Genomic DNA, 144,179 nt, shown 5'->3' with positions numbered 1-144,179 from the left:
TGTGGAACACACACTATTTGTCCTGTTTGCCAATCCCAATGCCCATCTGGTAAACCAGAGGCTATGTACCATGTGCCTCACAGGTGAATATTGCATCATGTTTATTTGAACTACATCTGCAGAAACCATTCTTGCGGATTCATTCATTTCAACATGTTACTGCAAGAAATTGAAACATGTTTTATTGTCACAGTGATAGTCATGTATGCAGGGAGTGGTGCTAAAAGAACACCCGCAAGCTTGAATCCACAGTACAAAGTCCTCTTCTGCCTTTTTCCCATAAAAACATTTCTGTACTTAGGTTTAACGGAAGGAATTGTGGATTTCCAGCATCTATCTTGAGCCAGTTTGACAGCATCATGCCAGCAACTGCTGGCAGAGATGAACAGCAAATTCACTATGAAGAACTGCATAGACAGTGGTTTGACACCTTCTCTACAATGGCAGTCTGCTTTAAAAATCTAAATCACCCTGAAGAACATGGCTGATGTTTAATGTAGCCCAATTGTAAGTTAAGACTCCTAACTGCATGAAACAATACCTTTTTCATGACTTTAAATAAATATAACATGTAAATAGAAGTCTGCAGTCTGGGAATGTATTTTTTGTTTTATTTCCAATAGAAACAACGCTTAAACCAAAGAATATGGTATAGTCATCAGTGTTTTCAACAAAATCAATGAGATTTCCAAACAGTTTGAGTTATCTTTTTAACAGTTTGACTCAAGCAACTGACAGTTAAGGGCTGATTAGGTGCATCCAAAACCTGGTGAATTCTTAATCCCAAAGTTCATATTGGCCCCTAAAGGTGTCATAGCAATCTAAGAGAGGCAGCTTCAAAGTGTTGGCACATGTATTTGCTATAGGGAGTTTTGAACTGTTAAGGAATTGAAGGTGTGGCTGAGGTTCCATTCCAGCAGTAGGTGTGCATGGCACACCTGTGGCATACATCATGACCTCCTCCAGGGTTACTGCACCTCCTCCAGGGTTACTGCACCTCCTCCAGGGTTACTGCACCTCCTCCAGGGTTACTGCACCTCCTCCAGGGTTACTGCACCTCCTCCAGGGTTACTGCACCTCCTCCAGGGTTACTGCACTGTCATTTTCTGAAAGTAGAATTAATTGACTTCAAACAGTATCCACAACAACACTGGGGCTTTTCATAATAATTTGAGTGGATGAAATGGGACAAGGAGGATTGACCAACCTTCGCAATCAAGAAGATACTCCGCCCAGAAACTAGTTTTTTCCTCCTGGACCCTCTTGTTCCTTCCATCTGGACTAAGCTCTGGTCAGAACAGGTTCTCAATTTCCATAGCTGATAACTTGTTATCCAAATGGCAGAGGACAGGGGTCAGGACTGTAGGATGCTGCTGCAGTGCGGTTAAAAACTGCAAGCTGGCAAGTCCATCTTTGAATCTGAAATACATTAACAGCTTGTCTGCTAAGTTAAATGTGTACTATGTAACAGCTACTGTGCAAAGGAATGAGACTGCCATGCTTTACCCTGAACTTTTTTAGTTGTTGAAATTTTTTAAATAGTAAAAGTAAAAACTACTTTTTGATTGCACTGTGGTTTCTGTCAATTATGAACAACCTGAGGTACTCCTTCACAATAGTGTGCTTTTCTTCCATTGATTTAACATGTTTAAAGCACCCTCCGTTCTGCAACATGGTGCTGTTCCGTACAATTAGGTCTTGCAGGATCTCGAATGAGGATGCATTCTGAATCAAAAAATTGAAATGCCCATCACATATTTAAAATACAAAAAGTAATTAGAAATAAGTAATATCAGAAAGCAACCTTGAAAGAGTAAAGTTGACAAAACTGTTCCCTTTACTAACCAACAACCTTTGCTACAATTTCACACCTTTCCATCAATAAATCCTCATACCTCTCGTAGCACTTCCCTATTTCTTCATCTGTAATGTCTCCTACAGATGGGTTGAAACTGGACTGCCCTGATACATAGCCAGATCCTTTGAGAGGAATTTTGGACACCTCTTTCCTATGCAAATCTCACAATTTGAAACTGCCGCTGTAAAACGGTCGGTTTCCAAAAAGCCAAATTTGTGACGTGACAATCACCATCAATCACCTTTTTTGGCTCTGGTCTGTACCTTTGTCACGCCCCAATCTCAGGGGTTGCGTAGATCTCAGACACTAGTATAGCTGCGCGCTGCTCTGTGTACTTCCACGGGAATTACAAAGAAGAAAGTTTGGAAGTTTTTCAATGATATTGAAAATGGACCACGGCCGTAAATGCAGTGTTCCAGGCTTTACAGGGAATGCTGACACTTTTCATAGTCTTCCCAAGGAACCAAACACTCGACGGAATGGCTGATGTTTGTCTATGAGAAGATCCCTGTAAAGTTCGAAACTCAATTATTCATTTGCTCGAACCATTTCACCAAAGACAGTTTTGAAAACCTTGGACAAATTAAAGCAGGATTTGCCAAGAAGCTGTTCCGACCGTATGCTCATTGTTACGGATCCCTGGAGGGCAGGGAAACGTAACGGGCCGCCGCAAACGTACCGCGGAACCAGAGTGAGGAAAATGGAGAATGAGGACACAGAACAACCGGGGTAACAAAAAGAAAGGGAGTTTATTTCCTCCTCGCAAATACACAAAATAGCAATGGTAGCGACTAACGATAATGCTGGGGGAAAGGGGCTGAGCGGGACCAAAACAAAGAAATCAAAGATGTAACATCCCCACCCCTAACCTGTCCTAACTCCCTACCCCCCAACACTCGAACTGATCTGGCACACAAACAAGGCGCCCTAAGCAAAACAATACAGGGGGTGGTCCGCCCAGTGTCTTACCTAGGGTGTATAGACAGAGTAGTTCCTACGGGTGGAATGTAAGCCCATGGGCATCTTACCTACAGGCATCCCCCTTCCCCCCAGGGTTTAAACAAACGGACGAAACACTGACAACATACATTGGGTACAAAACAAACCATACAGTTAGGTCCATAAATATTTGTCATAAATCTAATTGTCACTTTTAATACTTGGTTGCAAATCCTTTGCAGTCAATGACAGCCTGAAGTCTGGAACCCATAGACATCACCAGACGCTGGGTTTCGTCCCTGGTGATGCTCTGCCAGGCCTCCACTGCAACTGTCTTCAGTTCCTGCTTGTTCTTGGGGCATTTTCCCTTCAGTTTTGTCTTTAGCAAGTGAAATGCATGCTCAATTGGATTTAGGTCAGGTGATTGACTTGGCCATTGCAGAACATTCCACTTCTTTGCCTTAAAAAACTCTTTGGCTGCTTTCGCAGTATGCTTCGGGTCATTGTCCATCTGCACTGTGAAGCGCCGTCCTATGAGTTCTGAAGCATTTGGCTGAATCTGAGCAGATAATATTGCCAGAAACACTTCAGAATTCATCCTACTGCTTTTGTCAGCAGTCACATCATCGATAAATACAAGGGAACCAGTTCCATTGGCAGCCATACATGCCCACGCCATAACACTACCTCCACCATGCTTCACTGATGAGGTGGTATGCTTTGGATCATGAGCAGTTCCTTCCCTTCTCCATACTCTTCTCTTCCCATCATTCTGGTACAAGTTGATCTTGGTCTCATCTGTCCATAGGATGTTGTTCCAGAACTGTACAGGCTCTTTTAGATGTTTTTTGGCAAACTCTAATCTGGTCTTCCTGTTTTTGAGACTCACCAATGGTTTACATCTTGTGGTGAACCCTCTGTATTTACTCTGGTGAAGTCTTCTCTTAATTTTTGACTTTGACACAGATACGCCTACCTCCTGGAGAGTGTTCTTGATCTGGCCAACTGTTGTGAAGGGGTTTTTCTTCACCAGGGAAAGAATTCTTCTGTCATCCACCACAGTTGTTTTCCGTGGTCTTCCGGGTCTTTTGGTGTTGCTGAGCTCACCAGTGCGTTCTTTCTTTTTAAGAATGTACCAAACAGTTGATTTGGCCACACCTAATGTTTTTGCTATCTCTCTGATAGGTTTGTTTTGATTTTTCAGCCTAACGATGGCTTGCTTCACTGATGGTGACAGCTCTTTGGACTTCATATTGAGAGTTGACAGCAACAGATTCCAAACACAAATACCATACTTGAAATGAACTCTAGACCTTTTATCTGCTCCTTGTCAATGAAATAACGAACTCCCATGAGGGAATAACATACACCTGGCCATGGAACAGCTGAGCAGCCAATTGTCCAATTACTTTTGGTCCCTTAAAAAGGGGGGGGCCACATATAAAATGTATTGTAATTCCTACACCGTTCACCTGATTTGGATGTAAATACCCTGAAATTAAAGCTGAAAGTCTGCACTTAAAGCACATCTTGATTGTTTCATTTTAAATCCTTTGTGGTGGTATACAGAGCCAAAATGATGAAAATTGTGTCAATGTCCAAATATTTATGGACCTAACTGTATATCGCCCAGTCAAGGTATCACGTAGCAATAAAGAACAAAGAACCCTCCCCAAAAGGGAGAACAAAGGAACTTAAAATAGCATTAAGAAGGCTCTGATTGGTGCAGGGGTAGATGGGTAATTGATGATGGGTGTCACTGATTGGATGTCACTGATTGGATGTCACTGATTGGATGTCACTGATTGGATGTCACCGATTCCATTGGAGGGCAGGACCTGGAACCCCTGGGGAAACATAGACATGGACAGGACAGAGGGAGACCACCAAACAGTACAACCAGGGACGGGTCTCGGGACGTAACACTCATCACAACCGCAAGCTGTAAGTATGATTTTGTCGCTAACAGTTATTAGCAATGCTAACGTCTCCTGTATCTAGCATAGGTAGAATGTGTGATGATTTAGTTTATTGGCAATGGGGCTAACGTTATTTCATTTTCCTGACTGTGTTTCATTCGAATAAATAACCTGTGTACGGTGTTCATTTTAGGACATCCTCAGATCTCAGACTCAAGTCTCAGACTCAAGTGTCAGACTCAAACGAAAAGGCATCAGGTCTCAGTTTTGTCTGAGAATGACAGAGGTTTTTCTGACGCCATTTGGTTTGACAGTGTTTTGTCTGAGAATGACAGAGGTTTTTCTGAGACCTGACGCCTTTTCGTTTGAGTCTGAAACTTGAGTCTGAGACTTGAGTCTGAGATCTGAGGATGTCCAAAAATGAACTCCGTACCTGTGTTGTCATGTAAATCTACAATTCACGATGCATGTTTGGCTATGTTGCGTCTTTGCTCCACAGCTTTGCTCGTTGTAAACCAACCAATCAGCGTGCAGCTCTTCTAAATATTTATCAGCATACCATAAAAGGGAGAAAACCTCTCGTTTCATTCTAAGGCTATTTCACAGGGTTACATTAGGGCGCATAGAACAGCACCTGGGCCATTTTCAGCCCAACCAATGTTACATACCCTATTCGGAGACCTTAGGAGTCATTGACTCCAAAACCGAGTTTACCTTGTCATAGTATGTTGAATAATGACAGTTCGGTGGGTAAAATGGACATACAGTGAACCTCAAGTCCCATTGACACCTCTTTCCTATAAAAATCTCACAATTAAAAATGTAGCAGTAAAACTGTTGGTTTTTGGCTCTGGTCTGTACCTTTGTCACATCCCAAAATTTAGATCTCAGACACTAATTTAGCTGCACAAATTCTTGTTAAAATCCTTCATTTTTGTTTTGGCAGTTTTGTGTAATTTCTCTACATCCAACGCTGGTTGCACTACAAGGGGTAGTGACATTCCTCTGACAGGTTTCAGCACTCTGTCAACCATCCGCATAATGCCTACTGAAATCTACAGATAAACATACAGAGGGAGGCAACTGTAAACACATTTATTTACACTTATTGTTAGTTGATTGACACTACCTGTTAGGGGGACTGATGAGATCTACAGTAGACTTGTCTCTCTTAACCGCTGGTTGGCTCGCTTCTGCACAGAACAGGGTTTAGGATTTGTAGATAATTGTTCTTGTTTCTGGGCCAAACCTGGCTTGTTGAAAAGTGACGGGCTCCACCCGAGCTGGAGAGGTGCTTTTCTTTTGTCTAGGAATATTGAAGCTATTTTAGAGCAGACCTGACACTCACTAAAACAAGCCAGGTCACAGTCTCTGTCCCCCCCCCCAAGACACAATAAGGACGCGCGATATGCACCTATCTGTACCAGAAATGACCATTGGACAGTCTCTCGCTGGCTCTAAATACAAAATCCCCGGTTTCCGGGAGATTGTATAGCATTTGCGGGCTTCAGGGAGCCGCTATTGAAATGCGGGAGATTCCCGGACCTTCCGGGAGACTTGGGATGTCTGCCAGTGTGGTTGCTGATGTAGTTTTTCCCATTGAGACGGTGTCGGCCCCCCGCCCCTTTTCCCAAAAATCTTGGCCTTCAATTATTAGGAATTATACCAATTTAAAGGGGTCATTGACTGTTTTTTTGGGGGTATTTCACACTGTCCCTTAAGATCTCCAAATAAGGTATGTAACATTGGTTGGGCTGAAAATGGCCCGGGTGCTGTTCTATACCCCCTGGTGCTTCCTGTGAAATTGTCCCGGGAAAAAACTGTAGTTGCTTTGTATCCACCGCTGACGCTACTAAATATGATGTGTCGTTTGTCGCTAACTTCTTGCAGCTGTACCTCCACTTCAGAATTACTGAAGTTTTTCTGTCTTTTGTCGAGGCCTCCACCGTTTTTACCACGTCTTCTTGAAATTTCTCTGAGTGTGCACACGGCCCTGCCATCGCATTCCCTTTTATGGGAATTAACGGGGCGTTTACCTATTCTAAATAGGAGCAACGGGGTACGAGCTTTCAACCTACGACATATTGGGATTCATCATTCTAAGAACACACCTGCGAACAATTCTGCTGTTTAAGAACACGTCATGAATCACACGTAGATTTCTCTTAGGAACTTTCTTAAGAACAAATTTAAGAAATAACTTAGGAAGATATTGGTGAATGAGGCCCAATGTACTTAAACTGAAAAATATGCAGTATAACAGTTTAGGATAAAATAAATAAATATAATAATAAAATATAATAATTTGTCAACTGTTCATTAGAGTGACGGTAGGGGGGGAAACTATTCCTGTGTCTGGTGGTTTTGGTGTACAGAGATCTGTAGCGCCTGCCAGAGGGGAGGAGTTGGAACAGATTATGTCCAGGGTCTGAGGGGTCTGCAATGATTTTCCCTGCCTGTTTTCTGGCTCTGGAGGTGTACAGGTCCTGGATGGTGGGCAGGTGGGCACCAATAATCATTTCTGCAGACCTGACTGTCCGTTGTAGTCTGTTCCTGTCCAGTTTAGTGGCCGATCCAAACCAGACAGTGATGGATGTGCAGAGAACAGACTCAATGACTGCAGCGTAAAACTGGATCAGCAGCTCCTGAGGCAGGTTGTACTTCCTGAGCTGGCACAGGAAGTACATCCTCTGCTGGGCCTTTTTGATGACGGTTTTGATGTTTGGCTCCCACTTCAGGTTGTCGGAGATTGTGAAACCCAGAAACCTGAAGGATTCCACAGCAGACACAGTGCTGTTCAGTATGGTGAGGGGGGGGGGCAGTGATTGGGGGCTCCTCCTGAAGTCCACTATCATCTCCACAGTTTTGAGCGAGTTCAACTCCAGGTTGTAGCGACTGCACCACAGGGCCAGCTGATCAACCACCCTCCTGTATGCAGACTCATCTCCATCTCGGATGAGGCCGATGATTGATGTGTCGTCTGCAAATTTCAGGAGCTGAACAGACGGGTCTCCTGAGGTGCAGTCGTTTGTGTACAGAGAGAAGAGCAGTGGGGAGAGCACACATCCCTGGGGGGCACCAGTGCTGACTGTCCGGTTGCTGGATGTAATTTCTCCAAGCCTCACCTGCTGCTTCCTGTCTGTCAGGAAGTTTGTAATCCACTGACAGATGGAGGCAGGCACATTGAGCTGGGTGAGTTTGGTGAGGAGGACTTCTGGGATGATGGTGTTGAACGCCGAGCTGAAGTCCACAAACTGTATCCTTGCATACGTCCCTGGGGAGTGGAGGTGTTGCAGGATGTAGTGCAGTTCCATGTTTACTGCATCATCCACTGACCTAGCTGACACACATCTTCTTCACAGACCGTCAGTGCCAAGGGGGAGTTAGGAGGGAGGTGATAGCAGGGGGTGCAGTTTGTTGGGTGAAGTCTGAGTTGGAGCGGGGTGTGGATGTGGGCTGATCAAACCTGCAGTAAAACTCATTCAGATCGTCAGCTAGTTGAGGGTTCTCTGCAGTGTGGGGGGACGGTTTCCTGTAGTTGGTGATATCCTGCAGGCCTCTCCACACTGACGCAGGATCGTTGGGATGAAAACCTGTTTTTAAGCTTTTCAGAGTAGCTCCTCTTTGCTACTCTGATCTTCTTTGTCAGTGTGTTCCTGGCCTGGTTGTATAGGATCCTGTCCCCACTCCTGTAGGCCTCCTCTTTGGCCTTTCGAAGCTGTCTGAGCATTGCCATAAACCAAGGTTTATTATTACTGAAGGTGCGGAAAGTTTTGGTGGGTACACACATGTCCTCATAAAAACTGATGTAAGTTCGTCCAGGTCTGTAGATGTAGCCTTAAAAACACTCCAGTCAGTGCAGTCAAAGCAGGCCTGTAGCTCCAGTTTTGACTCGTTGGTCCATTTTCTCACTGTAGAGGGAACCCAGATGCTGTCATGTGGAGTATGTGGTTAGGGATTAAACATCTCTATCTGGTGACTGTGAGTCTCTCTACAGACAGCAGAGGTGTCTAACTGTGAGTCTCTCTACAGACAGCAGAGGTGTCTAACTGTGAGTCTCTCTACAGACAGCAGAGGTGTCTAACAGTGCGTTCACACTGCAGCGACGCGATGCGAGCAACATGTTTTCCATTCATTTTCTATGGAGCCAGGCGAATCGCTTGCGTGGTGCATTGTGGGTAGCGACGCGACGCGACCGAGTTGAGATTTTTAACTTTATGCAAATGAGGAGCTATTTTCGCTAGCGATGGCCAATCGGAGTGTTTTCTTGTTTCTCGTAACGTAGCAACCATGGTGAACATTTCTAGCTTTCTAGGTTTCAAGGTGGAGGAGAAACTAATCGTTTGTGTGGCTGCTTACCCAGTCCTGTACGATACATAGTTTATTCGTACAGAGATGTTAATTTAAAAAAACGATGCATGGCGCAAGGTTGCCGAAGTTGTTGGTGCTTGTACTTTCAAATTCAGTCTAGTCACATTACGTAACTTCGTTCTGTGGTAACTAGCTAGCTAGCCCGACTGGAACTCCCTATGTATCGTATCGACAGATTAGCAGAGACTTTGAGTAATATAATAAAACGTTTTTTACACATGTCAACGTGTATGTCTATTAAACAGTTTTGTATTTTGTATACAAGTTCTATTTTGATCGATGTTGCGAGTACGTAAACCCAAGTCTGCACACTTGGCCATGACAACTACAACAGTGACTTTAGAGAACTACATTCTACATTAATCTGTTTGAAACGCCCCCGAGCGTGGTGAACTGTGGGAAGGCAAGCGATGGCAAGCGATTTGCGTCGCTGCAGTGTGAACGCACTGTAACTGTGAGTCTCTCTACATACAGCAGAGGTGTCTAACTGTGAGTTTCTCTACATACAGCAGAGGTGTCTAGCTGTGAGTCTCTCCAGACCTGCTGATGCCCTCGTGGCCATGATTGTTCTGAGATGTCTCGGTTTCTTCATCTTATTTCCATGTAAGCTTTTCCTCAGGCTACCAAAGCTCTGACTTATTGCTTCAAGAGATGTAAAACCTTTATTAAAAGGTATGCTGGTAAAATACATTTCTTTCTCTCTCCATGTCCTGTTTGTCTCCTTCTCTGTGTTCACCGTTATCTCCGTAGGTGCTGTGAAGATCATGAACTTCCAGCAGTCTACGTCTGTCATGGTTACGGAGAACGCCACGGTTGAAATCTCGTGTAGCCATGACGACAACAGCTTGTTGCTCATGCTGTGGTACCAGCAGCGACCTGTCGCTCGGGATATGACCCTCATTGGGTACAGCTATGCGTCCTCTGAGCCCAGCTACGAGGGTCAGTTCCAGGAAAGGTTCGAGCTCACCAGAGAGGACACCCTGAGAGGAGCACTCCTCCTTCCCCACGCAGCTCTCGCAGACTCGGCCGTGTATTTCTGTGCTGCCAGTACACAGTGATGTGGCTTGACGCCAACGCCTCACCAAAACCCTGGTGCGCTCAGTCACACAGGAAAACCACCTCACTGCTGTTAGGGAGTTTGGTTGTTTTGTTTTAGACGTTTTTGTGGAGGAGTTGGGATTGGTAAAGTTGTATTCTCAGTGTGAATTATGTTATATGTACATGATATAGCATATATCAAAATACTGGGAGTTAATTCACATTAGTTTTGTTCCCAACTTTCCCCGACAACAAACTGAAATTAATCTTGTGTTCTCATGAGGAGTGAGGGAGCCTTCTGAGTAGTCGTAACTTTACGCTGTAGCCAGTCCTAACTCATTTAGTCTTTCTAACCTCTGTACCTCTCCATCTCCCTTTATAACTGAGCATGTAATGTAACATATTAATACAGCAGGCGCTTTTATCCAAAGCGACAACAGACGGAATTTGAACCTGCAACCTCTTGATCTGCAGTCACATACTCTAACCTCTGAACTGTCCTTTAAGCCTATCCTCAGATTCATGTCCTACAGTACCCCTACCAAGCACCAACCCTCAGACCCTAACACAGCGAGACCCTGCATTACTACACTCATGTCACTGATCCATCACCTCACTGCACCAGACACAAGAGCCACAGGGCACCACAGAGCAAGAGCTAGTCTCCAAGCAACACCAACTATTGGTCACGTGACCTGCCGGCTGGTTTACCGTGAACTGGTGAGACCGTTGTGTGGATGTAACATCATTCAGCAGGGGAAGTGGTTACCAGCAACATGCTAGTCACAGTCCTGGGACTTCTTCTGACTCATGTGAGTGCAGGAAAGGAATGTTCTGGTACTTTTCCACACAAAACAATAACACAACTGTGGTACTGGAGCATGCACAGTACTGCATACTAAACTGGAAATGCTTAAATCATATTTCATCCACAGATTCAAGAATGTTTTTCCATCCTCCACATCTGTTATACCTGATCTCCTGAATGCTGTTTCTTCTTCTCTGGGGTTGTGTAGGCGAGGGTTCAGGCCCCACGGTCCTCCAGGCACCCAGAGACCTTGTCCTCCGAGCTGGGCTGACCAGGTGACCCTGCAGTGCAGCGTGGGTCCCGGCCTCAGCATGAGCAGCTACACCATGCTGTGGTACCGCCAGGCTGGCCCCGGGACTCCGATAGAGTACCTCACCAATGAGTACGAGACTCCTGAGGGCCACCTCCAGCCCTCTATCGACATGTCCAGGAACAACTTCACCCTGCAGATATCAGAGCTGTCTCTGGATGACATTTACATTTATTCATTTAGCAGATGCTTTTATCCAAAGCGACTTCCAAGAGAGAGCTTTACAAAAGTGCATAGGTCACTGATCATAACAACGAGATAGCCCCAAACATTACGGGTAGCCAAAACAAGAAGGATACATTGTGAAAAACCAAATAAGTGCCAAAGGCCAGAACCACAAGAGCATGTAGTTAAACAAGTTACAGTTAAACAACATGAACCTCAAAAGTGCAAGAGTGTACCTGTAGAAAAAGCAAGCAACAATAACATATTTCGCAGCGAGTACAAGAATTTTAAATCAGTTACAACTAACCAACAAGAGCACCAAGTCTCTCAATAAGAGTCATTTGTGATCCTGGAGGAAAGTAACATCAGGTCCAGCAAATCATTCCTAAGTACCGTTGTACTCCCGGAACAAGTGTGTCTTGAGCCTTTCTTGAAGGTGGGGAGACAGTCAGTGTCTCTGATGGAGGTGGGGAGTTGATTCCACCATTGGGGGCCCAGAGAGGAGAAGAGATTGTGTTGGGACCGGGCGCTCTTGAGCGGTGGGACCACCAGACGGTTGTCAGAAGAAGACCGTAGGTGGCGGGTGGGGGTGTAAGGCTGGAGGAGAGACTTGATGTAGTCGGGTGCAGTCCCGTTCACCGCTCGGAAGGTCAGTACCAGGGTCTTGAATCTGATCCGGGCCGTGATGGGAAGCCAGTGGAGGGAGATGAGGAGTGGGGTAACATGGGAGCGTCTGGGTAGATTGAAGACCAGGCGGGCAGCACCTACCTCTGTGCTGCCAGTCACAGTGCTGCAAAGCAGACTGGGAGCCATGCAAATACATCATCTGAGGCTAATTACATTAGAATGCATGAAAGGCTGATCGGAGATGTGCAGGAAGGTGTTGTGGCTCTTCTGGTTTTGTTAGTGAGCGGGCTGGTGTAACGGTGTGTTGGCAGCTGGGAACCTTCTGAGGGGCGTTTCATTGTGATAGAGGAGGAGAAGGTTTTGAGGTTTTTGGGCCAGCATAGGAGGCAGATGGGTTACAGCCACCCAGGGTCGGCTGCCCCCCCAAATGGAATGCTGTGCCCCCTCAAAAAATTATTTTGTGAAAGTATAAATAAGAAATACTGGCATTGGCTATAAATTAAATATCAAGATGGCTATACTTTCCTGCAGAATATGCAGGTCTGCTCTTATTTTGACTCTCATACATGCTTTGTAAATGCATGCCCCCCTTGTGAAAAAAAATGCCCCCCCATTTAATTCGTTCTGGAGCCGAGTCTGCAGCCACCTCAGTCTTGTCAACAATGTCAACAAAAACTGATGTAACAGCATGAACTAGCCACTGTAGAGGATCCACAAGTCATACTTTACAAAACCACACCTACTCATTCAATAAGATCCTTGTGCATAATTTTCATTACCGGGGGAGGAGTAAAGACATTGTTGGTAGAGAACAGAAGGGAGTCTTAGTGCATGTTGCTCAGAAGGCTGATCTCCAGGGTTTACACAGTCTGCATTAGAAGGCCCTGCTACACATGGATCTTTACTGTGTTGCCCTCTCTTTACAGTATCTGCATTATATACCTCTGGTACACATGACGCATCACTTTGACCTCTGGGGTTTACCTGCTTCACATTAAAAGGCCCTGCTACACATGGATCATCACTGTGTTGTCCTCTCTTTACAATATCTGCATAAGATACCTGTGGTACACATAAAGCATCAGGCTGTCCTCCCTGTTTCACATGTTTACACAATGCTTCTGAAGAACATTGGATCTGCAGGTGTTACGGCCCTTGTTGTTGTGTGCTGTTCTGTGTTCTGTGGTTCTGTTCGCACTCCCTTTTTTGTCCCCTCCCCGCTGCCTCCTCCTCTCACAGGCGCGTCCTGATTGGCCGGTCCCGTATCCCGCTCCCGACCAATCAACTGGAGATGGCATAAGACACCGCGCAGTTCGACCAAGGAGGGGGAGAGAGCTGACAGACCTTGTTTCAGTGTGCTGCTTGTTCTTGTGACGTTCTATTTTTTGACTTTGGTTCGTTCGTGTTTGTTCTCCCTTGTTTTGTTTGTATTGTTATTTGTTTCGTTTTGGTCTACACTCGGTGTAGCTTTTCTTTTGCCCCCCCCCGGCAAGGAACAAGGGGACAGGCAAGCTACCCATGGGTTTAGACCTCCCATCACGTAGGTAGTTACCTGTTGGAGAAACACTAGGTAAGGAGCGGGTGCCACCCCTTGTACCTTTGTTTAGTTAGTTTGTGGATAGGCAGACAGGGTGGTTTTACTTCGTTCTTTTCTTTGGCAACGCTCTCCGTTCCCTTGTACCCTTTGTTCCCTGTCACCTGGTCTCGTTTCCTGGTTAGCTATTGGGGTTGCAGCGTTGCATCCTCTCCCCGCCCGGGGAGGGTTTGTAACAGCAGGAAACAGCCACTCCTGATGAATCCACTTCCTCCTTGTTGACGTCTGTGTTTTATTTCAGTATTAACAGGTTAAAGGGGTGATTGACTGGGTTTTTTGGGTATTTCACACTGTTCCTTACGGTCTCCGAATAGGGTATGTAACATTGGTTGGGCTGAAAATGGCCCGGGTGCTGTTCTATGCCCCCTGATAGATAATTTTTTCCGGGAAAAAACACTAGCTTTTCTCCTTTTATGGTATGCTAATATTTAGATAAGCTGCGCGCTGATTGGTTGGTTTTCAACGAGTGAAGCTGCGGAGCAAAAACGCAACAAGGCCACCAAAGGTGGAGACTTGAGATAAAAACTAGCAAATAAATCTATTGTGTCTACACAACACTGGTTTCAACAGATTGACATCATTTGAAATGATAACGTTAGTTGTTTCCACTTCTGTTGTCGAAGCAAACTGGATTGACTTAGGCCCCGTTTACACAGAGGAAAAACGCATATTTTCATGCGGTTTGGCCTTTCATTTACACGAAAACTGAGGTTTTATCACGGAAAACGATCATTTCTAAAAACTCCGGCCAAAGTCGAGATTTCTGAAAACTCTGTTTTTGTGTTGGCATGTGCACTAGGTTAAACAGAGTTTTAGGTTCTCAAACGTCACAGTATGCGACTAAAAATGCATCACATCACGTCGTGAGCATCCTGTTTGTAGTAATGTAATGGGGTCATTTATTTGTGAATCGCGTTGTGAATCACAAAATAGCCTACATTTGTGAAAAGCGTTACATTTATTTGTGAATCATCCAAACAAATGAACCTCGAGCCATATTTACTATTGAAAGGAAAAGGAAGTTGATCGTGTTATTCGTAGTTGTTGTTGATTTTGAGAATTCTGATTGGTTTGCATGGCTTTATCCTTCTCGTTACACTGCCGCCTACAGGTTTGGCATAGTTATGATAGCGCTCGGGGGCGTATTTACGCGGGTTAATGTAAACAGAAACCTTTTTGGAAACGATCTTGTGTGTACGACGTTCTTTTTTTAAACGGAGGGGCAGAAATATTCATTTCTGTAAATACCCGGCTATGTGTAAACGTGGCCTTAGGTGGGTAGAACGTTACAGCTTAGCAACCGAACTATATCGTGATTCAACTCAGCTTCAGTTAGCTATCTCTAGATATCTTGCTGAAAAATAACCTGACAAAGATCTGGACAAACATGCATCGTGAATTGTAGATTTACATGTAACACCGGTTATTTATTCGAATGAAACACAGCCAGGAACATGAAATAACGCGTTAGCCTCATTGCCAATGAACTAAATCATCACACATTCTACCTATACTATGCTCTTGCGTTAGCAAGCTAAACTAGTTTACATGCCTACAGTCTAGCTAGGTGTTTTCGCTATCTAGCTGTTCTTGCATTCCTTGCAAATCAGCGTTAATAAAAAGCAGATGAGCTAAAGTCTAGCTAACATTTACTCGACGGGCATGGCTGATGTTTGTCTATACTGTAGCTCTAGCGTAGAAGATCCCTGTGCAGTTCGACCCTCAATTACACATTTGCTCGAACCATTTCACCAAGGACGGTTTTGAAAACCTGGGACAATGTAAAGCAGGATTTGCTTTGAAGCTGTTGCTGAGAAGAGGTGCGTTCCAACTTAGTTATGTTTCTCACAACCGCAAGCTGTAGGATGATTTTGTCGGTACGGTTATTAGCAATGCTAACGTATCCTGTATCTAGCACCTGCCTAGATACAGGAGACATTAGCATTGCTAATAGGCTAACTGTTGGCGACAAAATCATATCTACATACTTACTTACAGCTTACGTTTGTGATGAGCATACGGTTGGAACAGCACCTCTTTTCAGCAACAGCGGCTTGGCAAATCCTTCTTTAAATTGTCCAAGGTTTTCATTTAAAACTGTCCTCGGTGAAATGGTTCGACCAAATGTGTAAATGAGGGTCGAACTGCACAGGGATCTTCTCATATAGACAAACATCACAGCTGAGTGTTTGGTTCCTTAGGAAGACTCTGAAAAGTGTCAGCATTCCCTGTACAACCTGGAACACTGCATTTACCACCGTAGTCCATTTTCAATATGCTAGAAAAACGTTCTTCTTTGTAATTCTGTGGAAGTACACAGCGCAGCACGCAGCAAATTTTGGGGCATGACAAAGGTACAGACCAGAGCCAAAAAAGGTGGATCCTTTTCAAAAAAACGACTGTTTTACAGCTACATTTTTTAATTGTGAGATTTACATAGGAAAGATGTGTCAATGGACTTTGAGGTTCACTGTATGTCCATTTTACCCACTGAACTGTCGTTATTCAACTGTGACAGGGTAAATTCGGATCTGCAATCAATGACCCCTTTAACTTTTAGATGCTTGTCATGTTTGTGGTATTGCCACAATTGCGTATAGTTTTTTGACAAATGTCACATGAAACTTCATAGTTGTTAACTGGGGTGAAATAACTCCAGATTATGCTTCTTTTTCTTTCAGTCATGACTGCAGCAATGTACTCGAATCTGCGCTGAGTGTGCTTTCACTGAGTGAGAGTGACGCTGCGTTCACACTGCAGCGTTTTTTAACGCTCTGCATCGCTTGCCTTCCCACAGTACACCACGCTCGGGGGCGTGTTAGACAAGTTAATACAGAGTTGTAGTTCTCTAAGGTCACTGTTGTAGTCATGGCCAAGCGTGCAGATTTGGGTTCATGTACTCACAATATCGATCCAAATACCACTTTTACACAACATTTATGTAAGTGCAAGATTTTACTACTGCAAGATTACAGTAGAATACATGTTACGCCACCGGTCACTCAACCAGTCGTTTGTAGGCTGGGCTAGCGAGCTAGCAGTGGCACAGAACAGTCACGTAATGTGACGAGACTGAATTTAAAAGTAGGCTATAAAAACACACTAGGAACACTGACGACATCGGCAACCATGCACCATGCATTATTAGTTTAATGTAATCTTTAAATTCAGGCTCGTCACATTAGTAACTTTGTTCTGAACAGAACTGGGTGTGCAGACACATACGAAAAGTTTCTCCTCCATCTTGAAATTGTGAAACCTAGAAATGTTTATCATGATCAAAGGTTGCTACGTTACAAGAAACAAGAAACCAATCCGATTGGCCAACGCTAGCGTTTTCACGCTCCTCGTTTACAGAAAATCCAACTTGCAACGCTCCGCTCGCCTTCCCACAATGCCCTACGCGAGCGTCAACGCCTGGTTTAATTGAAAATGAATTGGAAGCCGACGCCCCGCGCCGCCCGCTCCGCTGCAGTGTGAACGCACTGTGAGAGAGTGCGGCGCGCTGCCGCTGATGAACTCATGATAAGCACAGACACAGCGGAAGAAAAAATAGTTCCCGTTGACTTTCTTAGTTAAGTAAATTTCTATACTAGACGGCCTACTACTGTTATAAAAATATTTTAAAATCACATGTTTAAAAGAAATCCCAGGTAGAATCGATATTTCAAATTGAGAATCGATCCTTTTGATACAATGCCAGTATCGAAAATATCGATATTTTAGGATTGATCCACCCATCCCTATTGTTCAGACAACCGTTTATTGCTGCGCTTTTGAGCACCGCTTGCATATATTCTATAACTTATGTCTATACCGTCATCTAGCAAAACGTTGTGATAAGCATTTTTTAAATGTGGGCGTTCAAGAGGCGCTATGGCGCAAAAGGCACATAAGATACGCAAAAGCCATTGTTGCCAGATTCAGGAATTTTCAGACTATTTAGCCCATGGAAGTGGATGAAGATCTGTTACGTTGCCTACATTACGGAATTCCTTTACCTGGCAGTTGAAACTTGGGGATCTCAATGAGCGCCCTAAAAGTGTTTTCCTTGTTTTTTCTCTATATTTTTTTGTATAGGCCTATTCAGTTTTTTTGCTATGCAGGGCTGGGCCTTTAGGGCGTGGGGGCCCTCGCGGGGGCTGTGGGGGTTTCCCAGCCGCCACTGCTTATGACAAAGAATGCCTGAAAATGTGTGTGTGGGGCTAGGTAACATCAAGGCCACTAATTTAGCAGGGCTGCGTTTCCCCAAAGCGTCGTAATCCTAAATTGATCGTAGAATCCATCGTACGACAAATCTTAGTTTTACGGGCCGTTCCCAAAGCCATCGTAGCTAAAGTGTCTCTTGAAAATGTGTAGCTCTTGAAAGCTCGTAGATTAGCCTACTCCTTACGAGCATGTTCGGGAAACGCACATAAGAAATATTGATGGTTTCGTTATTTTGCTCGAAAGCTACAATCCATCGTTATCGGTAAATGCCGCCCAGGCCGTTAAAAAGCAGACATATATTATGTTCTCAATGTTATTACATTACTATGCCTAAGTTAAATGGAAAATATTTGATTTAAGATATGTGAACTCACCTCCTTGCACTGTAGTTCAGTTTATAAGCCTCCACTCACAAATCATCAAGTAGAACTGAGGACGGTTGCTCCCTCAATTCAGAAGACGCGGGCACACGTTTTTTTTCTTGCTCCCAGTCTCACCCCAGGTAGCCAGCCGAATCGGGTCGATTGCGGTTAAGTGTCGGCACACTATAGCCTGACTCTGCCCGCCTACGTACTTCGCTCAATTTTGATTTTGCTTCTGTACTAGGCCTGGGCATGAGGTACGCAAGTCAGATGTCTCCAGTTAATTTTCTACCTGTCCAATCAGCGAACAGAGGGAGTGGCTGAGAACGATGATGATGATGTTGTGCGCTAGTTTGTGTTGTAGTTCCGTTGTAGTTCCAGAATCAGAATTCGGTTTATTCGCCATGTATGTTATACAAACACGGAATGGCGGCGCACACACATGCACACACTGCATATGTGACGCGGAAAGAAAATAACAAAATGAGGAGAAACCCTGTGGCAATTAATATTAAACATCATGAAAATAAACAAAATACTACACAATAGAATATTAAAATTGCGTCATTGTAGTTTCACATTCAGCATATGTGTAGCAACGTGGTCGCTCTTTCATCTAGCTTTAGCTAACGTTAGCTAAGAAATCGTATGTGGTTGCTCTTTCATTTAGCGTGAGCTAGCTAAAATAAAGTAACTAACAACTTTGTGAGTTTACTCACCGATTCAATGAAATTCGGAACAAGATATCACTGGTATCAAATCACGCCAACCGTTATTAGAACATTAAAACTTTTGTTTCTTCAGTCTAACAACGGGTCTCTCGTAACAGGTCTCTTGTAATTGGCTGCCTTCCATACACTGAGCGTGAGCGGAACTCTACAATTGAAAGGGTTTATCTAAATTAGTGCAGCGCTGTTGATTGGTTGGGCTTCTGATTGACAACCAATTATGCCACTAAAATAAGGGATTTGTGTTTGCATCATCCTTCAGTTTAATAATTTGTTTCCCTTTTTTGTGCATTCGTTTCTTGCAGTTCACATTATTATTATTACATATATGCTTTTTCTAGTGACCCAAATTCACATGGGTTACATTCAGCTAGATTTGTTTGCTCTGTACTTAGCGCTACAGGAGCGCTCCGAAAGAACAGCGTATCTTTGGATATGTTGAGCTGGTAAGGGGAGACTGCCCTCTCAGGGAAAGGCCCTTAACTATGTAGCTCCCACCCTCCTTGATTTTTTTGTCGAACTCCTCATATATGGTAACTTTGGCCACTGAATGTCCATCGGAAATTGCGGCCAAAAGAGTATTTTTTGTGGTCGCTGGTCTTGGGCCATCCTGGTCGAACTCCCAGGCCACCACCCTAGGCTGCTCCACCATCAACACCACACATAGGTGGATTGGCGGGGGTCGGAAATAGGGCGTTGGAGCCTTTGTCCCCAAAAGTGTCTGTAAGGCCATTCTGAAATATTAAAATACACACAAGTATTAAGAATATGCTATGTAGAGGTTAGTACACATTCTTTTTCTATAACGTTTCTTTTATTTCACATTGATTGACCAAAATACAACGACTGCTCCCTCTGATTCCTGAGGCTCATCATTTGAGCATACGTTTTAAGCATTTCATTCATCATTTGAGAATTTCATTTATCATTAGAATTTTGACAGGAATAATCTTCCATATAGGCTACTCCCTCTGATGTGAACAGAAATTATCGTTTAAAGTGGGAGCCTCTGACTTGAGCGCGAGTCTCGATCCTGCTCGAGAAGTTTTTTGTAACCAGCACTCAAGTCAGAAGCGATTATGGCTACCAACACATTACACAACTAATACAGATGTGATCGTTTTCATCCGCTGCTTTATTCAATACACTCTCCTTACTTGAGTGAGTATTGAACGTTTCTTGGTTCCGTGTTAAAGTGTACAAGTGGCTATCAACAAATTATTGTACACAATAAAGTTTTCACCCTGCTTCTGTAACATGATAGACATAGATTGACCAAAAAATAGCTGCATCTAAAAAATGAAGCAAAGTAAGAACGTTTCAAGCTGTATAATGAATACAACTATTGATATCTCTCTATTAGAGGATGGTGGTAGGCTACTGTAACAAGAGTCCATCCAAACCTGACACATTGTACTACAATTTTTAGCTAGCTGCAACACATCATTAGACTAGGCTTGCTAGGTTACTATTACTAGTAAGCTAAATATCATAAACATTATCTAACATAAGCTAGACTTCGCAACACATTATTATTTTAATATTAAATATCCCGAAAAGTATCATATAGTATTTTTCTATTTAAATGGACTCACTTGATAACGACAACTGCTCCCTCTAATGACCGTTAACAGTAATGACAGTTGAAAAATGTGAGCACACAGGCGCTGGATGGGTGCGCGAGTAGACTATATTCCCGCCGCCAAATTCAAATAGTGTTGTTTTTCATATTTTGAGCAAGTATGATACAAATGTTAAGCATAAATATACTTGCTTAGCCTACTTATTGGCAAGAATAAATGTTTTCCTTTCCTCCATTGATTGTGTGTTATTTCGGCGATGCTATCCTTGGTGCTGAACTATCAGAAGGCTAGTGCTGTCTTTGGTTTTGAACAATGACAAATGTGTGGCCTGCGGAAACCTTTCACATCGTGAACATTTGGGTCTTTCTGGGTATTATACATATTTGGAAACTACAAACTATCCTGAATACAAATCTGTTTAAATCACTCAGATATCTTTATCACAACTGAAGTTACAACATTTGAAAGTTGACCTGTGTCAAAAAGTGATAAGCAAGAAAATTGCATTCCACTCCATTCTAATTCTGTGGTGAATATGGAAAGGAAATCCTTTTGTTCGTAATCACGTTGTGAATGTAAATGTCAGTTTAAATATAGGCTGCATTAATAACTTCTCAGCAAGTTATTTTTAAGTTTAACAGCCTGACTTCATTGATCAGTTGTTTGGGGCTGCTGCAGCACTCAAAAGAGCAGGCAAACTGAGCATTTGATTTGAAATGGCTTGGAAATCTCGCTAGCTGACAGGTCCAAAAACCGTTGAAAAAAAAAAAAAATCAGAAGCAATTATATACTTTTTGTACAGTACAATGAAGTTTAGGGTGTTAACTATAGAAAACATCAAAAATCTAAATTTTGACAGAAAACAATTTTCGATCTTTTATGGCTTATAGCCAACAATGAGTAGCCGCGACATCCGACGTGTTTCCGCAGGACGCCACACAAATAGGCTGCTGTTGTGCTTTTGTTATTTTTTTACTTTTTTATTTCTCTCTGACATTGGTGAATATAGGCTATATTTAAAGGTAGACAGTAATGTATAAGATAGGATGGAGATACATTTTGAGTGGATTTAGGGGAGGGGCCTCGAGCTCCGACTTTGCGGGGGGCCTCTGCCAAGTCCCGGCCGCCACTGATCAACATACCTTACTTAGCAAATGACTCTTGCTAGACTAGCTGTTAGTCAGCATTAGAATGAAAGTTACGACAAAATAGGATAATTTGGGATAATTTGTGTTCCTTTCCAGCGTTAATAAAAATCATGTAGCATAAGTTTGAACGGTGTTAAGCAATCGAAGAAATACGGTAGTTGAATTTCAAAAGAGGTAGTGTGGAAGCTGAACTGCATTATCTAACAATGCTAGCTGAAATACAATGCGGGAGAAGCTGAAAGCTGAACTGTTAAATTGTAGAAGTAGTTGAAGAAGTAGGCTAGTCGTAACAAGAATATTATAGTTTTAATAGCTGAAATTATAGTTGGGATAGTAATAGCAGTAGCAGATGCAGTACTATCAGTGGCGTAGTAGAATAAAACAGTTCCATTAGCAAATGACGGATGACGTCAATTACTCTCGGCAAGTAATTGTATTACTCCCGCATTGTATTTCAGCTCTTAGCATTGTTAGATGATGCAGTTCAGCTTCCACACTGCCTCTTTTGTGTGACTCACACATTTTTTAAATGGGTCACAATGACCCGAAGATAATACATGGGTTAAGTAGAAAATGTCATCTGGAGTTTGTGGCCACTTGAATAAGTTCTTATTTCCTGACTGCCGCATGCCATTGACCCTGACCTCTCCCACAACCTCAAGGACCTGGCCAATGTATGGAAGCTCATCATATGTTATTATCACAAATTTGCCACATAAGTCCTGAAGACTATCTTGTTCCATTGGTGGCTCCGAATTTCTTGACGCATCCTCAGTGTGGCATGTGGTGTCCGTCAGGTCAGCTTTTACTGGCTGGTAGCATAAGCAGGTCTTCATTTCTGCTTGCTTGCAGAAGCACGACACCTCCCTATGGCTTATCTGTGCAGCTTGTGAAGACAAAACCTGGTGGATCTTTAACCCGTGTGTTATCTTCAGGTCATTCTGACCCATCAGTCATTGTGAACCACCGTCGTATTGCGACAACTTTACCGCATACAAAAACAAAGTGAAGCATTTTCTTTTAACCGTTGGGCTGTCTCAGACCCCCCACATTGCAAAGGTTAAAATCAAATTATTTTTATTTGTTTTTGTATTGGGTAAAATTGGGTAAACACAGCGATGGTTCGTTATGAACCTTTGGGTCATGTGACCCGAAGGCAGCACAAGGGTTAAGGTGCCCTTCACAGCCATCATCTTGCCTGGAATCAGCTTATCATACTTTTGTATTGCCTCTTCGCTTATCCAGTGATGGTGAATGCTTGATCCTGACTTTTTGGCCAGCATTTCGTACAAATCCTGTGGAGTCTGCAGCTCGCCTCCTCATAGAACGTATTGATCGGTCTCCCTCTTTACGGCACCACCAATACCGTCCGGGGCACCCTTTCCATGGGATCGTTCAGAATAGTTCCATGAAATATACTCAAATCCAGACAGGAAAGGTACAGTACTAAGCATGTAAAAGTTTGCTTTGTTCCTGTACTGTCTAACCGGTCCATCACTAATAACATGCAAAGCTGTAATCTTTGGGTAGGTTGCCCGTAGCTCTTTCAGTATGGGCTCCAAGTGTGCCCACACTGCCCGCTCATCATGACGGAGGCTGTCTGACAGTGTTGCATAGGATTTTGTGCCATGAACAGCGTAGAGGATAGCAGTGTGGATCGTGGCTTGCTTGACTGCCTCCAAAATGATAAGCCTGTATCTCTGTGCCCATCTTGCATGCATAGTTCTCTGAGAAATCAATGTGAAGAACCGCTTCAGAGTCAGTGATATTTTGTTTTATGTATCGAAACTGCTCTGTTTGGTGGATCCAATTGAACTGATGTATGGCTAAAGCTTCTAGCTTTTTTGGGAACAGCTCTTTCAATTCCTCTATTGGCCCTGTATGTGTGCGCTTTACAACATTTGCAACGGTTTTCTCTCCATTTGTTGAAGTTACCCGCTCCCATTGTTCCCAAGAGACCGTAATACCGTCTGTTTCAGGAAATTCAACTTCGTCAAAGCAGCACTTAGGACAAACACGATCCATACATGCCTTATTTTTGGGGTCACATACAATGATTTCCACTAAAGGCCGAATTATACTTCTCCGACTCCGTTACGGACAGACGGACGGAGTCGGACGGATTGGTTGAATTTATAGTACTCCGAAGGCTGTGGGTGCTGAAAACACTTCACTGCCAGAAGAGTAGGTGGCGCTGCACTGCGATGCTTGCTAGGTTATCGAAAAGTCGGAGCAAATTTACAAATTAGCCGTTTCATCAATAAATTAAGCACATTTTCAGCAACTACACTGCCCATTTCTCGTCACATTTTAATTCAGATGCTGATTTACATGTACTGTTTAGCTGAAATATGAATTGTAAACTTACAGCAATGGCGGTCAAACGATTCTGTTCCGTCTTGTTGGTCACGGCAACCCCGCCCCTGACGCAAGCGGTTCTTAATACGGACCAATCACAGCCAAGGGGTATCCATAAAATGACGGACGGACGGATAGTCAGGAAAATCAGGAGGTGCACGTAGAGCTCTCCGAGGGGCTCGGAGAGGGCACGGAGAGGGAGTACCTCGTCAGAGAGGGCGTTCCCTGTGTCCGTCTCCGTAAAAACGGAGAAGTATAAATCGGCCTTAACTCTGAGATGCTGGTTGTCTTGAGCAGCCCTCTCTTGGCAAGTTTGTTCACCAACAGACGGATGTTTTCGTGTTCTGAACATGCACAGGTATCTCGGTCCTTGGACTTGGGCTCTGTGATGTAAAATGGCAGCCTTCGAACAAATTGTCTGTAAGACATGGAAAGATGCTGTTTGACCTCAGTCTGATACACTGTGTGGAGCTCAGTGAGGGGCTTTGTTCGAACTCTTCTTTGTACCTTCTGTTTATTTTTGGTGATGGTGTCTTTTTTCCCAGCTAAAAGTAAACTGTTTTCATCTCTGGACAAAAAATTGATAACAGCCTGCTTTCTCTCTGCTGACAGTTTCTTGCCTCCCCTTTGCTTGAATTTTTCACTTAGGCCTTGACTTTGTCTTGCCATCAATCTCCTCTCTCTCCTTCTACATTTATCCTTTAGTTTTCTCATTTCTGCCAGCTGTTTCCTCAGATACAAGACCTGCTTTTCTAGTGTTCCCTTCTCCTTCTGCAGTCTTTTGCTACATTTCTCAGCTGAAGTATTCTTTCTCTCAACTCTCTCTGGCGTGCACGCGACTGGTGGATTAAAATCCTCATTAAAAGGTTCTGGGTCTAAGATAGGTTGACCTGCATTTCCTGATGGCTCTGGAGCGACAGCTACATCAAGCAGAACTGCCGGGGTGTTGTCCATAGATGGCGGTGTGAGGTCTGGCGGTGTAAGGTCTAATACAGCATTCGCCATCTTTTTCCTATTCCTATAGGAACCGGATGCAACCCCCAGAGAGAACTTCTCTCTCTGCTTCTTTTTCTCTCTACCAGGCAGCTCACTTGACTTAACATAGTGAATCTTTCCCTGCTCTTTTCTTCTCTGGTAGCTGAAACAGATATAATGTCATGTCATAAATCTACGGCGTAGTGTTTTCTTTTATACAAATGACAGATGAATATTTTAATGCAAAAATGCATGTCCTCTACACAAGAACAATATGTAGTTCATGTTGCTTTTCAATTTATTGTCTTCATTTTCTGCATTTTACAGGAAACCTTTCTTTTCTCCTGGCAAGGTACTCTGCTCTTGCTGCAGGGTCGGAATTGACGCATTACATTTACATTTATGCATTTAGCAGACGCTTTTATCCAAAGCGACTTCCAAGAGAGAGCTTTACAAAAGAGCATAGGTCACTGATCATAACAACGAGATAGCCCCAAACATTGCGAGCAGCCAAAACATGAAGCATACATTGTGGAAAACCAAATAAGTGCCAAAGGGAAGAACCATAAGAGCATGCAGTTAAACAAGTTACAATTGAACAACATGAAACTCCCCACAAGAGTGCAAGAGTGTACCTGTAGAAAAAACAATCAACAGTAAAATATTTCACAGCGAGTACAAGAATTTGAAACCATTACAACTAACCAACAAGAGCAACAAGTCTCTCAATACGAGTCATTGTCATCCTGGAGGAAACTAACATCAGGTCCAGCCAAGCATTCCTAAGTGCCGTTGTACTCCCGGAACAAGTGCATCTTGAGCCTTTTCTTGAAGGTGGGGAGACAGTCAGTGTCCCTGATGGAGGTGGGGAGTTGATTCCACCATTGGGGGGCCAGACAGGAGAAGAGCTTGTGTTGGGACCGGGCGCTCTTGAGCGGTGGGACCGCCAGACGGTTGTCAGAAGAAGACCGTAGGTGGCGGGGGGGGGGGGGGGGGGGTGTAAGGCTGGAGGAGAGACTTGATGTAGTCGGGTGCAGTCCCGTTCACCGCTCGGAAGGTCAGTACCAGAGTCTTGAATCTGATACGGGCCGTGATGGGAAGCCAGTGGAGGGAGATGAGGAGCGGGGTAACATGGGAGCGTCTGGGTAGATTGAAGACCAGACGGGCCGCCGCGTTCTGAATCCTCTGGAGAGGACGGGTTGCGCATGCTGGGAGACCGGCGAGCAGCGAGTTGCAGTAGTCCAACTTTGAGAGGACAAGTGCTTGGACTAGCAGCTGGGTGGAATGCTCAGATAGGTATCTCCTGATCTTCCGGATGTTGTAGAGGGTGAATCTACACGACCGGGAGACCACAGCAATGTGGGCTGTGAGGGGCTGTCACCCCGAGGTTCCTGGCAGAGGATGAAGGGGTCACCGTCGCCGATCCCAGGGTGATTGAGAGATCGTGGGAGATGGAGGGTTTGGCCGGGATGATGAGGAGTTCTGTTTTGGCGAGGTTCAGCTGGAGGTGGTGCTCGGTCATCCAGGCGGAGATGAGGCAGTCTGTGAGGCAGGCCTCGATCCTAGCTGAGATCCCCGGATCAGTCGGGGGGAACGACAGGTACAGCTGCGTGTCGTCAGCATAGCAGTGGTAGGAGAAGCCATGGGAGGTGATGATTGGTCCAAGCGAGGTGGTGTAGAGGGAGAAGAGGAGGGGTCCAAGGACGGATCCCTGTGGGACACCAGTGGAGAGCTGGCGGGGGCCTGACACTTTGCCTCCCCAGGAGACCTGGTAGGATCTTCCCAACAGGTAGGATGAGATCCACTGATCCCTGTGGCGAGCAGTCTTTACCTTACTTGGCAGTGGCATCTGATAAAATGGATTAAGATATATTATTATTAATAAAATGTTATGTTTATGTATTTTTCTCATTATACTGTACAAATACTAATATTTAACCGTTGTCTCTGAAATATATGAAAAAATCGTGAAAAGACTTAAAATCTTGTTTTAGAATATTAAAATTAATTACTATTTGTATATAAACCATCAAAAAGAATAGAAGAGCACAAAACCTGTCTTGGAAGGCATAATTCAATGATCGCACCAAATGATTTTGTTTTTATTCAGTCAAATTTTACAGGCACAGCATTGGCCACCTAAATAAAACTAGCTAGTTTCTCGCAGAAGGCCACTATGACAGTTTCTATCAAAACATCAATTTGTAAATATAAATGAACATTTATTGTCTTTTTGAGGTCATACCACGTGACATCCAAAAGTGGAAACTACATACCAGCCTTCAAAAAGTTACTTTCTTCAAAATATGGGAGAGGGTTACAAACCTGCTTACTAGACTAGGCCAATTATATATAACAGACGAAGTATTGCAAGCTCCGTCAGAGGTATCGGGCCTATGTTCGTCCCGCACTGTGTTCGAACCTGCCACCTCTGACATCCTCAGCGCCACCACTACCAACTACGCCAACGAAAAGCTGGCATTCCGTTGATGCGGGTGGCCTGTTACATACCTGAGGAGTGAGTTTCACCGATACACACTGGCTACATCTATGAACTACTTGTTCTGAGCAGGTTTTGTCAGTGAACAGGCTGTACAGTGAACAGGTTGGTTAAGACACTCATGAAAAACTGATGCTAATTATCTGGTAAACATTTTCTAACAGCAGTGAAGTTGTCATTGTTTGTGTCAAACAAGTTGTGAATATGTTGTAACAGTAAAACAGGAGATCATGACTGTGCTCAAAGTGATGCTCGAGCTCCAGTGGTTTTCTTTGTAGGTGAACAAAACTTTCAGAAGACGTTGTAGCAGAATCACGAAAAATTACAGGATATGCTTTTTTTCCATTGGTTGTTGCATTAAATCTTACCCAGATACAATGGTGCTATTTTCCGATTGGCTATTGTATAGACCCTTTCTTTTTTTGATTATCTGATAAGTGGCAGGCTCGACTAAGAACTCCAGGGGAGACGCGCTTGATTCCTGCCGGTTCCATAGTGAGAGCGGCGCGGCCAGAGGAATTTTGGTTGGGTGCTGCGGCATATAAAATATATTATAAAAAAAAAAATTCTGCGTGAGAAATACAATGTGTGGCGGGAGGGCGTGACAAAAGACAGAAATGAGTGACTGTCACGCTCAATGCGTGACACTTGAGAGCCCTGGATGCATCATAGACCGCTGTAGTATGTGTTGCCCGGGCAACAGGCTAATGTCATGATGCTTGAGTGAAATATGACTACTGTTTCCGAAAGTAGATGTACTTCCTTAATAATATCATCTTATATTGTACATTATACTTCACAATTGTGTTTCATATCACAAAGTAAAATAAGTAAATACTAGTAGTTATCACCCTGGCCTCTTTGCTTGTGGCGTTTCTGCAGTTGCCTTGCAGTAAAGCAGTTAGCCTAGCTATCTCCCAGAAGTTAACGAGCTGCTAAACCAGAGCCATAGTAGGGTGGACAGACCAAACATTTCCTATCAGTTTTGCTCCGTTCTTTCAATTCCGCATGTAACCTAACTTAACTTAAACTAATCCGAAGTCAGATTTCAGTTACCTCTATTAGTTTTCTCACAAATCCAGTTTTTAGGCGTGATTTTAGGTAATCCACCGCTTTAAGCCTTCAGTTTTGTGGCACCGAGAGGCTGTCAAGCACCCTTTAAGAACACCATTGTTCTACGTCACAGAGCTCTGCTTCTATCCAGGGCGGGAAATATGACTTACATTCTTTGTACATTGCGAGCTAACGGTGTCCGGTACTTCGATATAAATAATGATGTTAAATCGAGACCACAAGTATGCAAATGTTTGTCACGTTTGGCGCTACTGCTGTAATGTAAATTTTTGGCCACTTGGGGGTGTATTTAACCTTGAACAGGGCTTGGGTGTTGGGTGCTTGTTGTGACATTGGCATTGCCCATTCTTTTCAAATAACTTGATTTGAACACTTCTGTTTGTTTATGATGGACAAAAAGTATACACTAATTGTTTTATAAATAAGTACCGCCCCCCCCCCTGATTTAAGTGTTGAATCTAACTTTACGCAACCTACCTTGGCCGCGTTTCCCAGCTTCTTAGGAGCGCTTCAACAGAGCGCTCCTAAGAACAGGGTATATACAGCAATCCTTAAGTTACATTTAATACCTTTTAATACCTTTTTTTACTACCTTCTGAATTTTTTTTAAAACCATCACGACACTAAGTTGCAAGTGTTAAGCGGCGACCTTTCTAACGTTTACGCAGATTTTGACATATATCACACTATACACAACAGAATAGAGACTCATTGATGTTGACCACATATTGCACACATTTATTTCATTTTGTGAATAAAAATAAAACAAACTACATAAAATGTGCAATGGAGAGATAGTTCCAGCATTCACTGCATGAACTGTTACATGAACATTACAAACTGGCATCTGTTATGAATTATTGCTGATATAATTTCACAAACTGGCATCTACTACGTGAACTGGTGAACTGCTATAATTTGATTTGAACATAAACCTGTGCCTAGGCCTCATATGAACATATTACTGTCTTAATTGAATGGCCTTTTCCTCAATAATTTTGTGCATTTTAACCAGTTCCTCTTGTTTCTCTTTGTATCTCCTTCTGAGTGTATTGGATTTAGTGATTAGCTGGGCCATTTTTGACCCAGCCTTCCCCTCCGCTTCCTCGGCCAACTTGTTGGCATCATTTTCAAGGATGGTACAGACATCGTCCAGGACTCTGCGTTGCTGTCTGAGCTCCACTACTTCTTCCTCTGCGGCCTTCCTCTTCAGTGTCTGAGCAGCACTCTCCCTCTTTTTGCGTTCTTGCTCAAGGTATAGCCTGTACTGGGACCTTGCTGAGGCCACAGGGGCCAGCAGGTCCTTGGTTAAAGGCACCTTGAAGACACCACCACAGCTACTGACATTGTCACAGATTAACCTCAGTGCCTCAGGATCCGGAGAGTGTGCTCCAACTTTAGGGGGATCACACTCCTCAGCCTCCCTGGGAAAGTCTATTCAGGGGTGTTGGAGAGGATGGTCCGTCGGATTGTCGAACCTTGGATTCAGGAGGAGCAATGTGGTTTTCGTCCTGGCCGTGGAACTGTGGACCAGCTCTATACCCTCGGCAGGGTTCTGGAGGGTGCATGGGAGTTCGCCCAACCAGTCTACACATGTTTTGTGGATTCGGAAAAGGTGTTCGACCGTGTCCCTCGGGGGCTCATGTGGGGGGTGCTCCGGGAGTACGGGGTACCGGACTACCTGATCGGGGCTGTTCGGTTCCTGTACGACCGGTGCCAGAGTTTGGTCCGCATTGCCGGTAGTAAGTCGAACTTGTTCCCGGTGAGGGTTGGACTCCGCCAGGGCTGCCCTTTGTCACCGATTCTGTTCATAACTTATATGGACAGAATTTCTAGGCGCAGCCAGGGCGTTGAGGGGGTCCGGTTTGGGGACCTCAGGATCGGGTCGCTGCTTTTTGCGGATGATGTGGTCCTGTTGGCTTCATCGGGCCGTGACCTCCAGCTCTCACTGGAGCGGTTCGCAACCGAATGCGAAGCGGCTGGGATGGGAATCAGCACCTCCAAATCTGAGGCCATGGTTATCGACCGGAAAAAGGTGGAGTGCAATCTCCGGGTCGGGGAGGAGATCTTGTCCCAAGCGGAGGAGTTCAAGTATCTCGGGGTCTTGTTCACGAGTGAGGGAAGGATGTAGCGCGAGATCGACAGGCGGATCGGTGCGGCGTCCGCAGTGATGCGGGCTCTGCATCGGTCCGTTGTGGTGAAGGAGCTGAGTCGAAAGGCGAAGCTCTCTATTTACCAGTCGATCTACGTTCCTACCCTCACCTATGGTCACGAACTGTGGGTAGTGACCGAAAGAACGAGATCGCGAATACAAGCGGCCAAAATGAGTTTTCTCCGCAGGGTGTCCGGGCTCTCCCTTAGAGATAGGGTGAGAAGCTCGGTCATCCGGGAGGAGCTCAGAGTAGAACCGCTGCTCCTCCGCGTCGAGAGGGGCCAGTTGAGGTGGCTCGGGCATCTGATAAGGATGCCTCCTGGACGCCTCCCTGGTGAGGTGTTCTGGGCACGTCCCACTGGGAAGAGGCCCCGGGGAAGACCCAGGAAGAGCTGGTGGAAGTGGCCGGGGAGAGGAAAGTCTGGGCCTCCCTGCTTAGGTTGCTGCCCCCGCAACCCGACCCCCGGACAAGCGGAAGATGATGGATGGATGGCCTCAGGATCCTTTTGTGCTGCTACTATGGTGTCATATGAGGCTGTGCAGGGGACTGGAACCCTCTTTGTCTCTGCAGCATCCACATACGTCTTAAGCACTGGCCAAACTTCAACTGCTCTCTCTGCCACAGGAACGTTTTCGACCCATCTATGGCCACAAATGGTAAGGGAAAGCAGGAGGACCCTGTCAGGCTAGTGAAGTCTTCTCTCCTGGCAGGAACATTATGAAAGAGGAAGTGCATGGCTCGCAGAAGTTTTTCCAACTGCCACATAGTGAAGCCTGCCTTTAAAGCATTGTGGACGGTGTGAAGTCCACAGCTTCCAACAGTGACAACCTGAGCACCTCCGTAGAGCTCTGCGTGCTCTTTCTGGAGAAGATCCACCAACTTGAAATTCACATTGGGGCCATCCATGTCAACTGATAGTAGTTCCCTCATATTCAGTTGTGTAACACATTCCTGTGAATCGACACAGGAGACAATTTGTTAAAAGTTATCAGTCAGATACAGTAAAATAGATCTCAACATTCACAAGGCTTGGCACTTGGGGCTAAGGAGAAGCATACTGCACACACATTTTATTTCAATTATTAGTTGGTATTTTAGCAATTTTTGTGGGGGGGGTTTTCCAACAGCAAAACTTGAGCCAAATATTAAATGTCTTTAACTGATAGGTTACTGAACTTAACAAAATACTAAAAACATGTTTTACTTTCTTGTACCTTGGAGCTATACCCCACAGGTTTATAAATGCAGGTAGGCCTACTCAGCTTTCATTCAAGTAACTGCAGGCATTTGGCCAATTTAATCCTTTTGCCAACATTTTCCTATAATACATAAAATCTTTGTGAATAAATAACTCTTCAAATGAATGACCACAGGATGCCGCCTAAGTAGGCCTATATAGCAAAACAATGAATATTAACTTACCTTGATGTGATGCAACAAATCATGTCCCAAGAACTGAGATCCAAAGTATCTGGATTGGACACGGCCATCTTCCCAGTATCGAACATGGATGTCAAGCTGTTTTCAGAGTCGGGAAACATTTCTTTAAACAGCTCCGAAATGCCTTCGTTGGAGTTAAATGAGTGGTGTTTAACTGCAGTGTTTAAACACCACAGAGCCTCCGCACGCAGTGTTGGTGTGGCGCCCATAGCCACCCGGAGGTCAGATGTAGTTGCTGGAGCCGTAGCGTTGGCTTGTACCGTGGCACTAGTTTTCGGTGGTGCAGCAGCACAGACAGTTGAGAGTGGTAGAGGTAACTGCAGTTGCCGACCACGCATTCCATTTGTATGTTTAGTGGATTGCATATGCGACCGAAGTGCATTATCTCCCATCCAGTTGACATTGACAAACCGAACAATAAGCCTGCCGGTTATTCCCAACTACAGGCCTGAGCCAATCCTTAAACGCTGGGTCTTGCACCCAGCTGTCAGAAAACTTGCATTTTCCCATGATGACGACGATGGTTGTGTGGACGTTGAAAATATGCCTAAAGCATAATAAGCTTTTGTAAGTCAAAAACGTAATACAGCCAGTTGGCTAGCTACCCAGTTGAAGCGCGAAAGTGAAGCGCGAAAGTGTTAGAGATGTCGAACGACCACTGAATATGACGTCAGCATCAAACATACAAAGTTGAGACTTCAGGATTGAGACGAAAGATCTTTGATTTGTGCCCAGCTTTGCTAAAGCCCGCATTTAAACGAACTAACGCGAATTTTAGCAGATAGAATTTCAATCATAATAGTACACTTGATAGAAAATAATACCTATTTAAAATTTAAAAAACTCTAAAACCACGTTTAACACTTTTAATGGCCTTAAATTTGGCTATTTTGAATGATCACCTTTTAATACTTTTTAAAACCCCGCGGACACCCTGAAGAAGCTCTTAGCGCTAAGAAGCTCTTAACGAATCTGGGAAACGCGGCCCTTATCTCCCTTAAAAACTAGCGTCTCCCACATATCTAAAGTAACACCTGTTTTTGATGTGCCAGTCCATCAATGACATGCATCCCACAAAACAATTCATTAGGTGCGTTCGACATGGGCTGCGGCTGCATGAAACTATGGAAGCAAATCGTTACCAAAATTCAAATGCAATTCCAGAAATGCATTTGCATTTTAAGAATGTGGCTGCATTATTTGACTCATAAATGAAATTAGTAATCAATCATCCTATTTGCATTTTAATTTTCTTCTTCAAGAGTGCTCAATCTTTCACTTAATTAAAATGAAAAAGAAATAGACATTTGAGATTTTATTTTCAAAACATGCCCCAGCAAATAGATACCAAAATTCAATTTGAAATGTAAAATTTGAAAATTAAAATGCATTTCCAGAAATGCATTTTCATTTTCAAGAACGTGGCTGAAAAATCGTGACAACAATTCAAATTCAAATGCATTTCCAGACATGCATTTTCATTTTAAGAACGTGGCTGAAAAATTGTGACCACAATTCAAATTCAAATGCATTTCCAGAAATGCATTTTCATTTTCAAGAATGTGGCTGAAAAATTGTGACCACAATTCAAATTCAAATGCATTTCCAGACATGCATTTTCATTTTAAGAACGTGGCTGCAAAATTGTGACCACAATTCAAATTCAAATGCATTTCCAGAAATGCATTTTCATTTTAAGAACGTGGCTGCAAAATCGTGACCACAATTCAAATTCAAATGCATTTCCAGAAATGCATTTTCATTTTAAGAACGTGGCTGCAAAATCGTGACCACAATTCAAATTCAAATGCATTTGCAGAAATGCAAAATGAACGAAAAAGCATTCTGAGCGGCGTAGCAGAGTGACGTCAGTAGCCGCTCTTCTTCAGCTCCCTGCTGACCGAGCTACCCATCTTGTTCGGTAGGGGGCGGTGTGCACATCTGCATTGCATTACATTGCAAATGTGCCGGGAAATTGATTGAATTGCCGGGTCTTTAGAGGACGTATCACAGACTGAGCAACTTGATGTCAAACAATGACTAAAACAGTGATGGGTAGCTCGGATGGGTAGCTCGGTCAGCAGGGAGCTGAAGAAGAGCGGCTACTGACGTCACTCTGCTGCGTCGCTCAGAATGCTTTTTCGTTCATTTTGCATTTCTGCAAATGCATTTGAATTTGAATTGTGGTCACGATTTTGCAGCCACATTCTTAAAATGAAAATGCATTTCTGGAAATGCATTTGAATTTGAATTGTGGTCACGATTTTGCAGCCACGTTCTTAAAATGAAAATGCATGTCTGGAAATGCATTTGAATTGTTGTCACGATTTTTCAGCCACGTTCTTGAAAATGAAAATGCATTTCTGGAAATGCATTTTAATTTTCGCATTTTACATTTCAAATTGAATTTTGGTATCTATTTGCTGGGGCATGTTTTGAAAATTAAATCTCAAATGTCAATTTCTTTTTAATTTTAATTAAGTGAAAGATTGAGCACTCTTGAAGAAGAAAATTAAAATGCAAATAGGATGATTGATTACTAATTAAATTTTTTAGTCAAATAGTGCAGCCACATTCTTAAAATGCTTAAACAGCTTGGCACCTCCTCATGCTGGTCACCAGCCTGGTCACACACTGCTGTGGGATGGAATCCCATTCCTCAACCAGGATTTGTCGCAAGTCAGTTAACATGTTTGCGTTGGTCACTCTGCCACATACAGCACGCCCAAGCTGATCCCACTTGAAGCTCAAAACAAAAAAAGTGAATACCAACAGAAGAATATTGCAGGGGATTATGTCACATTTCTTTGGGCCGCTACCCACACGGTTAGCTGTGTTGCTCATTCCACGATCCTTACAAGTTGTACCTCGTTGTAAAGGTGACTAATCAGGCTTTCCAAAGATATACAATACAATACCAATTGGTATTATTGAAGGGGAGGAATAATCGACCAAAATAACGTTTCTGAACTTTTTTTGAGGAGTTTATATCTACTTCTACTTTTTGGTACTCTATTTTAGTAGATGTTAACAATGCTAACTTGTTCCTGTAAACCAATCACTAAATCAATAGCTTCTCTAACATCAAAAATGTCATTTTTACTTGTCTCACCGGCAATAATTTTAAAACAATATTTTGTATTATAATAATAATATGTATTATATAATAATATTCGTAATGTTCTCCATACGTAACGCTAGCCGCAATGCTAATTCCCGCTATGTTAAACATGTTATTGACTTATGCTAAAACCGAAGTTCAATGTAAGTTAGACTATTAATATAAATAGCCTACATTATCCTCCGACCAGAGGTGGCGCTAATACCTTGGATACACATGAAAAGAGGGGCCTGAGGAGAGAGTTCCGGCAGAGAATGTCTAATATGGGCTCTGGTTCCTGCTTCAGGGGCCTGAGGAGAGAGTTCCGGGACCTTTCTCCAAAATTGCCGGAATGAAGGAATATTCACGCTTTTTCTTGAATAGCTTTGCATTTCCTGACAGACAAAAAAGCTAATGATTGGTTCTGATTGGTGCTACGTGACAACAATTGCATATCACTACCATGACTCATTTCGGTAGAAAGATTTATTTAAAAAGTCACCAAGAGAGTGGGTTTTATATTACCAATGTTTGTTTTTTGTTCTGCACACTGAAAAGATACATGTAAAGTGTCTAAAGTATATATTTTTTAAACCAATAACCATGACTGATACTTGCATCCACATACGGGTATATATATTAAGGCTAGCAACTCAAAGAACAATGTAAACGAGAGGATACAATATCTGTAGGGTGTGCTTGCTTGCATCGGTTGCAGATGGGTCTGTTTATTAACTGCTATTTTTACAACTGATATTTCTGTATATTTTATATAAAAATACCTACTTATTATTTATGAAGATTGCATAGATTTAAAAGCATGGCCTACATTTGTTGCTGCTCATGTACATTTCAAAATACAAAAAGTGAAGATGTGTAGATCCCTGTACTTAATGTAAGTCGCTCTGGACGTCACTCATTGTGATGTCCTCACTGCAGTGTAGCAACTGTAGCTATACATCTAGCTAACTCTGATGCAAAATGACAAGTCGTAGTGAGCGTTTACTTGCTGTTTACTGTTTTCCAATATCATCTTACATGACTTATACAAAAACTGTAACAAAGGAATAAAGTTTGACTGTTTTAGCATAAATCCTGAATGGAATACAACTGTAAATATATGTAAATAAGACGTAACTATGTGTAGTCTTTCCTTTTTAAACAGTATTTTAACATTAACTTATTAACAACAATGAATTTGAACGACATTGCCTCTTGTGCTAACAATCGTGACGTGCATACATTTGTGTTTACTTTTCCACTCAACAGGAAAATGTCAGTTTCTAACCCCAAAACTCCCGAGACAGCTTGTCAAATTAAAAGTCCTTTCAACATTTTGCCTTAATGGCAACACACTCCCCACCTGTCCTCTGTGAGGTCATTATACAAACAAATTATGAATTAACTACATTTATACACATCACTCTTTCTTCAGAAGCAAAACAAGTTCTGTCACTGGTCTAAGGTAGTTTTTTGAATGTCCTTGATCTGTGGTCTTCAATTCCACCCTACGGACTTTCCTCATCTTCTCCAGGAATAGCTTTCGTGATTACAGCCAAAGGCCAGTTGTTGCGGACAGCTTGGTTGTCTTTAAGAAGGACGACGTCTCCTTCTTGCAGATTTTGGTGGCACTTAGTCTATTTCTTCCGGCTGTGCAAAGTTGACAAGAACACTTGTCTCCAACGGCTCCAGAACATGTTGGACAAGGCTTGTACTTGTCTCCACTGCTTGGTGAGGAGGTCTCTGTCCGTAAAGTCTCCTGGAGGAGGCGGGACACCGGCTTTCTGAGTTAATAGCATCGATGCTGTGAGAATGAATGGGTCCTCTGGGTCATTTGAAACCGGAACTAATGGTCTTCCATTCATAATTGCTGCCATTAATGTGCACAAGACTTCGTGGGTCAGGTGAGTGCCATGTTCAAGAAGCATTGAATACAGGATCCTTCGGGCTACTCCGATGAGGCGTTCCCATGAACCACCCATATGCGAAGCATGTGGTGGGTTAAACACCCAGGAACATCCTTGTTGGTGTAAGTACCTCTGCACAGTAGTGTCTGGTTGGTCTGCGCCCATCCTAAGCTCTGCAGGCCCCAATGAAATTTGTACCACAATCTGACCTTAGTTGTCTGGCTGGTCCTCTTATGGCAAAGAAGCGCCTCAAGGCGTTAATACAGCTTGAAGCATCCATTGAGGCAATCACCTCGATGTGAACTGCCCTAGAGCTCATACAACAGAACAATATGGCCCACCGCTTGCTCTCAGACTGCGCCCCTCTTGTACGTCTGGTAGTGATGTGCCATGGTCCGAAGACATCCAACCCCACATACGTGAAGGGAGGGCAGGCCTTGAGACGCTCTGGTGGCAGATCTGCCATTTGTTGCTCCTGCATCCGCCCTCTGAGTCTGCGACAAGTCACGCATTTGTGAAGAGTTGAGTTAATGAGCCTTTTACCTCCCAGGATACAGAGTCCTGCAGCTCTCACGGCGCCTTCAGTTAGATGGCGACCCTGATGTTTTACTTGGGCATGATGGTGTCTGATGAGCAGCAAGGACACATGGTTTTCTTTTGGGAGAATAACAGGGTTCTTTTGCTCAATCTCCACGTCTGCGTTTTTCAGGCGGCCTCCGAGGCAGATGAGGTCATTCCGCAAGATAGGGTTGAGACAACGTAGGCAGCTGTTTAGAGGAGCTGGCTTGTCTCTTTCTAAAGCTTCAAACTCTTTCTCAAATGCTTTCCTCTGCACAGCTCTGATGATGACTTCTCTTGCTTGGTAAAGCTCATCCGGAGAGAGAGGCATCTCACATTTATGCCATCCGTTACACTTGTCCATGATGTTAGAGGACTTGTAAGATCTCGCAACATGGATTAAGAGTGCCACAGCTCGCTGGAGTGTGTCAAAATTGGAGAACCTTTCAAAACGCTCTATGCTGAGACCTTTTCCATGTAGATGGGTGACATAGCATTTCACATCCGGATGAATCTCCGCATCTACTTCTGGTGAGACTAAACTGAATGACTGAATAGGTTCAGGTTGAATGGAAGGCTTACGCAAAAAGGTAGGTCCGCTGAACCACATTGTTTGTGTGAGGCGTGATACTGGAACAGACCTCGATGCAAGATCAGCCGGATTCTCCTCTGTGCGTACGTAGTGCCATTGTTCAGGATTAGTGGTCTGGCGAATACGCTGGACTCGATTGTGGACATATACATAAAACCGTCTGGATTGGTTGTTAATGTACCCAAGGACCACTTTGCTATCCGTGTAGAACTTAATGGAATCTAGATTCAAGTCCAGTTCATCTTGAATCAGTTCAGCCATTTCCACAGCCAAAACTGCTGCACATAGCTCGAGTCTCGGTATGGTTGGCTCAGATTGAGGAGCGAGTTTAGACTTCCCCATGACAAATCCAATGTCAACACTGTCTTCTTGGATGGTCTTCAAATAGGCTACAGCACCAATGGCCTTGGTAGAAGCATCACAGAACACACAGAGTTCTACTCGTTCGGCCTTGATTAGAGAGATCCCCGTGTACATCCTTGGTATATGGAAATGCTTCAACTCTTGAAGGGAGTTTCGCCAAGCCTCCCACTTGCCTAATTTATCTTCAGGTAATGGGGTGTCCCACTCTGATGTCTCAGAATTCAGCTCTCTGAGGAGGGCTCTTCCTTGGATTGTGACCGGAACCAAAAAACCCAAGGAGTCAAAAAGACTGTTCACCATGGAGAGAACTCCACGGCGGGTGAACGGCTTAATGTCAGTTGACGCAGAGAAGGTGAATGTGTCCCTTGCTATCTCCCACAGGAGGCCTAAGCTGCGTTGAGTTAGCGACTCATCTCCACTGAGGTCTACATTCTACATACTTTCCCAGCTGCCACAGTCCTCACTTGGGAAGGCCGCCAAGACAGCCTTACTGTTCGGTGCAAATTTGTGTAGCCTGAGGTTGGAGCCAGCAAGTGAAGCTTGAGTCCTACGCAGCAGGTCAATGGCTTCAGCATCAGTTGGGACAGAACAAAGACCGTCATCAACGTAAAAGTGGCGCTCGACGAAGGTGACGGTGTCTACTCCGTGTCTTTGCACACCCTCTCTGATGGCTCTTCTAAGCCCGTAGATAGCCACTGCTGGAGATGGGCTATTCCCAAAAACATGGACCTTCGTTCTGTAGTTTATGACTTCATTCATCACATCATTGTCCTTGAACCATAAAAATCTGAGATAGTTCCTGTGCTTTTCCTCTACGAGGAAGCAGTAAAACATCTGCTGTATATCTGCCATGACAGCAACCTTTTCCTTTCGGAACCGCAGGAGTACTCCCAGAAGGGAGTTGTTAAGATCAGGACCAGTCAAGAGCACATCATTCAAGGAGATACCGGAGTGTTGGGCACTTGAATCAAACACCACCCTGATTTGGCCAGGTTTTTGTGGGTGAAATACTGCAAAGCTTGGTAATTACCAGCACTCTTCGGCTTCCGTTAGTCCTGGCACCACCTCAGCATGGTCATTTTCCAGCAGTTTACCCATGAATGCCACATATTGATGTTCTATCTCTGGCCTGCTCCTCAGGTTGCGTTGAAGTGATTTAAACCGTTTAAGTGCTTGATCACGGTTGTTAGGCAACCGTTGTCTAGGTTGCCTGAACGGTAACGGAGTGACCCAACTGTGTAAATAATTTCTGTAGACTTCTTTGTCCATTATTCTCAAGAAGATCTCATCTTCAACTGAAGGTGCCAGCTTGTTGTCTTGTTCGGTGCGGTCAAATGTGTTTTGACCCAGCCGATCTTCTTTAGCCTTGCTGGGCCCTAAGATACTGTTCTTAGACTCTTTGCCATGATGCTCTTCTCTGACATGCAAAAAGCTTGTGCACGGTTGCAGGAGCGAAGGCCGACGACAATCAAACACTGTTGTTCTGTAAGTGCTGACATTTGGTTTGTGTGCATACCTCTCCAACCAACCCATCCTAGGTCAAGGCGTTGAGCAAAGGGGGCATTGAGAGGGCCGTTTATTTGCTCCCTTACCTTGTGCACTCTAATTATGTCTCTACCAAGCAGCAGGAGGATCTCAGCAGTGGGGTCCAACTCCGGGATGTGTTCTGCTACTTTGACGAGGTGAGGTTGATGAAGAGCGGCGATCGGCGTGGGAATTTCAGCCCGGTTGTCAGGTAAGTCGTTACATTCAATAAGCGGGGGGAGAGGGATTGTAACCTTCCCATTGAGTGCTTCGACCATAAAATCTTCAGCCAAACGTTTCTACTGTGCCGGATGATGTTCTCAGTAGGTAAGGATATGACTCCCCCTGAATGTTGAACAGGTAAAAGAAACTGGACCTCGCCAATGACCGGTTGCTTTGGTCATCTAAAACGATGTATGCCTTGATGGCTTTATCTGGACAACTCTTGTGATACACCTTTCCTAGGCATATCTTGGAACATGACCGCCCCACTTGTCCTGAACCACATACTTCAGTGCAATTTGAGCTGACGACATCCGTGCTGTCGTCGTCCTCTTTTCCCTCCCCACCATTCTGTGACGAGGGTGCAGGAGCCGTGTTTTGTGGTGCAGGGCCCGGATGCATAGCTGAGACATGTCTTGTGCTTTCACACTCAGAACATTTCACTGATGCAGTGCAGTCCTTCGCCACATGACTATTTGAGCCGCAGCAATGAAGCAGAAGTCTTTCCTGTCTTGAAGATCTTTGGCTCTAAACGCTTTGCATTTGTTCAGTGGATGTGGCTTTGCGTGTATTGGACAGCTCTTATTAGGATCACTGGAAGTGCTTGACTCTGCTGGGGAGACATTGGTCTTATGAACTGCAATGGGGTTCTTGGTGCTTTTAAAATGGGAACTTTCAGCCTTCAAAGGAGGCTCTCTAGCATTTAAAAAGGCAAAGCTGGGATCATTCCTTTTCTTTGCCTCAAAGCACATGAACCTATTAAAGAACTCAAATGGTGGAAACCGTCCTCCATTTCCTTCTTTATACCTTGAACCCGCAGAGATCCATTTTTCCTGAAGTCCATAAGGCAGCTTGGCTACTATAGGTTCAATGCTGCGTGCAGTATCCAAGTAGGACAAACCTGGAAGGTAGCCGTCTTCCTTAGCACACTGCACTTCCATCAGCAGATCTGCTAGCTCCCTTAGCTTCAGATTTTCTTTCGCCGAAAGCCTAGGAAATTTGTCGAGTCGAGTGAAGAGGGCCTTTTCATCTACCTCTGGCGCTGCGTAACATTCCTGAAGACATTCCCAGGCTTTCCTGAGTGCTATGTCTGGACTTGCTATGTGCACTGAACGTAAGCGTTTCACTTGGTTGCTGGATTCTTTGCCAAGCCATCGAGTCATTAAGTCCAGCTCCTCGGTAGTAGTGAGACCCAGGCCTTGGGTAGCATTTTTATATGAAGACTGCCAAGCACGATCATTTTCAGGTTGATCATCAAACTCATACAAGCTTGCACTCACCAGGTCACGTTGAGCTAAATATTGTGCGAGATGTTCAGTTGTGCGCACACTTTGTTCAGTTTTCAGCTGAGGGAAGAAGTGCGGAGCAGAAACATTCAAGTCAGTGTGAAATGTTTTTGAATTGACCTGAGCATCCTTTATGTCAAATATGTCTGACGGTTTTACTGCTGGTGGAACATAAGCATAGTCTGGGCCATCTACTACTAAGTCCACATTACCAGTGTTGTTAGCCTGTGGTGGTCCCTGTGAAGAAACAGGAACCTGCCGGTATGAAGAAAAGGGGTTGTTTGGACTGAAACAGATAGTGGCAGCTGTAGCAGGCTGAAATGTCTGAGTGCTAGCCTTCGTAGCTGCTCGCTCTGGGGAGCTAGTTGGGTCAAAATGAGCTTGGACGTATTTGCTTGTCCGTTCTAGTTTATCTTCTTCTGATGGGCCCGTTTCATCCAACAGAATACATCTCTCCATTGTGTGAGCTGATTCCCAAACGGCTACTTCGGCGTCAGCAGCTGCTGCTTCACGGCACATGGCGAGTGTCTCAAGCTCAGTCTCTCTTCTTACTCTCTCCAACTGTGATTCAGCTTCTTTAGCTGCTTTGTCTATTTTAGCTTTAGCTTCTTGTCCTGCATATGTAGCGCGTACTTTAGCAGCTGCTGCTTTTGCACATGCGTGGATTAGCGTACTGTTTGATGATGCAGCTGAACGAGAACTTCTTCCACTCGCTACAGAAGCCTTAGCACTTTTTGTGTCCATCTTGCCACGGAGTTCAACACTAACTTCTCTGTCTTTTTACTGTGATGTCCTCACTGCAGTGTAGCAACTGTAGCTATACATCTAGCTAACTCTGATGCAAAATGACAAGTCGTAGTGAGCGTTTACTTTCTGTTTACTGGTTTCCAATATCATCTTACATGACAGAGTAAAAACTGTAACAAAGGAATAAAGTTTGACTGTTTTAGCATAAATCTCGTAATGGAATACAACTGTAAATATATGTAAATAAGACGTAACTATGTGTAGTCTTTCCTTTTTCAACAGTATTTTAACATTAACTTATTAACAACAATGAATTTGTACTTACGACATTGCCTCTAGTGCTAACAATCCTGACGTGCATACATTTGCAAAATGGGCCCCCCAAAAAACGTAAATAAGCTAGACATTTATTTAGAGGGAAATGGATAATTCAAAAGAAGTTTCCTGGAAGCGATCATTGTCAGTAACAATGCCAAATGCGACCATTTGATCTCAGTCTAGAGCCCTGCACGGTGGAGAAGCTGACCTCGGTAAATTGTGCTACGAGCAAGCTAGCCTAGCTTACGGTGGCCCACGGGTGCACACCACAGCAACATTAGCGAAGCAAACAAAAGTTGAAAACACAACAACATTAACACACAACACAACAACATTAACAAAAACGAAACATTTATAAAAACTACATTTCAAAAAACAATCTACTACTTACAACACAACAGCATTGGTTCACACCACCAACATCAGCCGAGAACACAACAGCATTAGCCGAGAACACAACAGCATTAGCCGAGAACACTGCAGCATTAGCCGAGAACACCGCAGCATTAGCACAAAACACAACAACATTTGCAGAAACGCTGCATTTCAAGTTCACACCAAATCGTTTTCCAGACCACTAGGGGCAGTGCAAAGTGGAACTAGAGAGGGTACAATTTCTGGGGAAATTGGAGTTCTCGGCTAATGCTGTTGTGTCAAGTTTAGGCTGTGGCATGGAAAACAGCGACACACCAAACAAGCTTGAGTTTAAATACATTATTTAATGTGACATTACTTACTGTACATGTAAGTCTTGAATTGCTTATGTATGATGCTGCCAGTACTGTGCGCAGTCTTACTAGTACATCTATGCACGTCATATTTATGAGTCGTTGCTGACGTGGGCTGACGTTGTGACGTTAGGCTTGCACTAATTCCCTTCGCCGACAAAAGGCACTTTTTGCCACAAAAACTTAATTCAAACCTAAACCGTGCAACAGAACGTAAATAAAAATACAAGCAACTCAATCGCTACCAAAACGAAACTTTTGACACCGACGTTGTCTATGTAGTCCAAATATTGACTGATCCTTAGGGGTGGGAAAATAATAATAATAATAAGATATGTGAGAGAACAAAGGTTGTGCCATTGCCAAAGGCAAAGCACACCCAATAATAATAATAAGATATGTGAGAGAACAAAGGTTGTGCCCTTGCCGAAGGCAAAGCACACCCAATAATGAATAAATATACATGATAGAGAACAAAGGTTGTGCCCTTGCCGAAGGCGAAGCACACCCAATTATTCACCAAAGACTTATCTCTTACATCAGGAATCTGTGCACCTATCATCTTTACAAACTCAACTAAATGACATTTATGAAGACCAAGCTAAAGGAGCCTTTATTAGATCTAGGCGAAAATGGATGGAGGCAGGTGAAAAAAATACCAAATACTTTTTAATTTAGAAAAAAGACCTGGCGAGTTGGCATCTCTCTAAATTTATGATTGATGACACCCTCTGTGATGACCCAAAGAAAATCTCTGACTATGTTGTTTTTTTTAATGAAAGGTTGTATACATCTTCCCAACTCCTATCTAATATGGATCTAATATGGAATATGCAAAATAAAAAATACCAGAAAAATAGATGATGGCTTTAAAAATATATGTGAAAAGGATATTACACTAAAAGAGGTACAAGACTGTATTAAGAATCTAAAAGAGAATAAATCTCCTGGTAATGATGGACTAACTTGGAATTCTATAAATCTTTTTGTGAGCTTTTAGCACCCTTCATTCTGAATGTGTTTAAAGAATCGATGATTAAAGGGGGGAACTTACTACCTCAATGAAACAAAGTTTAATCGTATTGATTCCGAGACCAATTAGCCTTTTAAATAATAATGCTAAATTGTTTGCTCATATATTTGCTAAGAGACTAAAAAGAGGTTATCGATGAAGAACAATCTGGCTTCATGCATGGGGGGCCTATTTGTAATAATATCAGACTTATTCTAGATATTATAGATTATAGTGATCTAATACTGGATGATAGCTTTATCTTTTTTATAGATTCTTTATCAGAATCAGAATCAGAATGGGATTTATTCGCCATGAAAGTTTGCACAGACAAGGAAATTGCTTTGGCAGGAAGGTGCATACAATAAACATATACCTAAAATGTAAATATGTGGACTATCTATACTAAGGGTACATAAACTAGCAGTACTAAGTGGGATTAGAATAGAATTAAATATACAATACAATAAAATATAAATTGCCGTAGATTACAATATAAAAATACAAAAATACAAATATTACAAAAAATACAAATGTACAAGATACCATTTTGTAATGCAGTGCAAAGCAGTGTGTTTGCAGTGCAAAGCAGTGTGTTTAAAAGCTTTTGACACGATAGAACATCAATTTATAATGAAAAGCTTGTCTTTTTTTGGTTTTGGTACATACTTTCAGAATGCAATTCAAACCCTTTATAAAAATTGCTCTAGCTCGGTCAAACCCGCTAATGGAACGTCACAGAGGTTTTATATAAATTGTGCCATTAGACAAGGTTGTCCAATCTCTCCATGTTTATTTTTACTGGCGATGCAGATTATGGCTCTTCACGTTAAGAACTCCAACTTTGTCGGTATAAAATTTAACGATAAGGAACTGAAACTGTGTCAATTGGCAGATGACACTGCGTTATTCATTAAGGCCGATTTATACTTTTCCGTTTTTACAGTGACGGACACAGGGAACGCCCTCTCCGACGAGGAACTCCCTCTCCGAGCCCCTCGGAGAGCTCTACGTGCACCTCCTGATTTTCCTGACTATCCGTCCGTCCGTCATTTTAAGGATACCCCTTGGCTGTGATTGGTCCGCATTAAGAACCGCTTGCGTCAGGGGCGGGGTTGCCGTGACCAACAAGACGAACAGAATCCTTTGACCGCCATTGCTGTAAGTTTACAATTCATATTTCAGCTAAACAGTACATGTAAATCAGCATCTGAATTAAAATGTGACGAGAAATGGGCAGTAGTTGCTGAAAATGTGCTTATTTTATTGATGAAACGGCTAATTTGTAAATTTACTCCGACTTTTCGATAACCTAGCTAGCATCGCAGTGCAGCGCCACCTACTCTTCTGGCAGTGAAGTGTTTTCAGCACCCACAGCCTTCGGAATACTATAAATTCAACCAATCCGTCCGACTCCGTCCGTCCGTCTGTCCGTAACGGAGTTGGGGAAGTATAATCCGGCCTTTAGTTGTGAGGAAGAGATTACTAAGGCTATTGAATGTGTTGAGAAATTCTCTGCTGCATCCAGTCTAGTTATGAATGTTAATAAATCGGTACTAATCCCAATTAAAGAATACAATCAATTACAGATAGCAAACATTCCTGTCAGAGGTCACATATTTGGGGGTTAACATATGTAAGGATGAGAAACAAAGATGCCATTAAAAGTTTTATTATAAAATTGAAAAAATTAAGAAAATATTTAATCTATGGTTGTTAAGAGACTTGTCATTGTACGGTACAGTGTTGTTATCAAAAGCTGAAGGTATCTCAAGATCTGTCTACGTTTCACTCTCTCTCGATATGCCTTAACCCTTGTGTTATCTTCGGGTCATTCTGACCCATCAGTCATTGCGACCCACCATCGTATTGCGACAACTTTACCGCATACAAAAACAAAGTGAAGCATTTTCTTTTAACTGATGGGCTGTCTCAGACCCCCTACATTGCGAAGGTTAAAATACAATTATTTTTATTTGTTTTTGTATTGGGTAAAATTGGGCAAACACAACGGTGGTTCGTTATGAACCTTTGGGTCTTGTGACCCGAAGGCAGCACAAGGGTTAAACAATCATTAAGGAAATTGATAAGTTACTGTATAACTTTGTATGGATAAATATAACTGCTTTACTGAGGTAATGTGTTTTAAGAAACACTATTGAGCAAGGTGGCTTAGCTGTCTTAGATATGAACAGACCCGGTGCTAATAATCGCAGACTATCACAATTGACCGTTCGCGAAACTCCTCCCTAGAACGGCCCTTGTCCAATCCTACCTTAGCAACTGCTACTAAGAGAAGAGGGTCCAACAACTTTGAGGTCTGAGCAGCATGGTGAAACAGTGTGGCTACAGGATTTGTAGATCTGACACAAGGTACCCTGAGAGATTAGAGGGAGGCATAGTTTTTTTTTTGCATTTCCAAAGTCCAAAACACAGGAAGAAAGGTGCCGGCTGTGGATTAAACAGTGTGGGAGACCCCACTTCCAACTCAATATAATATATCGAAAAACACGTCTGCACCAAAGTAAATGAAGCTGCTTGCAGCTAGCTAGCTATCTAGCTAAATACGCTATCGCTAGGTATGATAACTATCTAGTTTAAAGTGAAAAAGATAGAGAGATAAATAAATAAAAGATGGATATACAACGTTTCTTTAACCCTTGTGTTGGCTTCGGGTCATTCTGACCCATCAGTCATTGTGACCCACCGTCGTATTGCAACATTTTTACCGCATACAAAAACAAAGTGAAGCCTTTTCTTTTAACCGTTGGGCTGTCTCAGACCCCCCACATTGCAAAGGTTAAAAGAAAATAATTTGTATTTGTTTTTGTATTGGGTAAAATTGGGTAAACACAACGATGGTTCGTTATGAACCTTTGGGTCATGTGACCCGAAGGCAGCACAAGGGTTAATAAACCACGGAGTGTCTCAGAGGACGGGGACAGAGAGTGTGAAAGTGAAGGGTGCTCCGAAGCACAGACGTCTGAGGAGATTGACAGCTCCAGAGAAGTTAACGGTAGCCGCTCCAGAGAAGCTAACATTAGACACCCCATCGATATAGCTAGCAGGCAGAGGTCCTCACAGGCATCTGAACCAGCAGGAGATCTGGGCATTGATCAACCCAATCAAGTGGTGATAAGGAATTACCCCTCATGCCTATTTTCAGGTAAAAAGAGATTATTCCACAGTGCCTGGTTCACTAATAGAAACTATTCAGTATTCAGTTGATGCAGAAGCTGTATATTGTTACCCCTGCCGAAAGTTTCGGGTGCCCGGGTCTTCCGTGGACTCTGCCTTTACTCTCAATGGATTTTCGGATTGGAAGCATGCAGTGGAGATGGGGAAAGGGCTGAACAAACATGCAGCATCCAAAGAAAATATGCTTTGTGAAACTATGTGGAAAGACAAGGGAATGAGAATTGCTACAGGAAGAGAGTTATCGACTTTGGTTAACTCTGAAGAGTTGCAGCGCAATAGATACTACCTGTCATCAATAATTGATGGAGTTTCTCGCCGTCAGCCACTTGCCTTTCAGAGGCGATAATGACTCTTATGCGAGTATGTCTGATGATGGCTGTGGTTTGTTCCTGTCTATGTTTGAGTATACTCTAAAGATCCTGTGTTGGCCACGATTGCCCAGTCCATTCCACACAATGCCAGATACACCAGCCATGAGATCCAGAATGAATTGCTGGACATCATGTCCACCATGGTCACTGAGCACATCGTGACAGAGGTTGGGGAGTCGTTTTAAACGATAAAAGTGGATGGTACTCGAGACCCAACAGGAAGAGACAACATCTCAATAGTTGTGCGCTTTATTAATGAGTTGTATGAGCCAACCGAACGCCTTCTGACAATTGCCACAGCTGACCAAGGTGATCAATTCCTCCATGATCGTGGAGGAATTGTCTAAAGCTGGACTGAGTCCGAGGCAAATAATTAGCCAAGTGTATGATGGCGATGGGGGGGGGGGGGGGGGTGCAGAAACGGTTGCTAGAGAAACTGCAGTGAGACATTCCTTATGTCCATTGTTTCAACCACCAATTACATCTAGTGGTCTCGCATGCCCTGGCAGCAGAAAAGGCAGTGTTGGATTTTTTCAGCACCTGCAATATCCTCTACAAATTCTTCAGGAGACTAACAGTATCCCTCCTGTACAAGGGAGAGAGGTTGAAACGCCTCTTGGAGCAACACTGGACGGGTCAATTTGGCACTGTCTCTGTTGTTTTAAGATAATTTGATGAACTGGTCACCCTCCTCAAAGAGATCGACAGCCAGAGGACCTATGGCGCAGATGTGCACGTTGAAGCCGCAGGACTGCTTCGGACCATGTCTGAGCCCAGCTTCAGGTTCATCGCCGAGATGGTACACGCTATCCTGTCATACCTCGACCCCCCTAATACCATGCTACAGTCTGAGGACATGGATCTTTTGACAGGTATGCAACTTGTCAATTCTGTGTGTGTGTATTGAGAACCTGCGCTCTGAAATTAAATTTGTGGCTCTCTTGGAGTGCTGCCGGAGTGCAGAGCCACCCATGGAAAATAGAAGGCGCACCATCAACCCAGCCTTTGACATGTACATTGTTAAGAAGAGAATCACACAGGAGGACCCCAACGACGAGATGGAACTGCGGAAGCTATATTTCAGCTGCATTGATTCAGTGTGTGGGGAAATCAAGGAGCGCTTCGGAGAGCGCAACTGCGCAGTTATGGGTGCATTAAAGGTGCTGGACCCGGAGGACGCCGATTTTCTCGACGCATCTAAGATCACCCCACTACTGAAGCTCACCAACACATTTGTGGTGGATACGGAGTACACGGTTGCCCAAGGACATATAGTGTCATAGGAACATACGTTTGTGTATCAAATTTCATTTCAATTCAAAACTGGTCTGCAATATGTATTAATATAAGTAAAACAAACACATTTTTTATATCAAATTTTTGCATGTAGGCCTTATGAAGGTCCTTTAGTGAAGAAGTCAGCACTCGTCTTTGTCTTTTCTCTTTCCTGCCTACTGTGTCCTTCTTCCCAGGAAGCACAGTGCTATTTTCATCTAACAGCAAGAAGCATTCCACCTGAGCCTTTTTCTCATTTATTAACTTTTTCCTGGGTGGCAAGTGGTATTTTTCTCTGACTGTTAGTTTTGTTACGTTTTGCCTCACTTTGTTTCCTATATTTCTCAGCCCTCTTCTTTTCATTGCTAACTTTTCTCTGGAACCTTTTGTTCTGATCCTTCAGTCTCCTTAATGATTTATTCAGCTTCTTTATCTCTTCAGTGTGTGGGCTTGGTGGTGACGTAGGTGGGCTTGGTGGTGGTGATGTAGGACCTGGGACTTGACCTGGGTCTACCTGGATGTCTCCATCATAGATGGAGTTATCTGGGGGAGTCATGTTGAGTAATGCATTTAAATTTCTTCTGTTGGCTCTATATTTTGTTCGAGAATTTCTCCATATCTCCCTCAGCTTCTCTCTTCTTGACGGTGGGAGAGTCTGGATTCTAAATTTAGGCATCTCCCCTTTCTGGATATCTGTTAACAGAGTTACATAATGGTATGAACATTTGAACAGCTGTTCAACATTGTCTATTCTCTTCATTTCATAACTGCGTTCCTCTTAGTTGCACAGCTATCATGTATTGTCCGGCTTCAAGAAATCTGCCTCAAGTCCTTTTGAATCAACAGTGAAAGCACCCCTTAAAACCCTCCCTCAGACCTTCCTATTGGTCAGCGAATGGAAATGTCACACTAGTGACACGGTTAAAAGCAGGTGTTATCCTTGGGCCACAGTCACACAGCCGAGAGACAGATGCAGAAAATGTTTTTAATGATATAATAAAGGATAAAAAATGTCCAAATACTAAAAACAATGTAAATGTCTCGTAGCCTATGGCTACTTTGGCGTATGTCCCCTCCGATCCAAGAACGCCGTCGGCTCCGCGCCTGCAGTGCGTAGGCCTGCCTGGACAACAATAATAATTGGCTACTTTTGATTCGCACAGTGACAAATAACTGTGTAGGGGAGATTCAAGTACTTCCCTTTACGTTCATCGGACGAGCCGTGGTTGTGCCTCCGGAGTGCGAATGGGAGCAGCGGAATTTTGATCGTCGCTTCTCTGTGCTCCTGCGTGTGTCCCAGTAGAATCCTGCCTTCTGTTCAATCTCCGCTCCTTTTTGAAGGAGTTCCTCTCATTGGTTGGCCAATCAGTTGGGGATCATTTAGCAGTGATGGGCTGCGTCCCTGTCAGCTGGGGAGTTCCCTCCCCCCGTCCTTGATGTCAAACAGCACATACAACACCATGCGCACAATCACAGCAAACAATATGAAAATACCACAGCAACCAATATGAAAACACCACAGCAAACAATATGAAAATACCACAGCAACCAATATGAAAACACCACCAAACAATAGTCAAAACCAAACTAAAATAACAGACAACATAGGCTGGCCAACTGACATCTGTGACAGAAACAGACAGGAGTAGACAACAGTTGTTGTTTACTTTTCTTTTCCTCAGCAACTCCTCTCTCTTTGCAGGGTCTGAATTCAGTCTCTCCCTGTATCTCTTTGTCCTCTCTGCACTTGTCATCATTATCTGCCTCAAGTTGACAAAAGAAAAGGGAATGTATGGTTTGAGATGAAGACAAAACATTGTTTAGACTTAAACAGCATTCTAAGGTTTCTGTGAAGGGGTCTGCTGTGTCTGTCTGATAAACTAGAAATCTGTATCACCGAATAAAACTAAACTAAACACAATCAATTGTGGATAATTACAACTTGTATGTGATGATGGACCCAAATAACCCAAAACATACATTGGACTTTGTTATTTATTGTTATATCTGCAGGAAATTACAATTCATATCATATGGTGTGACAATCAAATCATATGGCGTGACAGGCAGACATGTCACACCATATGATGAAGTGTCACACCATATGATGTTTTCTGCACTTAGCACAACCTTGAGTCTTGTAGCTACACATTAGCATACTAACAACATGCTAGCTATAACAAAGCAGCATAGATTTTGTTCGTTAAAATCTTAGCAATACGCATCCCTAGTGACAAAATCTTTTTGATTAGAACTGACTCAAAACATTATGCTTGGACTTTGAAAAGAGTAGGCTCACAAATAGACATCTGTATTATTTTTCTGTATTTATTTGAGAATTTTGGCATGTATTTTTCTTAGTTTTATTCAGGTTCTCACTTTGAGAAACAAGTGCCGGACAGTCACACCATATGAGTTTTGTTATGTTTGGTTGAAAATTCTGAAAAAATGAGTGATGAACTGTTTTCATGTTGAGTGTGTTCACATAAAGCATAATGTTCTGCACAATATTGAGAAGGTTTTTGGCAAATATATTTTTTATTCATACATGTTGGACACTGAAGACAAGAAAAACTGCCATGTCACGTCATCCACCCAGTGTGAGTGTGAGTATGAATGGGTGAACGAGAGGCAAACATTGTAAAGCGCTTTGAGAGCCGCTAAGGTAGAAAAGCGCTATATAAATGCAGACCATTTGTACTTGTCTTCTTGTGGACTTGTGAAACGTCATCAATCGCAGCCCAAGTACTGTTCAATTTCTAAGGGCCCATTTCAGTATGCGTACTTGTCTGTACTTGTGTTATTGTGGACATGTCATCAATCGCAGCACAAATGCTGTTCCAAATCAAACTGTAGGTGGCGGTCTATGCTCCTTCAGCTGGTTAAAACCCACAAACTAAATCCAACGAAGAAGCAGCTTTCCCGTGCTCACATGTGTTTTTTAACAGAGACAACATATTGCTAGTTAAATGCAACAACTAATAAGAGCTGACGACGTGTTGTCTTGCAAACTCAACCATTTGAAACTTGTACATGTTGGCACCACACTGACATTGTTTTGCAATGTTTTATTTCATCGGGCTTGGATTGGGAGATGCTAAAGACATCACCGTGAAGGGACTAGAAATTATTCAGAAATGCAATCGTGTCTACTTGGAAGCCTACACGTCCATATTAACGGTTGGGAAGGATAAATTGGTAAGTACAATTTCCGAAATGCGAAGTTACGTCAACCACACCCCCCTAACGTTGCTCTCAATGTAGGTATTGAAATGTGGTAGTATATTGAAACAGGGTGGACAGACAAAACAATTTCCCTTTTCTGTCAAAACTAGTTTTTGGGCGTATTTGGGTAATTTTTCTAAACGTTCCACCCGTTTTGAGACCTATGGCACCAAAATGTAGTAGTCCAGTTTTGGATAAATTTGTGCAGAGAATAATGATTCTAAGGCCCAACCCCAATATCCTCCCTAAACCCTAAGCCCTGAACCAGAGAATGTCTAATATTGGGAGAACTGCCACTCTCGGGAAACTTCTAGGTTCTGAACTGGTTGCAGTTCAACTAGTTCCACATGAGGGCGCTAAGGGTCGAGGGCAGAATGAATGGAGGTCTATGGAGCTATACCCCTCAAAATCCACTTTTCTCAGAATATTATACTTTGTCTAGTAATTTGAATGTTGAATTTGAAAGGGAAGGCAAAAATACACTGCTGGGTTTTAGATTTTTTTTAATGTCGCCTTTTGTTCTACAAAGCCTTTTAAAATGTCAATGACGTCATACACATTGTACGGCCAGAGATGCTGCATTAGGGCAAGCTCTGGGGTCTCATTTATAAAACTGTGCGTAGGATTCTTACTAAAAGTGTACGTACGCCCAAAAGCCTAAAATGGCGTACGCCAAAAAGAAATGTGCGTACGCACACCTGTAAGCAATGTTCCCTTTATAAATCACAGACTACCCACAAGTGTGCGTACGTGAATCTGCATTTTACCCCGCCCTGAACACGCCCATTTTTAACCATAAATGGTCAATGCAAAGCACCTCATGAATGCTAATCCTGTATATTAATGACCCTGGCATGCGATTGTTATTCACGGTGAATCATGGCGCATGACAACTTCTCAGACACTGTTAACCTATTGGTGGAGGCCCGAAAACCACATTATTTGGTGGCCGTTGGATCACCAATAAAAAAAAAACAGTGCGAGTGGCGTCAACTGTGCCAGTGATACCGCAAATCGAGATACAATTTGAAAACAAAAGTGTTTTGTTATGAACAAGTAGTCTATTGAAGTCTGGACTGATAACGATGACGTAGAGTGTAGCGATTGCGCGGGATCTTAACGACTGTATTTCCAGTTTATGACATATGATGATATATGCACAGTATTAAAGAAATATATTTAGTTATACAATGTGTTCTGCAGTTATCTAAAGGTAGGATATGTGATGTTATCCTGTATTCCATGCAGTCGGGCTAGGGCATCTCCCCCTCCTACATCCCGTAGTGGACAATCTGATGGTGAGACATACAGCGCTGAATTTTGATTTAAAATTTGAGTTGGATTGTACAAGGTGTTTATGGAACAATTATCAGTACAAGCGCAAATAACACTGCTGGATTTAATCTTCATGATAATTATGAAACCGAGTGAAAAAAACGTGTGTAAGGAAAACAAAATATATAAATATTACGAGTAATGTTCTTCCCACATTCACTTTCTGCAGTCTGACTACAGTACGGTCATCTGCGTCGCCAATTCCAACTGCTTCCAAAATGTGCGTAGGCCTACGGGAGGGTCAGAGTTTGCGTGGAGGACCGCACATTCTCCCATCAAGTTTGTTTTTTATAAATCACAACCTTTGCGTGGAAAGTGGCGTACGCACATTTTCAGCCCCGTTTTGTGCGTACGCAAGCTTTATAAATGAGACCCCTGGTCACTTCCTTTTTTCTCTCGAGGCATCGACAACACAGCTGACAGGTTAGGCTCTCCTTGTCAATACACATGCTAGAAAGAGTTTTGGCTTGCTAATGTTGTTGCTAATTTTGCTAATGCTCTGACATTCTGATTCCACTTCGGATGCCATCAAGCGGGATCTCTGGTCGTAGTCAGACCTTCACTAACCAATCAGCATTCATTAGCAGAATGCTAGCGTATTATGGGCAACAACGACTCACCCTGTAAGAAATCGAAAGGACATAAGTACTCGTTCATTCAACTTTCGATCTATAATCCAAGTTGAACATGCCAAAACTACAATCAAATCGGAGATTTCTCAACGACAAATAGGTGAGAGACAAATTTAGTCGTTTAGCTCCATAGACTCCCAATCATTTTGCACTTGACCGCGATTACTCCCAGTGGAACTCTGGTGGAACTGCAACAAAATTCGGTACAATGGGGCTTAATAGGGAGTGGCCAGGCTCCTTAAACAGGCTCTGCCTGAACCCTCACAGACTTACCTGACATCACCTGGTAATTGATTGAGTGCAAGAGGCTGCAAGGGCTCAAAATGCTTTTAAATTGGAATGGGACAGCACTTTGCTGCATTATCGGCAAAATAGTAATGTTGTTGAGAAAATCAGCACTCTTCTCTGCTTGAGACTGGGGGGGCGTGTCGCCTGAAGGAGCTGAAGCTCCGCCCCTCGCTGCCTACCTATGACCCAGATAATGGACGCTACGTCAAGCCGAACAAAACAGTATAGAATTAGAATGTATTTGTTCAATGAGTGAAACATACAGATAAGGGCTGCAAATAACGATTATTTTAATAATCGATTAATCTGTCGATTCTTTTTCGATTAATCGATGAATTGGATAAAAAAACAAAAACAAAAAAGCATTAATTTCCAACCCTTTATTCAAAAACAGAACTGACAGTGCAAATTCACAGTGAAAAAAATCTTCAGTGTGCACAAACAGGCACACAATTTTGAAAAAGTTATTAATATTAGCGTAGATTTAATGCTATTTTCCAAGATGAGCAATTTATTGGAGTTTTGTTTAAAACTTTATTGAAAATTGAAAGGTTGTGGAAGTAGGCCAGACTTAATTAGAATAATCTGGTGTATATTTAAGATTTTTTTACACAATTTTGAAAAAAGTTAAGATTTGCGAGGATTAAGCTATTTTCAAAGATTAGTGATTTTCTATCATTTTATTTAAAACTTAATTGAAAAAATAAAGGCTGTGGAAGTATACCAGACATTGTTAAGATATTCTGGTGTCTGTTTGAGGTTTTATATTCCTAAAAATATTATAAAAGTCTACATTTTTCTAAATGGTATGTTTTTTTTTCACCCGGTCCCTAACGTGATGCTGCAAAGTAGCGTCTCCCGAATGTGAGATGAATGTCGAATATGAAACTAACTTCACCTCGGTCAATTAACACACTGTTTCGATGTATTTAGTGTGAAATGCTCCCACAGCTTGGATGACTTGGGTCGTACTGATTTCTCTGCCTCCGCCATGTGTTTGAGAACAACGTTACTCAACAACGTCTCTCCGATGGCCTTTCCTCTACCTCCGCGCTCAACTAAACTTTTTTTTTTTTTAATACTCAAACATCTCCGCAACATATTGAGTGGCGTAATAATCGCGCGACACAGACATACCAACCTGCAGAGATTCATTTCCGGGAGGTAGCTCCCCATACCCCCCAGACGCAATCAGGACGCACGATATGCACCTATCTCTACCAGAAATGACCATTGGACAGTCTCTCGCTCGCTCGAAATACAAAATCCCCGATTTCCGGGAGATTGTACAGCATTTGCGGGCGTCAGGGAGCCGCTAATACAGATGCATATAAATGAAATGTTCCCCTGAGTTGTAACACAGGAGTAAAAATGGACACCAGAGACAGCAGACAGTGAGCTCTCCAACTACTTCTCGCACATTAGCTACCATTTCACCAAAATACCATCATTCTACACCGAGTAGCCTAATATCAAGTTAGCGGTTTGCACTAACTCATAGCAGAGATACCTCTGGAAAAGTTATCTAGTATAATTATAACAAGCACACAGAACTGAGTGATGAACTGCTGGCGTCGGTGGATGGTCCAGGTGCGACCGGAGGAGGAACGGCCGGGAGGGTGATGCTCGGTACGGCTCCGTGCTGCAAGAGAAGCCGTGTGTCCCTGAACCCTGTCTGTCTCTGGTCCATGTTAAAACTATCCGCTGTGAAATGGTCACTGCAGAGGTGGCTGTTGGAGTTTATCCGAAGCTCTCCATCAGCGTGGCTCTTCACAAAATCAATCCACCTATTTTTCCTTTCATCATCATTAAATAGGAAATTAAATAGCGTTGCAGCGCAGCTGAAGTTCTTGCATCCAGGGAAGATGCAGTTGTGGGTGGAGGGAGACATCCTGAAGCTAGCTGATGTAGGCTACAATAACAGTACAGCAGGAGGAGCCATTCAGTGATCTGACGTAGATGGGTCAAAATGACGTAGATAGGTAATTTTTTGGCTCCGCCCATTAAAACCTGATCTGAAAACGGAAGAGAAACTGGTCTACTGTCTAACTCCACATTTCAGTGCGACAAAGTTTTCGCGCTTTGCACATGCTTTTAGGAACTAATTTCACACGTACATAATGTTCTGAGAAGCAAATCATGGAATTTGCTTTACAGGATCTTTAACCATCTGTGAGTTTTGTGTTTAAACTTGTAAACATGTTAACTTTTATTTCCAACAAGCCTATGTGTACATCAGGGTTGGTTCCTCTTTCCATACATGTTTGTTTACATTCTTCTTTCTTTTCATATGAGGCGGGTTTGCCTGGATTTTTTTCCTTCCTTCCGGGCTTCCCCTGTTAACCCTTGTGTTTCACGTCACAACGCTGTGAATTGTGGGCAATTCTCTTAGGCAAAGTAAAGCAAAATTGCGGTCTAACGAAAAGGGTGCAAAAAAGGGTTAAAAATGTCTGCGAAAGAGCCATTGCGCACTTAAACGAACCAAAACACATTTTTGGTTAGGCCAGGCGTTTCTGTAAAGACATGCATCTCCACTGTAGTGTTGTCACAGTACCAAAATGTCAGTAGTCAATACCAAAAGCAGTGAAATTTCACAGTACTCAATAGGGGTGTCACAATACCAAAAATGCAGTAGTCGGTGCCAATACCAGTAAAATTCCTTGGTTGTGGTTATTGTATTTAGCAGACACTTGTGTCCAAAGCGACAAAATATGAATCGTACAATAGTTAAAATTAACAGTAAACAGTTTTTAAAAGTTGCTAAGCCAATATTAAGCAAAATAGTAATAATAACAATAATGGCAATACAATATCAAATATCAATAATAATAAAAAATACTATAAAATACCATAAATATACAAATCATAACTCTAAGAATTAATTAATTATTTAAGTGTAAGATCAACAGATAAGTCTTGAGACCCCTCTTTAAGGACTGTCTGCAGGGAATGTGTCTGACCGATCACGGTGGGTGTGGGCCGCCTGCGCCAAAAATGCCAGGGCCGATTTTTTTGTCCCAGTCCAGCCCTGCTCGTGTTCTTTAGGGACATCTAATCTGTAGCTCTGAAGCTCTGATTGGCGCTGCTGTGAGTCAGAGATAGGCTATCTAGCAGCAGTAAGGACGAGTTTGGTGAGTGGTGGCGACCCACGAGAGATTAAGATTGCAAGTTTGGGAAAACTTCGGTTTCCCATTCAGTTACAGTAGTACTGGCGAGAGAGTGGTGGATAAGACACGCACTGTGTGTCGGCCTTGTTCAGCAGTTGTGGGCAGTGACGTGCAGTCTGGGTAGGCAAGGTAGGCACTGCCTACCCTGCCAAAATTCAAACGTAAACATTTTTATTAAATCATTTTATTTAATGAACTTGTATTTTTACTGTTTATTCTTGTGATTTATATATGCAATATGTGTGTTATTCCAATTGTTTAGACGTTACTATGACCAATGTAGCAGTTACACATAATCAAATACAAAAAAAGTAGAATAAGCAGTGCTTTTACTGTCAGTTCACTGCGGACGACAAGCGAAAAACTCACTTGCGCACTTCGATCCTGTATTCTTCAACATGTACAGTACCAGTCAAAAGTCTGGACACATTTTCCAATTCAAGTGCCTAGCCTCTTACTCACATCACCGCACATCACTGGTTGTGGGGTATGTGAGTGGAAATGCATCTAACATGCTAACGCATATATAACGCATCTGGCGTGTGCTAAATGACAAAAATGATCCGACACCATCACCCAGGTGTGCCAATCACTGGAACGAGACAAAAAAAAACTGTTCAACTTCTCCTCCCTACAGTGCTTAACCAGCCATTAGATACACATACAAATGGGGCCCAAAAAATTACTGACGCAATCCGAATTTACATGTCATCTTCAATGCGCCGTATTCACTCGTAGAGGAACTTGGTTTGTTTTGCCTTTCCCTCCGTTGTACCGAACTTGTACCGAACCGTGATGACTGAACCGCTGTATGAACCGAACTGGGACTTCAGTGTACCGTTCCACCCCTAATTCAAATATACATTTTCCAGCTAGGAAAAACCCTGATTAAGTAAAACCTTTTCATGCATTCCATTTAGTCCAGGGCCTCCTGGTCTGGTCCATCAATGGCTACCTTGCAACACATCCAAGCTGGTGGTGATGTTTATGATTGGCTGGTTCTTAACTGTATAACTGCTATCAATGCTATCAATTCAGCACCTCGTCAATTAATTGGACATAGCGGGACAAGTTATCCCTTACTTCTCAGTGTGATAAATGGTTGAAATGCGTGAGAAATACAAGGTGTTGCGTGAGAAATGGTTGAAATGGGTGAACCTGATTCTACCGACATTATCTGGTAGACAGCTGGCCTTCAAATTGTATCATCTTTTGAGGTAAGTTTCCAATTAAATCCATCTTATTTTCTATGTATTAATGCAGGGTTTCCCGCAGCACAAGTTAAGGCAGGGGTTTTATTTAGAGGATTTTTGTCTCGTTTTCTCTCTTCCATTTCAAACCGTGACCAACGCCAGTCTCCCTTCTCCGCATTAGTTGATCGCACAAACTAGCCCCCCCCCCCCCCCCCCCCCCGGTCTGACAGCAAACCCCACCCTACCACCTTAACTAACACATTTTCTGCGGGAAACCCAGTAATGAGTATATGTATTTCTTACTGCACAAATTCAATTGGCTGTTGCCATGGTTGGGTAACGAGTGTCATTTGCACTAAGTAGAGAAATATAGAATTATAATTCTATTTCAATGAATGTCAGTATTTTGGTTTGGAGCTTGTTCTCTGCCCTCAAGCTAAATAAAGTTTACCTGATTTGTAGTCTGCAATATACACTATATGCCCCAACCAAGGATTGTTGATATTTTTCGTTGATAGCACAACCATTGCATTCTTCATTACATTTTCAACGGGTGAAAACACCATTGAAAAACCGTCTCACAAATGTTGCGTGCTGCAGGGTGGCCATTGATGGACCGAATGCTGATGAGTACCATGGCCTTGTCTTTCGTTTTATAAACGAGGGTGAAATGCTTTGAAGCAGGATGTGACCTCTGTAACAGACTGCCTCCCCTCTCCCAGCCCCACATTCCTTTCCCCTCAAACTACCCTCTCCCCCTTTCAATTTTGTAATACAATTCTGCGTGGTGCGTGAACACGGCTATTGCTGTGCAATGTCTAGCTATCTGGCACACTGGTGATGCATATTTTGCTACAATCTTAAAAAACAAATCCTAAACAATGCAACAGAACTTTCCACAACCAAAGTTGAAAACTGTAAGGATTTGTCTAATCGCTAATGTGCCTTTGTCAAGAATGTTGAAAAGGCACATGTATGTTTTAAAAGAAATAATACACTTTACGCATTATTTCTTGTCTTTCAAACTCAGGAGGAGTACTATGGACGGGAGCTCATACTTGCAGACAGGGATATGGTGGAACAGGAAGCGGATGATATTCTGAAAGGGGCTAATGTCAATGATGTTGCATTTCTAGTAGTTGGAGACCCCTTTGGGTAAGTTAAGCCATTTCCTTCTTAATGTGTATCTTATTTAATTTTAATACAGTAAAATTGGATAGCCTAAGTCTGGGGTCCCCAAACTTTATTCTGCGAGGGCCAGACATTTTTTCCTTTCTTTAATGTGGAGCTGAGTCGGTCTGTAACTGAAAATTGCATGGGCCGGAGTGACTACCAGTATTATTGTGGAGATTTTATTATGATTTTAAATGTTTTTTTATGCTAGATTAGTTTATTATTTTGTTATGCACCGTACATCCGTATATCAAGGGATATATAGTCTATTAAAAGAGCATTATTACCATCATAATGACCTTTTTTCATATTCATTGCTATTGATATCAAAACAATTACTGACTTATGCATCATAATCAGTGTGAACTTTTTTATTTTTTATGTATAAAAAATAAAAAGTATCTGGCATTGTTCAGAGGGCCAATCCAAATGCGTAGGCCGCGGGCCGTAGTTTGGGGACCCCTAGCCTAAATGGTTCTGTGAAATAATATTTGGGCAGATATGTGCACTTTTCCAAACAGTAGCGGAGCCAGAGGGGTGTCCGGGGTGGCACTGGACACCCCTGACATCTGATTGGCCACCCCAAAATTTAATTCGCTACTGGAAAATTGATTCTGATTGACATCTCATTTGACCTCTTTTTCAAAGAAGCATTTATTTTGCTGCGTTGCGGTGCATTTTTCAAATCGGAGAGAGACGTTTGTTGCGAGATACAGAAGAATAAGAAGAACATACAGCAGAATAGAGAATATTTCCACAGCTCCACAAGCTCTTTTCGCGATTGAAAAAGGCATAATATTTGAAGTAAGTTTTAAGGTTTGCATTGGGTTTAGGTTTCCTGAACATTTAACGAATGTTGATTAGCCTAGCTGTGTAAGTTAATGTTAGAACTTCGACTCCAATAACAGACAAACTGAGACAGTCAGTAGGCTACCGTAATTTTCGGAAAATAAGCCGCGGCTTGTACTCTTACATTCGATTTTACAGTTTTCTTGTGCTTGTGTGGTTTATATTTTGAAGCGGTTTATAATCTGGTTTTAGAACAAAAAAGTGGCTTTGTCTCAAGATCTCTACAGACCGTGCAGCTAATTTAATGCTCAACACTTGAAGAACAGCTTAACGCTACTTGAAAGAGGAATTATTTAGGCTACTGTGTCGTCTGTTACACTATCAGGGCTTGGAAATACAGTGACTTGCTAAAGTAGGCAAATGGCTAGAACATAACATTTCATAATAATTTCAGTTAATCAAACGGCTACAAGACCCAGTGAAATGTTATAGGCTAGCTAGCAAAATAACGCTAGCATCGCTAACTAATTACTAATTCAACTTTCGTAGTGTAACCAAGCTCTTTGTAAGTTTGTTTTAGATATAGTTGGATATGATCGTGTGGACAATAAGACACGGATGCGGTCTCTTTTCATAACTTGTATTTTACCACTGCTCTTCTTGACATCGCCATTCGAACAGCCCTCACTGATTGCACGTAATGCTTTCAACATCAAGCCTACGGCAACTCCCGAGGGACAAAACACCCTTGTCCGAAAGGTCTGCTACAGTCAGACCCCCACCCCTCGCCCCCCTGTCTTGCATTTACGGTTAGGCACCCGGCTCTTCCGGTCGTTTTTATTCTATTAACTCCAGTAAACATTTACAAAACTATCTCCCCAATAATTTTTGTTCGATTCTCGAACCTGGCTCATACTACTAGCTTTTTCAAAGACGAAGATTAATAAATCATGTCTGATAACCCCAATATTGTTATGGTCGTTATATTGTTAGAACTTTCTCAGTTAACCCCACAACGATGGCATTAACAATAAGCTAGTAATAGTAAGCAACACTCATCATCCTTATAATAGTAACATAGGTAGCCTATAGGCTTAATTAAGCTTGCTTTGCCGAGCTAGAACAACGACGGAGCCAGATATTCAAGTTTACAGTTTCTTTAATCCGACACAATACTTAAGCAGTCAAACTAAAAACACGAAGCAAAAAGAACAACGCATAATACTACAGTACCAATAGTATTGATTTTCGTAAAGTTCACTTGTGCTTCTTGATCGGACTTGTACCACATTTTGACAGTTTTCTGCAATGCCTTAGCTCCAGCTCACAAGTTTGCGACTGGTTGTTGCAAAGTATGACTGTACAACTAGTTGCAAGCGTGCACAAGTCTCGGAGCTAGGAAAAAAGCGAGCCACTGTTTAAGGCTAGACCGGAAGAGCCGGAACTGGAAAGATGGCGCGGTCCGGTTTCGCGCTCTCGCTTGCCTCACTGCGCACTTTTCATAGAAATGAATGGGGACGCCATCTTGGAAGACAAAAGTAGCTGCCTCTAGTAATATAACTCTATGGCTACAGTAGGCTATCCTCAAGATTTGCAAGCTAGCTAAACTTATACCACAATGCTGTAAGATCGCCTAGTCATAGTTTTCACGTGACGTCATGTTCCAAGGGGCACTCGTGTATTGCTCTTGGTACCCAGAATGCCCTGCGGCAAGCTGAAAAGCTACTAAGGGCATTGGCTTAGTTAAATAAGCATTGTTTGGAGTTCTATTATTGTTGTTCCTTCTTTTTTTAAATGTGTCATGCTATGGTCTTTAGATAATTTGAGTGTTCATCCTGATTGGGAATGTTGTCTAGTTAGATGGCAAGTAATCAATCGTGAGCATTGGTCCGCTCAACGTTAGCCGGCGCAACGGTAACGTTGTGTGCTTTCAAAGTGCGTATATTCCAGTGCGGTTTATACTCCGATTTACAAACACAAAGTGCTCATTCTGAGGGGGTGCGGCTTGTACACGATATGGCTTATTTTCCGAAAAATACGGTAATCAGATAGACGAGAGATCGGTTCCCAATTTAGCCTAACATTGTGTTTACGTCTGTATTAGTAGGTATAATAATACCTGCACTGTGTACTAGCTTGTACACTGACATTCTAAAATTATACATCCAAAGGGTTTCTTATCACAGATTTCATTTTGTCTTGTTTAGGCCAATTCCAAAACTTTTCTTTGCTATTAGTTAACATAATATATATGAACATACATATTATACTGTAAAGTTGTAATGTTGCACCAAGTTATTTATTTTTAAGTCCATTTCTGCTTGATTTCTGCTACCTGTCAAGTCAGTGTGTGTGTTTTTTGGGTGTGTAAATTAACTTTGTTTTGTGAATAAACTATGCACTGTGTTATTTCTGTAACACAGAAATGCTATTATAAGGCCCTGGTGCTTGATTTTTTTTTCCCAAAAATATTTTGGATGTTCCATAACTTATAGACCCAGATTATACTCTATATATTAATGAAAACAGTGACCCAAGACTCTGGACTATGGACCCCCTGAAGTAGCCTTGGCCACCCCATGTATAAAACTCTAGTTCCGCCACTGCTGCACAGTCAGTAAAATGCGCAGTACTGAATATGTGACGATAAATCATTCAAATTCAAACCCTTTATTGAAGAAGTACAGACTGTCTAGTTCAGTGGTTCTCAAACTTTTGACACCCCGTACCTCCTCAGAAAATATTTGACTCTCCAAGTACCACCATTATGACCAACGTTAATATACAGTAGCGTAGCCTACCCTATTGCAGGGCTCCAGACTAACTTTTTTTACTAGGAGCACAGTAGCCCCTGACTGAATTTTTTGGAGCGCAAGCAGAACATTTAGGGGTACACCTTATATCAACCTGCAATGCAATTATTAATGTAGAGATGGTACAATTTCTGGGGAAATTGTGGGGTGTGCTTGCGTCGGTTGCAGATGGGTCCGTAACTGATATACAGCGACGCACCACACAAACTTGAGTTTAAATACATTTAATGTGACATTACGTACTGTACATGCAAGTCTTAGCTAAATGACTTAAATGTATGATGCAGCGCTTTTCGAACAGTCCTCCTACACCACGACACGATACTTGCTGAGTGCAACAGCGCAAACATAGGCAGGGATACAGTAGCTAACAACGCTAATGCTAAATAAGTATTTAGCTGCTCGGCTCCATGAGAAGGGCTTGGGAGACTGCTCACCAAAAGAACAAAGGGAAACCCACTGGTTTGGCAGATTAAGACATGTTTGTAGGAATCTAGCGAAAAATAGCCTAAACTTTCCTAGACTTTTAGCTAGGTTTATAGGTACCTAGCGAAAAATAGCCTCAACTTTCCAAGACGTTTAGCTACGGTACTAATGCTGAGGGCTCGCTGATATCAGTGTCTTACTAGGACGTCTTATGCGTCGTTGCTAACGTGTGCTGACGTTGTGCACACCCAATAAAAAAAAATGTGTAGGTCGTGCTTGTAAACAATGCTTGCACTGTCTCAAAACTGGTCGCAAAATGCAACCATTTGGTCGCAGTCTGGAGCCCTGCCCTATTGAGCTACACACAGTTCGCGCAGTAACTATCGTGGATGTTTGCATGCGCCACTACCCGAGAACCGTCAGGTTCAGGCAGGAGGACTCAGTATAGTATTACTTGATACTTTATTTCACACGGTACAACACATGATTGTAACACTTGATTTGGCATTATGGTTCTGCTTGCATCGGCTCCCTGCCGCACCCAACGGAGACACCGTCTCGACCTCGGAGCAGAGAGCAGCGACGCATTCCCCAACACAAAACCACATGCCAGGCGAGACAAATGTATGAGACTGCTGTGTGTGTATGTGGTGCCCCTGTTGTGGTTCTATAATTCGAATGAGATGAGCGTCGTGTTAGCCATACTTACCCTCAGCATCGTATCTCAGAGCACTGTGCCCCTAGCTGCATCTATAGTGAATGAATTGAAATTGAATGAACGTGATTACTGACTGAGGCATGCCTCGACATCCCAACTGAGGCACGGCCTCGACATCCCAACTTTCGATGGTGACCATGTCACCTGTCGCTCCACATGCTGCTGCATACCCGCGCCCGGCCAGCCACCAGACAAAACATTTCTTATTAAGCATTGAACACCTATACATGGCGTGAGTGACTACATAGCCTGAAATACAAGAAGAAGAGTGAACGTTATTAGAGGTTGGAAGAGTGAAAGCCATCCTCCTGGCCTTCCAGAACATCACTGCATTCAGTCTGATGCAAGGCCGTAATCATAATACATATTGGGGGGGGGACACATATCAATTGTATTATCAATCAAAATGTCCCCCCCAATATATTGATATGAAAATATAAATGTGCGGTACGACAGGCAACCACGCACGCAATTGGGCCCCCCCAATGTTGACTCCATGGCTACGGCCTTGGTCTGATGTAACCATGACCGTTGCAGATGACCAACAACCCATGACTTTCAGCGTCGATGATGAGACCACTTGAGACGCAGACGTAGCCGCTCCGATTCCAACGAGTGCGCCGTGTAGCTACAGTTTAGGATCCAGACCACAGTGCCGGCACAGGATTCCAAGCCGGCCGGTGAACCAGTAACCCGTCATGGCTTCCCGGAATCGGTGACGAACATGGGCTCGCTCATTACCGTTGATGAACGCCAACGGAGGTATTTCACCAAAGCAGAGAGGGAACAGAAAGAGGAGTTAATCTGTGATATCACGACAGGAGTAGGCTACCCGTACTTGCCCCGTTTACGAACCACCGTGGACATGTGCGAGTCTACGCCTCGACATCCCACCGGAGGAGTTGCCTTCACGTCCCAACGGAGGCGTTGCCTCGAACATACCAACTGAGGCATTGCCTCGACATACCAACTGAGGCACTGCCTCGACATACCAACTGAGGCACTGCCTCGACATACCAACTGAGGCACTGCCTCGACATACCAACTGAGGCACTGCCTCGACATACCACCTGATGCGTTGCCTCAACCACCAGAGGCACTGCTTCGACGTCCCAACGTTGACGGTGACTTTCACCTGACGCTCCACGCGCTGCCGTGCCTGCATGGCCAGCCACCTGCCGAAACATTAATTTGTACATATTAACCTTTTCATGTTCCTGTTAAATTTGCCTGAAAACGCCTAAACAGCATACCCAAAGTAAATTGGAAGCTGTTCTTGAACCATTTGGAGTACATGCATGTAAATGATCTCTTTTGAAAGCTGACACTCTGAAGTTATGTCCCCTGTTGTCAGGACCCCTGTCAGTCCTTCTAGTGTTGAGTAATAGAAGCTTGAACACAAGGAAAGTGAAAATTTCTATTTCCGCCTAGATTTTGTTTTGAAAACAGAGGCCTGAAGAGGCCTAGAGGTGGTAGGTATTATCTGGAAGACTAAATTGGACCACAGGTTGAAGCCTTACCCAATTCAAATCAAAAGTCAAACATAATACCACAATATATTCATATTTGACACATGTTTTTATAAGAGTACATCCAGGAATTTTCTAAAAGGGTCTTTTGGAGACTCCAAAATGACCCTTTGTAACCAAGGTCAAGGTCAAATAAAAAGGTATTATTTTTCATAATTGTTATCTCTGGCCCATCTCTGGTACTTAGAAATATCATATATAATAGCTAAATCCCTAATTAGTAATACTGAAACACAAAAACTGAAGCATGAACACATTGGAGTGCTTTATCTGATTCCAAGGATTGGCGCACAAAGAACACTGATTCTGTCAACCATATTGCGCAATCGACTGTTATTTTGAAGGCTCCACAGACGCATACAAATGAGGTATTGGCATTTTCAGCTAGCTGTCAGCTACAAGGCTAACGAGCTAATTTCAGAGCCAGTCGAAGCCAGTTCGAGAAATTTGTTTAGAACGAGTGTGGGGGGGGGGGGGCGGGGGGGGGGCAGGACGCACAGACCTAGTTGGCTTTAGAGGGCTGTCAACGGGGCATGGAAGCTCCTATTGGGTCGAACAAGGTGTCAATCAAAAGGGGAGGGTTCAACGGACATTTTGAGACCTTCATTTTGTAAATACTCCGTTGATAAATCGGAGAAAATAACACTTTTATGTGAACAAGTTGTTTCTTCCGTCGGCTAACTTGCATAATGAAACAAAGGATAATGGCTATTCATGAACGTAAAACATTGTATTTGGACGAATTACTTTACATGGTTAGATACTTTGAACCCTTGGGACTTACGCAGATCAAGTTTTGATGGCATGATTTGCACACCTGGACCTATTTGAACAACTTAGGGTGAGTACAACTTTTTTCTTTGGCATTGTTGAAGGAATGTTCACCGGAAAAAGACGTTGACTTTGCTTGCTATTGCGACTTGATCTTGAATTGGTTTATTTCAATGGAAGCACAAGAATCGTAGCTTTCCAACGATGTATAACATGTGTAGCGTCTAAAAAATATATTTTTTAGAATTTAGTGCGTAGTAACTGAGGAAGGGGGAGGCAGCATTTTTGTCTCGCGGGCGAAACAGGAGCGTAAACAGGTTAAGCATGCAGGTAGTTTGGAGGTAGGGACGGTGGACGCCATCCTCCTCTGCCTCCCATAACATCACTGCATTCGCTCTAATGTAACATTGAACTGTTGCAGACCAACGACCCAATGCTTGAGCGGTGAGCTGAGACCACTTGAGATGCCAACATTGTTTAGGGTCCGGACCACAGCGCCGGCACAGGTTTCCAAGCCTCCCGGTGACCGTTATGTAGTCATGCTTCCCTGGCATCGCTGACGAACAGATGCTCGCTCATTGCGGTCGATGAATGCATACAGTGGAGGTATTGCACCATGTAAAGAGGTGACAGAAAGCAGAGTTAATATGCCATGTAACAAGAGTACCCGCACCAGCTTCACACTAGTACTATGTTAAGTATGCGTGTGTCTATGGTTAAGTCGCTAGGGTGAGAATGTGCAAAGGTCAAGGTTGGAATGTGACATCACTTACGTTGTTAACCAACCCGGGAAGAAATGCGTCCCACAAACATTTGCCCGTGATGCACGTCCAGCTTGTAAAACGTCTCACTACTGTTAATCTAATGCCCTTGATGATTGTTACTGTGTCTTCATTATCACAAGACACAACGATCCTCTTCCTGAACCATATTAAGCTTAGCCCACGTCAGACAGCTTCAGGGATAGGATACAGTTCACATTCAAGTCTTTGTCAGATGCACAAAACAACAGGTCAGACTGGGCCCTGAAATTCTCAGGACAAGACAACGCAAAGCAACCTGGCATAACATGAGTACACACAGAACATAGATTACATTTTAACTAAGCGAAATAGTTAAACCTCCTAAATACAGATAATATCCAATACAATATAGGCCTACTGAACCTCTAATACACCTACAACTTATACCAACCTTGTAAACCGAAGAATAATATTGCCCCTACTAACCTATGACAAGTGGGGTACAATTAGTGGGATTCAGTCGAACAGTGCTGTGGCTTGCAATTGCCCGCCGAACTGCATTCCAGCGAGCCACGATCCCTTCATTTGCATCGAACCCCCAACACAATGTACCAGCCAGGGAGCCAAAGTTGCACCCCCCGATGCCCGCAGAGCACGGCCCAGAACGCAATCGGATTGCAACCCTCATCCACGACGAGATTGTGCAGCGCTGTAACCGATTTAGCCACGGCCACAGACGGGAACGATGACCGGCCGTGAGACGATGCGCATGCGAAATTAAGATGCCCGAGCAACGACAATGAAACGCACTGAGCCGGTGCGAGGACGCAAAACGACACAAAATTGGCCGGCAGGTGCAGCACGAATGCACTTTGCACCCGTCCAGCTGACCCACACAGGACTCGGACGGAATGTCGAAATGCACATGCTACGACGCTGAAGCCAGAAGAGCATAGAAGACATCCGCGATCGCTATTTAATCCCGACAGGTGCCACCGCGACTGTTTAAGACATCACCTGACGCGTCGGCGAGACAGCCTACCCGAGGCATGCAGCGTCCACGCCTGCCCTGCGATTGACTGATACCGATCGATATTGCCGAACAGACAGGTTCAGGCAGATCAAGCTAAATGCCAGGGCCCTGTAACCCTGTCAGACTCCCCAGATCAGCGGCGATTCCTTAAAGAGTCTAGGGAAGCTCAGCTTCCCCTAACATGTACATTTAATGGTCAAATATTCACTATTGTGTTAACATTTCAAATTAGTTAGACACGTTCATCTCGAAGACGAGTTCGTTCGGAATCAGCTATGTACAGTAGCAGGTCGACTGACTGATTCCGTCTCATACATTCCCGTAGCCTCAGTGCATTCCCCTGTTGAAGCCCAGCTTCAATGGACTCCAATGGGGCTGCTTTTAACAGTTTCCAGTGCTTCGAACTATACAGTCATTGGATAATACTGCGATCATACAATTATACACCACATCCCTTGTTTCGACATTTATCCAACCATAAAAGGTTTATCTGGTTTTACGATAAAAACCCTCGCATTACATTACACTCATTCATGTAGCAGATGCTTTTGTCTAAAGCGACTTCCAAGAACTTTGTGCTAGCTCAATACCATAACAACGAGACATCCCCAAAACAAACGACGCACAGGCCGACGGCACAGCCCAGTAGGAAAGGAGAAACACCCGCACCAGAACACGCCAACTTACCGAGCCCAGCAATGCTCGGCTAACCACTCCAGATCCACGGACCAGGCCACAAGTCGATGACCACGTAGACATACAGGGCAGACCCTGCGGAAACGCTGTGCTACTCGCAGAACAGACATACCCCACGTTGTCCCGCCGAATCACGGCCACATACATTCCCAGCAGATTAACAGAAAGCAACCTGTGTCGCACTAACAAAGCAGAGTGCAGTGATATCCTGATTAAATAGCCCGCTCTGCTAAGAAGGTGTGCCGCTACTGCGTGATATGACGCACTGCTAGTGACGCGCTGCTAATGAGGCGCTATGTCTCGCGTCCCCCTGCATGAACCAGCTCCGCTTGATAGTAGTGCGTGCCAACATGTATTTTTGTTTAGAAACAATATTATAGAGAAAGAAAAACTTTTTAAAATCACATTTCAATGATATCATGGTTACGGTATTTAAAGATCCTGTAAAGTAAATTCCATGTTTTGCTTCTAAGTACATTTATATACATGTGAAATGAGTTCCTGAAAGCATGTGCAAAGCGCTAAAACTTTGTCACACTGAAATGTGGAGTTAAACCGAAGAACAGTTTCTCTTCCATTTTCAGATCAGGTTTTAATGGGCGGAGCCAAAAAATGCCCTATCTACGTCATTTCGCCCTATCTACGTCAGATCACTGAATGGCTCCTCCTGCTGTACTGTTATTGTAGCCTACATCAGCTAGCTAGCTAGCTTCAGGATATCTCCCACCACCCACAACTGCATCTTCCCTGGATGCAAGAACTCCAGCTGCGCTGCAACGCCATTTAAGTTCCCTATTGATAATGAAAGGAAAAATAGGTGGATAGATTTTGTGAAGCGCCACGCTCATGGAAAGCTTCGGATAAACTCCAACAGCCGCCTCTGCGCCACTGACCATTTCACGGCGTACAGTTTTAACATGGACCAGAGACAGATGGGGTTCACCAACACACGGCTTCTCTTGCAGCGCGGAGCCGTACCGAGCATCGCTCCTCCGGCCGTTCATCCTCCGGTCGCACCTGGACCATCCACCGCCGCCAGCAGTTCATCACTCAGTTCTGTGTGCTTGTTATAATTATACTAGATTATATAACTTTTCCAGAGGTATCTCTGCTATGAGTTAGTGCAAACCGCTAAATTGATATTAGGCTACTCGGTGTAGAATGATGGTATTTTGGTGAAATGGTAGCTAATGTGTTAGAAGTAGCCTAGTTGGAGAGCTCACTGTCTGCTGTCTCTGGTGTCCATTTTGACTGTTACAGCTCAGGGGAACATTTCATTTATATGCATCTGTATGTTTCACTCATTGAACAAATAAATTCTAATTCTATACGTTTTTGTTCGGCTTGACATAGCGTCCATTATCTGGGTCGGAGGCACTAGGCAGCGAGGGGCGGAGCTTCAGATCCTTGAGGCGACACGCCCCCCCAGTCTCAAGCAGAGAAGACTGCTGATTTTTTCACGATTTCAAAGCCTAATTTAACATACTTGTCGGTGTTATTTTTTAATTCGAATTTGGATGGGTAGTTAATAACACATTATTCTGTGGTGTGGCGAACTTAAAACTCGTTTCCAGGTCCACTTTACAGGATCTTTAAATATTTCGGAGATTCCTCCGCGTACCACTAGAAGGGGGCACACGTACCACCAGTGGTACGCGTACCATAGTTTGAGAACCACTGGTCTAGTTAATAGTTTGAAGCTTTAGGAAGTTATCCAATATATAAAAAGTATTGAACTTTGACCTTGTCGCTGAGGTTGTTGCTGTCAAGTTTTTGGTCATACTTGCCCCAAAAGTCAAACTCTGTTGCAATTCCTTTACTTATTTTCATAAATAATCAGCAGAACACCTTGATACAACTTGATAGAAAGTTGGCTAGCTCATGGCAACAACAAAAAACAAATCATTTGTTAAATTTAAAAAACTGACTTTGAAAAACATAAAGGTTATACTTTAAAATGACCAAAGCAAACTTAAATGTTGTATGCCCATGGCATATTCATAAGGTAGTAGTATGTGTTAATTGATTGAGTAATTGTCTGTTTTCAAATCATCACTTGCAAAAGAACATTATCATACACAGTTATCGTAGTAGTATCATACACACACAATTTTGGATTACGCTCTCAACGAAGGCAGTCGCATTTTCTTTCCCTCTCCTCCCCCTGACCTTCCCTGCTTGCTTCCCTGCTTGGCTTCTATCGTATTGTGTAGTTATTCACGGAGAAATGCTCTGAAGTTTCAATCATTTGGATAGTTTTTGAAGATATTACTCAAAATCAAATACTACAAAAAGGAACAACCTAAGAGGACTGAAGCCCAAGGAGAACAGAAGTATTTTGGGCTGCCCTCCAAGACTGACCACAGGCAAGCAAACTTAAGCTTGTTCCCTGTAGAACTATGGCTTGTAATGACTGCAAACAACTTACTCAGAGGATAGTCGAACTGGAGCTAAGAGTCAGAACCCTCTTAGATATCAGAGAGACCGAAGACTTTATAGATTCCATGCTACCTAGCCCGGAGGCTAAGCTACCTGCCAATGAGCCACCCTTGGAATCAGCTTTCTCTCCACCGGCCGTTGGACCGGATGAGTCATGGCCTTCTCTCGGCGCTAAACCAAAGAGGCCTAGCGCCGCTTCTACCTTCATCAGAGATGGGACTGTCACCAAGGACTTCTTTTCCTCGCAGGAAAAGAAGCCTTCAGTCGACTACTATCTTTCAACACATGGTTGGCATCTGTCTGTCTGACACACAAACTGAGATTTATCGACAACTTCAATGTGTTCTGGAACTGTGCAGACCGTTTTCAAGCTGACGGACTCCACCCAAACCGTAGAGGATCTCGACTACTAACAGCAAATATCAATCACGTGCTCCTGACCACAAATCAAGCTTCTCTCCCTATCCCTGTTGTGTCTAAGCTGACTGACGCATCCCAAACAACCTCCCATGGAACAGAACAGAACATTCAAACAGCCTCCTGCAAGGACATGGGCCCTGCACAGATCTGCACCCCCCGAATGAATTCCCTTGTGATGGAACAGCTCAGTGACAGAGACTTTCCCAAAGAAAAGCTACGCTAGGACAGCCACCATGCTATTTCATTGGACATACCGGTCATCAGCACAAACAGAAAATGGCATGGTAAAATGCATGGTTACAAACCTGAAACTAGTGTTAGAAGTCACAGAACTATCCATATTCTTCCAACAGATTTATCTACCCCTGTTTTATCTGTTAATACCCCACAGATGAAACTGGCCCTTCTAAATGTTAGATCACTAAATAACAAAACATTTCTAGTTAATGATCTGGTCAAAGAAAACAACTTAGACTGCATCTGTCTAACAGAAACCTGGCTAAACAATGACACGGCAACAGCAACTTTGATAGAAGCGTGTCCGCCCGATTACAGATTCCACCAAGTTTCTAGGACATCAAAAAAAGGTGGAGGAGTCGCAGCTATTTTCTCCTCTAAACTGTTGTTCAAAATCACTGAGCTAGGTGAATTCACATCATATGAATATCTTGCTATAGAGCTCAAAACCGAATCAATACTTTTTGTTATTATATATCGGCCACCCAAGCACTCGCCAATATTCATACAAGAATTCTCTGAACTATTATCACTATGTGTCACTAGATATGACAAAGTAGTTTTAAATGGAGACTTAAATATCCAAGTAAATAAAAAAGCAGACCCAAGAACTATTGAGCTCTTAAATCTCCTTGACAGTTTCAATCTAACTCAACACATAACAGACCCAACACACCGACACGGAAACACACTAGATCTAGTGATAACAACTGGACTAAATATCAATAATATTTCAATAACTGATCTACCCCTCTCAGACCATCATTATATACTTTTTAATGTGGAAATTATCCTAACAAAAAACAAAAAAGAATTCTTAGTCCATAGAAGATATTTAGACGATACAGCTATGATGAAATTTTCTGAACAATTTGCTCTATATGAGCCGACTAACCATGATTGCTCTCTGAATGAAATGGTAGAGAACCTCAATGATGCACTATTATCTGTGTTAGACTCTGTTGCACCACTGAAAACCAAAAAGAAGTGCACAAGCAGAACCTCCCCATGGCTGAGAAATAAAAATGTTAGTGAAACGAAAAGAAAATGCCGTGCAGCAGAGAGAAAATGGAGGAAAACAAAGATCACTATCCACTACAATATCTACAAAGATACACTAACCACCTATAACAAAACCATCCGTCTAGCAAGGAGAGAATATTTCTCCAACATTATTACAGAAAATGCCAGAAATTCCAGAGTTCTTTTCTCCACCATTGACCAGCTGCTAAACACTGTCCCTGCTCCACCTCCATCCTCAGTAGTTAAATGTGAAGAGCTTGCTTTGTTCTTCAAGAACAAAATAACTTTGATCAGAGCTAGTATTATTAATAGTGGGGTCGAAACTGACATCAGTAGATTCTGCAACATAACCATGAGCACATTTACCTGTATCACACTTAGTGAACTTTCCAAAATTGTCAGCGAATCTAACTCCACAACCTCAGATATTGATCCTATACCCACAACATTCTTTAAGCGAGTGTTTGATAGTGTCTCAGGTCCGGTGCTAGAGATTATAAACACATCCCTTAGAATTGGCGTTTTCCCAGATGCCTTCAAAACAGCTGTTGTAAAGCCCCTATTAAAGAAACCCAAATTGGATAACAGTCTACTTGCAAATTACAGTACTGGAAAAGATAGTTTTAGTCCAATTAAATTATTTTCTTGAAGAAAATAACATCCTGGAAGTCTCGCAGTCAGGTTTCAGGAAATATCACAGTACTGAAACTGCTCTCACCAAAATAATTAGCGACGTCAGACTAAACTCTGATGCAAATAAAGTCTCTATCCTTATCCTGTTAGATCTCAGTGCAGCATTTGATACAATTGATCACGACATCCTAATCAATAGACTGGAAAAGCTTATTGGGTTCACGGATAGTGTATTGAACTGGATGAAATCATATATCACAGGAAGGAAGTTTTATGTTAGTTTAGGTGACCATAGGTCCAAGAAACATGAGAACTGCTACGGGGTTGCTCAAGGAAGCTGCTTAGGTCCATTACTCTTTTCTCTTTATATGTTACCACTCGGCGACATAATCAGAGAACATAGCATAGATTTCCATAGCTATGCGGATGACACACAACTATATATATCCACTGAACCCAACGATGCAACGGCCATCAATTCCATTACCAACTGCCTGTTGGCAATAAACAAATGGATGAACGCTAACTTTCTTAAATTAAATGAAGACTAAACCGAAGTCCTACTATGTGGCTCCAAATCCAAAAGAGAGATGCTTATTAAGAATCTTGGAGGTTTAACCCCCTGTCTTAAACCAGAGGTGACGAGTCTCAGTGTAATCCTGGACTCAGATTTGAATTTCAACTCTCACATTAATAAAGTGACCAAAACAGCTTTCTTTCACCTGAGGAATATAGCAAAGGTACGACCATTCATAAACCAAAATGATGCAGAGAAGTTAATTCATGCTTTTATATCCAGCCGGCTGGACTACTGTAACGCACTTTTCACTGGTATTCCCAAGAAAACCACTGAAAGACTACAGCTCATTCAAAATTCTGCAGCTAGATTATTAACCAAAACTAAAAGGAGAGAACACATTAGTCCTGTCCTAGCTACTTTACACTGGCTCCCTGTTACCTTCAGAATTGACTTTAAGGTCCTTTTCCTCACATACAAAGCTCTACACGGACAAGGACCTAGCTACATTGCTAACTCCTTTATAAACTACACACCAGCTAGAACACTGCGATCATCAAATGCAGGCCTATTAGAGGTCACCAGAAGCAGTCATAAGAAGATTGGTGATTCGGCCTTTGTCAATTACGCCCCAAAACTATGGAACAAATTACCCATAAATATTAGGGAAGCAAAAACTCTAGACATTTTTAAAAGACAGCTTAAAACCTACCTTTTTACCGAAGCATTTAAGTAATTTTATCTCAAAAGGGTTTTCCTACTTTTATTAATTATATTATTGTTACTTTTAAGATGCATGTTTAAAGTTGGTTTCTCTCTTGAACAGAGATCTTATTGGGATTTTTATTTTTGTTTGAATTGTTTATCACTTGTATTATTGTTTTTATTGATTTTATGTAAAGCACCTTGAGCTGCAATTCTTGTATGAAATGTGCTATATAAATAAAGTCTTACTTACAGTGCTAGGGTCCAACTTTAGAAGATGACTTGTGTTAGGCAGCGAACAGCTGTAAAAAAGCACATTATATTGTCATTGTCCAGGCAGAAGAAAGTATTGGGATATCATTTGTTTTCCCATATTGCCTTACCCCTATGGTAAAGAAGGAATTATGGTCAAATTAATTTCAAGCAGCCTTAAAATATCCACAAAATGCACCTGGGTGGCATGAAAGATATCAATTGCCCGAAGAGTTGTCTTTGACTGCTAGACCAAAACATGTTCACTCCCCATGTGTAAAATGAGTATTGCACACCATTTGTGTGAATGCAGATTAAATTGGATGTTTTGAAGTTCTTTGCTCTGTTACCCCTCATCTAATATTTTTGAAGAGCACTTATTACTAATGTTGATTCTGCATTGTAGTAGGTCCATATTTTCACTGTCTGCACAGAAGGGTAGTAGTGTGGCTCATCCACTGGAAGATCAAATCATCAAAACATATTTACAATATTTGTATTATAAAATGAATAAATGTCAGCCAAACAGATGCTGGCGGACAGTCATTGTAATAGAGGTAGATATTGGCCTACCTTTTTAGTGTGTAAGGACACTTGCAACTTTTGACAAATGTAACACTGCTCTTTGATGTCATTGGTTAAAATTCCGCCCAAAACTACTTACTGATGAAGTTGGAGGGAGAGAGGGCCTTTTTAATTGTTTAAATGATCATTATATTCACTAAATATTGGTTAACCAATATATACAAATATTGGTTAAGGATTGGGGGATCGTGTACTGTCCTGTTTATAGCACATTTAATTTAAAATAAATTTGACTGCCATTTAAAATGTTGGATCAGTTCAACAGATATTTATATGGAAGTTGGTTAACTCTTCTTTTAGAGCCACCACTCACAGTGACTTGGTCTTGAGAGCTGTGAATGCTGGGATACCATACCGGGTCATCCACAATGCCTCCATCTTGAATGCAGTTGGTTGCTGTGGGCTCCAGGTAAGTTCATATTCAGGACTGTAAAATATACTGTTATTTTAAGTTTAAGTGCTTCAAGTCCCATCAATCACCATTATTTAGCAATGTCTTATGAGAGTAGTAAAAGTCAAACATTTCCATGGGTCACAAATAACTCTGTAGTTTGAGATGAAGAATAGAGGAAATTACTTGGCCCGGCCCACATCCATCTTACCTTCAAAGATTTGTCAGAGACGGTCTTATGTGCTTAGGGGCAATTGTACAATATCACCCCAAATTACGACATTCAAAACCATTTTGAAACGATGCACTGACTCTGAAGTTTTCCTTAGATCAAGAGGTCACTGGATGAAGTGCAGTGGATAGAGGCATATTTAGGCCAAATTTAACACACATGCATTTCTTATTGTGTTCAGGTACATGACTGTATAACAGTTTTTTTTTAAGGCTAAACTGTTGACTGGTCTAATTGGCTGGATGGCAAAATCCAAATAGAATAGCCAATCACATGGCTATTGCAAACAGTGATACAGTGCAATCTAAGAGCAACAAACATGATACATTTTATAGTCTACTTGTAACACATCTACAACCAGTAGATCAACCATTTTTTTAGACTGGTGTCTAAAAACAGTCTATCCAGATTTATGTTGTAGTCTGTACAATGATGTACAGCTAATTATTGTGCCCCTCCCTTTTCAGCAAAGTTCAAGCTCAGTGAATACACAAAATGTAGTTTTTTCAGTTTTTGTTTTGTAGTAACAACATTTGGTATTCACCATGTAGCCTACTTGACACTTTATAGCAACAAAAAACATGCAAGATTGGATTGATTTCAATTTACGAGACATTTACTGAAAGTGGAATAGGCTTTGGTTATCATATTGATTGCAGTCTCCATGCAGAGAAAGGACAATTTAACAAAATGTACATTAAGTGCAAGTAATTGGGCTTAGATTAGGCTTTCACAAACGAATATCTTATATTTGTGCAAAAATAAAAATGTTAGCCATCTCAAAATTATTTTAATATTAAAATAAAATGTGTAAATTAATCATATAATAAATAGGTAGATGACTGAAAGGTTACAGCCTCTAGTACGCCTCTGAGTCTGTAACACAACTCACAACTCTTACCTTGTTAGTGCTCTGAGGTCTACTTTTTGTATAACAACATTTTCAACGTTTGACAATGTGACTGGAAACTTCAAACTTTAGACTAGTGCATAGTGCCCGTGTTGCAGTCGGTGATTACATTACATTTACATTTATGCATTTAAGATGTCAGTGAAACACACATACAGATTACTTGAACTATGGATAAGTGCACAGTGCCCGTGATAAAATTGCTGGCGCACACACACAGATTCCTGGAATTATAGATAGGGCACAGTGCCCGCGATGATGTTGGTGACACACACAGATTTCTGGAATTATAGATAGTGCATTGCCTGTGATGCAGCTGGTGATACAATTTCTTCTCAGTGGTTTTTGTACCTATATTTCTCAGATCACAATGAAATTCTCTGTCATCTCTGAAGTACTTGTTCAACCTTCACATCTATTATAGTCAAATGGCCAATGCTGTGGTAGCCTACATTAATGCAAATGATTATGTAGCCTTCATTTGTCTGCTGTTTCCTACGTTATAAATTGTTTGTTATGTTGATCAAAATGCACTATATTGGTTCTCTGTTAAATTGTCTTACCAGCACAAACATCTAAACATTTAGTTCATAACAGAAGTCCTTACATGCACAATGGTTGAGCCACTTGTCATTAGGGCTGTCAACGAATATTCTAAATTCGAATATATATTCGAATAGTTGTTAAAAACTGAATTTCAAATGTGAAAATTAATATTAGAATGTACAAACAAAAAAAACACAACAGCGCCAGCAGCATCGCGACTGTCTGCTTTGCGGGTGGGCATTACTAGTGTAGGCTAGTCGCTACTGTACTGACTGTATATTGCATGGATAAAATAGACTAGATAGGCTACAACAGATTCATGCACTGGTTAGATTATTTGCCGTTTCATGCCAAGGAAAAGTTCCATGTTTACCACAGCACATCTCGCTCGGAGAGTTCAATGTCGGTTCTATACTGTAAAACTTCAATTAATGTTAATATTTGTTTCACTAATGTTAATAATATGATGAATGTCATATTCATTGTGAATGCCTTTGTTAATCACATTAGTTCAATCGCGGTAGCCTACTGCACTCCGTTGGAAAGGAAAATATTAACTTTGTTAATATTGCCCGGTTCTCCAGTCAACATGTTCTTAGGAAACTCGCAGCAGACCAGAGGATCAATCAGAGTGAAGGGGCTGTGATGCAAAGAGCAAGCCAAGCTGCAGCAAATTATTTTTTCATTATTTGACGTCGAAATGCTTATCCAAACAACATCAATCCCGAAACTGCGCTCTGTTGGGTTATAAAAAGGACATCTGCAAGATAGGAGTTTTGCAGAATGCCCGGTTCTTTCTCTGATCGTGGGAAACTAAACCCATTCTAATCTGCACACACACACACAAATCTCATATTCTTTTGTAAATCTTTTAAACAGTTGTACAATTTTGGAGAAACTGTGTCAATTGTATTCTGGACCGACACCTGGAGACCAGAGAGCTTCTATGATAAAATCAAGAAGAATCGAAACATGGGAATGCACACACTTTGCCTGCTTGGTGAGTATTACAGTATTGAATATTAGTGATGGGGCTTTAAAGATCCCATGACATGCTGTTTTTGGATGCTTTTATATAGGCGTTAGTGGTCCACTAATACTGTATCTGAAGTCTCTTTCCCGAAATTCAGCCTTGGTGCAGAATTACAGCCACTACGAGCAGTCCCACAATGAGCTTTCCTCAGGACGTGCCGTTTCTGTGTCTGTAGCTTTAAATGCTATGAGGAAGAAAGAGGCGTGGCTAACTGCCATGCTTCGGTCGTTTGCAAGCCATGATGTCTCTCGAGGAAAAACCAATACGCGCTCGCACGGTCGTAGCTCATTTTCTCATTGGTGGGCCAAATTCTCTGTGCGGGCAAAGCAGAGAAAGGGGAGGTAACCTTCCCTCTTATGACGACATAAGAAGATTTTCAAAACCGAGCGTTTGAGCTTTCATTTTCTCAAAGACGGAGAAGAATACCCAGGGCTTGGTTTACACCTATCAAAATTTCTAGCCACTGCGGGACCAAAGGCAGGCTAGGGGAACTCATATTAATGTTAAATAACCTCCTAAAGTGAAATGTTCATGTCATTGGACCTTTAAACCTGAAGGTCAGAATTGGTTATTCATTTAATAATGTGCAGTATATGAAAATGTATTTCGTAGTAGTACACATTCACAGGTCATTTAAAATGGCTGATCTCGGTTTCGTCTTACAAGAATTCAACCTCTAATCTAAAAAAAATAATCAACATTAATCAAAAAGGTAATTCTTTTGGGGTGGAAAGTAACAATTTTCTCTATGGATCTCCGATTGTATTAAAAGATTTTTAGAAAAATCTTTCAATATCACCAGCTAAAAAGTAACTAGTACTCTACTTACTTTTTTGAGAAGAGTAATTTTTACTTTTTTAACACATACTTTTACTTGTAATTGAGTATTATCTGAGCAATGTAACGGTACTTGTACTTACAGTTAGGTCCATAAATATTTGGACATTGACACAATTTTCATCATTTTGGCTCTGTATACCACCACAATGGATTTGAAATGAAACAATCAAGATGTGCTTTAAGTGCAGACTTTCAGCTTCAATTTCAGGGTATTTACATCCAAATCAGGTGAACGGTGTAGGAATTACAACACATTTTATATGTGCCCCCCCCCCTTTTTAAGGGACCAAAAATAATTGGACAAACTAACATAATCATAAATCTAATTGTCACTTTTAATACTTGGTTGCAAATCCTTTGCAGTCAATGACAGCCTGAAGTCTGGAACCCATAGACATCACCAGACGCTGGGTTTCGTCCCTGGTGATGCTCTGCCAGGCCTCTACTGCAACTGTCTTCAGTTCCTGCTTGTTCTTGGGGCATTTTCCCTTCAGTTTTGTCTTTAGCAAGTGAAATGCATGCTCAATTGGATTTAGGTCAGGTGATTGACTTGGCCATTGCAGAACATTCCACTTCTTTGCCTTAAAAAACTCTTTGGTTGCTTTCGCAGTATGCTTCGGGTCATTGTCCATCTGCACTGTGAAGCGCCGTCCTATGAGTTCTGAAGCATTTGGCTGAATCTGAGCAGATAATATTGCCAGAAACACTTCAGAATTCATCCTACTGCTTTTGTCAGCAGTCACATCATCGATAAATACAAGGGAACCAGTTCCATTGGCAGCCATACATGCCCACGCCATAACACTACCTCCACCATGCTTCACTGATGAGGTGGTATGCTTTGGATCATGAGCAGTTCCTTCCCTTCTCCATACTCTTCTCTTCCCATCATTCTGGTACAAGTTGATCTTGGTCTCATCTGTCCATAGGATGTTGTTCCAGAACTGTACAGGCTCTTTTAGATGTTTTTTGGCAAACTCTAATCTGGTCTTCCTGTTTTTGAGACTCACCAATGGTTTACATATTGTGGTGAACCCTCTGTATTTATTCTGGTGAAGTCTTCTCTTAATTTTTGACTTTGACACAGATACGCCTACCTCCTGGAGAGTGTTCTTGATCTGGCCAACTGTTGTGAAGGGGTTTTTCTTCACCAGGGAAAGAATTCTTCTGTCATCCACCACAGTTGTTTTCCGTGGTCTTCCGGGTCTTTTGGTGTTGCTGAGCTCACCAGTGCGTTCTTTCTTTTTAAGAATGTACCAAACAGTTGATTTGGCCACACCTAATGTTTTTGCTATCTCTCTGATAGGTTTGTTTTGATTTTTCAGCCTAACGATGGCTTGCTTCACTGATGGTGACAGCTCTTTGGACTTCATATTGAGAGTTGACAGCAACAGATTCCAAACACAAATACCATACTTGAAATGAACTCTAGACCTTTTATCTGCTCCTTGTCAATGAAATAACGAACTCCCATGAGGGAATAACATACACCTGGCCATGGAACAGCTGAGCAGCCAATTGTCCAATTACTTTTGGTCCCTTAAAAAGGGGGGGGCCACATATAAAATGTATTGTAATTCCTACACTGTTCACCTGATTTGGATGTAAATACCCTGAAATTAAAGCTGAAAGTCTGCACTTAAAGCACATCTTGATTGTTTCATTTCAAATCCATTGTGGTGGTATACAGAGCCAAAATGATGAAAATTGTGTCAATGTCCAAATATTTATGGACCTAACTGTAAGTACCCATTTTCAGTACTCTTTCTACCACTGCTAGACAGTCAGTGTAGGCTATAATAGGCAGTGGATACTATCATACTGGTTAAGAATATCTATTGTGGTTTTATGTAGGCTATTACTGTAACATTGGGACTAGCTCCCAGTGTGGATGGCGGGTTATGCAAGAGCAGTAGCACATTGTGTAAAATGAAAGTTGCATTTGACAAATCAAGTAGGCAGCCTATCTACTACAACTAGCCTGACAGATCATTTAGAGTAAGTTTTGTTCCATTTACATCTACGGACTAAATAGACTAATCTCGGACATATCATTGTGTACAGGATTTATCTTTCTTTTTAGCTGGTCGAAAGGTGTTGTAGGTTGGGGAAGATCTCGTAAGGCCGGAGACGCTTGGTGTTTGTCCCCGGCTTGGGAAACCCAATTCAATTCTGGTTAGATGTTCAGGGAGATAATTGACTCGTATATCTGACTCCAATTTTAGAAATGTGCGTTACCTGTAACCTTGAGCGCTAAACAGTTAATGACGTGAAACTCTGGCGTAGGTAAAAATCGTCTGCTTGATCAGAGCATCGACCCTAAAGTATGCATGTTCACTAATCAGTCGTTTATCATTACTATAATATGGATTTTAACCATAGTAGACCTAGTATGTAAACCAATCACTCAGAGGCTCCGGTAAATTCCTTTGGAGCGTGGAGATCCACCGTAAGTGACTCAGAGGCCTTAAGTTAAAACCTACTTCAAAAGTCTATGTTTATAATCAGTATTAGCCGCATCAACCAGACTAGATCAAAGTTTTCACCGCCGTAGCGTGATAGATACGTTTCAAGGAGAACAAGTAACTTCAAATGCACAATAATAGTTTATTATCTAAATAGTAAGATAATCAATACAATGATAATGAAATATCATCAAATACAAAACATACCTTCAGAGCAATGGTTAACAAAGGTATTCACAACGAAGACTAGGCGCCTAATGCACCGGAGCTGTATCGTAAACAGAACTCAGTTAGTGGTAAAAACTTCTTCCTATATACACCCAAACCTGACTAAAATGGGGACACCGGTCATATGACTGAAAAGTTGTCTAACGCATACAAATTCAAATTGGATCATAAATCAAGGCTGCAGTAGACCAAGTGGTGCCCTTGCAAGACAAGGGAATATGTTAAACACATGTTGGTCTGCTGCAAGCACAAACTCTAAACCCTGTAAATGTACATGTTACAGAAATACAATTATTTCTAGAATGTAATACATAAAATAAGAAACAAAATCATATCAAACATGACATTAAAAGCTGTTTAGAACAATATTTACAAGAACACAACTTTTAATGATAATTTCAGAGTCTTCCTCGGTCCACCTTCCTCTTCAACTGTTGAGACCACCTTTCCAGAGGTGTGTCATTAAAGTGTGATTGTCATTTTAGCATTCATGCAAATCAACGACTGTCCCAGACGAGTGTCTGGGTGACCAGTGACAAAGGGGCTGCCATAAACAGCTCTACAGTGTGATGTGTTACTTTTCTATCAGCAGATGGCACAAGGGTTCCCTTGCATAAGTCTCTTTCAGACAAAGGTTATATAGCCTATATAGCCTATATATATCCTTCTATGCGTGTTTACTATTACTTGAATGAAGAGAGAAATTAGTCAGCTGAACTGAGGCAGCTGAGTAGCGTGAGGCAGCGTGTTGTTTGCTAGTTTCTCGTTTGTTTGCTAGTTAGTTTTTGCTTCTTTCTTAGTTTTTACTTCTCAGTTTGTATTTTGGTTTCTTGTTTGTATCTGGATTGTATTCATGACCTTACGATCTTTCATAGGCCTACTGGCTATGAAAAAAAGTGTTGAGCAGAGCTAGCTGGATATTTCAAACTTTACGCAAAACTCCAAACCTATGAAATGTGAAACCTGCGACATGCTCATTTTGGTGAGCGAAGACAACTTTCTAGCTATTTGTTTGTGACAAATGCTCCGAGAATCATCGACTGAAAGAAACTGTTCAACTTGATCAGGAGACTTTAAACGAGCACATTGCTTTGCTGAAGGAATCTTCCGAATTGAAAGAAGCTTTTGACTCTACAATCATCGGCCAAACAGAGCCTGGATACTCCACTCGGCTGGGAAACACAAGCACGGAGGCAAAGATTTTGAACCATATCGACAAATTCTTCCCTCCACTGGATCCGGCCAGAGGATTGGGCCGAACTGAAATGCACCGCAACCGATCCGCCTGTTCGACGCCCCATGCCCCTGAAAGTCAGTGGAAGCAGGTCAAGGGGAATAATCTCCTGCTACCTAGGGCTGTCCCCACTCAGTCGACTAGTCAAGGGGTGGACAACCCTGGTCCTCGAAAGCCGCTGTCCTGCATGTTTTAGATCAAATGAATGGGTTGTTATAAAGCTTTGTGGAAGCCGGGTAATGACCATTCATTTGAATCATGTGTGCTGGTGCAGGGAAACATCTAAAACATGCAGGACAGTGGCTCTTGAGGACCAGGGTTGTCCACCCCTGGACTAGTCGATTGTTTGGTCGATATGCTCTTGGTCAACTAAGATTTTTTTTGTCGAGCTGCCGCATGGCAGTGTGAGATCTGATTCCTGCTTGTGTCACCATTTCTGAATTAAAGAAATGTTCTACAGACATTTTAGATTATATTATTTAAGACAAATAAAGCAACTCTAAAAATATATATTTTTTTAAACTTTAAACTGACCTAATATACTCTTTATTAAGAACAGTGTATTTACATTACACTAGACTGTGTCAGTAAGCAACATAATTTTTCTTATGCGTAGACTACATGCGGCAATCCTTACAAAACATGACAACATTTTCATTGTCAAACACAAGCCATTCCCGACCCACCAGCCATTTGGCATTACATTTTCTTTTCTTCGTTTCTCTAGTGCTATCAATATCCTCATCCCCTGCCTTGTTCCTATTCTCACCCCAGAAGTTTGTCCTAACCACCGCCGCATTAAGTTAACTTTTTACTTTACTTTATTACTCTAGCTAGCTCTTATTACCTCCTATGATCCGCTATGCATCGTTGTAGTCCTTGTGTTTTCTGGTGGATGCTCTGTTCGTTTCCACGGTATCTCGCGCTGGTTTCATTTCAACTGGGCGCAGCCAATGGGCGTATAAAACTTTATCACGTAGCATTACAAAAAACAAGTTTCAAAATTACATTAGTCGATTTTCCGAAGTGTTTAGTCGAGTCTTGGTTGACCAAAGAAAATCTTAGTCGGGGACAGCCCTACTGCTACCACTTCCATCTCGTCCTGAACTGCGGCTGGCAAACTGTCCTCCCTGACATCACCAGCCCACAAAACTACTTTACGGTCTACAGTCCTGATTGGAGACTCCATTGTTTGGGACATCTGGTACACCTTTTTCCTGGTGCACGAGTGCTGGACATCGATAGGCGTCTTCCCTCACTGTTGGAAAATTGCACTGACGTGAGTAAGATTATCATGCATGTTGGCTCAAATGGCACTGCCTCTCAGCAGACAGAGACCCTGAAAGAGGATTTCACCACTCTTCTAGAGAATGTGCAAGCTAGCGTAAAGATATTGTATCTGGGCCTCTTCCCTGTTACAATCGTGGCTATGACAAATTCAGCCGACTTCTGAATCTGAACAGCTGGCTACAGTCTTTTTGCAAGTCCAAGGGCGTTGGATTCATCAATAACTTTGACTTGTTCTGGGAGCGTCCTGTCTTCTACAAATGGGATGGTCTTCATCCAAACTGGGTGGCTGTGGCTCAGGGGGTAGAGCGGGTCGCTCTGTTAATCGCAAGGTTGGCGGTTCGATCTCCGACTCCTCCCAGGCCATGTGCCGAAATATCCTTGAGCAAGACTCTGAACCCCAAGTTGCTCCCGATGGGCATGAATGTGCTTTCGATTCAGTCCCTCCATCCAGAAAATATTGCATTGGCAATTCTGAATATTGGGTCTCTATTAGGCAAAACGTTAATCATTAATATATCAATATAATATATATAAGTTTTTAACTTAAACCTGGCTGACTAATGTATCAGAAGCTCTTATTGAAGCTTCCCCTCCAAATTATAGCTTTTTTCAATCCATTAGAAGTGTCAAAAAAGGAGGCGGGACTGCCTCCATAACTACAGATGCCCTGAGCTACAGGAGCATCTCCTTCGATAATTTGACCTCTTTTGAATATCATGATTTTCCTAAAGTGCCAGATTCTAGTTCTGGCAGTAACTGTGTATAGACCACCAAGGCAATGTCCTGCCTTCTTACCAGACTTTTCAGAACTAAAGTAAATGTTTTGTTAATAAATGTTATCTTGACTCTGCAGCAGCCTCCTGTCCTCTGCTGTCCTCTCTGAAACCACATAAGGGTAATATGTTGGTTATCCTACCGCGAAACAAGGACATGATAACCCAGGTCTAAATCACATTTGTAAACGCTTAAGTAATATTTAGTTTATTCTCTGTATTTTCACTTAGGCCTACACGTTGTTTTCATGTGATACTTGAGAATTATTTTGTTTCTTTAATTTTTTTTTTATTGGAAAAGGCATGTTCTTGTTGCTGTTTGGCATTTAACAATAAACGTAAATGTTTTAAAATGTGTCTCTGTCAGTTAAAAATCAACAATATATGCTACATAGCTCAACAATAGAGCTTTGTATGCAGTAAAATCAGGATAAATTAGGTTTGTAAAGCAAAAAGGCGGTAATACCGCATATCGCGCTATTGAGCCATCTATAATAACCGCAAGGGAAATTTCTTAACCGCGACAGCCCTACATATGAACAGACAACATTCAGAGTTTTCCCCCCCACAACCTGTAGGCGTAGGGAGGTGACCCTCTCGTCCACCGGGGTAAACTCCAACATAGCGGCGCATAGGGGCTTTTGAGTATCCCCACACCCGCCCGTCGCCTCATACCCTGGTCAACTCCAGATAAGAATAGAGTCCATCCTCTATCCAGGAGTAAGGATCCAGAGCCACGACTGTGTGTAGAGGTAAGCCCCACCAGATCCAACTGGTAGCGCCCCACCAGATCCAACTGGTAGCGCCCCACCAGATCCAACTGGTAGCGCCCCACCAGATCCAACTGGTAGCGCCCCACCAGATCCAACTGGTAGCGCCCCACCAGATCCAACTGGTAGCGCCCCACCAGATCCAACTGGTAGCGCCCCACCAGATCCAACTGGTAGCGCCCCACCAGATCCAACTGGTAGCGCTCCACCTCCCGCTTCTTCGATTTGATCCAATCCAATAGCCGAAATCTGATCAGATCACTTCTGAACAACTGGCCCTTGGGATTCAACAAGATTAGTGATTGCAATACTACATGAACGATTCTGCAGAGGTAACCAAACGCATTATAATTGAGCGTCTGCTAAATGTAAATGTAATTGCGACAGACTGAAATCACCCAAACTCAGACTCACCGCAGATTAAAAGGAATACAAGACTAATTTTGATTGTGATCTGAGAAATATAGGTACCAAAGCCACTGAGAAGAACTGTTAACACAAGCTGCATCACGGGTAGGGATGGGATCGTTAATTTTTATCGATATCGCTACAATTTTCGAGACTGCTTAACGATCCGAGACTTTATCGATACCACTATCGATACTTTTCTGGGGTGAGCTTGAGCTAACCACCATCTAAATGAATGAATTTGGCAAATGTTAAACGTATAGCAGCACCCACGTTTCAACAAAAGGCACCTGATATAGCTAAATGACCAGCTAACCAAACCCAACCCTTCCTTATCTCATCCCTGTTGTTGTTTAACAAGATGCGTAAGCAGCCCACAGAGCCATGCTCCTGGTGACTGTTTTGAATGATCGGCAGCGGGGCGGGGGAGGCAAGTCTTTACTCACACACTGACTGTGCTCGTAAAAAAAAAAAAATTCAGGTTCGCGCACGCATCAAATTTTAGGGGGATATGCGTGTGAAATAGTTGCACTGTAGAGCCCTGGCTCTTATTTTTGAGGCTTCTTATTGTCAACGATGGATACTTGCTACGAAGTTGGGGTGCGCTGACTGCACTCACCATGCATACCTTGGGTGGAGGAGGAGGGTTGTCCTGCAACGGCAGTTGGAGTTGGCACCGTTGCTTCTCGAAGACAGTCGAATGTACTGCATTTTACCTTTAGCTGATGCACAATGTTGGTGCTTATTCATTGCAACAGTGTTCCTTACAAGAAATTATTTTTATTTTGCTTCTGTACTAGGTCTGGGATGTCAGTGTAAAAAATGTGTAGGTCCAATCAGCGAACAGAGGGAGTGGCTGAGAACGATGACGTTGATGTCGTGCAGTAGTTTGAGTTGTAGTTCAGTAATGGCGGCGGAAAAAGATGCGAGCGAAGCTATTCTGCGGTTGTGGCAACGCTGCCGAATATCCATAAGTTAAAGCCGGAGCAAGAACAATCCTTGCTGAGTTTTGTTGGTGGCCATAATGTTGTGGCCCCCCTCCCCACGGGGTTCGGGAAAAGTTTGATTTTCCAGCTACGACAGCTAGCTCCGTTAGTGTTGAAGGAGTTGGCTAAGGCGAACGCTAGAGATTGGTTATGGCAGATCAGAGTGGCTTTGCCAGATCCAATAGTTTTAAACTTCAACAGAGTACCCGCCTTCAGGGAAGTTAACGCTTGTCAATGGAGCGATCCCTGACCCTCTGTACAAATGAAATGTACGAGGGTCTGGTTAGGACCAGGCTAATCGTAGCTAGCAACAAAATGAGAAATGTAGCGAAGTATGGCGTGAGCCAATTAAGTTACTCAAAAAGTAATGTATTAATTATTATTTATTATTGTTCAGTAAGAGTAGTGTAATCAAGTTACATTATTACTTTCTGTACAAAGTAATATTACTTTACATTACAAGAACATAGGCTACAGACGCAAAATAGTGTTTCTTTAAAAAATGTTTATTTCAAACAATCTTAAACATCAAAAAGGCTTATAAATTCTAAAATAATAATATATTTGTGTGAATAAATTATACTATGTTAGCAGCCATTTGTGGAAACGGGTCGCCATCTCTCTTAAGGTTTTAAGTGGATTTTTCGCAAGCTTCCAGATTTGTTTCTCTGTGGACACTTACGAGGTGTTTTTAAGTTAGTTTGAAGTGCTGCTTTTGTCTAGATAGTATTTTGTTTCACTTCAATGTTTTTTTCTTATGTCTTCGATGAAAGCGAAATAGCGTGAATATTTCCACCCCGAAAACGTAACACGTTCTGCGGCCATGATTGCTGCTGTGTTTGCCTGCAGCGTGAAACAAAGGCCAACAGTAGGCTACTGGGCCCAGGAAGTGTCGTTTAGGCAACTATCTGTATTTATAAAGCTATTTTAGTCCTTTGTTGAATTCATGCAGTATCTTGGACAATTAACGCAAGTTACTTAAATAAGTAACTGTAATAAAATTACTCAATGTCAAAAACTAACGAGATATATTACTTTGTTACTCACTTAAGTAATAATATTATGTAGCGCGTTATATTAGGCTACATAACGCGTTACCCCCAACACTGATGACAAAATAAAGTTGATACTTTATCTTCAAAATATATCTGTGAATTAACACGTTTACTGAATCCATGTGGATGTGCAGTAAATCTCTTATTAAACTGTGAGACTGCTTACCCGTGTGCACAAACACCAATTAAGTTGACACTGAATCAAATTATTCACTGGTTCTTCAAATCTTCATTGTAATGCGCCTGTCTTGAACTCAAAACGCTAAAGTACAGTAACAATTACAATCATAAAACATAATATCAATAATTGTGACGTAGTTTGGCTCAAACGTCCAGAAAGGTGGAAGGCAAGCAGACTCGGTGGACTTGCATGAATTGAGGATTTAATAAAGAGGTTCTTCATTCCACGAACCAACAGAAACAAAAGCAAAAACCCAAAATACTTAGCAGGTTCAAATCATAATTAACCAAAACAAAATTACCTCGTTGTGGCAGCACAACCTTCCCTCCTATCAAGCAACCCTTCACTGGCTTTAAAGGGTGGGTCCCCTACCCCTAGCCCTCTTCAGACTGCCCAAACCAAGATGCGGGTGATGTTCATGCAAATATTTACACATTAAGTATGTTGAAAATAAAAGCAGTTGAAAAAAATAGGTAATTTACTTTAATGTTTTTTCAAAGCAAATATACTAGTAAGCCTTACTAACCATGACATTCGGATCTCTCTTCCTATTTAGGGGCCGTAAGATTTATGAACCTCCAAGGTATATGACTGTGTGCCAGGCGGCTGAGCAACTCCTGGAAATAGTACAAAACAGGAGAGAGAGGGGTGAGGAACTAGGTGAGTGACAAATTCTTTGTATATTGAGTATATTGTATATTTACAAATAATGTTAAGTATAGAAGCACACAAAAACAACAACCCATAACTGTACCTCTGCAACTAAATAGAAAATAAACTTCACATTAAGTGTACATTAACTACCATGTAACTACATAGAAATGTATATTATAAAAATGTAGGTATACAGGAACAGCAATGTAATATCATGATTCTAGTGCACAGTGCCCGTGATGCAGTTGATGATTAACCCTTGTGCTGCCTTCGGGCGATGGTTCATAACGAACCATCGTTGTGTTTACCCGATTTTACCCAATACAAAAACAAATAAAAATAATTTTCTTTTAACCTTTGCAATGTGGGGGGTCTGAGGCAGCCCAACGGTTAAAAGAAAATGCTTCACTTTGTTTTTGTATGTGGTAAATTTGTCGCAATACGACGGTAGGTCACAATGACTGGAGATAACACAAGGGTTAAGATATCGATGACACACAAACAGAACTTTCCTGGAATTATAGATAGTCAGGGTTTTTCCTGCATTGAAAAGCCTAAGGCTTTTCTCATAGTGCTTAAGCATTCTAGCAGAAATAGCGCCAAAAAATAAAAATCCCCATCTTGCTGTAATTCAGCATCCCACAAGCCTGCGGAGCTAGTTAGGTTTTCGCAGTATCTGTGGAAGACAAAGATCAAGGTACGCTAACTTTCAGAATCACCTGCTTGAACTAGTCTGGAGAGACAGAGAAAACTGACTTGTCAATCGAAGGCATTCAGTAAGCTGTTAACCGCCACAACAACAATACAAATTAAAATAAACTATTAGCCACCAAAAGATTGTTTAGAGGTGATTCATTGTCCTTGTCGTTGACAGATCATGGACAAGAGAAAAGGGAAAATTACTTTTTACTTCAGAGATGGGAGTGGTGTAACACAACCCACCAACTAAGCCTATTTTTGAGCCAGGAAAAACCCTGATGCACTGTGCAGTACTCATAATTGTTTGTGCCTGTTATGCAGCTGCAGTTTCTCAGTTGCTTTTGTACCTATATTTCTCAAGTCACAATTGAAATTCTCAAAACTTTGTTCAACCTTCACATCTTGTAGTCATGTATGCATATCATACAAGCAATTACTCATTCTTATGAACAATTTGCCCATGTGTTTGTACATTCATGGAAATTCATGTTGCCTACAATTGTCTGCTTTTTCCTTCATTACCAATTGATTATGCCAGGTTGATCAATATGTAGATAGTTTTTCTATTGAATAGTCTTAACCCATCATTTTCATCAAAACCTTTTGAAGCATTTTGACTATTTTGTTTGTGAACAGTGGCACAATGACTCATTTTGATGGCACTGACATGTTTATTGACATATCTATCTTTGAGATAGATATGTCAATGTCTAAAAAGATAGATATGTCAATATCTATCTAACCCTAACCCACTAAGTATTCTTAGTAAATTGTGGATTTTCTTGCAGGCAATACATTGTATGGTGGTGTTTGTATGATTTTTTTGACACCGACAAAGGACTGAGTGGGTTAAATTCAGAACAGCTCTCTTGTCGCATGCCCGCTTGTAAGATCCACAATCGCTTACTGTAGTACAGCTCAGCTCAATGCTTTTACAGGGCATGGAATTGCGTCCATTTAGTCAAATATGCTCCCAAAATTGTTTGCAACCTCAGACGGTCGGACCAGGGGGGCCTACCACTGTGTATTATTATATATATATATATATATATATATATATATTTTGCATTATGCCGTGGCCGTTTGACCGGCCATTCGGGAAATCTCCCGACGGCCAGTCCGACCCTGTTTGGGAGCATTTGTGCAAGTGCAAATAATTGTTATGCTGCAACCTGTTTTAAATTCTGTACAAAAAGCTTGCTAATCGCTAATATAGTGGGACAAGTTATCCCTTACTTCTCTGTGTGAGAAATACAAGGTGTTGCGTGTGAAATGGTTGAGTCTCACGGCGAATGCGTCAGACTTGAGTCCTGTATTAAACCTAATCTTTACTTCTAAACTTTAATGCAGATTTGAGTTTGGTTAATATTAGCAGTCAGTCACTCCGCTCCCATGTTGCATGACAGGGAGCTAACTAGCATGCAAAATAAATCTATAACAGAATTTATTTGGTTGTGGTGCTCCTTAATATTTGGAGGGTGCTCCTGAATTTAGTAACAGCAAGACAATTTAAAGTGGATACTTTTATAGATCAGTGAATTTTGTTTAGTTAAAGGTCACATGACATGAGAACTTCCCTTTAGGAGGTTATTTAATATTAATATGAGTTTCCCTAGCCTGCCTTTGGTCCCCCAGTGGCTAGAATTTTCGATAGGTGTAAACCAAGCCCTGGGTGTTCTTCTCCGCCTTTGAGAAAATGAAGGCTCAATTGCTATGTTTGAAAATCTCCTCCTTGTGACGTCACGAAGAGGAAGGTTACCTCCCCTCTCTCTGCTTTATCCGCCCAGATAATCTGGCCCGCCCATGAGAAACTGAGCTACGACCGTGCAAGGGCGAGTGCGATATCGGTTTTTCTTGGAGAGACATCATGGCGAGCAAACGAACGAAGCATAACAGTTGCTCAGTGCTTGGATGTGCAAATGAAAAAAAAAAAAAAGTATTTATTTAGTTCCTTCATCCGAGCCTCTGCACAACCAGTATCTTAATTTTATTTTCGCTGGAAATGCGCCGACACAACTTCCCAAGTTTTGCATGTCTGCGCCAAACATTTCAGTGACAATTGTTTCCACAACTCGGGACAATACAATGCTGGCCTTGCTGAAATTAAATTCTGGATCAGTACTAACTCTCCCTGGTCCAGCTACAAACCTCGGACAAGTAGTTAACTAACGCTATATCATTTAGTTGCTTTACTGTATATGGTTACCTAGCTTGCTACCCTTAGAATGTGGCTGTAACATTAGCTCTGCAGCTAACAGCTGAGTTACTGTCGCTAATGTAAAGGTAGATAGCATCAAGTATGTGTGAATACACATGCTGTAACGCGAGTGTTGTACACTTCTTTGTTATTTTGATAACCGTTCTGCTGTTGGTGTTATGGCGCGCGCGATATCCGCCTTTCCCCTCATTGAAATGAGTGTGCACCTCTGCCAACCAGGGTGATCAGGTGAGAATGGGCAAATTCAAGGCATCTTACAGCAAAGGGGCTACGATACATCCATTGTAAACATTAACGCATGGTGCCGCCCCTCTCCTCCTCATTAGCATTTAAAGCTACAGACACAGAAACAGCGCGTCTTGAGGAAAGCTCATTGTGGGACTGCTCGTAGTGGCTGTAATTATGCACCAAGGCTTAATTTCGGGAGACTTCAGATACAGTATTAGGGGACCACTAAGGCCTATATAAAAGCATCCAAAAACAGCATGTCATGTGACCTTTAACTAGCAAACTTGTGTGGTGCGTGTTAACATCAGCAAGCTAGGATACAGACCTCTACCTGAACAACATGCTCACCTCAAACTACACGTTCTATTCTAATAATCGACATGTTCACCTTGTAAAATCTAGAATGTACACATAATGTAAGGAATATTTACCAAACACATATTTACCGACCTGTGATGTAAAGTAGAAGATATGGAACTAAATCCAGCTTAATGTGGAATGCCTCTCGTCCTCTTCCAATCAGTATCCTTCTTAGTGTCATCATCCAATCACTTGCAGACAGACCGATTCTTAGCATTAAGATTATATGTTAGCAGTATAGGTTATTACAAAAATGTTAAGCTACCAATATGGGGGAGGGTTGAAGGTCCGTTTCCAAAACAAGATCAATATCAACATCCACTACCCCTGGACAGCCTTGTAACCTCTTGTAAAAGTTCAACTATTTATAGTGCTATGCAGTGCTATTCCATGCTATGCAGCATGGAAGCTAATGTACACTGAATGGAAAGTTCTGAAATAATTAAGTTATGTTGAAGAATTGTTGCAGCCCTAATTGCCTTGTCAATACTCCAGGTATAACTGTAGTATTGTACTATACTACATACCCGTATGTTGAGTGTAAATAATAAAGGTATATGGGAAACTTTTTAATACATTTTGTTTTAGCCATCACAGAGGAAACCATATGTGTAGGCCTTGCCAGGGTGGGAGCAGAGGACCAAGCCATTTACACAGGGACTCTACGTCAGCTAGTGTCATGTGATCTTGGTGCACCTCTACACTCGATGATTGTGGCGGGGCACTTGCATCCATTGGAGGTGGAAATGCTGCGTCTCTCAGCTGCTCCTGAGGCCCTGCAAGACCTCCAGATGACCGACAGTTCCACATATATCTCCTAACAAACAACAACCCAACTGACTGTCATGTTCTGCCAATGCTCCACTTAGCAAGGCAAACATGTAGTGTTTAGAATAAGGCTTGGTATCAAATAAGCTTTTTCCCATCTGTAATTCAAGTGCCTGCAGACCCTAACTTTTCAACTGGTCTACATGCTCAAGAAGTCAAATCTTTTTAAGACTGGCTTTATCTGTGTTTTGTGTTAATAAACTGGCGTAAATCATGTAAGTTGTGTTGGAAAAATATTTTTTTTGACTGGTAAATATATTTCTGTTGACTGCATAGGTAACATGGGTTTCATGATGTCTTTTTAACATGTGCTTGGGTTAATCTGGGTACAGATCTGTTCTGTTGATGAATAGTAAATAATTTAATGGATGTGCAAAATAACTTGTTATTTAACCAACACAGGATAAACTATTTTTTGTGCGTTGGTGGGAACTGATTTGCCCAGTAAAATACGTTTTTTTAATTCCTAAGATAAACAATAAGACAAATACATCAAAGGAATCAGTTTACAAAATGTGCCTACTGTATTATACTGCACTACACTTCACAAGTCCTGGATGGCATGTCAAGTAGGTTTTTGGAAGAGCGGAATAATGCATATCATTCATTTGGAAAGGATGTGGCAATTAAGTGCAATGCAGGTGAACTGTTTATTACATTTCAAAAAGATGAAATTGGTCAGCAACCTACATGAAGACCTATGAGGTAAATAAAACCATGGGTTTAAACCTAGAAAATATTCATGTCTGTTTTCACATTTATGCAAGTGATAAACTTCAAACTCAAATGTATATAAAACTAAGGGGGATGGCAATTATGGTAGTGGTGACATTTAACATCTTAAATAATTAGGAATACACATGACATGTTCTGCCCAGGACAGATAATGACAATTTCTTGACTGGAAATTGGTTGGAATGTTAAATTGCTGAATCTTGGACAATATTATTCTGTTCTTGCAGAATAGGATTCAAATTCATTATTTTATATTATAAAGGCACTTAAACCCACAATGACAGTCTGACATATACAAAGGCTGTCCCAAGATTTTCAACAATTAGCTTCCTTTTGCATGTGTAGCTGTGTTAGCAACACTTGGAAATAGCAGTGTGGGAGGGAGGACAACCCTAACCCTGTATCTAAAACTCCTTAACTCACATTACAGTAGGAACATGACTACCAGTGGAAATTAACATTCTCAAATTCCTGGAAAAAAATAAAAAAACATTGGCATTCTTGAGCAAAATGTAAAAAATCTTGGTTTGCCCTTGTTTTTTGTAGATTGAATGACCTGTCATAAATCATGAAAAAAAGGAAGGTGTGGATTTCACAAGGTATGTCACATCCATAGTTCAAGTTCTCTCATATCACACATGCCGTTCATAAAAAGGATGCACCCAATGAAAGTTTCCACCTTTGGCAATTTTAATTCCTACAATCTAAATGCTTTACACCTTTTGTTGCATATTGTAACCTAAAGTTTAAAAGTAAAAACATTTTAAAAGTAAATTCTACACATGTATTTATTCATTCATCTAGGTGGTGTAGACATTCAACAGGGAATGTAATGGCACATGGGATATTCCTCATTTTCTTGGTTGGTCAGAGTTGCATGTACTTCTTGTAGCTGCTTCTGTCTTGGTCCATGGTCATGGATATGAACAAAGAGGGACCCTGAGAGGTGCAGCTTTCAATAGGGGAAACAAGGTGGGGAGGAAATCCCACAGCAGCACAGAGGGCTTTGGTCCCAGGACTTTTCAAGGATATGAGTGTTTTCTTTGTCTAAAATGTTTTTTGAATCTACATTGTTGACACTTCAATCTGGACGTAGAGTTGCCGAACTCCAACCTGTAGACAAGAGTAGTGACACATTGCAATTTCAAAAAGCACATTTTGATACATAGCTGTCAGTGTCATGAAAGCAATTTGCAGCAGCCAGACAGTTGTGACCAGACATCTTTTATACCAGTTGGCATATGAAGGCCCACACCAATCTGAAATCTACACTTCGATCTTATACAAAAAAAAAGACACCCCCCCCCCCCCCCCAAGAAAACTCCACAACTAAGATATCTGTCCATAGGACCACTTCAAGCCGTAAAGCTTTTTCTTCTTTTTTTTACTCTCTACAATCATGCAGTTTATGTTTTTCAGGTTAAAAACTTGACATCGAATATTTGTGCTTGGTGAATGTGAAAGAGCACAAAGGACAAACATATAGCCATTAGCACCCCCATAGTAAAATACCTATGCTATGCTTTGTGTGCACATAACACAAGCAAGAATACGCCACACTTCAGAAAGTGTGACAAGCTAGCTAGCTCCACTTATAATTGTTCCAGTCAATAATAATATTGAACTTTAATGTAGCTGCAGTGTTTCACGTTCTATAAAGATGCATCGTTTTGTTCATAGTCATAGCTAGACCACATTGAGAGAAGTCAAGAAGGGCTTTGGCTCAAACATTTCCCAAATAACATTTTAGCTAGTACTCACTGACATCAATTTATTTAACATTTAAGAAATAAGTAAAGCATTCTGTAAATGTTGTGATTCATGCAAATCAAGTAATTAATATTTATACATTTTCTTATCAGTGGTACTTACAACAATGCTTTTGGTGTATTCTAAACATAATGGATTGTTAATATCTACGTAACATTTCTCTTCCTCCAATATCTCCTACACCTCACATTTTTGTTTTGTGTGTGTCAAAATGTGTGCCTCTTACTTGTGTAAAAATATTGTGTGTTTGGCTCAGTATCCAGCGGACATCAGCATCGGGGGCCACAAGGAGCTTCAGGGTGCCAATATAAACATCTGTGCATAGGGTCCAGAAGTGAGGCTCTTGCAGATTATATACTCCCTGCAGCTGCTGCACCTACAAAGGAAAGCAAACTTGAATTGCTGTATGTTTTAAACTTTGAATTAATTGAACCTTTTGCATTAATGACTACTTTAACTATCTGGTGTTGGTTTTACAAATTTGAGCAAAATATTAGAATCCACATTATCCCAGAGAGACTCCATAAGCGCAGCTGGTTCAGGCAGGGCAATCGGGCAGCGCAAGTCATCCTTTTGTCGGGGACGTAAGGCGTCTTACTCCACACCTTCCTTTCCTCCGCCCACTACTACACCCATGTAGCAGCGCATGCCCATTGGGCCACGTCCGATATGGAGTCTTTAAAAGACACGCAGATACGCACACACTCACCCCGGTTGTTGTATGATCAGTGCTGCTGCCGCCCTCCACCATCCCCTTTTCCCCCATGCTGTCTGTATGTTCTATCCTTCTGGGGAATTATATCTATATTGCTCCCTGCCTCATATGTCATGTATGTATGTGTTGCATCGAGGAGGCAGGGAGTGCTTCCCTTAGGTCATTCACTCCGCCAAAGTCAATCTACATGTCCATGTCATGTAACAATAAATGCTCAAATCGAATACGTTATTGTCTTGACTGAAATAGCAATCTGCCCAGTGGTGAGTGCATTATGCTAAAGTAGGCCAATGGTAGACAATCATAGCTTGGACACCTGTTACAGCAGTGTTATTTTGCTTACTCTGTAGGATGTTCCTCTTAAGAGTATGTGCATTCATTATTATTATATAGCTATGATTGCTTATTTCATAAGCCTCACAATTTATTTCTGTAATTGCAAACGGCTTCATGTTCCAACTTCAGAATTACCTTAAATTCCCAAATGCATGAATGGTTTACTTCATGTAGGCCAGGGGTGTCCAAACTACGGCCCGCGGGCCAACTGCGGCCAGAGGTCCATTTTTAATTGGCCCGCAGCAAATTATACAAATATAATGGAATATGGCCCGCGCATGAAACTTGCACTTGACTGAGTTGTAATTCTTAGTTTCACCACTAGTGGAGCCACCCGTATTCGTTGAAAACTCATCAATTTTGCAAGAGATGACCACAAATGGCGGAATCAAAGAAACGCAAGGTAGAAAGTGAGTGCAGAAAATATCAGACACGGTGGGAAAATTAATATTTCTTTATAGAAGTCAAGGGGAAGTGTCTGTTTGATTTGTAATGATACTGTTGCAGTGATGAAAGAGTATAATGTATTTCGGCACTATGAAACAAAACATCAGACCTACAGTTCCTACACCAGTGCTGAGCGAGCAGAGAAAGCTAAAGAAATGGCTGCTAGCCTGCGAACTCAACAACAGTATTTTTTCTGTGATAACAAAATACAAGAGAATGCTACCATAGCCAGCTCAACTTATAGCAAGACACGGGAAACCTTTTTCAGGTTGTGACTTCATTAAACAGCACCTCACTAAAGTAATCGAAATAATGTGCCTGGAAAAGATGCAAGAAATCAACAACGTGAGCATGTCCAAAACACAGTTGTGCGCGAAGACTTGTCTGCTAACTTTAACCACCAAGTGTCACATGAAGCTTGTGCTTTTTACTACTTTTAGACATGACTCGATTTGCACTATTTTGAGAATGTGCTGTTAACCCTTTCTGCACCTAAATAAATGAAAATCCATTAATGGAAATTATGATGTAGGCTGTTTTCTTGTTTTATTTAATATTATTGAATTATCAGGCATAATTTACCTACATTTGACTGATTTTGTTCATGTTTACTCTAATAGTGGCCCAGCCTTTCGTATATTTTTCTGTATGTGGCCCTCAGTGGAAACAGTTTGGACACCCCTGATGTAGGCTGTCATTCCATGTCATTTGAAACAGACACTCCGATTAGTACAATGAGCTAAATCCCCTTCCCAAGCAATTTTATACTGTAATACCTTTAGTTGAACCAATTCCAAGTTTGGAAAAAGTCAAAGTCAAATTTCTACTACCATGAACAGGTTTTTTGACAGTTTTGAATCCTTGGCATCTTTGTAGTTTTATTTTCCTGTTTATTAAATAAGTACCATGGGGCTAACCAGCAATGCAAGGACCTGGTAAGATAGCCAGCTCACTGGTAGCGCAGCTGCAAAGGAAGATGCGTGGACATTTTTATTTATTTTTTACTTATACAACTAGGCTGGAACCAATGTAGGCTTACAATTTCCATCAGCCAACCTATATATGTAGTTATATTATGAAATTCTCAAAATGTGTTGCCAAATTAGACAATTTATACAACAGTTAGTTCCGACCAAATTATTTGATTGGAAAGTGGCATTCCTTGGGTGCTGATATTTGGCAATAACAGCACTGGGACATTTAACTATACGTGCATCAATCCGCTTACATTACCAATCTTTACCTATACAAAGTAGCTAGCACCAGCTGCTTTTGTGCAGGAAAAAGTATGTGTTGCTTGGCAACAGTTTCCAGTGTTTCCCACAGAATTAGATTTTATTTGTAGTTGTAGGCAGGGGCGGAGCCAGACGTTGTAAACATTAGGGGTTTACCCTAAATCTAGGTCCTTGCATTACGCGCAGAACAGATTTTTAGCATTAATTTGAGCTCAGAATAGTTTTTGGAGCTTTATGTAATATAAACATTACATTGGACTCATTATGTTATATTTGACGAATGTATTTACTTATGAATATTATTATATTTAACTTGAATGTATCAGTTTTGGACACATTTGTGCAGAGAATTATGATACGGTCCAATCCAAATGTCCCCCCCTAAACCCTGAGCCCTCACAGACTTACTTGACGTCACCTAGTAAGCAGTGTTGGGTAACGTTACTTTTAATAGTAACTAATTACAGTTACTAGTTACATGTCTTGTAAAGTAACTAGTTACCTTACTTAGTTACTTGCAGTAGAGAGTAAGGCGTTAAGTTACTTTTGCGTTAGTAAGTAAGTAAGTAAGACTTTATTTATATAGCACATTTCATACAAGAATTGCAGCTCAAGGTGCTTTACATAAAATCAATAAAAACAACAATAATACAAGTGATAAACAATTCAAACAAAAATAAAAATCCCAATAAGATCTCTGTTCAAGAGAGAAACCAACTTTAAACATGCATCTTAAAAGTAACAATAATATAATTAATAAAAGTAGGAAAACCCTTTTGAGATAAAATTACTTAAATGCTTCGGTAAAAAGGTAGGTTTTAAGCTGTCTTTTAAAAATGTCTAGAGTGTTTGCTTCCCTAATATTTATGGGTAATTTGTTCCATAGTTTTGGGGCGTAATTGACAAAGGCCGAATCACCAATCTTCTTATGACTGCTTCTGGTGACCTCTAATAGGCCTGCATTTGATGATCGCAGTGTTCTAGCTGGTGTGTAGTTTATAAAGGAGTTAGCAATGTAGCTAGGTCCTTGTCCGTGTAGAGCTTTGTATGTGAGGAAAAGGACCTTAAAGTCAATTCTGAAGGTAACAGGGAGCCAGTGTAAAGTAGCTAGGACAGGACTAATGTGTTCTCTCCTTTTAGTTTTGGTTAATAATCTAGCTGCAGAATTTTGAATGAGCTGTAGTCTTTCAGTGGTTTTCTTGGGAATACCAGTGAAAAGTGCGTTACAGTAGTCCAGCCGGCTGGATATAAAAGCATGAATTAACTTCTCTGCATCATTTTGGTTTATGAATGGTCGTACCTTTGCTATATTCCTCAGGTGAAAGAAAGCTGTTTTGGTCACTTTATTAATGTGAGAGTTGAAATTCAAATCTGAGTCCAGGATTACACTGAGACTCGTCACCTCTGGTTTAAGACAGGGGGTTAAACCTCCAAGATTCTTAATAAGCATCTCTCTTGGATTTGGGGCCACATAGTAGGACTTCGGTTTAGTCTTCATTTAATTTAAGAAAGTTAGCGTTCATCCATTTGTTTATTGCCAACAGGCAGTTGGTAATGGAATTGATGGCCGTTGCATCGTTGGGTTCAGTGGATATATATAGTTGTGTGTCATCCGCATAGCTATGGAAATCTATGCTATGTTCTCTGATTATGTCGCCGAGTGGTAACATATAAAGAGAAAAGAGTAATGGACCTAAGCAGCTTCCTTGAGCAACCCCGTAGCAGTTCTCATGTTTCTTGGACCTATGGTCACCTAAACTAACATAAAACTTCCTTCCTGTGATATATGATTTCATCCAGTTCAATACACTATCCGTGAACCCAATAAGCTTTTCCAGTCTATTGATTAGGATGTCGTGATCAATTGTATCAAATGCTGCACTGAGATCTAACAGGATAAGGATAGAGACTTTATTTGCATCAGAGTTTAGTCTGACGTCGCTAATTATTTTGGTGAGAGCAGTTTCAGTACTGTGATATTTCCTGAAACCTGACTGCGAGACTTCCAGGATGTTATTTTCTTCAAGAAAATAATTTAATTGGACTAAAACTATCTTTTCCAGTACTTTACTAATAAATGGAAGGTTTGATATTGGTCTGTAATTTGCAAGTAGACGGTTATCCAATTTGCGTTTCTTTAATAGGGGCTTTACAACAGCTGTTTTGAAGGCATCTGGGAAAACGCCAGTTCTAAGGGATGTGTTTATAATCTCTAGCACCGGACCTGAGACACTATCAAACACTCGCTTAAAGAATGTTGTGGGTATAGGATCAATATCTGAGGTTGTGGAGTTAGATTCGCTGACAATTTTGGAAAGTTCACTAAGTGTGATACAGGTAAATGTGCTCATGGTTATGTTGCAGAATCTACTGATGTCAGTTTCGACCCCAATATTAATAATACTAGCTCTGATCAAAGTTATTTTGTTCTTGAAGAACAAAGCAAGCTCTTCACATTTAACTACTGAGGATGGAGGTGGAGCAGGGACAGTGTTTAGCAGCTGGTCAATGGTGGAGAAAAGAACTCTGGAATTTCTGGCATTTTCTGTAATAATGTTGGAGAAATATTCTCTCCTTGCTAGACGGATGGTTTTGTTATAGGTGGTTAGTGTATCTTTGTAGATATTGTAGTGGATAGTGATCTTTGTTTTCCTCCATTTTCTCTCTGCTGCACGGCATTTTCTTTTCGTTTCACTAACATTTTTATTTCTCAGCCATGGGGAGGTTCTGCTTGTGCACTTCTTTTTGGTTTTCAGTGGTGCAACAGAGTCTAACACAGATAATAGTGCATCATTGAGGTTCTCTACCATTTCATTCAGAGAGCAATCATGGTTAGTCGGCTCATATAGAGCAAATTGTTCAGAAAATTTCATCATAGCTGTATCGTCTAAATATCTTCTATGGACTAAGAATTCTTTTTTGTTAGGATAATTTCCACATTAAAAAGTATATAATGATGGTCTGAGAGGGGTAGATCAGTTATTGAAATATTATTGATATTTAGTCCAGTTGTTATCACTAGATCTAGTGTGTTTCCGTGTCGGTGTGTTGGGTCTGTTATGTGTTGAGTTAGATTGAAACTGTCAAGGAGATTTAAGAGCTCAATAGTTCTTGGGTCTGCTTTTTTATTTACTTGGATATTTAAGTCTCCATTTAAAACTACTTTGTCATATCTAGTGACACATAGTGATAATAGTTCAGAGAATTCTTGTATGAATATTGGCGAGTGCTTGGGTGGTCGATATATAATAACAAAAAGTATTGATTCGGTTTTGAGCTCTATAGCAAGATATTCATATGATGTGAATTCACCTAGCTCAGTGATTTTGAACAACAGTTTAGAGGAGAAAATAGCTGCGACTTTTTTTGATGTCCTAGAAACTTGGTGGAATCTGTAATCGGGCGGACACGCTTCTATCAAAGTTGCTGTTGCCGTGTCATTGTTTAGCCAGGTTTCTGTTAGACAGATGCAGTCTAAGTTGTTTTCTTTGACCAGATCATTAACTAGAAATGTTTTGTTATTTAGTGATCTAACATTTAGAAGGGCCAGTTTCATCTGTGGGGTATTAACAGATAAAACGGGTAGATAAATCTGTTGGAAGAATATGGATAGTTCTGTGACTTCTAACACTAGTTTCAGGTTTGTAACCATGCATTTTACCATGCCATTTTCTGTTTGTGCTGATGACCGGTATGTCCAATGAAATAGCATGGTGGCTGTCCTAGCGTAGCTTTTCTTTGGGAAAGTCTCTGTCACTGAGCTGTTCCATCACAAGGGAATTCATCCGGGGGGTGCAGATCTGTGCAGGGCCCATGTCCTTGCAGGAGGCTGTTTGAATGTTCTGTTCTGTTCCATGGGAGGTTGTTTGGGATGCGTCAGTCAGCTTAGACACAACAGGGATAGGGAGAGAAGCTTGATTTGTGGTCAGGAGCACGTGATTGATATTTGCTGTTAGTAGTCGAGATCCTCTACGGTTTGGGTGGAGTCCGTCAGCTTGAAAACGGTCTGCACAGTTCCAGAACACATTGAAGTTGTCGATAAATCTCAGTTTGTGTGTCAGACAGACAGATGCCAACCATGTGTTGAAAGATAGTAGTCGACTGAAGGCTTCTTTTCCTCTGTGAAAGCATGCAATCGGTCCACTGATGAATACATCTTGATATCTGTTGAGTGTGTTCAGTAGCTGGGTGAAATGTTTTTTAAGTATCTCAGTGCCAGTTTTCTTGTGTAGGATATCAAACGAGCCAGTGTGGATGATAATCTTAGGGTTGTTTGGTTTATTGTTGAGGATTGTTTGTACCTCTGACGACAGTTCCTCGACACATGTGTTGCTAAGACAAATATTTTCTGTCTTTGCCAGTTTAACATGTGCTGTCATGGCATCTCCAATCAAGATAGTGGCCATATGTGGTGTTGTGTTTGCCTTGTCAGTAGCTGCGGGGCCAGTTATTATCTTATTTGGGTTAGCAATGATAGGACCTTGTGCTAGGCCAAGGTTAGACACTGCGTTAGTGCTAACAGTAGATTCTATAGTGCTAGCAGTGTTAGCTCCTCTAAGTGTTGATGGGCTGTGGGTAGTCTTAGCATACCTTGGATCTTGATAATCCTGTGATATTGTTGTCTGATTAGGCTTGATAGGGGGTCGAACAGCGCCCTGAGTGGTCCGAGAGGGGCTTGGAGTGAAATGGGGGACTCCCGGTCGCAGCAGACGATGATGTGTTGGATTTGCATGTGTGTAGTAGCTACCGTCATTGGTGTGTCGGCGATCTGGGCCCTTCATGTTTGTTAGCTGCGTGGCTAGCACTCCTGTGCCTCTTCGCCTTGGATTCCACACACAAGGGAGAGAAAGTTCCCAGTGGTTCCAAATTGTTTCTGAGTGTGACAGGAGGAGAGGTGATGCGGGAAGAGTTTCTGCCTCGCTTTTTTTGCTGTTTATCCTTGGTGACAGTCCCATCTCTGATGAAGGTAGAAGCGGCGCTAGGCCTCTTTGGTTTAGCGCCGAGAGCAGGCCATGACTCATCCGGTCCAACGGCCGGTGGAGAGAAAGCTGATTCCAAGGGTGGCTCATTGGCAGGTAGCTTAGCCTCCGGGCTAGGTAGCATGGAATCTATAAAGTCTTCGGTCTCTCTGATATCTAAGAGGGTTCTGACTCTTAGCTCCAGTTCGACTATCCTCTGAGTAAGTTGTTTGCAGTCATTACAAGCCATAGTTCTACAGGGAACAAGCTTAAGTTTGCTTGCCTGTGGTCAGTCTTGGAGGGCAGCCCAAAATACTTCTGTTCTCCTTGGGCTTCAGTCCTCTTAGGTTGTTCCTTTTTGTAGTATTTGATTTTGAGTAATATCTTCAAAAACTATCCAAATGATTGAAACTTCAGAGCATTTCTCCGTGAATAACTAGACAATACGATAGAAGCCAAGCAGGGAAGCAAGCAGGGAAGGTCAGGGGGAGGAGAGGGAAAGAAAATGCGACTGCCTTCGTTGAGAGCGTAATCCTACTTATGTAACGCATTTTCTTAATGCGTTACATTAAGAAAAGTATTTTATTTCTAAGACGATTCACCTTGGTCACTCTTATGCCCAGAAGGCACATTTAATGGGTTGACCTCAGCAATAGCACATATTGTACTGAATATTCAGTGTCACTCCCATATAACATGATCAATCCTTATTATACAGCAAGACGGATCTAAAAGTAATAATCCACCATAATGAAAAGCAATATTTGCATGAAGTTCTTGAATCAAGAAACTCTTATCAATTATTAGGGTGAGTAGGGTGAAGTGCCTTGCCCAAGGACACAATGTCATTTTTGCACGGGCAGAAATTGAACCAGCGACCTTCTGATTATTAGCCCGATTCTCTAACCGCTCAGCCACCTGACTCCCTGATTAATCGCATTTTCCCCAAGCTCGTTATCATCATGTAAAACACAGAATTAAATCAATTAACACAATTAAGTATATTTTAAATAGAACATTTTATGACATCTCGTGAACTGTAAACAGTCTCTCCTGGGAACTACAGAATAGTCATTCCCATCAAATATATGCAGCAACTTTATAAACAAAGTGTTTAAGTGCACGTTAAATATTTAAAGTTTAAACCTTGAAGGTTATCAAAAATACTGGATCAGCTTAGAACTTCAGGCAATAGTCCAAAAGAAGTAATGTAGAACGTAGAGATTTCGTGAATTGTAGCTGCAGTGCAGCCATACTTCAAAGTTGTCTGCACTGCCGTGCAGACAACTTTGTTGCTGGCATTGTGACACATGTAAGGTTCTTGGCAAGCTTTGGTAAGTAAAAATATTTTTTATAAACATACTTGTTTTCTTTCATTTACGTCATTCCTTTTCAGCATCCTATGCTAAGGCAAAGCAATATTTTGATAGGTCTTTGCAGCCAGATTTTCTTCCAATCTTGATTCAAAACTAAAGTAAACAAGGCCTTTTCAGCATTTCTTTTCAAGCCTTAGAGTAACATGGAATGTTATTTCCTCAATTGTATCATGCAACACCCCTGTATGGAAGTATCTGCACTTGTTATGTTTTTCAACTCATTTTTTTCAAGTTTTTCCTTAAATGTGTTACCTGTCTGTCTCTGTGACTGAAACATTGAGCAGGACTTACCCTCTGGTAGCACTCTGGTAGGGCAATGTCCAGTGATGGTGGAGTACGTTGCATTAATATCCCAATAGATTCCCTTAGCAGTGGCACCACACTGTAGATGGAGAATCATCAGTCAAATCACATTACAAGTACATTTACATTTATACATTTAGCAGACGCTTTTATCCAAAGCGACTTCCAAGAGAGAGCTTTACAAAAGAGCTTAGGTCACTGATCATAACAACGCCCCAAACATTGCGAGCAGCCAAAACATGAAGCATACATTGTGGAAAACCAAATAAGTGCCAAAGGGAAGAACCATTAGAGCATGCAGTTAAACAAGTTACAATTGAACAACATGAAACTCCCCGCAAGAGTGTACCTGTCGAAAAAACAATCAACAGTAAAATATTTCACAGCGAGTACAAGAATTTGAAACCGTTACAACTAACCAACAAGAGCAACAATTCTCTCAATACGAGTCATTGTGATCCTGGAGGAAACTAACATCAGTTCCAGCCAAGCATTCCTAAGTGCCGTTGTACTCCCGGAACAAGTGCGTCTTGAGCCTTTTCTTGAAGGTGGGGAGACTTGTATTGATGTGACTTTCTATTCACGTAAAAAAAAAAAAAAAAAGTGCCAAAGTTTTTTTGCAAAAGCATATAACAGGGAACTTCAATGTAGTTGAGAACAAGACTATGCACACCTAGCTCAGCTGGACCCTGAATGCAGCTGGTTGGGAACATTGTCTGCCAGAAACATAAACCTAAAATGTTCTGTTGTTTTTGAACGTCTTTGTCATCAGTGTTGCGTCTGAACCAATGTGCGAAATACGGGGGGGTCTGGGGGAGGCTCGCCCCCCCCCCCCCCCCCCGATTAACCCATGAGCCCCCATGAAAGCCTCAAAATCTAAATTTGAAGGGGGTCTCAATTATTTTTCAAAATAAATAAATATTGTCACTAATGGTCACTAAAATGTTTTTATGCTCACAATGTCCAATATTCAGAAATCCAAACATTTATTCACCCTTTTTTTTGCCAAGCGGAGCCAGCCAGTCCTGTGCACCAAACAGAAACGTTGAGAAGTCAATGGCTAGCAAGCGAAAGCTAACCAGAGTGTATCATTCACACACTTTGGGTTCACATCCAAAAAGGTGGCACTCACAGTGCGTGTCCACTGCAGCGACGCGAATCGCTTGCCTTCCCACAGTTCACCACGCTCGGGGGTGTTTCAAACAGATTAATGTAAAATGTAGTTCTCTAAAGTCACTGTTGTAGTTGTCAGGGCCAAGTGTGCAGACTTGGGTTTACGTACTCGCAACATCGATCAAAATACAACTTGTATACAAAATACAAAACTGTTTAATAGACAAACGTTGACGTGTAAAAAACGTTTTATTATATTACTCAAAGTCTGCTAATCTGTTGATACGATAGGGAGTTCCAGCCGGGCTAGCTAGCTAGTTACCACAGAATTTACATAATGTGACTAGACTGAATTTGAAAGTACAAGCACCAACAACTTCGGCAACCTTGCGCCATGCATCGTTTTTTATTAACATCTCTGTACGAATACAGCTATGTATCGTACAGCACTGGGTAAGCAGCCACACAAACGATTAGTTTCTCCTCCACCTTGAAACCTAGAAAGCTAGAAATGTTCACCATGGTTGCTACGTTACGAGAAACAAGAAAACACTCCGATTGGCCATCGCTAGCGAAAATCGGTCCTCATTTGCATAAAGTTGAGAAAATCTCAACTCGGTCGCGTCGCGTCGCTACCCACAATACACAACGCAAGCGATTCGCCTGGCTCCATTGAAAATGAATGGAAAACATGTCGCTCGCATCGCGTCGCTGCAGTGGACACGCACTGTCAGAGATGAAGAGGCACCGAATGACAATGCTGTTGCAGCTAGCACAGTGGGCCCACTCACTACCAGAACAGAGGATCCTCTCCCACCCAGTGATTCCCCAGAAGAAACGAGGCCGAGTGCTCCGAAGACGCAGCAGGTGCTGATGTAACGTTAGCTGCTACTGCTGCTAGTACAAGTGACTTGCCGGCTGGTTGGTCAACGAAGCAGGTGGGCGCATGGAAAGACCGCAACTGTCTCCTATAGGCTATACCTGGCATTTATTCAGTTAATTGCTCTTGTAAGTGCGCCAGATTGGTGCAAATCATTGTCATGTCTGCATTGTAATGCACAACTTTGCCTCCTTGTTATGAAACAACGTGCATTCAAACAACTTTAGCCAATGCAACCTCTTATGTCAGTGTTGCTTTACGAATACTAGCCTACCATATAGAATAATAGTAGAATACTAGCATATCGGATTATCAAAAATGGTTAAGTGTGTGCGTGTGTTGTCATCATGGGCGGCGCTAGGGAGGGGCTAGCAGGTGCTTCAGCACCCCCAAGAAAGACAAAAGCACCCCGATAGCACCCCCTAAAATATTGCTTTAGTAATAGTATTCAGGCCCGGAGTGGCCATCGGGAGAATCGGGAGAATTCCCGGTCTGCCCGCTCTGCCGCTCATAAATTGTGCCAGGAGATCGCCTGCTTTGTCTTTGTTTTTTCACACACCGAATAAAACGATTTGTGTTAAGTTTGTTACTGTGTGACTGATAAGCTAATAGGCTACACTAGGTTTTAATCTAAATAAACGCATGATCAGACCGTGCATTAAAAAGTGCCGTTTTCAGTTGTCGCGCATGCTCTCTTTCTCAAACACAGGTGCGTGTACCAAGACAACCCTAAACCATCATTTATTGTTGTGGAGGGAGTTTGCAAGATTAAGATGATGTCAAAATAATAAAATGGATGGGAAAAAGATGCCAGGAGGAACTGAAAAAGACAGGTAAAAAAAGAAAGATCTGTCATTAATGTGAAGTTCCGATTTCAGCTCACATCAAAACCTTGACTAGGTCCTAAATTTGGGTTAAGCCCCGAATGTTAAACGTATGCCTCGGCCCCTAGTGGGGATGGGCTGGTTTTGGCCATTACACTCGCGGGCTGAAAATGGGTCCCACTCTGGCCCTGATAGTATTTATAGAAATATATATAATATATATATAATTGCGCAGCTCCCCCTGTCAATGATCTAGCACCCCCTCAGCACCTGCATGAAAAATTCTCTGGCGCCGCCACTGGTTGTCATGTAGGCTATAGACTGATTGCCTTGGCTTGCATCCATAAAATAGTTACCGTAATGTTATACCTACTGCCAGTAGCGGACTGACCATCGGTAGCGCCATGTTTATTTTACATAAAGCTCCCAAAACATTTTTTTGCTCAAATCAGCCAAAATATTTTGCTCGCGCGCCATGCGCGCTCGCATTAACTGTACAACTCCCTACTAGCATCACATCAAACCCAGAATGTGTATGCATTAGCAGGGCACTTTGGTGGCGTATACGGGGCCGGTTCTGGTGGGCCGGTCTGGAATCAAAGTCCAAGGCCTATTTTTACTTCCAGTCCGTCCTTGCCTACTGCATATTGAGCAAATTTAGATTGGTATTGCGCAACAATCGAGAGATGGGGACCCCCCCCGAATATTGACGGGTATTTCGCACACTGGTCTGAACGTTTCAGCCCTATGCCTGTCAAGTGTGAGAGCGCCGAATTGCGTAGAGGCCAAGAGCGGTATTGCAGACAGAGATTTCAATTATAGCTCGGAACATATTGAAAGAAATTTTTGGAGCTGTGAACTTAGTTAAAACATTTTAACTATGAACTGAACTAGTTCATGTAGAAAGTGAATTTTCCAACACTTTTCATTACCTAGCATATTGATTACTTGGTAAACTGAAGCCATGTTCATTTTAATACCAAGTGTATTTGTATACAGTAGACTAACTTTTTACAGCAGTGAGAGTAGGATGTATGTATGTCCACACAAAAGTTGTATTATAAATGTTTGCATGCATGTCTGCTTATGATAAGGTAAATACTGTTAAATTACCCCAAAATGTTCAGTTTATTCCTGTTAATTCCCGTTAATTCCCGTGGAAAGTTTCCAACTTGGAATATTCCCAGAATTTTGCAACCCTACCAAACACTTACAGTGCATCGGACAACAGGATTTAAAAAATCAATTCTCAGAACATGATACTTGGATAACTGCTTTCTAGACTCTATGGAATGCAGGAATAACAAAGTATTATTTTGGAAGTTTGAGAACCGGTCAATGTAATTAAGTTGAAAATCCACTGGTGTATTGCTATTGACCCAAGGATGCGTGGTGCCACAAGTGACGTTTGGATGAGCTGTTCCATTCGTGAAAAATAAATAGGTTTATAAAATATGATATCCAACACACCTGATTCAAACAAATGGGTTGTTATCAAACTCAGCCGAAACCTGACAACCCATTCATTTGAACCAGGTGTGTTGGAAGAGGTCCCGAGGACCAGGATTGACAAAGGCTGACTTACAAGCTAATTTAGCTATTAAAGATCCTGTGAAGTGGAATTAAAAACGAGTTTTAAGTTCATCACACCACAGAAGTGTGTTGTTAACTACCCATTCGAATGAAAAGAAAGACAAGTATGTGAAATTATGCTTTGAAATCTTGAGAAAATCAGCAGTCTTCTCTGCTTGAGACTGGGGGGGTCGTGTCGCCTGAAGGAGCAGAAGCTCCGCCCCCTCGCTGGAAGGCGCCACCTGTCTCAAGTACGCTACCTACGACCCAGATAATTTATTTGTTCAATGAGTGAAACATACAGATGCATATAAATGAAGCTTGTTCCCCTGAGCTGTAACACAGGAGTAAAAATGGACACCAGAGACAGCAGACAGTGAGCTCTCCAACTACTTCTACCACATTAGCTAGGCTACCATTTCATCAAAATACCATCATTCTACACCGAGTAGCCTAATATCAAGTTAGCGGTTTGCACTAGGGCTGTCAAAATTGCTCAAAAATGACGTTAGAATATTCCCTTTAAAAAAACACATTCGAATATATTCGAATTTCTGGTTGCCCATTAGGCACGTCAATAACAGGACAAATTAATACAACAAGATACAACTACTTGTATACTGTAGGTAGGCCTAATTTATTTAAGTTTTAACATATTTAACAACATATTACCTACACAAAAAGTAAATTAACTAATGGCCAAGACCGCAGACCTTGGCCTCTCGCACACAAGCACTCCATCTTTCTCTCTCTCTCCCGCACCGTCGCGCTCTCTGCGCAAAGCGGTGTAAAATGAACGACAACAATAAACAAATGCTGAGTTCTGACCAAGAGTTTTGTGCAAGCAATTTAAGGTCGCGATTCTTGTCCCAAATATGGCAGGCTTCATTCAGTGATTGAAACAAATATTATTAACATTAATTGAAGTTTTACAGTATAGAACCGACATTGAACGCTCCGAGCGAGCTGTGCTGTGGTAAACATGGAGATGTAGCCTCAAGTTGCTAGTTGTTGAATGGTTAGCTTACACACTACTTTAGCTGTAGGCTCAACAAGTTTACCGATCAACTGACCAAAATCTGAAATATTTCCAGACATCACTCTTTAGATTTTTTGGGGTTACAATCACTTTCTCTGCTGCGGTCAAGCTGGGTTCTGCACTTTCTGCCATCTTCCACGCAAGTCAACTGTCAGCAGTGACGCTGAGGCGCGCGCCCACCCGCAAAGCAGACAGACGCGCCGCTGCTGCCACGGTTGTGTTTTTTGGGGGGGTTTTTTACTATTTTTTTTTTACATTCGAATATTACTTTTCACATTCGAATTTCTGTTTTTAACCAGTATTCAAATATATATTCGAATATAGAATATTCGTTGACAGCCCTAGTTTGCACTCATACCTCTGGAAAAGTGATCTAGTATAATTATAACAAGCACACAGAACTGAGTCCATGTTAAAACTATCCGCCGTGAAATGGTCACTGCAGAGGCGGCTGTTGGAGTTGATGCGAAGTTTTCCATCAGCGTGGCTCTTCACAAAATCAATCCACCTAAATAAATACACCTATTTTTCCTTTCCTCATCACTATGGAAACTAGAAAGGCATTTCCTGCAGAAAATGCGTTGGAATGCAGAAAGATGAAATTATTTTTTTTAAATTGCAGAAAATACAGAAATGAGAAAATACCTGCAAGCTGAAATTAATTAAAAAAATGTGTGAGTCACACAAAAGAGGCAGTGTGGAAACTGAACTGCATCATCTAACAATGCTAAGAGCTGAAATACAATGCGGGAGAAGCTTAAAGCTGAACTGTTAAACAGAAGAAGAAGTAGGCCTAGGCTAGCTAGTCATAAAAAGAATATTATAGGCTTAACAGCTGAAATTATAGTTGGGATAGTAATAGCAGTAGCAGATGTAGCCTATCATTGAGTGCGTTTACTCGGCTTTCTTAGTAGGATTCAATGTGTTGATTGAATAAAACATACAGCAGTAGGGCCGATACAGGAAGACACGGCGACACTTTGTTGCAGAAGGATGATGGTGCAAGTTCTGTCCGTGGAGCATACAACGATTAATAAAAAGAATCATGTAGACGCGCTTATTGAGTAATCGCATACCTAATTACACATGTAAACGGAGTAATCGTATTGTATTAGGTTGAAATACTATCAAACTGTCTTGTGACTCCACTAATCAGCTAATACCAATCACCTGCGTGAGACTGAGTGGTGCGTGTCTGTCGTTTCCACGGTGATGGTGCAGCTGTGATTGCTAACGCGCTGAGGGGAGAGAATAACAGAAATGTAGCTAGAATCCACACCTCAAACAAGTTAACCTAGACGCAAAACTATACGTCCAATCCAAAAAATAAGGATATTTTCCGAGACCCAAGACTCTGCCGAAACCAGAGATGTCCTTTATATTTCTGTGCGGTCAGAAATACGACTCTACCGGCAGTTTCAAAATCTTGTTCTTTTTGCTTTCTATGACGATTTTGTCACCAGATTTGCATTGCTCTCTATGGGGCGAGAGTTGGACTTTGTCTCGCTTTCGTGGGGCTCTGAACAAATGTGTACGTCTGTTGGATTCAACAGACAACTGTCTACGACCAGCACAAAATTAGCTATCTATTGATCCAAAAATGAAGCATGAAGAGCGAAAATTGTGGCAATGCTGGCAAACTAGAAATATTGTTTCAACAACATCTGAAGCTGCCCTCCACTCTAAGCGTTTCAGTCTGCACTCTAGGGTTTCACGTACACACCCATGTAAATATCAGAAACGGCTTGAAAAAGTCATGAAACATAATCAGTGATATTGAAAAAAGTTGAATAGATATCAAAAAGCTGAATTATTTAAAAATAGTTTAGGGTTTTGTCAACATTTTAAAGTTTAAATGGTGGCTCTAGCTGAAAGATTGAGGAAGAAGAAGGATTTGGAAGTTGAAGAAGTTTAAAGAAGTTTGAGAGGATTTGAAAGAAAACTCCATTGGAAACCCATGTTAAAAATATTATGAATATTGATTTATATTAATTCAAGCATAAGAGGTACAAAGCTGAAAAGTCATAGCAGGAATGGCCTGAAAGTGCTGAATTTTTTGATAGCTGAACGGTTTTAATAGCTGAAGATTTGAAGGTGCTGAAACGTGCCACGGAAGAAATAGAATAAGAAGAATAAGAAGTTGAATAAAGATTCAAAGAATAATACACTCAAAATTTAAAAATTGTTGAAGAAAGAGTTTTAGTCTGCATCTTCACTAACGGAAAGAGTATGTTTAATTATAAATAAAGTAAAGTAAGCAAACAGCACTTGATCGGCCATGACTAACGTCAACGCAGCAAACCACGAGAAGCTGGAATGTCTGACTTCACAGAGCCGTTTTCAACTCCTCCCCGACTGAAAGCGGCTACTCTCGCCGGTCGTTTCATGCAGCCGCAGTCCATGTCGAACGCACCTATTGATCCGAGGACTCGGTTGGCAGAGGAACGAAACATTGATCCGAAGACACGGGACAAGTCGGGAGGTGAACGATTCGTTCACCTGCCGGGTACGAGTCTTTGGATCCTTTTTCACGTGACCTGCATAGGCTCAGTACTGGTAGGTAGATCAAACAGAAATGATTCGTTCATTTTGACTGGGTCTTCGGATACAGATCTTTGGATCATTTTTCACGTGACCTGCATAGGCTCAGAAGAGGAAACAGAAATTTATTTGTTTACCTCGTTCACTTTCGCGTGACTAGGTTTAGTAAGACGTGAATGATATTCGTTCACAAGTAATACAGGTTTCGTTATTTTAACTTTTTTGTACTTTACTTACAGTTCAGTGCAGCGTAATTGTTTGCCGTGATAATTGGTAAATGTTCTCAGAACAACCTGCTTGACCCCAACCAATCGGGCTTCGAGACTGGCCACTCCACAGAAACTGCCCCCCTGTCAGTCACCACTGCCCTCCAGTCTGCCAGAGCGGCTTTGAGGTCATCCGTCATCATTCTGCTGGACCTTTCTGCAGCGTTTGATACGGTTAACCATCAGATCCTGCTCGCCAGACTTTCTGAAATGGGCATCACTGGCACTGCACTTCATTGGATCTCATCCTACCTGTTGGGAAGATCCTACCAGGTATCCTGGGGAGGCAAAGTGTCAGGACCCCGCCAGCTCTCCACTGGTGTCCCACAGGGTTCCGTCCTTGGACCCCTCCTCTTCTCTTTGTACACCACCTTGCTTGGACCGATCATCACCTCCCATGGCTTCTCCTACCACTGCTACGCTAACAACACGCAGCTGTACCTGTCATTCCCCCCGACTGATCCGGGGATCTCAGCTAGGATTGAGGCCTGCCTCGCAGACATCTCCGACTGGATGACCAAGCACCACCTCCAGCTGAACCTCGCCAAAACAGAACTTCTCATCATCCCGGCCAAGCCCTCCATCTCCCACAATCACCCTGGGATCTGCGACGGTGATCCCTTCATCCTCTGCCAGGAACCTCGGGGTGACCATGGATGACGAGCTCTCCCTCACAGCCCACATTGCTGCGGTCTCCCGGTCGTGTAGATTCACCCTCTACAACATCCGGAAGATCAGGAGATACCTGTCTGAGCATTCCACCCAGCTGCTAGTCCAAGCACTTGTCCTCTCAAAGTTGGACTACTGCAACTCGCTGCTCGCCGGTCTCCCAGCATGCGCAACCCGCCCTCTCCAGAGGATTCAGAACGCGGCGGCCCGTCTGGTCTTCAATCTACCCAGACGCTCCCATGTTACCCCGCTCCTCATCTCCCTCCACTGGCTTCCCATCACGGCCCGTATCAGATTCAAGTCTCTGGTACTGACCTTCCGAGCGGTGAACGGGACTGCACCCGACTACATCAAGTCTCTCCTCCAGCCTTACACCCCCCCCCCCCCCCCCCCCCGCCACCTACGGTCTTCTTCTGACAACCGTCTGGTGGTCCCACCGCTCAAGAGCGCCCGGTCCCAACACAAGCTCTTCTCCTGTCTGGCCCCCCAATGGTGGAATCAACTCCCCACCTCCATCAGGGACACTGACTGTCTCCCCACCTTCACAAATTGGCACTTATTTGGTTTTCACAATGTATGCTTCATGTTTTGGCTGCTCGCAATGTTCGGGGCTATCCCGTTGTTATGATCAGTGACCTATGCACTTTTGTAAAGCTCTCTCTTGGAAGTCGCTTTGGATTAAAGCGTCTTCTAAATGCATAAATGTAAATGTGTACACAATGCAATGCCCGAGATTTATTCTGTTTAGTCTGTAGATGTAAAGGGAACAAAACATATTCAAAATTATCTGTCAGGCTAGTTGTAGGAGAGGCGACCTACTTGATTAACAAATGCAACTTTCGTTTTACACATAATGTGCTACTGTTCTTGCGTAACCCACCATCCACACTTGGAATTGGAGTCCCAATGTTACAGTAGGCTAATAACCTTCATAAAACCACAATAGACATTCTCAACCATATGATATTATCCATTGTATATTATACAATGCCCGTCTTGTCATTTCGAAAGTTGTTAAATTGAAAAGGCTAAGCATGTAACAAAAGTAAAATAATTTCCTAACTAATTACACTTGGCTCTCATTTTTGCAAAAGCCTTCTTGGACCGTGTTCTTACAATAAACGAACATTACATGTTTTGCCAGTATAACTGGATCTAATTAGACCATTGAAAGTTTATGATGTCGCTGTGTGTAAATATATAATGCTGACCCAGAACTCCCTTTGCCGGGTCGCTACGCTACTTTCCACTGGGGACAACAACGCAATCAGTCAGTCGATTATAAAATGTTGGTAATTTCAGGCTATTAGAGACCAACTGCAGTCCAACCTGCAACGTGTGTGACATCCTTTACACTTTGCTGAATGATTGAAGGAATAAGACAACAAACGTTCTAATGAAATAATAGACTGACAACACGGAAATGAATGACATATTGACAAAGGCAAGTTCATTTTCCGACCTTGCCTTTAGCTCTGTGCGAGAAGCTCCATCTAGCGAGCATTAAGTGTCGGTAGCAACGTGCCTGTCTGAAGACTATGGGGTAATTTGACGCCTAACAGGGCTATTAGTAGGGAACAACGGCTTGGTGCTTCTAGTGTTAAACCCGATTACTGGAATACCCCCCAGATTTGAAAATACTGAGGTTGAGCTTGTTTGATGTGTGAGGCAAGTGTGTCGTGTTTTGGTATGTTTGTTTTATCTTGTTTTCTGTTGTCTTTCTGTCTTGTTCTGCTTGTTAAGATTGTGGGTCTTTGTATACAATATACACTTCAGTGTTTCCCATACATTGATTTATTTGTGGCGGCCCGCCAAGAGAAAAAAAATGACCGGCACAAATGTATTAATTATTTTTTTTTTTACTGTTTAACATGGCAAAAATATATATATATTGTAGAGCTGCGCACAGCGCATTGATTCACTCAGTCCCTTCTTGCCCCGCTCACATTCTCCCTCTCACCAGTGGCGGCTGGGAAACCCTCGCAGCCCCCGCAAGGCGGTGGGGCCCCAAGGGCCCCGCCCTGCATAGCAAAAAATAGACTAGGCCTATATAAAAATAAATAATTTGTAAAGTAAAAAGCTCTGAGGGCACTCATTGAGAGACCCAAGTTTCAACTACCGGGTAAAGCAATCCCGAAATGTAGGCAACGTAACAGATCTTCATCCAATTCCATGGGCTAAATAGTTTCAAAATCCCTAAATCTGGCAACAATGGATTTTGCGTATCTTACGTGCACTACTACACCATTACGCCTCTTGAACGCGCACGTTAAAAAAATGCTAATCATTAAGTTTTTCTAGATGACGGCAGAGATATAAGTAAAAGAAACTAGAGAGGGTACAATTTCTGGGGAAATTGTAGGGTGTGCTTGCTTGCGTCGGTTGCACAGGGGTCCGTTTTTGAATGACATTTTTACAACTGATATTTCTGTATATTTTATATAAAAATGCATACTTATTATTTATAAAGATAACATAGATTTAAAAGCTTTTTTTTTTTTTTGCTGCTCATTTACAACTGAAAATACGAGTGAAGTGTAGAATGAAATAGATGTCTTCTCATTTCCCCTGCAAGAGGCAGCCTCATCGTTGAATCAAAACGAATACATTTGGCAGACCGGTGTAAAAATTGACCTAATCTCTATGACTTAAACGTCATTTTAAGTTTTTCCATTCTCATGATATTTTCAGGCATTTATCCTACTCATTGCATTCATTCATTAATAAAGAACCCCCTTTGAAGATTATTCTACGACGTTACCCGGCAGTAGAAGATATTCAAACAGTACCATCTGCTAACTGAATATATGCCCCCCAAAACGTAAATAAGCTTGACATTTATTTAGTGGAAAAACGCTCATTGATAAAAAGCTCACTGGTAGCGATCATTGTCAGTAACAACGCAAAATGCGATATAGCCGTGTGGAGAAGCTGCCCCGGTAAATTGTACTACTACGGTACAGTACTAGACTACTGCTGTGTTCGTCTTGGTAGCGATTGCGTTGGTTGAATTGGATTTAACGTTCCGTTGTACGGTTTAGGCTGAAATTAATTATTTTCACGAACAGATTGACAACGTTTAGGCTGTGGCAATGAAGTTCAGGTTAGTAGTTAGACTTTTGATTTAAGTAAGGGGAGTGCCGAACATTTTCTGTCACCGTTTGACTTCCTAAACAGCTGTGTACTGTAGATGTTTTTGTAGTGTGTCTCGCGTAAGCTACAGCGTTGCAGTGAGCTACACTGGTTTGAAACCACAGGTAATGGTAATTTCACCAACAAATCGTTTACTAATGTCAGAATAAATCCTACAACGAAAATGTATATGTGAGGAATGTTTATTTTAACGATTGAAAACAGATACATCATAGACCACTGTAGTATGTGTTGCCCGGGCAACACAGGCTAATGTCATGATGCTAATATTTCAGTGAAATAGTAGACTACTGTTTCCGAAAGTAGATGTACTTCCTTAATAATATCAGCTTATATTGTACATTACACATCACAATTGTGTGTCATATCACAAAGTAAAATGAGTAAATAGTTATCACCCTGGCCTCTTTGCTTGTGGCGTTTCTGCAGCTGCCTTGCAGTAAAGCTATAGTTAGCCTAGCTATCCCCAAAGTTAACAGATGCGAAACGAATGTTCTGCCAAAGGTAGTCACGCGTGTTTTCGTGACGTTAGTGACGTAAGTGACTGTGGCTAGCAAATTAGCCACCGTTAGCTTCACTTTTCGCCACAAAAACTTAACTTCAGCCTAAACCATGCAACGGAATGTAAATTCCAATAGAAGCAACTCAATCGCTACCAAGACAAAACTTTTGACACCTACGTTGTCTATGTAGGCCAAATATTGACTGAGTTTTAGGGGGGCAAAAAGAATAATAATAATAATAATAATATATATGTGAGAGAACAAAGGTTGTGCCCTTGCCGAAGGCAAAGCACACCCAAATATTCAAGCGGTGCTCAAAAGCGCAGCAATAAACTGTTGTCTGAACAAGCTCGAGCAAAACACCCAAAGATTACACACTTATTTAGACCAGCCAGAGAGGAAGCTATCATCAGCATCTCCACTGACGAAACACTACCGCAGCAGCAGGTAGCTAGCAGCAGCACGTTTTCAACAGCAACCAATATACTTGCTTACTTATTGTCAAGAATACATTTTTCCTTTCCCTCCATTGATTGTGTGTTATTTCAGTGGTGGTGCTGAACTATCACAAGGCTATAGCTTTATAGTCTTTGGTTTTGAACAATGACAAATAGGCTGCTGTTGTGCTGACGCAATTGTGCTTTTGTTATGTTTTAACTTTGAAGTCCCTATCTACACTCACATCTAACCAATACTAGGACCATAGGTTTGGGCTGAGCCCAAATATTTTACAACGTATGGCTCTGCCCCTGCCTACCACCCCAAATATAAATCACATTCTGTGGGAAACACTGCACTTGCTACCTCAAGTGTTTTTGCTATATATATTTTGCAGCGGTGGCCCATTGCTGCAAAATCATTGCCACTGCTGCTTCAGAATTTTATCAAGTCGACTCTACAATTGCGAAGCTGTCTGCTCTAGGGAACTCAATGAACGGTCGTCCGCTCCCTCTCCACTTGTACGATGAGCAACTGGAACAGTGTCAGGACGTCATTCACTCTCAGAGTCTTATATATTGTAGGTGAATGTTACTGTCAACAAATGAGTGCTGTTCAATAACCTTTTTTTTTGCTTTGGTATCTAGTACCTTGAAATTTCACTGGTATTGGTACAGACTACTGAAATGTTGGTACCGTGACAACTATAGGACAGAATGATGTCACAAGGTGCAGTTGCTGAAGTTTGATTTTCTTAATGTCATATTAGGGCAGTCTCACTTACTGGGAATAAGGACTTTTTTTTCTTTTCGCATTATTTAAATAGCCTAAATGTGCTTACTCCTTTGTCTTTTTTCCAAAGCAAACTACAATAATAGATATTTTAAATGTTTACATTCCAGCAGCCATTATACCAACAAAGTGCAATACACCTTAAATACATTTGTAAAATTATTATATCGATTTTTTGGTCCATCTTTGAGCCCCCCTCATTGAATAGCCTATAAAGGATTATAACTGACTGCTGAAAGAATGTAACATACTCTGTACACCTAATACAAAAGTTGTAATTAAGTGCAAAAGTAGATAAACACACAAAACAATGACAACTAGAGAGGGTACAATTTCTGGGGAAATTGTTGGGTGTGCTTGCTTGCAAATGGGTCCGTTTATTAACTGCTATTTTTACAACTGATATTTCTGTATATTTTATATAAAAATGCCTACTTATTATTTATGAAGATCGCATAGATTTAAAGCATAGCCTACATTTGTTGCTGCTCATGTACAATTCAAAGAGTGAAGTGTAGCATGTCCCTGTACTTACTGTAAGTCCCTCTGGATACGGGCGTCTGCTAAAATGACTAAATGTACTGTAAATGTAGAATGAACTTAACCTATATGACTAAAATGTAACCTTAAGTTTTTCCCTTCTACAGTAGTGATATTTTCAAGCATTTAGCCCACTCATATTGCATTCATTCATTAAGAACCACCTTTGAAACAAGCTGAACCCCCTTGAAACAAGCTTTTCTAAGTAACAACGTTCTCACCGGCAGTATTATTAGCTAGATGGAATCGCGATTGAAACAGTACCATCTGCTAACTGAAAATATGGCCCCAAAAAAACGTAAATAAGCTTGACATTTATTTAGGCGGAAATGGCTAATTCAAAAGAAGTTTGCTGGAAGCGATCATTGTCAGTAACAATGCCAAATATGAACATTTGATCTTAGACTAGAGCCCTGCACGGTGGAGAAGCTGACCTCAGTAAATTGTGCTACGAGCAAGCTAGCCTAGCTGCTGTGGCTAGCCAAACTTAAGGGGATTGTTTGACTGCGCCAGAAATGAAAAACGTTTCTTTTGACACCAAGTTTAGGCTGTGGCATTGAAGACAGCTACGCACCATACAAGCTTGAGTTTAAAAACATTATTTCAGACATCCCAACCTGCAGAGACTCATCCCCTCCCCCCCGGGACGCAATCAGGACGCATGATGTACCCCCTCAACCTGCACGCAGAGCCGGCCCTTCCCACAGGCGCCGAATGTGCTAGGACCGGCACTTCCTGCATGTACACCCCCCCAGACGCAATCAGGACGCGCGATACGCACCTATCTCTACCAGAAATTACCATTGGACAGTCTCGCTTGCTCGAAATACAAAAACCCAGATTTCCGGGAGATTGTAGAGCATTTGCGGGCGTCAGGGAGCCGCTTTTGAAATGCAGGAGACTCCCGGACCTTCCGGGAGACTTGGGATGTCTGTTACTTACTGTACATGCAAGTCTTGATTTGCTTAAATGTAACCTACATGTGCTACTAGTACACCACGGCACGATACGATACTCGCTGTGCAACAGCACATCTATGCATGTTGTATCCATGCGTCGTTGCTAACGTGTGCTGACGTTATGACGTAGGCTAGCACTGAGTACCCTTTGTTGACAAAGGCACTTTTTGCCACAAAAACGTAATTTCAACTTAAACCATGCAACGTAACGTAAATAAAAATACAAGCAACTCAATCGCTAGCAAGACGAAACTTTTGACATCAACGTTGTCTATGTAGTCCAAATATTGACAAATCCTTAGGGGTGGGAAAATAAATAATAATACACCGAACTGGTAGAACTCAAAAAGCTTCAAAATGTGAAGTCGCAGACCCCTGTTCTAGTTTAATCAAATGTCATAGCATGAGAGCAGTTTAACTCACCTGACTCCAATGAGAATAGAAATGAGCATGGAGCAGACTGGATCAGCGATCATCAGGTCATACTTTTGCATTAGGATAGCCGAAATTATCACTCCAATGCTTCCCAGAGTGTCAGCAACAATATGTAGAAACACTCCTGCAAAACAAGACAGTTTAAACAACAAGTTCTTTCCATTTCCATTTTCCAAAAGATATGTTTTGTCCTCATATATTATAGGGAAACGATCATACTTAATATTTGCATCAATTGAAATACTGTACTTTTATTTTTTGGAGATAACCAGAGAACTGCTAGAGATATAAAACACCCCCACTCGTCTTTTGATATGCACAGGATTCAAAGCCTATTGTCAATAGTATATAAAAGTTAAACGTTAAAAGAAATCTGCAAAAAGCTGGAAATTAGTTTCTAATAGGAGTGTAATAGTACATGCATTGGTACCGCAAATTCACAGTACGGACGTCATGGTTCAATGCATGCAGTCAGACAAGGAATACACCCCTCAGTCGATCACAGGCATTTCTACTTTATGGAAACGGATGAGGTCGATCAGATGAAATGAGCAAAAATGCTGCCCACTTTTCCTTCATCACAACCTGCAAAAACCCCTGTGGGACTATATAACTTTGTCCAGAAGGAAGAAGCTGGAATTCACTGTGCAAAGGATGGGAGTCAATTAATTTATATTTATTAAAAATAGATTTCCAAACCAAGGCACTAAAGAAAAAGAAAATCCATTCAATAAAAGCACGGTAAAATAAGGTCAAAAGGTTTCCATGTGAAAATGGGACAATTTCTTTAAACAAAAACGCTGGTTCCCCTTTTTATACACAGTTTCAGAATTTGCTTCAAAGTTCAGTTTTGAGTCGATAATCTCCCCAAGATATTTATAGTATTTATAGTTTATAGTTCACACATTCTATTGTCTGACCCCTTAATGAGTGTGACTTAATGTGTATAGACGTGTTCAAAAAATAATTTATCATGTATATTGTCAGGCCATGGCTGGTCTCATTGTCCCGAGCCGACAAACAATAACAATGTCTGCATACATTAAGATAGTCCTGTTATTCAAGCAACTGACACATATGTGTAAAGAATAAATAATAGGGGTGAAAGCACACATCCTTGTGGGGAGACAGTGGAGGAGAAAATGTAGCCAGACAAGAGTTCTCTTTATCTTCACTCTTTGTCCCTAGTTAAAAATTCAAGAATCCATCCCACAAGGTTGTTACTCAATACAAATGTTTCTAAAAGCTTACTAGTTAAAACATGTTGAATTGTGTTAATAACAGAGGAAAAATCAGCAAATAGAAGTGTAGCATAAAGTACCAAATACTGGCTAATGGGTCTCATCATGCTATGGTCTCAAAGCTGCACACTATCGAAGAATATCTATCAAAACAGTACAAATATGGAATAAAAGTAGAGATGATTGTAATTACACAACAATGATATGTGGCCTGTATAGTCTGTTTGATGACTAGATCTTTTTAACATGGTACCTTCTAGGATCTGTTTGCTTGAGCCCTTCCCGGGTGTGTGCAGGTGGTCATCTGGAATAGAGGAAATCAACTACTACATATAGTACACACTTTTCAGTAGTGTAAATAGCTTTGATTTGTCAGAAGCGTAATCATCTACATTGCTACCAACTAAACAGTTATTTCCTGATGTCAATGCTGGTGCAACAATGTAATTTTATAGAACTTAAACATGTAAAACCCATGAAAAATGTGGCATTTCCTTGCTTCTATATGGTCTTGATATCCTAATTTGGCTGTTGCCTCACCTTGACAGTGGGGCTCATTATGAAAGTGGCCATGCCCTCCATGGCTGTGCCCATGTTCATGTTCATGAGCGAGTCCTCTATGGCTGTGTCCGTGACTCATACTGCCATTGTGGCTGTGGCCATGACCTGAAAACAAATGGAATGTAACTTAACCCTTGTGTTATCTTCGGGTTGGGTTCTGACCCATCAGTCGTTGTGCCCCACCGTCGTATTGCGACAACTTTACCGCATACAAAAACAAAGTAAAGCATTTTCTTTTAACCGTTGGGCTGTCTCAGACCCCCCACATTGTGAAGGTTAAAATAAAATAATTTTTATTTGTTTTTGTATTGGGTAAAATTGGGTAAACACAACGATGGTTCGTTATGAACCTTTGGGTCATGTGACCCGAAGGCAGCACAAGGATTAAGAAATTACAATTAGAATTTGCCCCCCTTTTTAATCAATTAACACTACTAGTGCATAGTGCCCGTGATGCAGTCGGTGATTAACACTAGAAGCACCGAGCAGGGGTCATTTGGGCCCAGTGAAAAGAAAATAATTGTATCTTTGCACTCGATCAAATTGTAGGACCCTGCTTTCTTGACTTTTCCTAGATATGTGTTCGATCACCCAGTATTTTAAAATGTTCAAAATCACACCGGCAAAAGCTAATTTAAGTAATTTTTTTCTCCCGTTTACTGTTAAATTTCTGCCAGGTGCGCCTTCGGCCATTTCATTTCCTGCATTCCAAGGCTCTCTTTTCAGCAACAGATGTCGCAAGGGCTTCCTTATACATGTCTTCTGTTATCCAGACAAAGTTTAATATTTAATATTGCTCTGTTAGCGAACCAGGACTAAATGGCTATCATTAAATGTTTTGGTCCGGACCAACTGATCCAACAAGAGATCCAACACGACAGTCATAAGCGCCACCAGCGATCAGCAGTAGCCTAATTAGAAAGCATAGTTTTTGTTTGCACCATTTTGGTTACATTACATTACAGTCCAATTTATTGTTCAGGGAGCTAACATTTGAGAGCAGGATAAACGGAGCTCCGTGCAGGAAGCGCCATCTAGCGACCATTACATGTCAGTAACAACATCCATATCTGTAGACTCACAGGCCAATTTTACCCCTAACGGCACTATAAGTATGGAAAAATGGCTTGGCACTTCTAGTGTTAAGATGTCATTGAAACACACAAATACAGATTACTTGAACTATAGATGGGCCACAATGTCCGCAATTATGTCAGTGACACACAGATTTCTGGAATTATAGATAGGGCACAATGCCTGCAATTATGTCGGTGACACACACAGATGTCTGGAATTGTAGATAGTGCAGTGCCCGTGATGCAGCTGGTGATGACAGTTCTTCTCAGTGGTTTTGGTACCTATATTTCTCAGATCACAATTGAAATTCTATTGTAGTACTTGTTCAACCTCCACATCATCAATTCTAGTCAAACTGCCAATGCTGTGGTAGCCTACATTCATGCAAATGATTATGTAGCCTTCATTTGTCTGCTGTTTCCTACGTAATAAATTGCTTATGTTATGTTGATCAAAATTTACTATATTGGTTCTCAGTTCAATTGTCTTACCGGCACAACACTTAGTTCATTACATGCACAATGGTTGAGCCAGTTGTCATAATTGTAGGCCTAATTCACCATACAGTGCTTGCATCATACATTTATGGAACAAAATGCTCTATATTGTCGTGCTGTTGGCTAACCAGGAAACCCCTTTGAAAGCAGCTGATTATCGGCTGTAAAAGCGAATCGCTTCTAAATAACTAAACAGAATTTCCCTATTTTCCTTGCTACGAACTGTGGTGCGTTAAGCGCTTAGATTCATTTCATTGCGAATGCCTTTGTTAATCGCATTAGTTCATTAACAAAACAAAATTCACTGAAGTTATCATACAGCCTCCGATAAAGCCTCCTAGTGCACCCGCTAGTGAAGCGTATGGTACGATGGATGACCAGAGGGACCAATCAAAGTGAAGGGGCTGGGATGAGTTGCCATGATGCCCCGTAGAGGCACATGAAAGATGGGTATTGTTGATTTTTTTTTGGAAACGCTGATCTGAACAATGTCAATCCCGGCACTGCACACTGCACTCGGCATATGCACGGCATATCTAGTTATGCAGAAGCCTGTTAACGACCATTCATTTGAATCAGGCGTGTTGGAACAGGGAAATATCTAAAACATGCAGGACAGGGGTCCCTGAGGACCAGGGTTGAGAACCACTGGTCTAGGCCATCAAAAAAGTGCAGCATATACTGAGAGAAAGCAGCAAGAAAACAAGTACACTGAAAAGTGGATCAAGATAAAAACCCTTTCTAAAGGTATACCTCCATCCCCACCATGGGAATGCCCATGGCCTCCATGTTGGAACACAAAGATGCCCACCAGATTGACCAGCAGCCCTGCAACTGATACAGGTAGCAGACGCTCATGATGAACATCCGGTGGCTCCAAAGCCCTCTGTCAGAGGCCAAAGGAAAGAGCGGTATGTCATAACATTGAAATTAATCATCATTTCAGGTCTTCATGCAACATTTGATATTTAGTCGTCATGTATTAAACACCAAGTCTAGTACAATATTTTAATTTGCATCATATTATGTAATGGGTAGTTTTGTCCTTGAAATCGGACTGGTAAACAGCAGTGACTTATCAATTACATTATGGGCAATACCACCTCACAGTTTGATAACATATTACTTTGCTTTTGCCACCTTTGGTAATGAGGGTCGTTGTTAGTTACTAAGGATTAGCTAGATCACATTAAAAAATTGCATAGCTAACGAGCTGTGCCTTCGCTTGAGCTCCATAAATGTTACAAACTGCAAAATGAATTAATCTCAAAATAAATGTAACAAGCTAGATAGTATCACATCAAGCACAGCTTGTTTAGCAGAGTGTGACTGTTGGCTAGATATTCAATAAAAAGCTCAATTTTAACTGTAACACCAATAAATAAGACAATATGATGAATTACAAACAACCCGAAAGGCACAAAGGGCAGCTGAGTGCACTGAAACAGCACAACCATGGGTTACTATAGATGTACCACACCCTCGTGATTGACTACTTCAGTACAGAAAGCAACCAAGTATTTATCTTACCTCTACTCCCTCTGAGAAAATGAAAAAGGCTGTGAAAATGAGGAAAAGGCCATTCACAAACCCAGCCAACACCTCTGCTCTCACGTACCTGAAAGAAAAGACACATGAGCTGGACAATATAAACATTCTGAGTTACAGTAAGTATAAATATATTTTTTATAATACAATGTTAAACCCTGGTGCCAACAATGGTTATACTACTGAACTGGATAAAATCTTTGCTTAAACGAAAAGGGAAAAACTTTATATAAACGTAAAATAAAATAAAAATATATATGACATTTAGTCATTTAGCAGACGCTCTTATCCAGAGCGACTTACAGTAAGTACAGGGACATTCCCCCCGAGGCAAGTAGGGTGAAGTGCCTTGCCCAAGGACACAACGTAATTTTTCACAGCCGGGAATCGAACCGGTAACCTTCAGATTACTAGCCCGACTCCCTAACCGCTCAGCCACCTGACTCCCCCACATATATATACACACACACACACACACAGTGAGGGAAAAATGTATTTGATCCCCTGCTTACTTTGTACGTTTGCCCACTGACAAAGAAATTATCAGTCTAATTTTAATGGTAGGTTTGTTTGAACAGTGAGAGACAGAATATCAACAACAAAAATCCAGAAAAGCGCATGTCAAAATTGCTATGAATTGATTTCAGAATCAGAATTGTGTTTAATCGCCAAGTAAGTGGTCACAAACAAGGAATTTCCTTTGGTGGGCAGGTGCATACAGTGAACATTTAAACATAATGAACAAAAATAAAATGTAGAAAATGTACAACAAAATAAAATAAACTACTGGCAGAGCTATACAATATAATATCGAATAAAAATAATACTGAATATGTTAAAGTGACAGAGTATGAGGTAAAGTGACAGTGTCAGTGTCAGGTTTTGGTCCTGATGGACCACAGCCTTCTGCCGGAGGGGAGTGGTTGAAACAGTGTGTCCAGGGTGGGAGGAATCGACCACAATCTTCCTCGCTCGCCTCAGGGTCATCGAGGTGTGCAGGTCCTCGAGGGTAGGCAGATTGCAGCCGATCACCTTCTCAGCAGTGCGGATGATACACTGCAGTCTGCTCTTGTCCTTGGCAGTGGCAGCAGCGTACTAGATGGTGATGGAAGAGGTGAGGATGGACTCAATGATGGCTGTGTAGAAGTGCACCATCACTGTCCTTGGCAGGTTGTATTTCTTCAGCTGCCGCAGGAAGTACATCCTCTGTTGTGCTTTTTTGGTGAGGGAGCTGATGTTCAGTTCCCACTTGAGGTCCTGGGAGAGGATAGTACCCAGGAAGCGGAAGGACTCCACAGTGTTGACTGGGGAGTCGCACAGGGTGATGCGGGTGAGTGGGGCTGTATTCTTTCTAAAGTCCACAGCCATCTCCACTGTCTTAAGAGCATTGAGCTCTAGGTTGTTCTGGCTACACCAGGTCACCAGGTTGTCAGCTTCCCACCTGTAGTCCGACTCATCTCCACCAGAGATGAGCCCAATGAGGGTGTTGTCCGCAAACTTCAGGAGTTTGAAGGACAGATGACTGGAGGTGCAGCTGTTGGTGTACAGGGAGAAGTGCAGAGGAGAAAGGACGCAGCCCTGAGGAGATTCGGTGCTGATGGACCAGGAGTCAGAGACTTGTGTTCCAGCTTAACGCACTGCTTCCTGTCAGACAGGAAGTCTGTGATCCACCTGCAGGTGGAGTCGGGCACGTTCAGCTGGGAGAGGTTGTCCTGAAGCAGGGCGGGGATGATGGTGTTGAAGGCAGAGCTGAAGTCCACAAACAGGATCCTGGCGTAGGATGCTGGGGAGTTCATGCTGTAGGGTGAAGTGGAGGGCCATGTTAACTGTGTCGTCCACAGACCTGTTAGCTCTGTAGGCAAACTGCAGGAGGTCCAGTATAGGGTCTGTGATGGCTTTGAGGTGTGCCAGCAAAAGGCGCTAGAAAGACTTCATTCCCACAGAGGTCAGGGCGACGGGTCTGTAGTCATTAAGTCCTGTTGGCCTTGGCTTTTTGGGCATGGGGATGATGGTGGAGGACTTGAGACAGGCTGGCACATGGCATGTCTCCAGGGAGGTGTTGAAGATGTTGGTGAACACCGGAGACAGCCGGTCAGCGCACTTCTTGAGGGTGGCAGGAGAGACAGCGTCTGGCCCCGCTGCTTTGTGGGGGTTCTGCCTCTTGAACAGTCTGTTGACTTCTCTCTCCTGAATGGAGAGAGTCATCACGGGGGGGGGGGGGGGGGAGGGAGTCCACTTGGGTGGGGAGGGGTAGTTCAGGACAGTCCAACTGTCTTTCAAATCTGCAATAGAACTCGTTCAGGTTCAGTCGTTAGTGGTGTGGGTGGCTCTGGGCTTGTAATTGGCGATCTGCCTGAGCCCTCTCCAGACAGAAGCAGAGTTGAGTTGCTAGTAGAGAACTGCTGTTGTAGTCTCTCCGAGTACAGTCGTTTAGCCTCTCACCGCTTTGCTAAACCTTTACTTAGACTCCTTGAATCTGTCTATCCCCACTCCTAAAAGCTTCCTCCTTCACCAGCCACAACCTTCTGAGCTTTGCAGAGAACCAGGGCTTGTTGTTGTTGAAGTTCACCCTGGTGCGTGTTGGAATACAGCAGTCCTCACAGAAGCTGATGTACGATGTCACAGTCTCTGAGTTCATCCAAACTATTGGAAGCAGTCGTGAACATATCCCAGTCAGTACAGTCCAAGCACGCCCGCAGATCCTCGATAGCCTCACTGGTCCACTGTTTTGATGTCCTCGCAACAGGTTTACAGAGCTTCAATTTCTGCCTGTATGCAGGAATCAGGTGGACCATGGCATGGTCAGTGTCCCAGTGCTGCTCGAGGGACGGCGTGGTAGGCATTACTGACCGTAGTGTTGCAGTGATGCAGTGTCCCCTTCTCTGGTGGGGCATTTGATGAATTGTCTGTATTTGGGGAGTGTGTTTGTGGCTAAGATTATCCTTGTTAAAGTCGCCGAGTACGATAACTGAGTTGATGCCAAAGAGCTCGATTTTGGTCTCATCGGACCACAACACTTTCACCCAGTTCTCCTCTGAATCATTCAGATGTTCATTGGCAAACTTCAGAAGGGCCAGTACATGTGCTTTCTTGAGCAGGGGAAAGTTGCGGGCGCTGCAGGATTTCAGTCCTTCACGGCGTAGTGTGTTACCAATTGTTTTATTGGTGACCATGATCCCAGCTGCTTTGAGGGCTGATTCCTCACAGTTCTCATGATCATTGCAACTCCACAAGGTGAGATCTTGCATGGAGCCCCAGACCGAAGGAGATAGACAGTTCTTTTATGTTTCTTCCATTTGCGAATAATCGCATCAGCTGTTGTCACCTTCCCAAGCTGCTTGGCGATGGTCTTATAGCCCATTCCAGCCTTGTGTAGGTCTACAATCTTGTCCCTGACATCCTTGGACAGCTCTTTGGTCTTGGCCATGGTGGAGAGTTTGGAATCTGATTACTTCTGTGGACAAGTGCCTTTTATACAGGTAACGACCTGAGATTAGGAGCACACTCTTAAAGGGAGTGCTCCTAATCTCAGTTTGTTTCCTGTATAAAAGACACCTGGGAGCCAGAAATCTTTCTGATTGAGAAGGGGTCAAATACTTATTTCACTCACTCAGTAAAATGCAAATCAATTTATAACTATTTTGACATGCGTTTTTCTGGATTTTGTTGTTGTTATTCTGTCTCTCACTGTTCAAATAAACCTACCATTAAAATTATACTTATACAAACACCATAGTCAATAGGCAATGCACTGAAACTAAATATATTTACCCATATGAGAAGGAGTCATTGGACCTCCACCTGGATATGACTGAAGCTGCAAGTCCCGCTAAGAGTGCTGTGCAGTCAAAGAACATGTGGAAGGAATCTGATATCAAACCTAAACTGAGAGCCAAACAAGAAAGAAAGTAAGAAAAGAACAAATTAGACAATGAAAACAGAAGTTAACATCCACCTGCTTTCAAGTGCAATTGCTGTCACTAGACAAAAATCTGACAGGTTTACAGACACAAAATTGGAACATAGCCAGGAAGAAAATAGAATAGCAGTACAAGGAAATTACAAATTAAGTTATTTAAAACTATGAAATTCAAATTGAGATATACATTGTCACCAAAAAAAAGGGACAATTCATTTCCAGGAAAATCATTTTAAAAGAACAGGACAGTCCTTGAAAAAAAGAGAACAATCCCGGGAAAACCGGGACGGGTGGCAACCTACCTTGGACACACCCAAGCCAAGAAATTACCAATTAAGAGTATTACCTGCATCAACCCTCCCCCTTTCTCTGGATTATAAACACTAGCGACAAACGGTCGCCTACACTTCTCTCCATGGATTAATTTGGCTAGTGTCTGTACACTAGCCAAGCTGAACACTGCTCAAGAAGTTCTAGACACAGGAAGTACCTCACTGCTGGATTAACCCTTGTGCTGCCTTCGGGTCACATGACCCAAAGGTTCACCCAATTTTACCCAATACAAAAACAAATAAAAAGCATTTTCTTTTAACCTTCGCAATGTGGGGGGTCTGAGACAGCCCGACGGTTAAAAGAAAATGTTTTGTATGCGGTAAAGTTGTCGCAATACGATGGTGGGTCACAATGACTGATGGGTCAGAATGACCCGAAGATAACACAAGGGTTAAAAGAAATATTTGACTAAATAACTTTCGATCTCACGACACAAACATGTTTAACTACGGACCCGCTTCAACACACCGACAAAGTAAATGTGAATTTCTCACTTGTGACAAATTGTCATGAATTTACACTGTGTGCTTGATTAGACTACATGTGAACTGACTATCATTAGTTCACCACGAGATTCCAGTTATTCAGACAAGGCCTGATTCTCTCCCCGCTCTTTTTTTCCCCATTGTTTGTCCCCGTTGTTCAAATGCTAAGGCTATCCAAATCTTACTAAACCAATAGCAATCTCCATTACTGTTCATTATATTTCCATTTATTTCAATAAATCATTGTGTATAACTGTAACTTGCGTAATGTTATCAGCGTGAGAAATGGTTGAAATGCGTCTCACAGTAAACGCGTGAGACTTGAGAGCCCTGATCGCCAACCACCTAAGTGACAGACACCAAGACCACGGCGAGTACAAAAAACGTCAGGTTAGTGAATAAGCTAGCTGGCTAGCCAGCTGGTAGGATGGTGAAATATGTAGCCTGTCAGGCCGACAGGCTACATATTTCACATTTTACCCTACAGTATCATAAAGAGCATGACAAGCAAGCATATTAGAAAATCCATGTTCCAAAACAACAAATATGTTAAGCTACGGTTATTTGGGGGTGTCATTCTGGTTAGCTAAATAGCATAGTAGGGCTGCGAGCTAGCTACATGTCAAGGTGGCTCAGACAGAACAGCCAATTAAAAAAGACACTCCCATCATAAATTTCGCAAACATAGCATTGCCTATAGTTAACATAATGCCCCTGGCAAAAAACAATTTGGGGGGTTGCTGGAGTAACGTTTAAGTGGCAATGGCCTGTTGGTAGAATCAGTGAGTGCGTTTAGATGCACACCAATATGCCGATCATAACCCGATAATGGCAATAATGCAATTATTAAACCGATCATGTGAACATCTTTATCTGATTTCCAAAGTCGGGTTAAGGTCTTAATCGGTGTATTCATAACCCGATAGACACCTGGATTTTTGCCCAATTTTTCGATTCTTTGATGCATGTGAACACCTTACTCGGCTTTCTTGCGGTTTTTGGAAACTGCGCATGTCTGCCACTTATTTTGAAGTCACAGCACGTATGATTTAACTATTTAGCATACCTAAATAAACAACCACATACATTTGTTTCCTCCTTTCAAGGAACAACAAGTTACAAATACAGTAAACAGACTAGGGCTGCAACGATTAGTCGACATTATCGACAATAAAAAATTGTCAACAAATATTTCTGTTGTCGACAAATCGTTTGATCTCATAGGACCTATTTTAAGTGCCTGCAATAACGTGATTTGACCAGTGCGGTGCTGTAGCGCTAAACTAATGCAGCCCTCCCGTATGCTATCCAATAGAAGAAAACAGAGCTAAAATCTCAGCGTGCAAACGGAGCAGAACAAGTCGCTCCACTAAAAATACTGTCATCTGTAATGCATGCAAGGCAGAACTTGCTTTCCATGGGAGCACAACGTGCATGCTGGAACGTTTAAAAAGGAAACATCTCGGCACGAGAGGAGATGGTGAGAACGGTGAGAAGTGAGTGTGCTCCAGCTGGAACTAAGCAAGATGGCCAGTTAGCGACACCAGCTGATAAAAACGCATTACGCAGTATTTCAAGCATACTAACACACCGTAGCAACATGTCCACAGACAGCAGTTATACATGCATTACAGACATAAAGCTAGGAATGTAAACAAATCTCTTAAATTAGGCAGCAGCATTAAGAGCTTCATTTGTAAGAGAACAGGGTTATGTTCAATGAAAAACTGAGTAATTGGACAAAAAGAGATTGGCCTGTTCAGTTGGTTCAAAGTGCAATACAAATATTTTTGTTCAAAAGCTAAAGTGATTTCCTGGTTTTATTTATTAGTTAGAATAAGTATAACTCAATGTTTTAACAAATTGCAAAGCTGAATAATCATTCAAAGCCTACTGATTAATCAGTGAAAAAATTGATGATTAGTCAACTAATCGTTCTAATAATCGTTAGATTAGTCGATTATCAAAATAATAATTTGTTGCAGCCCTAAAACAGACATCTGCATTTTGTGATTGGTAGAGCTAGAGCTAGCGTAGGCCTACTTAGCGTAGATGCCTGAATCATAAGATGACGACGTCTTCCACTTTCCGTTACTAATTAAAGTAACATGAACACTGTTGTTATTTGATTCTGCATCAAATAGACCAGTGTTTTTCAAAGTCTGAAAATATGTTTTCATAATTATTTTGTCATAGGTTTTTGTAAATGACTTCACAACCATTTTCTACTATTGCTTTGTTTCCTGTTTTTTTCCCGTTTATATGGTATTTACTTTTATTTTGAAATGATTGCGCAACAAGCTGCTGCTAGGTGCTGTGATCGGACGTACCTGCAGAAGAAGAAGTTTGGAAGGATAGCGCACTCACGTGTAGTTCACAGCATATTTAAGTTGAATAAATACGGAGATAAGATGAAGATAATTAATTAGCAGTACAAAATATAAGGATAGTTAGCAACTGGTTGATGAGGGAACAAGGTTTGTTTGATATGTCTAAGTTTAAGTTGTTCATATTTCATGTTTGTAATTTGCCATGCGCCAATGGTGATTGCTAATGCTACAGTACTGATAATCGTCAGTAATGATGTTGTGTTTGTTGCTAGCGAGGTAATTGAAGCACATCATGTAAGAGAGCTCTTACGGTGTGTTCGCAAACCAAGGTTTGAATAAAAGGAATTGTGAACGTTAAAGAGACCATCTTTTCAACCGGGGATGCTACAGTTCTCAGGGTTAAACTTGTTATTATTGACAGTCCATCTCCACAGCCACATGGGGCGTTATACTGAACTGAGCACTATGTGTAGGTCAAGCCAGAGCCTACGTCAGACAAAATAACCTCTGTACGTTGAGAATGTGTTGATCTGAGTAGCATGTGCCACTGCCGCTATAGTCGTTAGAAGTATTTTTTTTGCCATTTATTTCCAACTTTTCATTTTACTTTAGTTTCACATGGCTAGTTAAAACATCAACATGGATCGTTTTGTTGTCAGAAAAAGAGGTCTTGAATCAGAACCACGTATTGCTAGCACTGCTGCTAGGCAAGCTCCCGCCAGCGAGACTAGCCATCCCGATCGTATTGTACCCGCTGATGCCAAACACCTTGAGAAAAACTCCTGTGAGAGTGTCAAGAGATGAACCAGCTGAAAAGAAAGGAAAATTAGTGACGAGAGGATACAAGGACTATTTTTTGAAATATGGTTTTGTTAATTGCTCCAATGCCAACCAGGATGCAAGGCCTGTGTGTGTGTTATGTGGGGAGAAACTTGCAAACGAGAGTCTGAGGCCATCCAAATTAAAAATACATTTAGATACTCGTCACAGCGAGCTGGCAGGAAAGCCACTTGACTTCTTTCAAAGGAAAGCAAAAGAAATGAAGTCTTCTGCTAAGGTTCTTCATAAAAACCTAACATTGAATGAGAAAGCACAGTTAGCCTCTTATGGTTTCGTACCGTGTAGCCAAAGAGAAAATGCCCCACACTGTTGCGGAGAAATTAATCCTGCCTTCAGCTATAGACATGGTAAGCGCAATGATAGACAAAAAGACAGCTAATAAATTAAAATCGACCCCCCTCATTGACAACACTGTTTCTAGAAGAATTACTGATGTTTCAGACAACCTTGAAGAGCAACTTATATCTAGATTCAAATCAGCGGGCGATTTCTCCATCCAATTGGATGAAAGTACAGATGTTTCAGACAGCGCAACGTTGCTTGTTTATGTGAGATACACCTGGGGAAATGAGTTTTTGGAGGACATGTTGTGTTGCTTGACTTTCCCTACTACTACCACCACAGGTGAACAAATATTAGCTCAACTGAATGACTATGTAGTTAGCAAGTGCGGGCTTGACTGGACTAATTGTAAGGGAATAACGAGTGATGGAGCCGCTAACATGACGGGGAAAAACAGCGGAGTTGTGAAACGAATCCAGGAGGCAGCTGGGCAAGAAATCTGGAATCACTGCTTCATCCACAGAGGCATTAGCAGCAAAAGGAATGCCTCCAGAACTTGACAGTACATTAAAAGAAGTGGTGAAAGTTGTAAACTTGATTAAAAGTAGCGCACTCAACAACCGGCTTTTTGATGCAATGTGTTCGGACATGGGAGCGGAACACACACACACTGTTCTATACAGATGTACGCTGGCTGTCTAAAGGTAGAGTGCTGTGAGTGTATAAACTCAGGAATTAAATACACACACTTTCCTCCTTGAGAAGCGATCTCCTCTTGCTTATTCGTTTACTGATGAGTGGATTTTTACCCCATCATACCTTGCAGATATATTTTCGTCACTAAATGAACTGAATTTGAAATTGCAAGGACAGCATGATGATGTTTTCAGAAACTGGGAACAGGTGCTTGCTTTCCAAAAGTCGCTGAAGTTGTGGCATGCACGACTCAGCAGGCCCCAACCCAGCTACTACATGTTTCCAACTATGTTACAGCACATAGAAGAAAATGGGTTGAGTGACACCAGTATCAAGCGGATGACTGGCCTTATTCAACTACATCTGACAGCGCTTAAAGACAACTTTAATCGCTACTTTCCAGAAGAGAGGTTTGATGGTACTTTGAGGGACAAGAAATTGATCAAAAACCCCTTTGATTTTGAAAGCCCACTGTCACTCCTTGAGCTGACAACTCCATTTGAGGAGACTGAGCTACTACAGCTGACCAGTGACAGTACATTGAAAACACGACACAAAGTCATGAAGTTATCGTCATTCTGGCTGAGCATCGCATCTGAATATCCAGTGCTAAGTAAAGCAAGCATTTTGCTGCTTTTGCCTTTCACCACCACATACAAATGTGAAGTTGGATTTTCCACTCTGACAAAAATAAAGACAAAGCACAGAAATAGACTGAACTCTGCAGCTGATATGCCCGTTGCACTCTCATCCTGCACACCTGACTGGACTGTAATATTGAGGAAAACGAAGCAGGCGCACTTACTTGGCGATTAAACACGATTCTGATTAGAGTTTAGACTGAGGTTGCTAATTATTTTGGTGAGAGTACTTTCAGTACGGTGATATTTTCTGAAACCTGACAGACACTTCCAAGATGTTATTTTCTTCAAGAAATGAATTTAATTGGACTAATACAATTTTTTCCAATACTTATACTTAGTATACTGTTATCCAATTTGGGTTTCTTTAATAGGCTTTAGAAATTATGCCTAAACCGTCAAATGGAACGTTCACAAGCAACGCAATCAGGACCGAGACAAACATTTTGACATCGAAATTGCCCTATGCTGTGCAATAATTCACTTTTTTTTAGGGGTGGGAAAATTATAAATAAATACTAGTACCGTCAGTTAAATGCATTAACGGCGTTAACACAAACCCATTTTAACAGCGTCAATTTTTTTATCGCGAGATTAACTTTCTTTTTGGCCTAGCAAACTTTGTCGTTTTTTTCACATGCTGTTGCCGTTTCACATGATGTTGATGTTAGAGAAACTACAACACCACACCGGATCTAACTAGACCGGAAACAAAACAGGCACACCGCACACACTTGTTTGGGCTTGCGAGCCGGCTAAAGAGTAGTAGGCTAACGTTACGTTTTGAGTGGATGGTGAGCGCGAGATGCCGAAATGGATGCCAATAAGATTCTGAATGGAAAGTTGACTTTTAAAAAGTTGCCAAATGGTTCCATTGACAAGACCAAAGTGATCTGTGTGTTTTGTCGTTCTGAACTGAGCTATCATCGCAGCACGTCCAGTCTGAAATACCACTTGATGGCCGAGCACACATCTGATGCGAATTCTCCGCCCCCTCGTTCAAAGCCAGGCGATTGCAATGTTGTTTTCAATTTAAAAAAAACTTTTGCACTAAGCAATCCGATCCACTTTTCCATGTTGATAAGAGCATTAAAATGAGAAAAAAAATAATGGGACAAAAAGAAATCAAAGGACATTAAGAATAGATAAAAGTGTGATTAATCACAAGTTAACTATGACATTAATGCGATTAAATATTTTAATTGTTTGACAGCACAAATAAATACATACTTTTAACAAATATATATGAATATAGGTTCTACCCTTGCCAAAGACAAGCACACCCAATAAGATGATGTCGTGGGAAATCGATTATTGGGCAGGGTGGCCTAAAATGGCTGAGGAGAACCTACGCAGTAAGATTTGAATGTTGAACAGGCTCAAACCAGAACAGGGGAGAAGTCAAGTGGGGAGCTGGTTTGGCAGTTGAAGGATGGGAAAGAGTGTGTGTTTTGAGAAGGAATTAGCTGTTATTGTGCACATAAGAACTGTTGAACTCATCAACAGTATGAACCTGTCCTAAAAAGGAAAGGGTTTTGATTGTTTACAGCTGGTGTGGTCAAAGAGTAGATGAACCTGCTCTTAAGGGGGCTGAGGTGATGTATCAAAAGTGATAGGGTTTACCGACTCTAGGCCAACTTAGAAGAGGGGAGCGGGAAAACACTCTGGGAAGACGTGGGGACTTGTGGGGTTGTTTCAAGTTGAAGATAAGCGGGCCAGGAGATCGTCAGAGGGGGTCAGTAGAGATGGGCTTTTAACCAGTAGATAAGTTCATCAACAACTGTATCAGCCAAACGATGCGCACACAGGCGTAGGGTTTGAGGAAGGAGGGTTAAAGAACGTTCTAGAACTTTCTGATATGATTCCGTCATTGTATTTTACAGGGCGGGGGGATTCTTCTCATTTAAACTATAAAGAGGGAATGTTGGGGCATTAAGAGTTGTCTTTTCCTGTATGTGTTTGTGAACGCACATCTGCCTTGCTGAATAAACCACCGAGCTGCCTTGAGCTGTTGAAAGATTCTTTCTCTGACTCTCCTTTTTTTGCTGCCCTTCTACGGACGTCTGTTTTTCTACAACAAAGAAAAGGTAGAAACACAATAGGTGGCTTTGTATGGAGGACCAAACCTGCCATATTTAGAAATGAATGAATGAATAAATAAATGTCCACATCCATGCATTTAGACAGAAATAAACGAATAAATGTATTAATGATTGCACAATTGTCAATCAATAGTTACTTATAATTTACACTGTGGGGCACAGCACGTACTCCATGTAGGACTAGGCTACTTCTCATATTCGATTAACTTTTTGTCCTCAATCTTTCCAAATGTATCAGTTGGTTTGTGATGTAGCCTCTGGGCAGGTCCAAACGGAATACGCAGGTGCAGAATTCCGACGAAAACCCGCGGATTTTCAAGTAGAACGCATTGGTCTGAGGCAAAATGTAAATAAACTTTTCAACTCATATTACGTCTATTATTAAAACGTTAGCCAAAAATGCTAAGAATTGAAAAGGAAGCACTTATTGACCAAAATGACAGCAAGAGACAGGGCCAGGGAGTTTTCAGGCGATCTTTATGAGGATGGATCAAAACTTTTTTGCAAAGTCTGTCAACATTCAAATCGACCATATTCAGTGTCAAACTGTTGTGGAACATCTTCGATTGCTCCGACATAAGAACAGGAAGGCTAGCGGAATTCCGCAGATTTTCAGTCTGAATAACCGCAGAAAATTTGAAAAATCTGCGTATTACGTTTGGTCCTGCCTATGGGTTTCAGTGTCTTCTGCTTGATTGGGAGCTATTAAAGATCGTCTCCTGGTTTGACAATCAACGCTATCAACAATCAGGATTTTTTATTAATTTTTTTTTCAAATTTTGAGAATTGATCAGATATCGTTTTTATCGGGGTAAACACATGGTTGCCGTTTGTTACCAGCGTAGTGAAGTTGGGTGTTAAGTGATAAGCTATAGCCCACAAATAACATGTTAGTTTATCCAAATACATCATATAATATGGTGAATTTTATCATCCTGCAGCCGAATACACAAGCGTCTCACTGAAACATTCGACCAGCTGCCAAAACGATTGCTGCAGAGCGCGAGCCAATCGCGGAGCTTCGCAGCCTGTGTGTCCCAGGCGTAACTGTGTCCATTTCAGTCCTATATTTGCCATTATAGCCTCTACACAGAACAGTAGGGGCACAGCACGTGCCCCTACTGTTCTGTGAAGATTAATGGCAATTGCTGTATTTATGTCGTCCATGACAGCAAGGATGGATTTGTAAGGTTAACATAATTGAATACAACCAGGGTTTTTGCTGCATAGAGAAAATGTTGGCGCGCGCCAACATTTAAAAAAAAAACAACAACAAAAAACAAGCTGTGTTCATCACGCGTGCAATGCATGTCAGCGAATATGTTCTCAATGGTATGTTTCAAGTAGGCTACAGCCAAACCCTCGTTCTGTTTTGATCAATAGTAATTGAGTTGATAAGTGTGTCTTCTTGTCTGATCAATACGCAACTGTGAGGTGCGCGAATGGACAGAGTGGCCACTAAACTGACGTTCCGCTGCGAGGGCCAGCCCGACGTGCACGAATACACCTGTACAAATGCAAATGAAATTTCCACTCAAAATGCTGACAAAAGTTTGATTCACGATTTCAAACGCAGCCTCCATTGGTATTTTTAACCTGGAATGATAATATATAGTGCAGTGTTTCCTCTATGGCTAAATTTCTGCCGCCACGGTATCAGAAATCAGGCTGTACAAAATTTTAGGCCGTCTATCAGCAGTGATTGTTAGAGTGCATGTCGGAGAATGTCGGACACGCGCTTCACACCGCAGTTGAGATTGCGTGTGCGTCCTTGAGAACTGTAAGTCGTATAACTTATGTTGTCAGTTCATTTAAGCCTGTTATTGTATAAGTCTATAGTTCTTGCAAATTTAAATCAAGTTAACTGGTGATTTTCGTTGTTTGTATTCTTCCCCTGCTAGCTAAATTGCACATGTCTGTTGATTCGATAGCGATTGCTGCCCTTGCTCAGGTTTGTATTTTAGGTGCATTATTATGCTGAAATAGTTTTAATGAATAACAAGTGGGTTTATTGTTAATATTTGCAACAGAATGCTTAGCCTATCAAGATCAAATGAAGCAGGCAGTGCACATGCTTCAGAGTGGCCTACCTTAATCGATAGGCTAGGCTACTGACCATTTACAATAAGTTATTACGTCAATTATTAATTGGCAGCATTTATGCCATTTAGAACATACTTTATGAGTGTAAGGTGTCTTTAAGTAGCCTAACTTTATTGCTTTAGGGGAAATAGGACGAAAATATGTGCAATATTACATTAGCTATTAGACTATTACGTTAACCTGTTCCGAAATATAGGTTTAGTTTCGGCGGGGGGAGGGGGGGGGGAGAGATGCAAAAAACCTGGGGATAAATACATTGATTAGAAAAAAGAAAATATATATATATATATATATTTGTCTTTTTTTTTTTTTTTAGCACAGAAGACCCATTTTGACCCAGGAAAAACCCTGACAACGCGTTGAAAACGATGTGCCAATAGTGTGTCAAATGCCGCCTACCAATTTTTTATTGACACATCTCATTAACATATTGAGATGAAGAAATACAGAAATGAATTAATGAATAAATGCAGAAATATATATGAATATAAAAATATTAATGTTAAAGTGAACCAATTATCTATAATCTTTTTAAAATGTCCTCACTCAATGTATTCTTTACATTAATTAGGATTAAATTTATGTATTCATTTTATTATGTATTTGGACATTTATTTATTTATTCATTTCTACACATGGCAGGTTTGGTCCTCCATAGCTTTGCAGCTTTGCTCCCAATAACGTACTTTTTAAGTTCATACCATCTGTTAGTGATTTTTTTTCTTTCTCCAGAATGCCAAGAAATTAGCTTTCAAATGCAATTATTTGCTATGTCGACTCCATGGATATGGCCTTGCGTACACAAATTAGGCCTACATTGAGTAAAGACTATGCCTATCCTGTGCCACCAACTGAGCATCGTCATCAAAGATAAGTTACACGTGGCACATTTTCATATTGGCTGTGTGTTTTAAGGTTCTCACCCTTTAAATGAACTTACCTGTTACTCCATATGCCGAACAATAATTCCACGAAAGCAAATGACAGATTCAGACACAGAAAGAAAAAGAGATTTCGTGACGTTTTATCCGAGAGGATGGATCTGAAAGATAACAAGAGGATTTGCATTAACTTGATGTGTTGTTTGATGTTAAAGAGCGTCGCTAAAAAATGGCAAACTAGCACAGTACAGCAAAGCGTTTGCTTACGATCACTTGACCTGTTCTGGAAAATATCTTGGTGTGTGGTTTAGACCATTTTGTTTCTCGGACTAGGTAGACCCCGGAACTAGCTAGTAGTTAGTGCCAACAAGCACTAAAGGCACGCGTTACGGTACTGTTCCAAATGTCATTGTAATGTACGTTCTGGACGCGTTACGCTTCACATGAACTGGCAGACTTGCAAACGTTGCAGTCATAAGTCGTACTGACAAAATACAATTCGGGTTAGGTCACTAAAATAGTTTTGCATGTCCACTTAAAGTACCTTATCAACTAGCAAACCAGCTGTTGCATCGGATCTCGGCTAGTTGTAGCCAAGTACTGAATCAAGAAAAGCGTGTATATATTAGCATTATGCTGGCTATCAAATAATCAAGATAAAGCTTGGTCAAAACATTTAGCCAACGTTACCTAAACCATCCAGAAATCTTTGCAAGGAGATTGAATTTATCAGGTTTGTACTCGTCGTCTTTAATAGATAAGGGTAACATTTTGATTAGTCTGTTGACTCGCTACTGCAACTTCTTCTCCTTCCGTTATTTTTAAGGGCAGTTGGCAACCAAAGAAATGTGTGTTACTGCAACCTACTGGGCTGGAGTGAAAACTAGAGCTGTATTAAAGGGACAGTTTACCCCAAAATCTGTAGTACCTAGCCTATGGAGAGAGAGAGATGTCTCAAAATTATTCGTAAATACAAGTACCATGATTCACAAATGTTCCACGATTTACGAATGTGTTTTGCGATCCACAAAATCAAAATTCTTAATTGTGACTTGTAAATTGTCATTTACATAAATGTGCTTATGATTTGTACAAATATATGTCTATTCGTACATATATTCTTTGTAATTTCCTAAAATACTTAAGATTTTGTGTGTGCATTTCTCATGGTCTGTCACTATGGAGGATTATAGGGGGCAAAACTAAATAAATAAATAATTAAATAATTGAATGGTTAAATACTTGAATAAATAATTATATAATACAAAGCTTAAATAAATGACTAATTATATAATTTAATGCCTAATTGACATACAAAATGTATAAATTACAAATTAAATGAGACACAAAATCTATAAATGTTACATGTTTTTGTGTTTATATATAGATTTACATTTTCATGTGTTCACATTTATTTATTTATACTTTCATTTATCCACAGTGTAACTTGTTGCAGCAAAATAAATTTGTCGTCCCCCCTCAAAAGTCAGGGGGCGGGTTAAAGCCTCTGATTGGTGAATGAACAGTATTACACACCAGGCAGGCTCAACCAGTCGATCAAGCTCTCTTTGATCCAGAGGGATCCTCTATCTCACTCTGCAGCCTCAATAGGGATGTGCGATACTGCAAAATGTGGTATCGATCCGATACCAAGTAAATACAGGGCCAGTATTGCCAATACCGATACCGATACTTTTTACTTAGAAAAGCAGTTTATCTACTTTTGTGTCGGGGAAAGCAAAGCCTCAAGAACAAAATAACTGATCAGAGCTAGTATTATTAATAGTGGGATCGAAACTGACATCAGTAGATTCTGCAACATAACCATGAGCACATTTACCTGTATCACAGTTAGTGAACTTTCCAAAACTGTCAGCGAATCTAACTCCACAACCTCAGATATTGATCATATACCCACAACATTCTTTAAGCGAGTGTTTGATAGTGTCTCAGGTCCGGTGCTAGAGATTATAAACACATCCCTTAGAACTGGCGTCTTCCCAGATGCCTTCA

The 144,179-nt window shown here is 41.8% G+C and overlaps 2 protein-coding genes and 1 gene segment (V, D, J or C); 2 read left to right on the top strand and 1 right to left on the bottom strand.

Annotated features, from left to right (window-relative positions):
* Window positions 1–9,542: 9,542 nt before the first annotated feature.
* Window positions 9,543–11,277, top strand: LOC134012928 (T cell receptor alpha variable 2-like). The segment is given in 3 exon segments: window positions 9,543–9,690; window positions 9,838–10,179; window positions 11,142–11,277. Coding segments are annotated over 2 exon segments (351 nt in total).
* Window positions 11,278–52,261: 40,984 nt separating this feature from the next.
* On the top strand, window positions 52,262–95,870 carry dph5 (diphthamide biosynthesis 5). The gene is made up of 6 exons (XM_062452222.1): window positions 52,262–52,558; window positions 60,231–60,355; window positions 77,003–77,111; window positions 79,661–79,781; window positions 90,561–90,704; window positions 94,792–95,870. The coding sequence occupies exons 1-6, from the start codon at window positions 52,424–52,426 to the stop codon at window positions 95,022–95,024; spliced, it is 867 nt and encodes a 288-aa protein (XP_062308206.1). The 5' UTR covers window positions 52,262–52,423; the 3' UTR covers window positions 95,025–95,870.
* A 564-nt stretch (window positions 95,871–96,434) lies between these two features.
* slc30a7 (solute carrier family 30 member 7) lies at window positions 96,435–143,016 on the bottom strand. Of its 2 annotated transcripts, none has more exons than XM_062452680.1 (11): window positions 142,857–143,016; window positions 142,226–142,327; window positions 131,326–131,439; window positions 127,537–127,624; window positions 126,760–126,892; window positions 124,412–124,537; window positions 124,125–124,175; window positions 122,619–122,754; window positions 106,895–106,985; window positions 97,763–97,912; window positions 96,435–96,879 (listed from the first exon to the last, which is right to left on the bottom strand). In XM_062452680.1, exons 1-11 carry the CDS (start codon window positions 142,934–142,936, stop codon window positions 96,832–96,834), a joined length of 1,119 nt encoding a protein of 372 aa, XP_062308664.1. In that variant the 5' UTR covers window positions 142,937–143,016; the 3' UTR covers window positions 96,435–96,831. The 2 variants fall into 2 exon arrangements, with proteins under 2 accessions (XP_062308664.1, XP_062308665.1); XM_062452681.1 differs by lacking the exon at window positions 142,857–143,016 and adding an exon at window positions 142,434–142,835.
* Between the last annotated feature and the right edge of the window lie 1,163 nt (window positions 143,017–144,179).

Source organism: Osmerus eperlanus, chromosome 26 (genome assembly GCF_963692335.1).
Source record: "Osmerus eperlanus chromosome 26, fOsmEpe2.1, whole genome shotgun sequence".
NCBI classification, from domain to species: domain Eukaryota; kingdom Metazoa; phylum Chordata; class Actinopteri; order Osmeriformes; family Osmeridae; genus Osmerus; species Osmerus eperlanus.
Note: the sequence above shows the minus strand (reverse complement) of the source record. Positions and strands in the feature narration are given on the sequence as shown.

Bases quoted from the DNA above. Each gene is read 5' to 3' on its own strand.
- dph5 (XM_062452222.1), top strand. From the start codon at position 52,424: ATGTTTTATTTCATCGGGCTTGGATTGGGAGATGCTAAAGACATCACC. The intron at 79,782-90,560 runs GTGAGTATTACA...TATACTAGTAAG, and splicing joins GCACACACTTTGCCTGCTTG to CCTTACTAACCATGACATTC. The intron at 90,705-94,791 runs GTGAGTGACAAA...ATTTTGTTTTAG, and splicing joins AGAGAGGGGTGAGGAACTAG to CCATCACAGAGGAAACCATA.
- slc30a7 (XM_062452680.1), bottom strand. From the start codon at position 142,936: ATGTTACCCTTATCTATTAAAGACGACGAGTACAAACCTGATAAATTC. The intron at 126,893-127,536 runs GTAAGATAAATA...GGCCTCTGACAG, and splicing joins TTTTCTCAGAGGGAGTAGAG to AGGGCTTTGGAGCCACCGGA. The intron at 106,986-122,618 runs GTGAGTTAAACT...CTCCATCTACAG, and splicing joins TCTATTCTCATTGGAGTCAG to TGTGGTGCCACTGCTAAGGG.